We start from the raw sequence: 144,179 nt of genomic DNA, 5'->3' as shown, positions 1-144,179 counted from the left end.
CTTTATTATGCCCAGTTCCTTGTTCACCTTGTCACTATCTCCCACTAGGACATCCCTCCAAATTGTGCCCCCATCATCTTTACTTTCCATGAGATCCCCCCAATTCTAAATCCCTTAGATGTCCAGTGCCATCCTCAGGTCCTTCTTTCTTTTCCCTTTAAAAAATAACAGAGGTGGATAGGGTGGAGCCAAGATGGCAGAGCAGGAGCAGGCATTCATCTGAACTCCAAACAACTTTAAATTTCCTCAAAACAACTTTAAAATAACACCTCAAATTGGATTCTGCAGCAACAGAACCAAAAAAAGATCAAGTGAAACAACATTCCAAGTTGTCCAAGACAACTTAGGAGAAAAACCAGAAAGATCTGTCCTACTAGAGTGGTGGTTGGCCTGGAGTGCAATGCTATGGTGCTAGCAGCAGCAAAAGGTTGGGGTACTCTCAGTTTACCCCCAACAATAAGGGGATTGGACAACTGGTCAGAAAGAGATCACAGAGAATCCTTTGCTGGCCCTGTTGCATTACCCACATGCAGTTTTGGGTCACACTCCCAGTGTGAAAAGGAGCACTAATTCTTGTGGCTTCAGGGAAACAAGAGTCCTGATCACATTTCAAGGGCAGAGAAGAGTGCTTGTGGTCACTCCCAAAGGCACAGGGGCCTGGTCTCAGTTCTAAGGCAGAAAGTAGAACTAGCACTTGTGGTTGCAAGGGAGCAAGGTCCCTTCCTTGGTAAAGACACAGGCCAGGAGAACAATGACCACATCTCTCCCTGGGTCATACCATTGTAGAAGCACTGAAAACTTACAGCTTCCAAGAACTAGCTCTGAAAAAAGCAGAAGGGAAAACCTAAAGCTTGGGACAGTTCCATTTCCATACTGGGAGCAGAGCACGACTTTAAAAGAAAATCAAAGTAAAAAACAAAAAAATAAGCCGGAAAAATGAGCAAGCAACAAAAGAAATGTTCTTGATTATAAAGAATTACTATGGTGACAGGGAAGCTCAAGACACAAACTCAGAGGAAGACAATGGTGTCAAAACAGCTATAAGCAAAGCTTCAAAGAACAATGTGAACTCAGCACAGCCCAAACAAGAATTCCTAGAAGTGCTCAAAAATGATTTTTAAAAATCAAGAGAGGCAGAGGAAAAATTGGGAAAAGAAATGAGAATGCAAGAAAATTATGAAAAATCATGATAAAAGAGGCACAAAAATGCTGAAGAAAATAACATCTTAAGAAACAGAATCAGACAAATGAGAAAAGAGGCACAAAAATCCTCTGAAGAGAACTCCTTAAAAAGCAAAATTGACCAAGTGGACAAAGAGATATGAATGATCACTGAAGAAAACACGTCCTTAACAATTAGAATTGGACATGTAGAAGCTAATGATTCCACGAGACATCAAGAAACAATCAAAGAAATGTGAAATATCTCATTGGGAAAAAAAAAACCCAACTTACCTAGAAAATAGATTGAAGAGAGATAATTTAAGAATTATTGGACTACCTGAAAGCCATGATAAAAAAAGATCCTAGATATCACATTTCAAGAAATTATCAAGGAAAACTTCCATGATATCCTAGAACCGAAAGGTAAAATAGAAATAGAAAGAATCCATTGATCCCCCTGAAGTAGATCCCAAAATGAAAATCCCAGGAATATTATAGCCTATAAAACTATACTAGTGGAAATCTCAATTTTCCCCTCTTAGAACTAGATAAATTTAACCATAAAATAAACAAGAAAGAAGTTAAGGAGATGAATAGAATTTTAGAAAAGTTAGATATGATAAACTTCTGGAGAAAATTAAACAGGAATAGAAAAGAAGATACCTTTTTCTCAGCTGTATATAGCACCTACACAAAAATTGTTCATGAACTAGGGCATAAAAACCTTATGGTTAAATGCAGAAAAGCAGAAATATTAAATCCATTCTTTTCAGACCATAATACAATAAAAATTATATTCACTAAAGAGCCACAGAAACATTGATTAAAGTTAATTGGAAATTAAATAATCTAATCCTACAGAATGGGTGGGTCAAAGAACAAATCACAAAAACAATCAAGAATTTCCTTAAAGAGGACAACAATGAGACAATGTACCAAAAATTTATGGGATGCAGCCAAAGTTATACTTTTTATATCTCTAAATACTTACATCAATAAAGTAGAGAAAGAATAAATCAGTGAATTGGGCATGCAACTGAAAACAACTAAAAAAAAAAATTAAAAACCCCCAATTAAACAGCACATTAGAAACCTTGAAAATCAAAGGAAAGATTAATGAGATGGAAAGTAAGAAAACCTTTGAACTAATAAATAAAGCTAGAAGATGGATTTATGAAAAAATTATTTTAGAGAGCTAGAAAAAAATTACAAAATTCATCTAGAAGAATACAAGGTCAAGAATATCAAGAGAAGCAATGAAAAAAATGTGAAGGAAGATGACCTAGCAGTATTGGATCTCAATCTAGTACTGGCTAAGAAACAGAGTGGTGGATCAGTGGAATAGATTAGGTTCACAATACACAGTAGTCAATGATCATAGTAATCTAGTGTTTGATAAACCCAAAGACTCAAGTTCTTGAGAAGAGAACTCACTATATGACAAAAATTGCTGGGAAAACTGAAAGCAATTTGGCAGAAACTAGGTATAAACCAGCATCTCACAGTGCATACTGAGATAACATAAAGATGAGTTCATGATTTTGACATAAAGGATAATATCACAAGAAAATTAGGGCAACATGGAAAATTTTACCTGTCAGATCTATGGATAAGGGAAGAATTTATGACCAAACATGTGATAAAGAGCATTACAGGATGCAAAATGGATAGTTTTGATTATATCAAATTAAAAAAGTTTTTGCACAAAAAAACCCCATTGTAGTCAACATTAGAAGTAAAGCAGGAAACTGGGGAGTGAGGGGGGCGATTTTATAGAAGTTTCTTTGATAAAGGCCTCATTTATCAAATATATAGAGAACTGAGTCAAACTTGTAAAAATTCAAATCATTGCCCAATTGATAAATGGTCAAAGAATAGAAACAGGTACTTCTCAGAAAAAGAAATCAAAGCTCCCTATAATTATATGAAAAAAAGTTCTAAATCACTATTGATTAGAGACAAATTAAAACAACTGTACCACTTCACACCTATCAAATTGGCTAATATGACAGAAAAAGAAAATAGCTGTTGGAGAGACTGTGGGAAAATTGGGACACTAATGCATTGTGGATGGGGTTGTGAACTGATCCAATCATTCTGGAGAATGGTCTGTATCACAAAGAGATCAAAGAAAAGTTCTGTATGTACAAAAACTATAGCAGTGATTTGGAAATTGAGGGGATGCCCATCCATTGGGGAATGACTGAACAAGTTGTGGTACGTGATTGTGATGGAGTATGCTATTGTACTATAAAAACGATGAGCAAGATGACTTCAGAATAGCCTGGGAAGACTTACATGAACTGATGTAAAGTGAAGTAAGCAGAACCAAGAGAAAATTGTGCACAGTAGCAGCAATATTGTATGATGATTTACTGTGAATGACTTACTTATTCTCAGCAATATAATGATCCAAGGCAGTTCTGAAGGACTCATGTTGAAAAATGCTATCCACTTGCAGAGAAAGAACAGACGAAGTCTGGATGCAGATCAAAGCATTTTAAACTTGCTTTATTTTTCTTGGTTGGGTTTTTGTTTCTCTATGTTTTCTTTTTGCAGCATAGCTAATACGGAACTGTGTTTTGCATGACTGCATATGTATAATCTATATCAAATTGCTTGCCTTCTCAAGGACGAGGGAGGCAAGGGAGGGAGAGAGCGAACTTGGAACTCAAAATAAAATATTGAGAAAAAAATTTTAAAAATTAATTGAGGTAAAAGAGCAGGAAAATGAAGTTGTGGCTTTGTAGAATCTTTTAGAACTGAAAAGTGCCTTAGAGGCATTCATTCATTTATTCAACAAGCATTTATTTTGTACATGTACTGTGTCATGAACTAAGCTAGGTAATGAGAACTGCCCACAAGAGCCTCCAGCCTCAAGGAGCTTCCACTCTCCTGGGTAGATACAATGTAAACACAGACAAGTCACTATGAAATGTATGCAAACAATTAGGGAGAGATCTTTGAATTCCTTCTTCCATCTTCTCATTTTACAGAGGAAGAAACTAAGGCCCAGAGAAATAGGTCTTGTTCAAAGTTGCTGCTCTTGGAAGAGGAGGCAGGCCCATGGCTGTTGCAGTCAGTGACCAGACTGTGGCCTTAATCCTCCATCTCCCAGAACAGGAGGTTCATAGGATGTCTTGGAAGGTTCCTTCAGGATACTGTCTTTGCTTTTGCCCTTTTTCATGCTTCAGAATAGGACCCCAGCTCTCTCTGCTTTAGGAATCCTTACAGACAGAGGCCTTCCTAAGAGGGGAGAGGGGATGGCTTGGCCAGCAGTCTCCAGGATAAAAAGGGGCTTCATCTGCCAGTGACACAGCCAGGTGTGCCCATTGTGAGTCATTCAACGTTTGGGAGGCCTGGGAGAGACCATACTGAAAGAAAGTCCACTGTTTGATACTTGCCCTTTCAGTGAAGATTTAACCATGAAAGAGCCAGAAGTTCAGTGGAGAATTCACTGGGCCTCAAGTTAGGAAGACCTGAGTGCAAATCTAGCCCCATGCCCTTCCTAGCTGTGTGACCCTAGGGAACTCACTTCACCTCTGCTTGCTTCAGTTTTCTCAGGGCTTGTTGAGAGGATCACATGAGATAACATTTGTAAAACATTTCACAAATCTTAAAATATTATCTAAATATATGCTATTGTAACTGTGGAGATAAGGGCAAACAGAGCTCATCTTGCTGTTCTGCCTTAAAATGGCAAATTGCTATGCCCGGCTGTTCCTGACGCTGGTTTCCTTTCTCCCAACATGAAGATTCCACTTGGAGGGACAACCGTAAAGTACTGGATGCTAACGCGCAACATCGACAGATCAGATAGCCTCTTAAATGCTTTGGGGGGAGGTTGATTTCCATCCATCCCACCCCACCCACTCCACACTGCCTGCAGCACCTTAACTGTTTATTTCATCAAAATACTCTCTGAACATATCTTATATTTATTGCATCTTTGGGAGTAATAATTTTCTTCCCAGCTTTCAAATTACTACATATTTGTTACCATGCCACCGAGAGAGGAGATCATTTGTTATTAGTTGCTTGTCGGACGGGAAACATTTAATTCAAGCTGAAACCACCACAAGAGAAAATAAATAGCGCATTGCATACGCCAAGTGTCTGCTGGCATGGCTGGGCGGTGGGGGGGAATCATTTGGACCATATGGCGGGCGTTTGTCTTGGGAGATCTGCGTTCCCACAGCTTTGCTGTACCTTCTTCCTGACCAACAGCTGCCTTCAGAAGCTTGGGATGTGTCTTCAGGGAAGCGGAGAAAAGGGAAATCAAGTCAACTCAAGTCAGAGAACCCATCTGGGGGTTGGGCTGCCCCACTAAGTTGAGTTGATTTTTTAGGGGGGAGGGAGGAGCATCATCTGCATTGCGGAGATGGCCAAAATCTACTGAGTCAAAGAAGACCAGTTCAGTCAGTCACCTGGATAGTTCCTGACAGCAGAATAGCTCCATTCTGACCTCTCAGGGTCAGTTTAGCTGCCTCTTCCAGAAAAGATGTCTGCGAACTCAGACAAACTGTGTTCCTGATGTCTTCCCTACCTCTGTCCTCTGAGACAAGTCCCATCAATGTTAACCATGGCCCCAAAAATGTGTCCTTTGGGTTCCACAAATTCCTGAGTATCCAGAGGCTCTTGAGACTAAAGACCTATCTAGGGAAGAGCCTCCCTAACCTCCTTAGGAGCCATGAGCTTTTTGCTGATGACTTGTCAAAGGAGAGTACACTTAGCTTGGGCCCCTGCTTTCTCAGGTGGAACCAGGAAAATGGCATATACATAATAGGCACTTGTCAAAGACTTGTCAGTTAGCTGATGACAGGGTAAAAGCCCTGGGAACCTCCGGGAGATGTCACAGCCATTTATGATATCATGTGGCTTTTTAAAAAAAGTTTAAGCTTATGATTTCATTGTGTGGTGGGGGGAGGAGGGACACTTCAGGTGTGAAAATCTCCTCTACCAATGCAGTGAGCTACAATGGAAAAAGGACTGGCTTTGGAGACCTGAGTATGGATCCTGACCCTTCCATTTATAGTGTGACTCTGGGCAAGTGACTTCACCTCTTAGGGTCTCAGTTTCATCATCTGTAAAATGAGAAGATTGGATTAGTTGACCTCTAAGGACCTTTTCAGCTCTCATTCTATCATCCTGTGGTTAGATTTTCCCATTTCCAAGGATTGTCCATCCACTATGCCACACACCATGTTACAACATTAGATTTCCAGTTTACAAGACCAGTGAGATGGTCAGTAGTCATTCTGTCTACACCCCCTTGAACACTCTTACCCTCTAATTATGCACCAGAATATAGAGCTTCACAGCTGAATCCACAGGACAAAAGAGAGAGGAACCCAACCCCCATCCCCAATGTAAAAATCCTCATGAATGAACACCAGAGAACTCAAGGGCTCACTCAGCACCTCTTCTATCCCAGGGACACATACATGAGAAGATTTACAGGTTTGTGTCTGGGGACCATCAAGGTATATCCCTTACTATAGAGATACTGCCAGCCTCCCTTATCTCCCTTACTGCTCCACACCCAGAAACAAACACTGACTCTACCCAGACAGGTGAGTAGGAAGGCAGGTGGTGAAGATAGGTTCCCTTCTGACTGGGGTTTGGCCCACTGAGGCTGCAGAGACTCTGCCCAGGTCTGTCCCCTCAGGAAGCACTGAGGGCAAGGGTATAGGCCAGTGAACTGATATCCTAGCGTGTGAAGGAATGAGGTAGCTTTGCAATTCAGTCTTGGAGTATATCTACTAGCAAAGGGGGAGGAGTAAGAAAGTGAGAATCAGGGAAAATAAAAAGGATAAAACACCAAAGATTTCAAGGTGGAAACCCTCAACAAAAGCTTCAAAGTATAAGGAGATAAATCAACAGCGAATGTCCTAAAAATAGAAGACCATGTGAATATTAAATCCTCAAAGAGATTATGAAGTTCTCATATAGAACATTACTAGACATTGGGAAAAAAAACAAAACAAAACTAAGGCCTGATGAAATACAGAATCCTGTGGACTCCCAAGTGAGTATGGAACAACATGAAGGCACTCCAGAATGGTTCAACAGAAAAATGAAGGTCATAAAAGAAATTAGGAATGACCATATCTCAGAAATTGCAGCTCTCAATGCAGAATGGTAAAAATTCAATTAGATAATTAGAAAAAAATGAATCCAAGACATAAAATCTCTATAAAGAAGTAAAAGAGAACTGAAAGAAAGATGAACAGATCTGGAACACAGAAATACTGAGGAGAAAGAAAAGTTGGCAGATAACAATGGAAAAAGAATGCTTGAACTCTATACAAACCAAAGTGATTGAACTCAAAGACTAGATGAGCTGACATAACTTGAGGATTCTTAGTCTTCCAGAAGAATATGATAAATAAATAAACCTGACCACCACAATACAGGAAATAATGCAATAAAAGTGCCCAGGTCTTTTGAATACATATAAAGTATGAGCCAATAGAATCTACAGATTACCTGTACAAAGATAAACAAAGCCCCAAAAACCTTGTCCTTCAGATTCCAGGAAGCACAGTGGTTAGATTTCACAATCTCAGTGGCAAAAATCACTTTTGCGATGGCCAGGAGAAAAGACCTTCAAATATAAAGGAAATTCACATAACACAAGAAATTGCAGGAGAGAATGGAATAGTCTATTCTGAAAAGCAGAGAAACTCAATCTTCAACCAAAAATGATATAACCTGCAACCACAAGTCTAATAATTAATGAAAAAAGATAGGCATTCAACAAGAAAGGCATTTGAGGAATCTCTGAAAAAAAATCAGATGTGAGAAGAATATGGGATTTTAAAATATCTGAAGCAATAGAAACATAAGAAAGGTAAATTAGTACACTTATCCATCAGTTGTCTTATGTCGAGAGAGAGACAGAGAGAGAGACAGAGAGACAGAGAGAGAGAGAGAGAGAGAGAGAGAGAGAGAGAGAGAGAGAGAGAGAGAGAGAGAGAGAAACTTACAGGGCAAAAAAAGGGATGATTAAGTAATTTTTAAAGGTACACAAAGGACTAAAGAGGTATACAGAGCTTAAAGAAATAGAAGTGAAGGCAAAGGAAAACTAAAACAAGGTGGTCTACAGCCCATGACCTCTTTCCTACCCCTTACACATTCATCAGTCTATATTTTAGGAGAAGATTGTAGAGTGGGAGAATGCTTCAATGGGAAAATGGGGCCTCAGGGGGATGGGTGGTGGTGTGCTGGTAAATGTTTAACAACTGAGAGAAATGCATGCTTGACACACAAATTGAATTACATTATTAACATTTTATCCATTACTTTCTTAAGTCTATTCAGTGGACTTAACAATAAATCAAGCCCTTATATATAGCAATTGTCAGTTTTTGAGGTGTAAATGTTCATACTGAAAATGTAACAACCAGCTTTCACAAGCCAGTTTGAGCTAGCTCCAGAACCCCTACCAAATCCATGGGTAAACAGTGAAAAGGTGATGATTCCCATAACTTCTCAGCAAGAAGCAGGGGTGCAATAGCAAAAGAATAGGTGAAAAAACAGAGGGGGGGAACTGAGCCTGGAAGACTGAAAAGGGTGGGGAGGGATCTCAACCCAATGAGTGGGAGCTGGGCCCCACTGAAGAGCTCTTTAGGGGAAGACTCATATGCCTGTAATAGGAGGTAAAGACCCCATAATGGGTTTAATCAGGGAGGAGTTGTTGTTTCTTTGACTGTGTTGTACTTCCATGGACAGCATCCTGGACTAGCAGCAAAAATCCCAAACTAGGGAAGGGGCAGGAGAATGGCAAAGCCAGTAAGGGCAGAGTGGGTGGGTGGAGGGTTAGAGAGCCTATGGGAACACAGTCACATCAAATTCATTTAAGTAAAACTAATTTCAGGGGAAAGGTATTGACTCAGGGGAAGGGGATTTAAAAAATCTTTCAAAATACCAGAGTAATAAATGGAGGGAAAAACAGGCCTAACTCTTACAATTTCAAATGTTAATGGACTAAACAATCCAGTTAAATGAGAAAGTGACAGAGTAGATAAGAAAAGAAAACCATTGTTTACAAAAAAAATCTAAAACTAAATGCACACTGAGTGACAGTGAGTGGGTAGAACAAAATTTACTGTGCATCAGGAGGATCCTAAAAAGCAGGATTTGTAAAAGGAGTTGTAATCATGCTCTTTGATAAAGCAAAAATAAAAATTCACAATGTCAATAGATTTATACCAAGAAAGGAAACTTAGCTTAAAGGAACTATAGATAACGAATCAAAATCACATAAACATACATACACCAAGCAGCATAACATCATAAAGGGCAAAGTTAGCTGAACTACACAAAGACAAGAAGATAGCACAATAATGGTAAGGGACTTTAATATTCCTCTTCCTGATCTCAACAAATCTAACAAAGGTCAACAAAAGACAAAATAGTTGACCAAGCTAGTGTAGAATTCAGAGCAAAATGATTTCTGGCATCTTCTGATTTGGAACATCAAAGAATATAGCTAGCATTTATATAGCATTTTAACATTTGCAATGTACTTTCTATGAGTTATCTCATTTGATCCTTACAACAACTCTGTAAAGTACGTGACATTATTATCATCATCATCATCTTTAAAATAAGGATGAGGAAACAGACTCAAAGAGATTAAGTGAATGTTACCGTACTGTAAGAATATGATGAATATAGAAAAACATGGGAAGACGTATGAACTGATACAAAGTTCGGTAAGCGGGATGAGGGAGACACAACAACTAAACAATCAAAACTCGAGTTTTCAAAATTATAATCACCAAGCTTGACATTAAATAAGAGATTTTTTAAAAGGCCTCCACTTGGCTTCTTTGGGTGGGGGGAAAGGGGACTACGAGTGTGGAACAGTGCATATGTCAGACTCTTTGATATGTTTGTTAGTTCTGGTGAACTGGGTTTTTTCTCTCTTTTTAATTTTTGCCATAAGGAATGGTTGTCTGGGAAGTAGAGGGGGAGAGGAGTGACATATTGGGAAATGTAGGTGATGTAAATACCAAATATGTCAACAAAATGTTCATTTACAAATCTACAACACTAATAAACAGCATTCTGACCGTGAATCATGGGACACCAAGGACCCAGTGTCCAGAGAATTGAGTTTGAGGCTTACCCATGAGACAATGGAAAGGCTCATGGAGGGCGTGAGCAGACAATGACCCAGGACAATTGAGGAATTTTGCAAGAAAAGTTGCAAAAAGGTGTCATCAAAGAATGGACAAATAGAAAAGGGGACCTGGAGAGGGTATTGGCTCCTGTCTTCTGTTGACGTATTCATGGAGGATGTGGAGGAGAATTGCCCAGGCTGGATGGGCAGAGATAGGTTGTGATCTGCATGATTGGAAAGACTACCCAAAGGTTTCCATTGGAGTGCTGGTATTTTTAAATTTTAAAGTTCTGGTATAATTTAAATTTTTTTAAAAAAAATTTTTCCCAGAAAAGCAAAAAAGTAGTAATTTTACCAACAGCAATGTTTGGACTCTATACTGCTGCTGCTCTTTTTTTTAATCATTTGTACTTTTGAAAATTGAAAACCAACTAGAAATTCTGCCTCTGCTCGTTGTTACTCTCTCATGTTCCTGAATGTGGAAGTGTTACCTGAACAGGTCAGAGTCATTCACCTCTCTCATCTCCCTCCACCTGGCTTCAGATTTCTAGTGTCTTTTTGCCCACCAGCTATGGGTACTCCCTGAAGATATTAGACCTCTTGTCCTTTTCTGTTCTTGATGGGAGCAAGCTTCAGCGCTCAGCTGAAGGAACAGCCATGGCCACCTTGGTTTTCCAAGAAAAAATAGATTATGTTGAACTTAACTCTTTGTGCTCTGAATTGAAATAAAGCTGGACACGACAGCTCACGTTCCTTTGAGTGTAAAAGAAACTGTTTCCCCAGTTGGCAATGCAAAGGAAGCTGATACCATGGGAAGCACTTCCATGTTCTACCTAATATAGTAAGGTCTGACTTTTGTTCTTTGCGCAATTTAACACAGTATGGATTTCATTATCCTAGGAGAACTATTGACCAAAAAAAAGCACATATTGCAATCAGAAGTCTAATGATCTTATGTGAAAAGGAACTTTGTAAACCCTTTTCACTTAAAACCAAATAGGACAAGGCCTTGTTTCATCGTCAAAGGAGGAATGGTTAGGAGACAGTGAGTGAGATGACCTGATGGGGCCTTTCCATACACTGCATCTCTGACTTGATGGTTCAGCTCTTACTGTTTCCATAGTGAAATGGAGCAGACACATTGAACTGAGTGACTCTATTTTCTCATTGGTCAGTTTTGAACTGGCAAGGTTAATGTTGAGATCAACACAGAGAACACTCTCCTTTCAGAACAAAATGTGAACACACTCAGCATTTACAGGTTCAAGATTGAATGATGAGGAGAATATCCAGGAAGCAGACTGGTAAGGTGAGGAACTTGAACTTGTCTCTCTAACAGCTCGGAGCCAGCTTCCAGGCCCCACCAGTTCCAACTGCCGAAAGCATAGTGAGCCTGGGTGATGGCCCTGCACTCTTCATTTCAAGCAGATGTTTGCTCTGAAAATAGGCTTTTCTCTTCAACATGAACCATCAGCTGCCATGGGAATCTGCTAGCTTGTCATTTGCTTGGTTACATGTTTGGTGTGGACAGATTGGGAGGCTCTGAACATTTTGGAATGAAACTCGAGAAAATGGTGGCTGTCACCTAACGGTACACATTCATCCTTTGTTGGATCATGGGGGCCAGGAACATGTGTGGAAAGTTTGGTGGCATTTACCAGGAAGTACCAAGTCCCTAAACCTTTCTGTTATTAGTATGATGAGAATATACAATTCTACTTCTACCTTCCTCACACCGTCCAAGACCACAGGATCAGAGGTTTAGGCTGGAAGGAATCTGAAAAACCATCTCATTCAGGGCTTCTTAATACAATTTTTTTGGTGTCATGGGCCACCCTGGAAATCTGGTGAAGCCTGTGGATCCCTTTTCAAGATCATATGTTTAAATGTATAAGTTAAAATACATAGTATTATATAGTAAATCAGTTATATCAAAATATAGTCACGAAAATATTTTTAAGCACAAGTTCACAGAGTGCAGGTTAAGACACTTAAAGAACAGGTAGTCTGACCTGATCACTTTACCACAAATACTTCAAAGAGAGGAAAACAACATTGGCCAAACCATTTATGTTATAGTCAGTTAGGATGGGGGAAGAGTGACTACTGGGTCTGGGTCTCCCATCCCCCTTCCCTAAGAAAGGGAACTCTTCATACATGTTTTCTTGCTCTGGCTTTTCTACCCCTCCCTCTACTCTTCTCTTCTCCTTTTGGGCCTTCGCTCCTCTTCCCTCACAGTCCCAAGAGAAACCAAATGTCAGAACAAACAAACCTTGTAGCCAAAGATAGGACTTCTCTGAAGGCCGGGGCTGTGACTGTGCCCCTTCATCCCTTCCCTTCCATTAGCCACTTCACTGTTCCCTCTGCTGGCAGTGAGCAGAGCCCAAGTGTGGTTGGATCTCTAAAATAATCTTTTTTTTCTTTTAAGGTTTAATCGACACCTTTTACAGTCATTTCCAGACAAGCCCTAACTCCTGTTTTCATCAATGAGTCTTCTCTTGTCACTAATAGAAGGATGTGCTATACCCCTTTCACACTCTGGCAAATGTGCAGGTTGTAAGGGGTGGGTGACAGAGCAAGGAGACGGAAGAGTGCATTTTACTGCATCTCCACAACTTAGTGTTTTATAAAGGGTGAGCCCCGTTCAGATTTCAGCTGATCTTTATGTTTTTTCCCACCTTCAAAAGGGTTTGAGGTTGGAACAGACATCTGCAGATGGACAGGTTGTTACTCAGTCATTTGCATGGATCAACAGGAGAAACTTTGAGTTTAAAAATCAGAAGAACTCTGCATCATGGAGCTGTTTGGTGATTATTGAATAAATAGCCATTGCCTGGCTATGGCCTAGAGCAAAGAGATGAAGAATGAGGAAATATCCTGCACTGTCACCATAAGTTAGGGTGAGATCTCTCACCATGGAGACTCAGCTCTGTACTATATGAGGAAGAAGACTCAAAAGAGGTCAGCCCAGTCCCAGTCTCAGGGCATTAGCTTGTTCACACACACACACATGCACACACACACACACACACACACACACACACACACCCCTACCTCGTCATATTACTTGCAAATTGATCTTAGGTACAAAGAGATGAAATGACTTGCCCAGGGGTCACACTGTCTATATGATTCAGAGGCAGGACCTGAGCTCAGCTCCTCTTTTTTGGGGGGCAATCAGGATTAAGTGACCTGACCAGAGACACATAGCTAGTAAATGTCTGAGGCTAGATTTGAACTCAGGTCCTCCTGACTTCAAGGCTAGTGTGAACTCAGGTCTCCTTAATGTTGTGTATAGGCTGAAGTTAGTCCCTAGGGCTGTTTGTTATTTATAAAGGCATTTAAAATTTCAAGCCCCCAGTTAGGGGGACTCTCTGAGTTCCTCAGTCAGGGGGACAGAATTATGAAGTTAGCAAAATTTGTCCCTTACTTCCCCTTTCTGTTCCTCTCCTGCCCCCACTCCCTGGCATCGTGACAGCACCTGATCACCTGAGCTAAGAAGACAACCAAACATTGACCCTGGTCCTAGGGCCAGAGTTGGTATCTGGGTACCAAGAAGCGTGCTTTCCCTTCTGGTGGGTTACTCAACCCGCCTGCATCATCATGAACAAGAAGTGAAGCCAAGGTGGGTCTGGTCTTCCTAACTGAGGGTCTTCAGCTAATGTGGAGGAAGGAATTCCCCTAGTTTACATGCAGAAGCTTATACTAGGCCCCAAAGGGTGGGGCTCCAGATCAGTTCTGTTCTAGTAAGACGTCACTGATTGAACTTGATTGAAATGAGGGGGCCTGGATATTTTTAATACCCAAGCAAAGCTACTAGACACACACAGGCTGCCATTATTCACCTCACAGAAGAAATTGGGGGTTGGGGTGTACAGTCTGACCCTGTCACCTCCCCACTCAATAAATCCCAGTGGCTTCCTATTGCCTCCAGGATCAAGGATGAAATTAAATACTTGGCTTTGACGTTCTTCATGGCCTGGGCCCTCTTACCTAACCAGTCTTCTCTTACCTTCCTGGGGTTCAGTGACAAGACCACCCATCTCCTAACTTGGACTCTTTTCCCTGGCTGTTGGCCATGTCTAGAACATACTGTGTCATCATCCCCGGCTTCCTCAAGTCTCAGCTGAAATCCCTTTTGCAATAAGGCTTCCCTAGTCTTTCATCTCAGTGCCTTTCCTTCTGAGATTCTCTCCAATTAATCCTGGACATATCTTGTTTATATGTAATTGTTTTCTTGTCGTCCTCCCCTGCTCCCCATTAGAATGTGAACTCCCAGAGAAGAGAGATGGGCTTTTATTTTACCTTTCTTTGTATCCTCAGAGCTTAGCACAGTGTCTGGCACATAATAGACAGTTAAGAAATGCTGATTGGTTGATTGATAATGCAAGAAACTAAACTCATGGGCTTTCCAATTGGTACTTCTCTCTCTCTGCTCCTTCAAAGGTCTGCCGTTTGTGGACTGGCTGCCAGTACAAAAGGAGAAGGACACAGCTGAGGAGAGAGAACATTCAGGTATGGACCCGTGAAAAAGCCCAGAGGTGGGAGATGAAAAGTAGTGAACAGGAACAGCAAGGAGGCCAGATGGGCTGGAATGTTGAGGTGGCAACAGAGCCTAATGTCAAATGAGGAAGGTAGGTAGACTGGATGCAGACTGAAGACTCTAAATGCCAAGCAAAGGAGCCATTGAAGTTTCCAGACCAAGGAAATATAGTACTCAGAGCTCCCTGAGCACTTTAGAAAGATGATTTTAGCACCTTTGTGGATGATGTGTAAGACAGAGGCACCTTTGTGTCTTATACAAGGAGGCTGCAACTCTACCATTCACCACCTGTGTGACCTTGGATGAGTTATTTCATGTCCCCATGCTCCTCAATAGGCTGAGGGGACTGACCTAGTTGGCCTTTGAGGTGCCTTCAGCCCTGGCTCTACAACCCTCTTCTGCCACCCACCCCTCAACCCCTGGAACCTAGAGAGGACCAGAGGATGTGCTTTCCAAGGGGTTCAGCAGGGCGTTCACTGGCCAGCCACTAAAGCAGAAGAGGAACTTGACCATTCTCTGCTTCCTGCTCCTGGTACATACGCAGTGATAACATCTTCCATCTGGATTCCTCAGCAAAGGGCCGAAAGTTTGAATGTAATTACAGTGAAGATGAAAACTGTCAAATTACCAGCCTGAGTTCAATGGCAAAGATATAAGCATGGGCTAATGAGGCCCAGCTTGGGGCTCCTCTTACCCTCTTCCCCACTTCAGGGTCCTGGGTCACATCAATGGAAGGCCAGGAGTTTGCCTGGCTTCCTGTTCTCCCTCCATCTTGATTGAGAAGCTAGTCATTGACACGCAGTCTGATATCTCTTCTTTCCATCCCAGCAGCTGCTGGACAAGCCCAGCTCACCTCTGGTTCTGGTCTGGCCTGCATGTGATGGTAGGAGACAGGTTGCCTCTGTAGGCCATTCCTCCTAAAGAGGAAGGGAGGCTCTCTGATGGCCTCAGTGGGGCCAGTCTAGAAGGAGCGAGGAACCAGCTTGCTGTTGAGATCACTAGATAGAATCACTTGTTCTCAGAGGCTGCACTGGGGGGCAAATAGGCAAGGACCAAAGGCTGGGATGGCCCCTGGGATCACTGGGTAGGGCATTCTTGAAAACTAAGGCAAAGAGAGAAAGCATGCTTGGGTAATTCACCTAGAGCGGAGCCTAGCTTTTATAAAAGGATTTGTTCTGTAAAAAGTGGACTCAGTCAAAGGGCCACACTTCAGGACCTTGAGGTCGCAGGTTCCCTACCCTTTCATTTGATAGAAGTTGGAGGGGAGGCTCTTAGCCAAGAACTTACCCAGTCACTTGAGTAGTTAATGGTTAAACTCAAACAGGGCCCAGCTGAGTGCCAGTTGAATGCCTTCTCCCCTTTATCTTGTGTCTTCTCTGGGTACTTTGGCCTGGGAGAACCTTTAGTGATCATTAGAACCTACTCATTTTAAGGGACTGCCCCCAAGATAGCAACACAGCTGTGGTAAATCAGGCTTCCTCCCATGTAGTCCTGTGCCCTTTCCCAGAAGGATAGTGTGTCTGACACATCTTAGCATATGTCATTGGCCTGTGGGCTAGGAAGAATTGGAACAAAATGACAGACATTCAGGAATCTTGAAAGCCCTCTGAAGGCAGGCTGGTGTTGGGGGTGGGGGTAGGAAGATAGGATATATTTGTGGCAAGCTCTCAGGGTAGCCCAGGGAAGGCAGGGAGAGACAAAGGAAAATGGCTAAAAGAACAGGACAAAAGACGGCTCCCTAGGTTTTCCTACCAGGATAAAAGAGGCCAGCCTGGCTGCTGAGGAAAGGGGAATAAATCCTAAGACTATGTTTGGCCTGAGCTGTCAGGCTGCTAGAGAGATTGCTAAGGGCCCTTGCCCACAGATTTTTAGGAAAGGGGATGGGAGCTGGAGAGGAGATTTGTGAGGCAATATCTTGGAAATCTGTCCCCTACTGGCAAAGGACCTTGATATTAAGGGCTGCCTGATACTCTCTTTCAAAATGCAGATAGTGCTAGGAAGTGTAACCAGCTCTTAGAATGACCAAAAAAGGAGATGGGCTGGCCAGGTGGCAGGGCAAGACCCGGCAGCCTGTGGCAGCTGCTGGCATCCTTACCATTGCTAAAGAAGGTATGAACCTGTTGCTGTGAACTTCTGGGAAGACATGGAATGCAGAGAGGAATCAAGAGGGCTCAGAGAAATTTTGGAAGCAATTAGAGGAAGTTGGGGCAACTAGGTGGTACAGTGGATAGAATGTTGGGCCTGGAGTGTGGAAAACTCCTCTTTATGAGTTCAAATGTGGTCTAGGACACTTCCTAGGTGTGTGACCCTGGGCAAGTCACTTCACCCTATTTGCCTCAGTTTCCTCATCAGTAAAATGAGCTGATGAAGGAAATGGCAAACTGCTCCAGTATCTCTGCCAAGAAAATCCCAAATGGGGTCACAGAGAGCCAGACATGACTGAAAAATGTCTGGATGGCAACCGAGGAAATCAACCCTATTTTCATCCTGAAAAATGGTCCCACACATTAGGTATTTTTGATACCCAATCTCATGTTTAATATTCTGATGAGAAAAGAGAGCCATCACTAGTCATTTTTATGGCCAGAACACGTAGCACAAAACATGCCCAGGATAAGCTGAACAAAACTGCCCTTAGATCAACTGTTTCCAGGGCTGGGAGGCCAGCTCAGCCCTTTAAACAGGATCTGACAGCCATAGTATCTAGGTGTTGGGCCCAGTTGCTTCTGTGTTGCTGACTAACTGCAAGTACTGTGAGTGACTTTGAAATTTTAGCACCCTAGGTCAAAGCTCTGATCTCCCTGCCCTGGTTACAGTTTTGAGGGCAAATTCTTTTTAGCTTTGAAACTGGTTTATGGAGCCCCTGTTTTCATTCTGCCAGGCCTCAGGATTCTGTACAATCCAGCTATGGACCCTGGCTTAGACACTGGAATGAATGTTTGGAGCAGAGGTATGCTTGGGATGAGTCTTGCCAAGGCGTTTTCTGCCAACCAACTTTCTCCAGCTCTGGAGACAGTGCAGAATGGAGGCTTCTCCGAGCCCTTGCTGCCCTCAGCACAGTCCTGGGTTTTCCCTCTGGTGGTGTTGGCTTTCAGCGATGTGACATATTGAAGGCTCTGTGCACATGAGTAGGCTCACCTTCCCTAAGGGGATAGGGTAACAACATTCAGTTTCACCAGTGCTGTTAAGATTCCTTGATCTGGGAGCCTACTTTGATCTGACCATATTGCTACTTTAATGCCCTGGTACAGGCTTGAATAGGGTGCCAAGCTGCCGCCAACGTTTGAGAATTGGTTAGGAGGGGAGGCTCTAATCTGGCTCTGTTGATTTGCTTGTGTCAGTTCTGATGATGCCACAGAAGCTGTGGAACAAGCTTGTGGCTCAGGGCCTGAACATTTTTGCCCCACCTCGTGTGCACCAGTTCGGGGTGGGGGGGCTCCTCTCCACTGGCCCTGCTCTGGTCTGGGTCAGACCTTTCCCCCATCCCCCATGCCCCACTGCCCCACTGTATACTGAGTGCATGGCAAAGCATCTTATCTCATTCAAACACTCTCAAGGAGTGCTATCCTTGGAATCCATTGGCCCATGTTGGCAGTGTTCCAAATTTGGAGGTGACCCAGACTTTGTTTACCCCAATACGGACTGGGCCCTTCTAGGTCCCCAAAAGCTATGAGTTTCCCCTCAACACTTGCCAAAGATCTATTCTAAACCATAGGAGTAGTCCCAGTTGGATTTCCCACCTGTGCTTCAGGAGGGAGGCTGGGATAGCACTGGATTTGGAGTCAGGAAAACCTGAGTCCAAATCCTGCCTTGCTGTGTGACCCTGGGCAAGTCATTTAACCTCTGTCTGCCTTGTTTTCCTCATATAGAAAATGGGGATAATAAGAGGCTCTCCATCACAGGATTGTTGAGGTCAAGGATGATATCAAAGCACTTTGCCCACCTTAAAGTGCTATCGAAATGGCCACTTTGATTACGATTACCAAATGCCACTGATGAAAAGCCTTGCCCATGGCAAGTACTTGCAATCTGGTTCATGTGAATGCCCACCCTTTTGCAAACACCTTGCTAGCTTTCTTTCCATAGGGCATTATTATAAGCATGACATCTCAGGGTCTGGGCACTGCAGTTTAGGAAGGGCACTGATAAATTGGAGAGGGTCTAGAGGCACAACTAGGGCGAGGAAAGGCCTTAGGATCAGACCATACTGAGAAGGCATGTTTAGGCAGGGGAAGAAAAAGTGCTAGAGGACATGAGAGCTGTCTTCATGTATCTGAAGGGATATTATGGGAAGGACTGGGCTTGTTCTTTTTTGGCCCCTGGAGCCGTGGGGGGAGTTGCAAAGAGACAAATGTAGGTTTGATTTTGAGAACAACTTCCTAATAATGAAGCCTACCCCAAAGTGGAATGGGCTGCCTAGGGAGGGAGCAAGGCTGCCCTCCTGGGAGGGCTTTGAGCAAAGGCCTTGCAACCATTTGTTTGGTGGATCATCACCTGGATTCTGATGGGAACAGAGGGCCCAGCTTGGAGTCATGAAGACTCACCTTCTTGAATTCAAATCCAGCCTCAGACACTAGCTGTATGATCTTGGGCAAGTCACTTCACTCTCTTTGCCTCAGTTTCCCCATCTGTAAAATAACCTGGGGAAAGAGATGGCAGAGCGTTCCAGTTATCTCTGCCAAGAAAACCCCAAGTGGAGTCATGGAGAGTCAGACGTAACAATTGAACAACAAGCCTGAGTTCTTGCTCAAGTACAGGGTGGATCAGATGGTCTCTGAGCTCCATCTGAAGTCAAAGATGGCACTACACTGTGTATGCCCATCTGGACAACAGCCAAGGGCCCAGTTTTGGGCTGGAATTTCAAGATTATGGAGGGGAACAGTCAGTGACATTTTGTACCAGAAAAGATCTTAGAAATCATTTAGTCCAGTCACCTCATTTTAAAGATAAGGAAACTTAAGTCCTTTGGGGAGAAATGATCGGCAGAGACAGGAGCAGGACCTAGGTCTTCTACCTCCTTCTCCATGGTCATCCTCTGTACTGGCATCTAACCTGGTACAAGGGGGCAGTTTGTGAACCTGGGGATGGGGACCCATAGAGTACTCCTTTTCAGTTAGGGTTTCTTCATCTTCAGGGCAGTGGTTGCTGCCTCAAGCTCAGTCCCCAATACATTTGTCTGTGGCAGCTTCTGTAAGTTTGGGGCTAGGCCCGTGTGGGTAGGGAGAAGAATATGATTTGAGCTCCCCAGCTGGCTGCCTTAATTTCATTCATTCCACCATTATCTGGCTGACTTTACAAGAGTAAGCAGAGGGAGAAGGTAAATTCAAAGAATGATTTCTCGAGTCCAAAGGTTGGGAAAATGTTGCAACTGTATTAGTGTCTAAATATGAAACCTTGCCAGGGGCATTCACACCAATGTTCCTGTCTCAGATAGCTGACAAGGCCTTGCCTCCTCACATCACTCGAGATGTTTGTGCTACTGTCGCTCAGGCTGGCATGGGTACAGCCCTGGCAGAACAAGTGACTGCCCAGGAGCTCATAAAGGAGAGAAATAGAAGGGGAGTGCCCTCACTTTATTGTCAATTGTCACCCCACAGCCCAGAGCTCTCCTGGGTCCCTTGTCTGTGGACGCCACAGTTTTCTTAACTATAGACAGGCACAGTGAGCAAGGACAGATGGGCACTAAGTGATAGTAGGTCCCCCAAATCAGAGAGCTTCTAGAATGTGCTCTGATTTCCTGATTGTAGGGACTGCCTGTCCGCTAATGCCTCTCCCATCTCCCACTTCCTCAAGTTGGAAATTCTACCATTGGGGATCCAGGTCAACCCAAGGAGAATTCATCAAAGTACTTTCTATGTGGCAGAACCTGTGTTGGGTTTTAGGCAGCTGGAGAAAACACAAGACAGGCCCCTCCTCACAAGGAGTTCCATTCATTCAGAGGAAGCAACACATACACAGACAAGTAAATACAAAATAGATTCCGAGGGCATACAAAGTCATTTCAGAGGGTACTAATAACCCAGAAACTCAAGAAAGGACTTGGGTAGGGGGTGGCACTGGAGCTGAGCTTTGAAGGGAGCTAAATAGTTCCAAGAGGCAGAGGTGAGGAGGGAGGGTATTCTAGGTACAAGATACATCCTGTGCAAAGACCCTGAGGTGGGAGATGGACTGCCCTGTATGGGGAACAGGAAATGGGCCAGTTTGGCTGAGTATATTAAGGGGAATCATAGGAATGGGTTAAGACATTCTCCTCTGTTAAAACATAAATATTCCTGGGAGGGGTAAGCCCTATCATCTACCAATAGCACACTAGTTTATCATAGTCTTTCAAACCTATAGTACCTAGAAAATGACTCACAAAATCAGAAAGTTGGATTCTCCAGGGGGGAAAAAGAGTGTCCAAGATTTGGAAGGGGCATCATTTCGGGGTACCAAGCAGAAACTAATGCCTGAGGGCAGCCTTGCCTCCCTTAATTCACTTCCATTCAATAAACATTTATTAAGCATCTACTTTGTGCCAGGCACTATGCTAAGAAATAAGAACAAAGACAATTTGTTCCCTCAATGGGGGAAGACTACAAAAACAAAGGAGCTTAAAAAGGTGGGGTGCTAACTAGGCATGCCTGGCTGGGGCATGATGTTCCAAGGAGCCAAGCATAGCAGCTGATGGAAGATGCAGAGTTACCTGGGAAGTTCCTAATGTTCTGAGTCTTCCTATAAAGGAAGACTTTGGGAAGACTTTACCACTCTACCCTCCAGGCCTCCAATGAAAGAGTTGAGGCAGCTGAGGGGGAGTCAAGAAGGGGTTAAATCAAAACTGAGAAAATCTACAAGCAGTGAGATTTCACGTGATCAGCCTGGAAGGCCAGGTGTTCCATGGAGTCATGGAGAGCAGAGCCACCAAAGGAATGTGGAGTTACCTGGGATGGCCTTATCTTCTACAAGTGAGTGACTTTTCTTCTAATGTTGCCTTTTAACATATGGCCCTTTAAAAAATAAACAATTTTATAAATTGACTATTGGACTCAATCTGTCTAAGCTGCTTGACCCTGACGAGGAAACTCACTCTTCATGATTGCTGCCACTGTTTACCTTGTGGAAACCAAAAGCTGGGCAAATGCTTTATGGCAAATGAAAACTATTGCCATTTTCAACAGTGAGACAAGGTATGAGTGTAGTCCATGCTCACATGGAGGGCATGAGCTTGGGTTTTCAGGGAGACTGAGGAGTTGGGAGGGAGCCGCTGGTAAAGGAGAGATAGGGTCAAATGATGAGAACTGTAACACCAACATCAGTCACAGTAAGGATAATAATACAGAAGCACCACGTAGTAGTGGATGGAGAGCTGCCTTAGGAGGCAGTGAGACCTGGGTTCAAGGCCTGACTCCGATGGGAACTGGCTGAGTGACCCTAGACAAATCATTTCCATCTCCCTATTCCCTGGGCAATTCTGTAAGATGACAAATTGCAACATAGGTGTTGCTTTGTCTTGGTGGAGGGAGTTTCTTCACAAGGAATGTCATGAGCCCTACGAAATCACAATGTCTGGGTCAATAATAATAAGTGGCATTTCTAGGGCAACTTTAAGGTTTGCCAAACCTATCATATATGTCATCTCATTGGATTCTCACAACAACTCTGAGAGGGAGATGCTGTTGGTGTCTCCACTTTATAGATAGGGAAACTAAGGCTCAGAGGGGTAAAGTGACTTGCCCAGGGTGAAAGATATGAAAAACAATCTTTGATATACCACATTAGAGAGGGCCACAGGGAGCATCACTTCAAACAAGTGAAACCAAATTTCTCCTGGTAGACTGTGTGACTCTGGGCAAGTCGCTTAGCCTCTGTCCGCCTCAGTGTTCTTATCTGTAAAATGGAAACAATAATGGCACCTAGCTCCTAGAGCTGTGAAGTTCAAAGGAAATGGTACATAAAAATCACCCTATGCACCTTAAAGCACAATATGCATTCTAGCTATGGTGATTATTAATAAATCCTTGAACTGAAGTGTGAGTGAGAAGGTTGAAATTTAAGGAAACTGAACTGATCAGCTTAATGGGTAAATTTTGCTGGGATTTGCAGGGGAGACCACTGTATCTTTGAAGAAGACTTTTGGCTTAGAAATCAAACCAAGGAATGGAGACACTTAGGCTGGTCGGTCTTATTTGCCAACCTCCAGCAAACACTGTCCAAAGTGGTCTGTGGGCTGAAGCTAGAACAGGCCTACAGGGAGAGCAGGGTTTTGGGGTGACCGAGGAAGGCAAGCATGGCCTAGTTCCCTCTGTAAACATTTTTCTGTTTCTCTTTTTGCTTGGCACCAAAGCTTATCAAGTGCCTCACATGGGCCCAGATAAGAGTGGAGGCAGAAGGCCCTGAGTTCAAATCCCATTTCTGCCACTTTCAACCAGCAGGTAAGTAAATTCTTTTCTCTCTATGGGTTTCAGTTTCCCCCTCTATAAAATGGGTGGCTCTCATTAGATGGCCTCTGATTCTGTGGTCTATAAAATGGTGTTTAGAAAAGTGATTTCCAAGGTGTGAGGCCTTCCCTAGTCAGCAGCTGCAGGAGGGTTGGTGGAGGAAAGCCTATGCCCTCTCTAATTAACCTGATTAAGTTACTGAGCAGGCAGCTCTTCAGGGGATGGGCACTTCATACAGTACCCAGATCCAGGGTGGCAGGGGGTGCTCTGAGTAGGGCTTTTTAGAATTAGCATTCTCCAATTCTCCTAATTGAGACCACAGCAGCTCAGCTCCTGTGGAGAAGTCACAAAGGGATACTCCCTTTATTCAAATTCTTTTCAAATCTTTGCCTATTTTTTTTTTTCATTTTAATCACTCGATCCAACAAGCATTTATTGAGCACCTACTGCATACAGGGCACTGTGTTTGGTGCCAGGGATATAAAGATAGAAGTCAAATAGTCCCCCCTGCCCTCAAGGAACTTATTCTATTGAGAGTAAACAATATGTCCACAGAGAAGGAAAGACAAAATATGTAGAATGGAAATCCTAATTTCCACAGCAAGTGGGGAAGCAGAGAAGCCCTCTTGTAGGAGGTGGCATGTGAACTGAGGGATTCTAAGAGGGAGAGGATCCCAGGCATAGAGGACAGCAGGAGCAAAGGCACAGAGGTGGGAATATGTGTGGGGAATAGCGCATGGTTTGGCTAGAACATAAAATGTGTGAAGGGGTCCATGTCCTCGAACAGACTGCCAAGCGGTACTATGACCAAAAAAAGGGTTCAGAACCCCTGGTTTACAAAGATATGTTGGATCCGGGTTGTGAAGAGATTTCTACACCAGGCAGAGGAATTTCTATTTTATCCTAGAGTCACCAGGGAGCTAGTGAAGTTTCTTGAGTAAGGGGGTGATGTGGCCAAACACATGCTTTAGGGATGTCATCATTGAGACTCAAGGTAATGAATGGTTTCCCCTCCCTTTCTCCGTCCCCCTCTCACCCTTGTGCACACACCCCTCTCGACCTTGTGCAAGGTTATGAAGTGACTCTTTGTCTTTGTGGAAAGAGAACTGCAGAGCCAACAGAGACAGGCTAAGAACTGACTTTGAGGTTCCTGAGCAAAAAGAAGCCTGAATTGACATCCTGTTTCCTGGGCATAGCCATTTGTTGAGAGATGGGAGGAGAGGGAGAGACACAGACAGAGAAAGAGAGAAGAAAGAGGTACAGACAGAGAAAGAGTGGAGAGAATGAGACAGAGGCAGACAGAAAGAGAGAGAGAGACAGAGACAAAGACAGAGAGAAGGAGAAAATGAGAGACAGAGAAGGAGAGGGAGACAGAGACAGACAGACAGAGAAAGAGAGGAGAGAATGAGAGACAGAGACACAGACAGAGGGAAGGAGGAGAGAATGAGAGACAGACAGGAGAGAGAGACACAGACAGACAGATAAAGAGAAGGAGAGAATGAGAGAGAGAGGCAGAAGGAGAGACAGAGACAGAGAGGAGAGCATGAGAGACAGAGAGGAGAGACATAGACACAGAGAAAGAAAGGGGAGAATGAGAGAGAGACAGAAAGGAGAGAGACAGAGACACAGAGAAGGAGAGAATGAGAGAGACAGAGAGAAGGAGAGACAGAAACAGACAAAGAGAATGAGAGAGATACAGAAAGGGGAGACAGAGACAGAGTCAGAGAGACACGGGGGAGAGAGAGAGAGAGAGAGAGAAAGAAAGAGAGAGAGAGAGAGAGAGAGAGAGAGAGAGAGAGAGAGAGAAAGCGCGCTACTACATTTACTACACTAAATTACTTGCTGGTAACTTGAACTCCAATAAGAAAGCAAGTCCAATTTCTTTGAATTCAATAGAAGTACAGCCCCCGGACTTTGCGCCTTTTGTCTGGCGCACTGCTTTTTCCCACACAGGCAGGGCTTGGTGGCTATTTGTGTTTCAATACTGAGTTTTCTTCCCCCCTTCTTCCCCCGCCCCCACCTGCTTTTCATCAGAACCAATTATGAAGCCACATTCAGGAAAATAATGAGCGCTGATACATGGCTCAACATGCCTGCATTCTGACTCTTTGCCCCATTCAGAAAAGGCTCAGAGGTTAATTTCTTTACATGCAATTTGCAATTTTGCCTCCGTGGCCCTGGCAGGCTCCACATCAGCATTGTCACTCAGCATGCCAGGTGAGGCCAGTGAGAGCTGAATGTGATCCATCAGAACAGAAGGGGAGGGAGGGGGAGCTGGCAGAAAGGTCCCAGGGGACAACGTCTCGAGGTGAGGGAGCCAGCAAGGCTCCCACTTGTGAACACAGGGCCATTATTTAGGGAGAGGCATTGAGGCCCAGGCATCCGGGGCGTCAGAGCAAGGTCAGGGAATGGAGCTGCGGTGGCCAGCCCCGGACGCGAGGCCTTCCAGATGGCCACTGAGCCCCAGGACAAAGCAGAGGCTGTTTGTCAACGCTGGGCCCCAGGATGCCAGGTTAGGCTCCTGCACAAACATTTGTGGAGCGCTGCCTGTGTGCCTGGCACTGTGCCAACGCCTGGTGCGGCACAGGCTCCCGACCTTATGGAGCTCTGGCGCACAAGGTGAGGAGGGACAGCTGGATGGGCATACACCAGTACAACGCCACCTACCAATTACTGCACCTGCCAAATGAATGTGGTCCTCAAGGAGCCCAGGAGGCAGAGGGGGACCAGCGGGGAAGGCTTTCTGAAGGACAGAGAGCTTCATTGTATATCAAGCATCTACTATGAACAAAAGCGATGGGGGCTTATAGCTAAAGGGCTAGCCTCTGAGTCAGGGAGCCTTGGGTTCAAATCCCACATCTGAGGCAAGTTGACTTTACATCTCTGGGCCTCAGGCTGTTTGCTGGGATTTACCTGGTCAGAAATGGGCTGCCACTTATAGTAGTAGAGGTACCTGGTCCATATCCCTCTTCACAAGAGGCATCCAGAACTGAACGTAATCACTTCTCTGGGGAACATGTCATTTCACCCCAACAGAACATCAGCTGTTCAAGGAGAGGTGCTTTCTCATCTTTGTCCCTGTATCTCTAGTGCCTACCAAGCACATGGCTCACCATATACCATGTGTTTCATAAATGCATGCTGAATGAATGAATAAATGGATGGGTAGGGCTCAGGATAGGACTCTGGACACCGCATTCCTATTCAGACAGCCTAAGCCTGAGTTTTCTTGCCCCAGAAACCACATGACACTGTTGACTTGCCCACCACATTTCCAAGGTGATGCTTCTCATAGATTCCCCCCATTCCCAAAGCTCAGCTGTGCATGACACAGAACATCCCAAATATATATACCACAACCAATAGAAAGACAAGACATTTCTCAACCAGAGGGAAATCAACCCCCATGGAGGGAAGAGAATGGAAAATCTGACAGTCGTACTAACCTGTCCAGATGTGGGAACAACTGGAGACTGCCACTCAACAAGGCAGCTTGTGATGGTGGAGATCTGCTTTGGTGAAGGGAGTTCCCACACTGAGAATTCCCCATGCAACATAACAATAGATTATCTGTGTACATGCCAGGTACCCTGCTTGGTCAGGGATACAAAGATAAAATCAAGGAACAGGCACTACTGGAAAACCCAGCAGGCAATGAGGGAAGGCTAACAAAGTTGCCCCAAACAGATTTGATATGCTCAAGAAGAATGGAGCATATGGACATTACTGGGTTGAAAGCAAGGCCTTGACAGATGTCTGAGGATTTGCAAGGCCATGCTGGGGAAGGACAGATTCACCTTGTTCTCCTTGGCCCCAGAGGAATGGGCTCTGATTTGGTAACAAGGAAAGCTTTCTGCCCCTGGAGCTGTCCCCGAGTGGAACCGGGTTCCAGCCTTGGAGGCAGTCCAGCAAAGGCTGGCTGGAGTGGGGCTGCTTCTTCCTCAGGTACAGGGTGAGTGGAAGGCCCTTGAAGCACAGAGTTTCTGGGACTCTGAACCCGGGTATCCTTGAACAAGCAGGAGCCCTAGATCATGAGCCAATTTTCACTTCCCAGATGTAAATATAGGCATAAGGAGGAAAGTCGTGTGTCCAGGAGTGGGCCCAACATGGCAAACTGCCAGGGAGAGGGATGCCCTTGCTGTCCCTGCCAGCTGTCCTGGCAAGGAAGGGCCAGCGCAAAACAAAAGGTTGAATTTGGAGAAAGGGAAGCCAATTGCTTAAATGAAAATTTAGAAAAAAAAAACTGTACCCTACTACAAGAAATGTGCACTTGGAATGATTCTGCTATACCTGCTACTGGACTTTCCAGGCTTTGAGGTCTTAGCTGCTACTGTACTTACTAATCCTGGGCCTCTCCTGGGCAGGGATGGGAGGGAAGGGGGGTGGGGGTGGCTGTGGCCTTAGAAAGCTTGCCAGTTAGCAGAGGGAGTTAGAAAGGGCTTGGACTTCTGTCCCGGGGTCCCTTGAACTGGGGTAGCAATCCACACTAACTCAGCCCTTATGTCACCTCCCTGGAGACCCTCCCCACTCAGTGAAGACATTTCCCCTCCCAGCAAGTCAAACCCCCTCCCTAGTCCCTCCACACCCTTGGGATTTGGGTACTGAATTTCCTTGTGTCACCAGGGAGTCGGCTCAGTGCATCACAATTACACGGACATGGGCACAATGATTGTGGAGTGACCCACTGGGAAAAGCCAGTGGTTCAAGAGCAGAATTCATCTCCTTTGCCTGGAGCAAGTGGCCTATGCCTGATGATATGAACATCCAGTGGGCTTAGGAGGAGCCCAGGAGTCCTGAGTAAAGGCCCTGAGGGTGGCAAAGGTTGGAGCCAGGACACAGTCACATCTGCTCCCCCAAGTCAACAGCCACTTATAAGGGTTCATGGCAGCTATGCTCCAGGGGCATGTGTGCCAGGCACTGTGCCCAATACTCTGGGTGAAGATCCCCGTGGGACCCCCTAGGCAGCAAGACAACAGGGGAGCCACCAAGTCTGATGTCATTCCCAGCACCCAGGTCATCACCGCCATCATCATCACTCATGTGTAGGCAGCATTGGAAGGTCTGCAGAGTTCTCCACCAATGCTTTTGAACCTTTGAACCTCACCACAACCCTGGGAAGATGGGTGCTATTATTACCCCCATTTTACAAATGAGGAAACTAAGGCTCTGAGATAAAAGGACTTGCCCAGGGTCACACAGAAGGATCTGAATACAGCTCTCCCTGACTCCCAGACCTTTATTCTCTATACAACTGAGAGCCAGGAGAGGACATTTTAGAGGTCTAGGTTGTTGGAGCATGGATTTTGAATTAGAAGGTAGCTAAGAGGTCATCTTATGAAATGCATTATTCAACAGATGAGGAAACGGAGGCACAGGCGGATTTGAACTCAGATCCTCCTGATTCCAGGACTCCACTGTGCTGCCTAGCTGCTCAGAGGGGATTTTAGAAGTTCTCATGTCTAACATCCTCATTTTACAGATGGGGAAACTAAGTCCCATAGAGGTTAAGTGATTTGCCCAAGGTCACACAGGTAATAAGTGTGGAAGACTGGAATCAAAGCCAGAGCTTTCTGCCTTTCGGTCCAGCACTCCAGGCACAGTAAAAATTGGACAATCAGACCGGTGGGCAGCTCCAGGTGTGTGAGAGGAGAACTAGACTTCGTCAGTCCCGTGGCTGTACTGGAGATGATATGCATTTCTATTTGCTGTATATGAAATAGTGTTATCCCTGCCTGTATTTTCTCACTTTCAAAAATATTATGTCCATCCTCTGTTGAATTTATCAACATTGCCCTGTGCTGTCAGGGTAAATTTTTCCATTTCCAGAGTTCACTACGGATTTTACAGCCAATTTCGGATTCAGGCTCTGGCAGAATCAAGCTACTGCAGGACAATAGTGCCCTGGCCAGGTAGCAGGAGGCAGGCTGGGCAGTGGTGCCAGTGGGCTCATGGGCACAGAGGGCAGCGCTCCCCGACAGGGGATGCTAAGAGAACCCGTTGTTTTCCCCTTCCCTTCCTCCACCCCCCATCCTGCTGCCCCTTCTCCTCCCGGATTTCTTGCTCTTTCAGACTAGGTCAGTCTATGCTCTCAAGGTCAGCTCGCTTTTCTTCTCCATTTAGATTTGAAAAGGCTCCCCAAATAGCTGGGGCTACCTACAAAGCGGAAAGTCTCACTCAATATTTCAGGAAGAAGGGGCTTGTGCCAAGTGGGAAAGAGGGAGGCTTGGACAGCCTAGGGTGGGCACAGATGCCCCGTAGACCTATCATTTAAGGTAGCACTTGGCACATTTGCTGGGTGTCTCTCCCCAGCAGTGTCCCATTTGTACCTCACCCCTGGCAAGGCGGGTACCCTGCAGGTGTCAGTAATCTCACTTTCCAAAGCGGGGCAGTGACTCACCCAAAGTCACATAACTGGTTAAGTGCCGAGAAAGAATCTGAACACAGGTCATCCTGCACCCAGGACCAGGACTCCTTCTGCCCTTCCCCCCATCTCAGTGGGCCCTTGAGTAGCACCACTTGGCTTTGAGCCTGCTGCTCCCAGGGATCTTTGTAGGGCAGATCACAGGCTGTGACCTTGGGATGAAGGGCTCCTCTCATGGTCTGGAGCCTTTGTTTAGTGTTTGTTGAATTGGACTAGAGAACGTGGGAATTGAGGGAGGAGGGAATGCAGGAGGAATGGTTCCAATTCTGTAATCGCAACCTCAAAATGTGTCCTTGGGGGCCAACCTCCTCCCACTTCCCCACCAGGGTTGCTCTTCTTGTGTCTTTCCTGCAAGTAAGCCAGAGCTCCCTTGGGTTCCCTCTGAGGGGCCTGCCTGTCAGTGAGTCAGGGAATTCTCAGCTGAGGCACTGGAAGGGGTGGGGAGGGAGAGCTGGGAGACAGGGGCCTCTTCACACCTCTCTGCGGCTTCACACTTACTTGGATGCTTCCTTGCACACCCCCAACCCATCTGTTCTTCCGGAGGCCCCTCCACATCAGACAGACTCCTTATTAATAGTATTTCCCCCTGAGTCTTGGCTATGGTAGAACGGCTTTAAAAGTCCACCTTCCCCCACCCCATCCCTCCGTGAGTTCGGTGTGCACCAGAGGAATGCATCATGCTGAGTTATCTGCCTCTGCAGTTTGGTGGCCAAGAGGTACTGGGGTCCTGTAAGGAACTCTCCAGGATTGGGTCCCAGGAGAGACTGAATGCACCTGCTGGCACCCAGGGGAGGAGGATTCTCCATCATTTGTACTCTTTGGGATTGGGTTGCCCCCATTGTATTTTATGGGCCAGCATCCTGCAGAAGTTCCCTTGGGGTTTGTAGAGGCATGAAGAAACACTTGGATTTTGTAGGGGCTGGCTGGGAAGTCCATGGCACAATGGAAAAGGGAACTAGGTCCCATACTTGCTACTTCCTGCCTGTGTGACCTTGGGTAAGTCACTTCACTTGTTTGGGCCTTAATTATCTTATCTGCAAAATGAGGCAGCTCAATTGGATGGCCTCAAGGTTCTTTCTGGAGCTCAGTCTGTGATGTTCTTTTTGCAATCTGTTCTGTTCATGGTTGGGACAGCATGTGTGTATCTTATGGATGCTCAATGTATTTGCCAGGTTGTTAATATTAAGCCAGATCATCTCACCTAGGAGCTTCCTGGCTGTGGGCTCATCCATTCTATGATGATCTTCCACTGGACCATTCCAGCCAAAGTGGCATCCCCTCTCTCCTGAAGTTCATCGCTTGGGTCCTAGTCCTGTTATCGAGGCCAAATATTCCGAGTTCCATAATTGGGCCAAGGAGGGGTTTACTTTAAACATGGTCATGTTTTGTTCAAACCCATATTTCTGCCTTGTTGGACAGTTTCAGTGAAAGTCGCAATATTCAAAAATATCTCTTTCTCTCCCTCTGTCCCTGCCTCTCCCTCCTTCCCCTCCTGTCCCTCCTTCTCCTCCTATCCTCATCTTTCTCCCTCTCCTTCTCCCTCCTTCCCCTTCTCCTTCCTTTCCTGTCTTCTTCCCTCTAATTCTGCCTCCTCTCTCTCCTCTCTGTTCTCTCCCCTCCTCTCTCCCTTCCCTCTCTCCCTCTCCTTTTCACCTCTCACTCTCCTGCTCACAATTGTCGCTGGTTTCTTTCCATCAAAAAAACAGGTTCTCTCCTTAGTTACCAAAAGATTAAATTTGTTTGAACAGGTTGTGAATCAGCAAAGCTGCCTAGGTATGGAGAAATGCATGTCTTTAACCTGGATCCTACAGCTGGAGGACCTTATCACACTGTTGACAACAGGGGGCTTCCCTGGAATAGCTGTCTATTTGGAAGCCTACTGTGGATGCCAGAGTAGCAATGCCAATGTGGCTGGAGTAGGAAAGCCTGGGTTCAAGTCCTTCCTCTGACGTACAGACTGTTAGACCAAGGCCCATGCAGCTGTCCTATGGCTATATGTTTCAGAGGAGGTGCTGACATGCATCAGTGAAGGGGGTTTCCATACTGGGAATTCTATACAAAGATGAAATCACAGGTCTAGACCCCAAACAAAAACTACAAACAACAAGAGATAGAGACTGCCTCACCCCATGATTCTTTTGATCAGAGCCTTCTACTGCATTTCTAGATTTCTTCCTTACCTAATTACAGACCTGGACGGGGCATCCGATCCTCCAAAATGGCAAAGTTTTCTATTCCCTTTGTCCCCCAAACTTTCCCCTCTGCTTACCCACTGAATTCCAGCCCCCACCCCCACCCCAGCTTCTTTCTTGTTGGATTTAGAATGGCTTGAATTGGGACAGCTGGCCTACCAAGGTGAATCAGCTCCATCTCCCTGAGTAGGTTTTAAAGGATTGCTTCCAGAAATGAGGATGCATTGAACAGAAATGGTCACCACTTTCAGAATGGCTGAAGGCCACATGAGAGAGCAGGCCCAGAGTTTCTGTGGCGAGGAGAGTCCAGGGACTTGGAATTTTCCTTTTATTTCCCATGAGTTGTCCTTCCCTAACATGGAGGACATTGCATTAAAATGTACTAGGAAAGAATATGCTGTCCTTCCAGGAACCAGGATGAGGCTACACTAAGGCTGCCATTCTCTCTCCCCAAGTGTTCTTTTGGACGCTACAGTACCATGGGATGGTTCAGAGTCAGAGGACCCAGGTTCTAATCACAGCTCCACCATTAACTGTGCTTCCCCTCTGTAGGCCTAAAATGAGAACATTGGACTAAATGACCTTTAAGATCCTTTGCAGCTCGTAATCTCTTGTCCCATGCCTAGCTTTGAGAGACGAGCTAGCTGAGCCCATGTGGGCAGAAGCACTTGTCCCTTCCTGTCTTGAACCCAGTCATGGTCATTTGTAGACTGGGCTCAGTGCTGGGGATCCTGGCTTCTAAAGACAAAAGGATCCCTTTTCTCCATTTGTATTGGCTCATTACCAACCTTCTACTCTAGTCCTGGGAATGATGCTAATTCGAGTAATTCAAGGCATAACTTGAAAGCAGGGTTCCCCAAAAAAGAGTGGAAAAGGGACTCAGTGTATAAATATGAATCTGGTATGGGATAGATAGTTTATTTATACACAGAATTGCTAACCGTAGAAGAATCACAGGATATATTAACAGGATTCAGCAATTTAACTTACTAATGAGGTTATAATAGGCTAATACATAAGCATCATCAGAACATGAAGCAGTTTTGCTAGACTGCTAATCAGGCATCTTCTATTTCACCTGGGCTCTGCACTGTCCAACCACTCCCAGCATTTGTGTGCTGGTAACATGAATCAGGTCAAGTCTCTGGGTGACCATCCTCTCATTTCATGATAATTATGATAGCTAGCGGTTCTCATTTGGGTTTCACAAAAACTCATGAGATAGGTGCTATTATTATCCCGATTTTATGGATGAGAAAAGTGAGACCAAGAGGTTAAGTGACTTGCCCAGGGTCACCCAGCTAGTAAGTGTCTGAGACTGAATTTGAACTCACATCTTTTTGGCGCCAAAGGCAGAACTCTATTCACTAGGCTATCTGGCTGCCTTCAATGGTGGTACTTACCCTATTGTCAGTTACTATTGCTCCAGGGAAGCTGACATCCCACAGGCCTCCAAGGAGTTTGGGCCTTTCAGAATTCAAAAAGTCATTCCCAGTCCTGGACACATTCCCTATGGGATACTTGTTCACCAAACACCTAAAAAGAACATAAAAGGGGCAGATATAGCTATATGTTCATGACCACGTGGAAACTGACACAGGGGTTATGCCTAAAAACTATTGCATATTTTATAGTCACAGAAAAAGGTAGGGGGCTGGAATACCATTAGCTCAAGTATGTGCATCTGATAAATCATCTGGGGACATGTCATCATTTCCTTGAGGGTAGGGGCTCACCCAAGCTCCAGAGTCACATATGACCTGAAGCAGGCCCCCAGAGCCTTGACATGGTTGACTGGAAACAGGCATGCTTTCAACAATCCATGTTACATATTTACTTTAAAAATGGCAGCCTGATAAAGGAGTCATCTGTGCTGAGTCCCAGAATCCCTGGGTGGAAAGGGCCTCAACGGTTACTTAGTTCAACCTATACCTGAACAAGAAATGCCCACGCAACATAACAATATGCCAAATAGGCACACCAGGAACAACGGGTAGAAAATGACAAAGTGGTCAATTGAGACTTGGCGTTGAGGAAAGCCTTTCTAACATTAGAGCCGTCCTAAAGCCAAATGGTCTTCCTGGGAAGGTGATAGGGGTCCCCTTCATTGAAAGGTTCTGAGCAAAGGCTGTATGTTGGGCATGTTACAGAAGGGATTCCTCTTCAGATATGGGCCCACAGCCATCTATTTGGGCAGCGTAGCTGACTGGTTTACTGGAAGATTTTCTCTGTGTGAAACTAAAGGACCCATATGGGTATAGAACCTATAGCCTTGGCTTTAAAAAAAAAATGCTTTATAATTCATTGATTAACTTTGCAGAGGACTATTTGTGATCTGCCCCAGGGCCAGGCAACTAGTGACTGCAAGTAGATTCAAACCCAGTTGTTTCTTACCCCAGATGTAGCACCATCCCCTATGCCATGTTGCTGCTCAGCGTGTGCTTAGGAAAAATCAGATTCTCCGAATGGATCGATGACAAGCATTTCTTAAGTACCTTCTCTATGCCAAACACCGTGCTAGGTGCTGATGATCCAAGGCTGTAAGTGAATTCCTGGCTGCTGGATGGACCTATCCTTAGCGTGGCCTACTGAGCTAACTCCATCACTTTGCTTCTTGGGTTTGGAAGGAGCTGTATTTGACGTGTTCCTGACTTGGGCCTTTTTCTCTTCAAGGATGATGGTGGCGAGGACTCAATGGCTTATGCAGACTCTGCAGAAGGAGTAGTAGCCTGAAATAGTATAGATGTCTAGTACCTCTATCTCCATCCTTCTCTCCGCTGTCTGCTTTGCAAACCTGGGGAATGCAAACATTTCCTGACTCCTTACCAGAGGTGAGGTGCTCAGGGAGATCCTGGAGCTGAATCACAGGAGCTCTGTCCTTAGGATGGCTGGGGAGGGAAGACATAGACACTGATAATATCTGTGGCATTTGGACAGGGTTGTTCTCCATCTTTCGATGTTTTTAATGCTTTCTCAAGGCTTCAGAGTGTTGAATGGCAGGAGATCCAGAGGCTTTTGCCCAGCTTTGCTGCCCATGGTTGAGGTGGGGCAGGGCAGAGTACACCCATTGCCTGCACCCTGACTGTGGAGGAGAGTGAGAATTCAGTTGTCTTCAATGGGCTAAGGAGGAGGCCTGGGAACCAGTTGCTGAGATGGGGAGTCACTAGGTCTTCAGTGAGCCACCTAGCAATGCCCCCTCTGGGGCGCGATTAACAAAAGAGCTAATTGTCCTTTAAGGAGCCTAAATTTGCTTCTTTGACCCAAACACCTGGAGCTCCTGATTCTGCCCTCTGGGGCAAAGCAGAAGAAATCCAAATCCAAACCCTCTTTCTGGTGAGGGTCTTTCAATTATCTGAAGACAGATTAGAATTTCCCCATCTTTGTAACGTAGCCTAAGCCCTTAGATCACTGGTGTGCCCTGTGAGGTGCCAAGAAATACAAAACACCCAGGGCAGAACTGGCTGGCCAAGGCTTGTGCAAAGCAATTTGCTGATAGTATCTTATAAGACTCTATCTCCCAGTGAGGTAAGCACAGGAGAAGGGTTAGAACCGTGGGCTTTTTCAAATGAGGAAGCTAAAGTCCCACAGAGGGGTTAATTGGCGTATTAGATCTCCTCAATGGCAAGTCTGAGAATGGAGCCCAGACTTCCAGCCTTCTATCACCCCTGAGTCTCCTAAGTCTTTGCTGAGAGAGGATGGTCTTTTGGGAGCACGGTTCTGGTGGCATGGGAACTCCCTTCACTTTTGCTGATCATCACCAATTTATGACTTAGTAGATAAATCCTAGGTGAGGCTGGGCTCACCTGGCAGAGCCTGGGGTTCAACTTTAGTTTCTCCCAATCTGGAGTGTAGCATGTCATCCGAGCTGCTGAAAGCATACACAAGAAAAAAAAAAACAACCACAGGTTCCCTTCAAATCAATTGATCCAACAACGAGGCTGAGCACCTACTATGTTCCAAGCACTGTGCTAGGCACTGGGGAATCCACAGGCCAAAGAGAGCCCCTTGCCACTGGATGGAGCTGTTCTAGGGATCTGGGAATTCACCCTGCCCTGGCTTTGCTGCACTCTAATCCAGATTGTTTCACTAGGATACATTTTCTGATTTCCTTTAAGAGAAAATGGGATCCGATTGGAACAGGAGAAACCATCGCCATGGTAACAGGAGGGTACCAGAGGCGGCTACTCTGCTATTTTTGCCTGGCATTCTGCATGGAGATTCTTAAGGTGTTAAATCAGTTCTGGGCAGCCACCTGGGAGAGGGTCCAGGTTCTATTGGGAATGGGATCTCTCAGTCTTTTTCTACAGACGTATGGGGTAAGGAAGGGGGGCACTTCCTTGCAGCCCCTTGTGATTGTCTTTGTGGCATCCTGGGTGGCTGACTGATCTGATTCAATCGAACAAGCCTTTATTTATTAAAGCACCTACTACACTAGGTGCCGGGGACAAAAATGAAGCCATTGCTGCCTTCAAGACGTTCAATCAGTTTTGCTGGAGGGACACAGCTAGTCAACAGATAAGACAATTCAAAACAAATCCAAAGTAATTTTGGGGGGGAAGGCACTAATAACTGGGGGCCTCAGGGCAGAAGGTACCGTTTGAGCTAAGCCCTGAAGCTCGAGATTCCAAGAAGTAGAAGTTAGGAGGAAGAAAATTCCAGGTACATGGGACAGCCTGTACAAAGGTACAGAGATAGGAGATGGTTGTGGAGTTTGAAGTGCAGCTAGGTTGACTAGGAACATTCAGAAAGACCTTAGTTTGAATTCAGCCTCAGACACTTGCTAGCTGTGTGACCCTGGGCAAGTCACTTCACCTCTGTCTGCTACATTTTTCCTCATCTGTAAAATGGGGATGCTAATAATAGTACCCCTTCCTTCTGGTTGTCGTGAGGATGAAATTAGATAATATTTATAAAGCGCCTAGCACATATAAATATAAAATAAATATGAATGCTAGTAGTGGTGGTGGTGGTAGCAGCAGCAGCAGCAGTAGCAGTAGTAGACAAGAGGGAGTGATTTGAGATAAGTATAGATATATAGACTGGAGTCAGATTGTAGAGGACATTAAATGTCAAAATAGGAGTTTGCATCTTATTGTACCTTATCCTAGAGGCAAATGGGAGTTACTGGAGTTTCTTGAGCAAGGGAATGACATGGTGAGGTCTGTGCTTTAGAAACAGGAATTGAGCAATTAAGGGAGAATCTGAGGGGAGGGGAGCAAGTAGGTCAGGAGGTAAATGGAGTTTTGTGAAGTCTCTTTTGTTTTTGGCCAACTTTGAGGTAGCATTTCAGTAGATTTCAGGATATTAGCCCTGGCACAGGTGATCTGCTCAGGGTATCAGCGTGGTTACTTGAGAAACCATCATTTAAACTAAACACTAGTAGCTTGTCAAGTACCTGGGCTGATGCTTTTCAGGTTTGACATTCAAACTCACCTGTAGAAGAATTGAGTCCCCAGGTTTGAGATCCAATGAGGAGGTTGTGGAAACCTGTGGAATACTGACTTTCGGGCAGGGTGTAGTGAGTGGGCACAGCCCTGACTTGGGAGTCAGAGGATATTTGCCCAACTCAGTTGTGGTTCATCTTACGGTCTCAGAAGCATACACTACCACCAGTATTATTATATAGATGTTAATTGCTTTATTAGTATTATTTCCTTCGAGCGCCATAACAGTCCTCTGAGGTAAGCACCACAGACATTACTAGCTCTATTTTGCAGATGAGGAAACTGAGACTCAAAGGTGGAAGTGCCTTGCCCAGAGTCACTGGTGTCGGAAGCAGGCTTGTTACGTCAGAAAGGTAGTCATTGCAAGACGAGAGCAAGGTAAGGTAGATTGTTTCCAAGCTGTGTTCCCTGTAGCAAATGATTTTGCCTAAAAGCTAGTCATAGCATCTTAGCTTGCTATATTTGGGTGTGGATGGGACCTTAGAGGTCAGCCAAAGCATCCTTCATTTTACAACAGAGGGATGCACGGCCCAGAAAGGTTCCAGCATTTGCCTGAGGTCACAGGGCTGGTAAGCATTTCAAACCCAGGACCTGTAACTCCAATTCTGGGTCTCTGGATTTCTGCTATGGCCTCTTACAGTGTTTTGCTATTTACGTCTATGTGAGAATTATGACCCATGCTTTTTCTATTCTGCTACTTCCCCAATGAGATCCAATAAGGGAAAACATGGTACGATTGTGATAGATTAGGATGATGCTGGCATGCACCAATATTGTGGCCAGTACAGTGAATTCTATACAGTGGAGAAGAGACATTGCCAAAGTGGCTTCAGATCCCCTCACCAGGGAGCTTTCATGGGTGCCTTCTGGGATTAGAACCTTGAGTTTCTTGCCCCTTTCCTTTCTGCCTGGAGCCTGGCCCTGATGACCTCCAGCTTGGGGTGGGGGAGAGACTTGGTCTGAGAAGAATTCTCAGTTTCTTTTCATGCTTTTAAAAACAGTCACAAGTAAAAAACCTCATGAGTGATCTGTTAAGAATGTCATTGGGGCGGAAAGCCAACCCTGTTTTGGGGTCCCACTCCTAACTGTGGCTGAGACAGTTTAGAGAAATAGGAAGGGACATGTTTCTACACTCTCTTCTTTTTGCCCTGCTCCCCATCCCCCTTGAAGAGAATACCATGTCTTGGGCTGCCTCCCCTTGTACGGTCTGGGCCTTTGCTCCTGTCCCCTAAGGCCTTCTTCCAATGGACAACTCTTGGTCTTATCTGTGACAAAGAACAGAAACCCAGCACCCACCTGGAGTAGTGTGACAGGAAATAGGATGCCCAAGGAGAGAACCAAATTTATCACCCTATCCAGATCCTAGAAGCTGTCATCTCAAGATTCATCTTCCTTCCTCAACAATTTCAGTGCCTGATTTCCTCTCCTCCCTAACTCTTGCCCATTTTCTAAGGGACTTTCACATAGATACTGATGCTCCCTCAATGCTCCTTCCCAGTACCCCAATCTACTTAATTCCTATGACCTTAGCTACACACAGAGAAGGTCACACCTCTGACCTTGTCGTCACCTATAAATGTTCGTGAATTCCAACATTCCTTCATCTGATCAAAATCTTTTGTTATTATATCTCTTCCTATGTTTTATGATCCCTCACCCTCTTTGTTGTCCTTAATGTGGCTACATGACTTCTGTTCCCAGGTTGTTGCTGGCTGCATTCTGTGATCTATCGATGAACCAGTGTAGTTGGACACTATTCTCCAATTTTGACTTCATTAACCCCCTGTTTTCTCACTGATGCATCATGCTTTGCCCAGCCCTGGATTGTTCCCACCATGTACATGTTGAAAGAACATCATGAACAGAAAAAAGAACATTGCACCTCACTTTCCACTGTAGCTATTCCAAACCTTCTCATGTCTTCTTTACCCCTTCTTGGCACCCCCTCCCTCTCCCCTCTCTAGTAAGGTTTTTGCCTCATATTTCACTGAAAAGAAATTGAAGCCATTTGCCAAAAGTTCCGTCTTCTTCCCTCTCCTTTCCACATCTTACATCACTCAGACGTTGTCTGTCACTATATCATCCTTCACCCCATCTGAGATGAAGAGATGGCCCTTCACTTTGCCAAGGGAAACCCCTTAATATGTGCCTTGATCTCCTCCCTTCCTGCTTTTATCAGCAAATTACCCCCACTTTCACCCCAACTTGCTCTCTTATATACAGTTTCTCTCAGGCTATCAGTTCCTTTCCTATTGCCTAAAATACGCCCATTTTTTTCTATCCTTAAAAAAACCCCTCTCACTTGATCCTACCATCCCTGTTGAATAGCATCCTATATCTCTCCCTCTCTTTATGACTGAATTTCTTCAGAAAGCTGTCTATAATCAATGCCTCTATTTCCTTTTCTCACATTCTTCTAAACTCTCTCCCCTCTGGCTTTCAATCCTCTCATTCCACTCAAAGTGCTTTCCTCAAAGTTACCAGATCTCCTGAATAGCGTTTTCTTTCTCCTCATGCCCCTTGACCTCTTTGCAGCCTGACACTGTGGATCACCCTCTTTTATCTCTAGGGTTTGGTGACACTGTTCTCTACCTATCACTCTTCCTACCTCTGCAACTGCTCTCTCTCCGTCTCCTTCACTGTTGTTCCCTCTAACTGTGGGTGTCCTTAAAATGTTTGTCATGGCCCCCCTTCACTTTCCACTCTATAATATTTTGTTTGCTCCCATGGCTTCGATTATCTTCAGTAAGAAGAAGATTCCTAGATTTATATTCTTCTCTCTGTTGAGCTTCCATGACAAATCTCCACCTACCTCTTGAATGTTCTATGCGGCATCTCAAACTCAACATGCCCAATACAGAATGAATTCTCTTCTCCTTCCCCGACCCCGAAATCACCCTTCTCCAAATTTCTCTATCTCTGTCAAGGGCACCACTGTCTTCCCATTCACCCAAGCTCACAACTTCTGTAGCATCCATATTTTCTTACTCTCACCCCATTCCAAATCTTGTCTGTCGTTGTTTCCACGACATCTCAGTCCCCTCCCCTCTACTCGGACATCCTTGGTCCAAGCCCCGGTCACTCAGTTTCTCAGTCAGTCACCCTGACTCCTGCAATAGTCTTCTGCTTGGTTTTCCTGCCTCATGCCATCCTCTCCAGCTGTCAAGGTGATATTCTTAGAGTATAACTCTGCCCCTGTTGCCTCTGTGCTCAAGTAGCTACATTAGCTCTAGGATCAAACATAAATATATTATAAATACAAACTTCTCTGCCTCTTAAAGCCTCTTCCCTACATTTCCAGCCTTCTTACATTTTCCTCCCCTCCTCCATACATGTCATGACCCAGCTACCATAGCCTACTTGTACACGCAGGTTGCCGTGGGGATTCCTTTTGTGCATGGACTGTGGTCCCTTTCAGCTCTCAAATTCTGTGATTCTCTGATTATGTTAGTGGAGGGAAATCTCAATAGTTGATTCCCGGGGTGAAAAGTCCCCTCCTCCAGTTAAGATCAGCAACTTATCTCTGACTTACAGTCACCCTCCCAGAACATCAAGTGGTGAAGTGACTTACCTAAGGTCATATAGTTAATCTGTGGTAGAGGCCAGACTTGAATCTAGATCTTCCTAACTCCAAGGCTGGCTCTTGTTTTTCCTTTTTTTTAATCTGTGGAACTTAAAAGAATCTCTCTTAAGTGAAACTGAATTGATTATGATAACCAGGGAGGAGTTTAGGTAGACAAAATGAGGGATTCCATTTCCCAGTTACTGAGTGAGTCACTTCCTCACCCTGAACCTCAGTGTTCTCTTCTTTACCTACCTCACAGGGTACAGAAATGTGTGCTCTTATCATAGTTATTATTTGTATTCACCTAATTAGCATAATATCTAGACTTGGAGAGGAGGTGCATGGGTGGTAGGAGGTTAAGTGACTCTTTCTTCCAGGGTTACAGAGCCAGCATGTTAAAGGCTAGGCCCAAACTACTGGACTCTGCTAATAATTGGAAAACTTACCCGCGAGTATTTTTTGCATGAGTCTCCTCAGCTGGTATCTCTGTGGTAGAAAGAAAAAACATTCAGAAAGCACTAGATCTTGTGTTCAGGATACTGTTTGGAGAGCAAGAGAAATGTTTTTTAAAAAAAGTCCAGAAATAACAGCAAAAATAATGGTGCTAATAATAATAAAAAACCTCTCATTTTTGCAGCACTTTGCACATGTTCTCTCATTTATTGTACCCAATAGCCTCTGTGGTACATTCTGTTATTATCCCCATTATAGAGATGAAGAAATTGAGCCTGAGAGAAGCGTATGAGGCAGGATTGGAATTTATATCTTCTGACTTCCCAAATCTAATGCTGTCACTTAGCTGCCCCTAGAGATGAAAAAATAGCTGGAAAACAGAACATTAAAGTACCCAAGACAGTGCCTGTTTATAAAGGAGAAGAGTACGAGGATGTCAGGTTGCCAGGTCCACTTCACTATCCCTTCTTCTTTTAACCCTGCTAAAGGGAAGTGACTTACCCAGGGTCACACAGCTAGTATCAGTGGAGAAGTCTGAAACCAGGTCTTCCTGATACCATACTGGGCACTCCATCCTCTCAACATATTTCAGAACATTCATTTAGAGACGATCAAACAGGAATTTCCTGTGACCTGGTTCTGGCTGTGTGACCCTAGATTAGTCCTTTAACCTACCTGAGCCTTATTTTCATCTTCATCTAAAAGATGAGGAGACATATGATAAAATATTTCTCCTGCTACCTCTTGAGATTGTTAAGAGATCAAACAAGATGATTTTTATGAAGTATGTTGCATATTTTAAAGTACGATGCAATGCAGTTGGCTATTTTTTTTCCTGGGTCTTATGCCGTATTTATTCTGTGCCAAGTGCTAGGGATGTAAATCTAAGACCCAAACGGTCCCTGCCCTCAGGGAGGTCCTTCCTGGGGCTTGGGTCCTTGGCAAGTTATCCTGAAAGCCAAACAGTCGGCCCTACCCCCAGGGTCCTTAGCACCTTGGCAAGGGTATTTGGGGATTAAGAAAGCCCAGAAGGAAACAGCACATCTCTCACAGTCAGATTTTTCACCTGTCTCTTGGGTCAGGGCTGCCACTCCCAGTCAGGCCCTATTTAGACCAGAAAACCCAGCTGTTCTAGACTTGCTGAGGAAACCTACTTTATGCCTTTAAAAAATTATAGGAAAAGAACCCCAAAACCAAACCAGAAAAATGAAGCAAGCCATCTACATGGTTCCTTACATTTGGCTGAAATTCAGTGGGTTTCCCTAGGCCCAGGTTCATCGGAAGGGTAATGGGAGAGAGATTTTTCTCTTCTTTGCATTCCCCTGATTAAACAACCATTTTGATTGTCTGCATTGGAGTCTCAATAAACAGTGGGCACTGGCTCCATATCTTCTTCCGGTTCGGCTAAGCCATCTTTGTATCAAAACCTGCCGAATGCAGATGAAATTACACACTGTCATTGGATTCAAATAAGATAATGGCATGGTTCAGGAGGCAGTTGAAAAATTCAAGTCAGGGGCAAGGCTGGCATTTCTTCCTGTACCCCACCCCAGTGCGTATGATGGGCCACCCCTGCCTTCTTCCCTCTCAGGCATGTCAGTGTTGGAATTGGTTCCCATGTGGTAATGAGATTTTCCCAGGAAATCCCTTAATGATCTCTGTCTTTTCTATTTCATAATAAGGAAAATCGAGAGCATTTTGTTGAGTATTCTTTCTTGGGGGTCCCCTCCTGTGGTTGCCACTGCCGTTAACAGCAGAGCAAATGAGATGATAACTGGGTAACACATTGTGCTGAAAGCAGGAGGTGAAGCTATATGAGCTCTCTGTGGAGGTTTGGCCTCCATTACACACAGGAGGTTGTATACTTTTAGTTGTTAAGAGTTAAAAAAGGGCAATGACTTTGAGTGAGAGTACTTTGATTTGTCACTGCATTTAGTAAACATACAGTAAGTACTTGTGTGCAGAGTACAGTATGTTTGTCACACATTCAGCAAACATGTATTTACTGTGTGTGAAGTGAACTGAGCCCATCATGCAATTAGAGAGAAAGGGACTGAGGAGTCACCGCAGCAAAGAATTTCAGGCCTGCAAGTACCACAGAAATCATCCAGTTCAATTCTTTTTCGTATTTTGTACATGAGGAAAATGGAAACTTAGACAGGTTATGCCTTGTCCAAAGCCACCAGTTCAGTTAGTGAGAGCAGTACCTGGAAGCTATTAAAGGGGACAAGCTTTCCAATGGACAGAGGAAATGGAACAGAACGGCTGAGGAATCAACCTTGGAAAATGACCATTGCTCTTGGGTGTGGGGATGCAAGTTAGGACAGCTTCAGCGTCATAGACATTGAGGGGGGAGAGAATGTCATGAGGGAGGTGGGAAATCAATGGTGCTAAGGGCTTCAGAGGGGTTAAGGGGAATGAGGATTGAGACAAAGCCCCTGAACTTGGTAATCAGGAAGTCACCTGACCTTCAAGAGAGTGCTAAGGTCAACAAAAGTGTATGTGTGGTGGGGAGGAGAGGGGGTAGGCTAGGTTCTGCCTGAGATGTCAGGTCTTAAGTCTGCTCCTTGCTGTGAGACCTTGAGCAAATCCCTTCATTTCTTAGCTGCCTCATCTGCAAAATGAGGGAATTCCACAAGATTGTTTCTTCCCCTCAAGGTCCTTTCCAGCTGATCTCCTAAAGGGAGATCTGAAGGGGGCACAAGGGACAAGACAGGAGACATATGGGATTTGCTTTTATGAGGTATATACTGTACATGAGATTTTAGCTTTTGAATTAATTTTATTTTATTTTTTTAAAATTTATTTATTTAACTTTTAACATTTTCACAAAATTTTGGGTTCCAAATTTTCTCCCCATTTGTCCCTTCCCCCACCCCAAAACACTGAGCATTCTAATTGCCCCTATCACCAATCTGCCCTCTCTTCTATCATCCCTCCCTTCCCTTGTCCCCATCTTCTCTTTTGTCCTGTAGGGCCAGATAACTTTCTATGCCCCATTACCTGCATTTCTTATTTCCTAATAGCGAGAACAGTACTCGGCAGTTGTTCCTAAAACTTTGAGTTCCAACTTCTCTTCCTCCCTCCTTCCCCACCCCTTCCCTTTGGAAGGCAAGCAGTTCAATATAGGCCATATCTGTGTAGTTTTGCAAATGACTTCCATAATAGTCGTGTTGTGTAAGACTAACTATATTTCCCTCCATCCTATCCTGCCCCCCATTGCTTCTATTCTCTCTTTGGATCTTGTCTGTCCCCAAGAGTGCTGACTTCAAACTGCTCCCTCCTGCCATGAATTAATTTTAAAAAAGACACAATACATACTGAAATGCTAGTTTTTTAATTGATGAAAAAATGCAAGGTACATAGTATGAGATTTTAGCTTTCTAACAAAAGAAAAATATCCTAAGTACATACTATGGAGTTTTAGCTTTTTCATTAAAACAACGTATAGAGTACATGCTGTATGCAATTTTGGCTTTTAATTAAGGAAAACAAAATGCCCATAACCTTTAAAAAAAAATGTGAGAACAATGTCTTTTTTTGAAACAAAGAACCCAAATTATAACATCTTTCTGAGGCTGCCACAACTGATGAGTATAGCTGAACCTTATGATTTACAGGGAAGGAACTAAGCTGGCATGGCTAGAATTAACATGAGGATGGGGAAGGCATGACATGCTTAAGTTAGCCTTTAAATGGTTTTGTTTAGAATATAGAAAAGTGAGTGTGTTATAGAACATTATGCCCCATTTTTCCTGCTGTTCCATCCATTATCATTTCTATGGGTTACAAAGATGTAAAGGAAGATTATGTAATCCAAAGTTAGGTTAGCCACCCACTAAGGGCTATACTTTAACCTGTGAGAGGTGGAAACTCCCACGGCGCACACTTTAACATCACCTTTAAACAGATAGTTACAAGTATTTGTGAACAAATTAAATTTTAAAATCCTCTTCCTCCTCACATTCACTTAAGAGTTATAAATCAAGATGGACCAATGGGTCAGTCTGTGGAGAATTCAGCACAGTATTTTTACAAAGCCTTGGATTAAAGATTACAAATATGTAACGGTTGTATTGTAGTTCTTGGTCATAGGGAGGGGCTACCACATGATGTTCCTGAAGTCAGCCCTGGAATATTTGGGTGAGGCCCATGAGACTGTAGAAGTAAGTATCAGGACCATGTGCTCAGGGTGAGTAGGGAGAATCCAGTCACAGGCAGTCACATTTGTGATCAAGCAGATACAGAAAGAAAGAAGAAATTTAAATTTCACATACAGAAAAATGAGAACATAAAACCAAATCCAAGGGGAAGAACAGGGTTTCACACAACACAATGTCTAAAAGTCAAAATAATACAATAAACACATTGAAATTAATTAATTAATTTGTCAGCAGACCTATTAGCATCTGATAGGTTAAGTACAATTTTTCTCATTAACTCCCCGATGTTGAAGCTTTGGCAAATGAAGTAAATTTAATACTATGCCAAAGATTTACAGGTTAGACTCTTAATTGGTTTGGGACATGTAGGCCCGTAATTCAGCATCCAGGCGGCCACGGCTTGTAGCCATGTAGGAATCTAATTGGTCATCCAGCTGCTCTTTGGTCAGTGGAGCTCGGGAAGCTGAATGCCCCTGGCGTTGGCCGTGATACTCAAAGGACCCTCGTCCTCTGCCCCCCATGCTGCTACCACGCCCTCTGTAGCCTCCAGTGGTCACCTCTCTATAAACACTGGATCCTCTCCATCCAAAACCTCTACGGACACCACTTTTTCTCACATTCCCATGGGGAAGTGCTGATCGACTTTGGGGGGACTGTGTTTCCCTATTTAGCCAACGGCGGTGAGGTCTAGAGACCCATCCGCCCTGCATTTCTTCTTGGGCTCCTGCTGCTCGAGAAAAACCTCTTCCTCCAGATGATTCTCCATGAGATGCATCTCTACCCCATGAGCCTTTCCAGCTCCCAACTGCTCTCTTGGCCTGGTACGGCCAGCCCAGTCGGGAATGAACATTTCTCTTACCCAGCCCTCTCACCACGCGGTCAGCTTTGAGAGGGAAGAGTTCCTGTTCAGGGGAAGAACTCTCCATCTCTTGGGTTATCTTGCGCTCCTCTGAACTGGTGTAACGCTGGAAGGATGTACTTCTGGACGACTTGGAGCTGCTCCTGGCACTTGAAGATGGTTGGTCCTGCTGCTCCCGCTCCTCCTGCTGCTCTGAAGACTGCCGGATGGTAATCCGCACTGGCTGCTTGCTGGTCAGCACCTCAGTGAACCTCTCGTTCAGGGACATCTTGGTGGTGTTCTTGAACACGACCTTTGGGACAGGTAGGGAACTCATCTCCACACCGGGATCGGCTAAACCTGGGGGAGCAGAGACCAAGCAACCACAAAGTCATCAACATTTGCTAAAAACCACGATGGGGATCAGAAAGATCCAGGGAGGCCTACTTACCTATACCGGAATCTGTCTGAGTTGAGGGTAAGTCAGGATGTGTGGGCAGATTGGCGAGGGTCTGCCCAGATTGGTCAGGATATCTCAGGGCGGTACCAGGACCAGAGGCCCAGGCTCTAAAGGCTGAAGAGCTGACAAGGCCCAATCGGACAAGAGGCACGCAAACTACACTTCCGCCCAGGTACCGCCAAGCCGGAAGCTGGAAGCCCCGACTCTGGTGCGCAACATCCCTGTTCCGCATTTATAGCCTGCCCGAGTGGGGGCGGGGACCTCACGTGACCACTTAGTGGGAGGGGCTACCGTTGAGACTCAGTTGCTGGAACCCAACCCCACCCCCACCCCGAGACAGCTACATCTGATTTTTCTTTTGGGGGAATCCATCTTGGTTTTCATAGAAAAACCACGGATACATAGATTAGAAAAATCAGCAAAGTTAATGGGGCTAACGTTAAGCAGAAATACAAGTAAAGCTTGATCTTAAATTTAAAATAAAACACTGCATTAGCCGTCAAGAAAGATGGAATAGATTCTTGGGAAATTTTTTTTTTTACATTTGGAATCTAATCAGTTGCAGCCGGAGAATCTCAATAAAGTGGCAGCTTCAGAGTCAAGTCCTAAAAGGGCTTTGTTTCCTATTGGCCGAGTGACCCTGGGCAAGGCCTTTGACTTTTCTATATCCTCAGGAAGATATGACTGTAAAGCAGCAGCCAGTTACTATGGGAAGTGCACATGCTGGGCACGCTGGAAGTTCTCTGCACCAATAACACTGCAGACTTAGGACAAAGACTTCTTGACCCAAGAGTCTCTGAATGGAGACTTGGAACTCCATTTCTGTATTTAGCTAAACATCAGCAAGGAGGATTTGTGACAAAAAGCAAGCAACATCTGTGAGCATGCTTTGTTGCATATGATTTTGCCCACAAACTGGGATGGAAATAAAAGTTAGTTAAGGAAAAAGGTACCACTTAGTTCTTAAAATACTATTGGAAAAAATGATTTTTTACATTTTTTTTGCACGCAAATTTTTTTTTTTATTTTGTAATGTTTAACAATCACTGCCATACAATTGTGATTTTATCCCTCCCCACCCACCCCCCACTACCTCCCTCCCTCCCCACAACTGCATACAATTCTGTATAGATTCTACATATACTTTCCTATTGAGTATATTTTCACTATAATCATGCTATGTAGTCAGACTAAGATAAATGAAAGAAGTCGTATAACAAATCAGAACATGATACACAAACACATACACATACACAAACATGATCTGCTACATTATGTGAGTGACTTCCATATTTCTCTCTCTGAGTGTGGAAGGCATTTTGCCTTGAGATCCTCCATTGGGATTTTTTATTTTTTTGGTAAGAAGTTCTTGTGTTATTACACAAATCTAAGTCTACCAGAAAAAACTCTCACACACTGTGGTTGTTGCTGTGCATAAAGTTCTCCTGGTTCTGCTCCTTTCACTCAGCATCAGGTCATATAAGTCCTTCCAGGCCTCTCTGAAGTCTTCTTGTTCATCATTTTTTATGGCACAATAGTACTCCGTTACATTCATATACCATAATTTATTCAGCCATTCCCCAATGGATGGACATCCCCTTGACTTCCAGTTTTTGGCCACCACAAAGAGTGCTGCTATAAATATTTTTGTACATGTGGAACCCTTTCCCATTTTTATGATCTCTTGGGGATATAGTCCTAGTAGCGACATTGCTGGGTCAAAGGGTATGCACATTTTTGTAGCCCTTTGGGCATAGTTCCAAATTGCTCTCCAGATTGGTTGCATGCGCTTTGCACGCAAATTTTGCAGCCATTTTAGAAAAGTATGCCCAAAAGTGCTATTTCCCAAAGACAACTGAAGGCCATCCCAGTATCCACCTCAACAGCACCTCACACTAAAAGTTCACAGATCTGAACTCTCCTGGATGTGAGCATTCCTTGTAGGGACACCATCCATGTCTGCCCAACCTACAAGACTCTGGTCTATGTCCTCTCATAAATTCAGGGTAAAGGGGGAAGGGTTCCTCCTTAACTCTTCACATCCCACAGACAAGGGAACTCATGTTACTCCTTTATCCAACCAGTCCTTTTCCTTTTTCCAGTCCTGCCTAATTCCCTTTAATTCATCCCTCTTTTTGAACTGTTGGTTTATAATATGTTGCAGCCTTCTTGATCCCAACACACACCTCTCTATCCACTTTGAGTGACCCTCAATTGCATTGCCTCACACACTAGTGTTTCCCAATCATACAATACTCACACTTAAACACACACACATACACACACACACACACACACACACACACACACACACACACAAAAGCACCACCAAATACTTGTCAAAGAATTGAAATAAATTGGATACTTAGGAACCACCTTCTACTCAGCTGATTAATCATACATATTTGGGGAAATTTTTGGTTATATTATGTTACTAAGACAACTACAATGACCCCAAATAATAGCCAATTACCTTATTTTATCTAACTAAAGGAACCTGCTCTGCCATTTCAGCTATTTTTCCTCCATAACAAACACATCTAAATCATTTCAACAAAAGAAGTTCAGCTACTTTAATCCACCTTTATATTCTAGTTCATTCATGAACTAGAAAATAAAGATGAGCTTTTCTTCAATTTTTTTTTAGTTACGAATGATTACACAATTTACAAATACTTAAACCAAACATATAAAAAGGAATAGTTATGGCAGATATTTCCAATACCCCACCAAGATCTGCTGTCAAAACAAGACAAAACAAAACAACCAACCAAACAAACCCTGAAGAAGCTTTGCTGTGCACTTGGATAAATCTGGTGCTTCAATAATTCCTTGCTCCAACCCCCACCCAATCCCTCCCCTCCCCCAATAACTTTCCTGAAAACTTTGTTACAGGGCATTTCTCCACTAATCCAGCCCTATGCCTGAGAGCACTGAGATATGGACTTATGGATAAATGATTACTCACTGCCTTGCCACAAATACCCATTCTTCAGCAGTTAGAGCTTGGCCCCAAAGATAGGGCCTGGGAACCACAATCTAATGTGCTGGAAATACCACTCAACCTATTGTTAGACATATACACACGTGTATATAGACACACACTTACATATATCTATGTATATATATGTGTGTGTGTTTGTATCTATATATACAAAGTGTATTTATATTTCTACATATCTATTTTGATCTATGTGTCTATGTATTTCTCATACTCTCTCCCCCTCCAAAACACCCAATACATAGACAGAGGTATACATTCTTAGTAAATACTGATTGATTGACTGACTGTTTGTTGCAAGATCAGATTTACACAGAGCCCTGTCTAAATCTGAAAGCATTATCTAAATGCCACCTATCAATATTATTACCTCATCTCTTACTTTGTATCTTAAATGACCATTCTTTGCAGCTGATATTTTTTTCTCACAAAATGAATTTTAATCAAAATGATCCAGTCGTTAATATTTTTAAAAAACTCCATTAAAAAAAAAAAACAAACTCCATTTTTTTCTACCCTGTTCTGAATGCACTATGATAGGGGACCCCATGTGCCCTTTGCCCCTATAACCATGAGAAGGTAGCGAACATGGGCAGTCCTCTATTGCTCAGAGCTCCATTTTTATTCTATGCTTCAAAAATTCTTAGGCAAGGAAGTCATTTAACATGTCTGTGCTCCAGTTACTTCCTTAGAGAAAGTAACAATGGATTTCCTTTGGAGGGATAATTTGAATAGTCATTAGTTAGTGGTAGCAGTACTCAGACATCTACTTAGAAGGTGGAGTGGTTTTCCTCCAGTTCAGTGAGAATTGGCCTTTATTTCTCAGAAGCCAAAGGGGCACTTGTATGTGCCATTCCACTCCAAAGAAAGCCAGGCACGTGCCAACCAGAACTTCTAGCAGACCATCCTCTTCAGCTATTTCTATGGAGACTAATAAACCAAATTCATATAAATATATTTTAAAATGAAATATGATAGAAGATGGTAAAGCAGGTGCAGAGTTTAGGATGTGAAAATCCTGAGAAACTGATCTGTTGTCTGACATTCGGGCTAAAACAAAATAAAATGCCAGCAGCCACTGTATCTTCTGAATATTTAACGTGTTTCAAAATTTACCCTGTTTATATATAATTTCTGGGTACACAGTACAGCTCTAACCTTAAGCAATGTTATAGACCACAGAAATGGGCCAGAAAACAAACAAACCCATCATAACCAGAGGGAAGCCTTTAGGACTGGCAAATTGGCTTCTATGGCTTAGGGTTAGTGGGAGGGGCAGGATTTGAACATGGCACCCCTGATTCCAAAGCAAGCGCTTGGGTCTGCACCTTGCTGCCTCACCCAGAGCACTCTCAGAGCTTCCAAAAAGAGATGAGTTCTACATGTAAGAAGTGTCCCTACCCATCTTTTGAAGGGGTGTGGGAATGCTGATACCATTCTAGTAGACTAAATGACCCCCCACCCCCACCCCTACCCACTTCCACAGGATGAAGTGACCCCTTCTGCCCCTCTATGATTCAAGGCCTACCTCCGATACGGCCTCTTTTGCGAATCCATCCTTAGGCGTATTATTTTACCTGATTCTCCCAACACTCCTATCTATTGGCCCCATTTTACAGCTGAAGAAACTGAAATTCAAGGAGAAACAACTTTGCCAGGCTCACACAGACAGGAAGTATCAGAGACATCTGAAGCCTGATCCCCAGGCCACAAAACCTAGTACTCTAGGCCCTGCATGCCACTCTTAGGAAAAAGATTTTTTAAAATTTTGTAAATAATTATTTGATACTTGTACTTTGTCTTTTCTATAATATTTGGAGCTCCCAAGGGGCCAGGGCCTGGGCCTGTTCAATCTGGTAACCCAAGCACTGGTCACCATTTTGACCAGATCTTAAAAACACGTCACCCAGTGACTGAAGGAACTGGGGATGTTTCACATGGTGGAGAGAATACTGAGGCCATATTTGAAGCCAGAGGATCTGCTTTTTAATCCCATCTCTGCCCCTTATTACCTCTGTGATCTTTGGCAAGATATTTCTCCTCTTAGCTTCAGTTTCCTCCTTTGCAAAATAATGGTTAGTGTTTATTTAGAGCTTTGAAGTTTGCAAAATACGTAAGTTATTTTGTTTGGTCCTCAAACCGACCCATTTTACAGATGAGGAAACTGAGGCTGACAGAGGTGAAGTGACTTACCCAAGGTGATACAGCTAGTGTCTGAGGATGGATGTGAACCTAGAGACTTCCAATTCCAAGTCTAGCTTGCTATCTACTGTACTCAAATATATCATAGGAGCTGGAGCTTTTATGATCGATGATATTGTGACATAATTGCTGTTTTCAAATATTTGCAGAGTTCACATGATGTTTGGGGGTGGGGTACAGTGGTTAGAGCTGTTCTGTTTGGCTCCAGAGGTCAGAACCAAGGCCGCTGGACATTAGAGAGGCCCTTTAGGCTTTCTATAAAGAATTATTTAGGCCTCTCAGAAATGTAACGGGCTGCCTGGTGAAGGCAGTGAGCTTCCCGTCACTGAAAGTATTCATGCAAAGATTAGAATGATTACCTATCAGGGATATTGTTGTGAATTTGCAGAGTTCTAAGATCCTTTTCAACTCTGAGATTTCTGGAGATCTGAAGCCAGGAGAACTGAGAAGTGGTCGTTCCCCACCCCTCACCCCTCTCACAGCAAACATGGGGGACATAGGTTGGAATCCCAGCTCCGCTACTTATGGCCTCTGTGACCATCTTCTAATCACAACCTGTGGTCATTTCTCCTCTCTTTCTGTTTTATATCCCAGAACCCCTCACTGTGATGTCCAGTCGCTCCACACCTCAGTTCTTTCCCAAACCCTGTGGTGGCTATATTCTCCCTTCCCCATCCTGACCCCGTAGTGAAATAGCTCACCACTACACTGTCCTCTTTTCTTCTTGATCACCTATTGCACCCAGCCAAGAGTCAGCCTTAGATCATTCCCACCCTCCAGAGCCTTTCCGTCTATACACAAGCTACTGAACAAAGGGAGAGAAAAATCGCACCACTGTTCTGACTGGGCCCACTACAAATTTATGTTGCACAACCTCAATTAGGCCCTCACTGCTGCTAGGCAATCCTGCTCTACTGCCTTTAGCATCTCTTCATCCCAACGCTCCCCCTGGCCCCACGCTCTATCAGCTGAGAATTTGTCCTCAGACTTAACTGAAAATACCGAGCTGTATTCTCCATGAACTCCCTTTCCTCCCTTCTTCCTCATCTCCCATCCCTCAGGCGCCTTCTGCCACTCTCCTCCTCCATCCATCTCACAGGATGAAGTGAGCTTACTCCTGATCAAGGCCTCTACTTCCACCCTAGCTCCTCCAACAGAATGCCCCCTCGGTTATCCCCTGCTTTTTCACTTACCTTCAGAGGGGGACCCTGGCCCTTTGGGGCTAAGGCCTTTTCAGGTTCTCAGTTTGAGTGAAGTAACATGGGTTCAGTGAATACTGCTCTTTAAGGAGTGAGTCAAGGGACCGCCCCTTTAATTAAAAAAAAAAAATCAAACTGGGCGGGGAAGACCCTCAGGGTGGCTGGCCAAGAGAAACTGTACTATTGACATTCACTCTGAGCCTGGAAGGCCTGAAACACAGCCATTAAGTGGTGCTTATGCAGGGACCTATTGTCCAATCCATGAGATCCAGAGTGAATTGAATTTAAGGCTAGGTCTTTGAAAAGTAATCCAGACAGTAAAGCCCAGGTGAACCAGGTAGCTTTGGGCCATCAAAATGTACCTTCCTTTGGGCAGAGCACCCTCAGGTAAGGGGAGGGGAGGGAAGGAGAAATGAGGGGAGGGGAAGAGAGAAAGGGAGAGGAGACTGGAGGACAAAAGAGGAGAGTCAGGTCATTATGTCCCTGATGTTATGACCCTCAACAATCTCTTCCTCTCTACTGTCTCCTTCCCTACTGCCTAAAAAGCATGAATTTGAGAAAAAAAATCGTTTTGAGAGGAGACTTAAATCTCCTCCAACGCCAAACAATTCTCTTTTGATCTGCCCATCCCACCTATTATCCCATTTCTCCTTCCCCTTCTGTGGCCCAACTCCTAGAGAGGACCATCTATAATCCACTTCCTTTTTTCTCACTCTCTTTTGAATTCTCTACCATCTGGTTTCTAATTTCATAATTCGATTGAAATGGCCCTCTCCAAAGTTACCAATGATCTCCTAATTACCAAATTTAATGGCCTTTTTTTCAGTCCTTACCTTTCTTGACCTCTCTGCAGCCTTCAACACAGTTAATCCCCCTCTTTTCCTTGATACTGTCTTCTCTCTACGTTTCTAAGACATTGCTCCATCCTGGCTCTCCTCCTACCTCTCTGACCGCGCCCTCTCTGCTTCCTGTACTGGATTTGTGTCCAGGTCCCGCCTACTTGGCCCACAGGGTTCTATCCTCTTTTCAGCTTCCTCTATACTATTTCACTTGGGGATATCATCAGCTACCGTGGATCCAATGATCATCTTTATGATGAGGATCATTCTTAAATCTAGTTATCTAGCTACTATCTAACTATTATCTAGCTACTATCTAACTACTCCATTGATCTCCATTTTCAAATCGCCAAATCTGCACTGAACGTCTCAGACTAGAAAAATCCCTTCCTCTCCACCAGAGAGATCACTGTGATCCAGTGATCCCGGCTTCCTGGCTGCTCCTCCCACAACTCCCTTCTCTGGGCATTGTCACAGGATATCCTCCATGCTTAGAGTCATGTGCTTTCTGTCCTCACCTCCATCTCCTGGCTCTCCTGGCTCCCCTTAGGTCCCAGCTGAAATCTTTTCTTCTATGATCCACCTTAAAGCTAGTACCTTCTCTCAATTAGCTATCTCCAAATTTAGCCTGTGAGTATCATTTGTGATATCCTTGAGAACAGGGACTGTATTTTGCTTTTTTATCGTGCCTGTACTGTTTAGCACAGTGCCTGGTATATAGCAGGAGCTGGATAAATGCTTATTGACTGACTCTTTGAGCCTCAGTTTCCTCAGCTGTGAGATGAGGAACTATACCTGGATGGCCTTGATCTTATGTGATGCAAGCATAACAGTGATACTTTTGCTCCACTCAAACTTCAAAAGAGCCACTGCCTTTACCATATAGAGCCTGTGATTAAAAATAACCCCAGCTCAGAACAGGAGAGTGACCTTTGCAAAAGCAGTAATGGACCAGGATGGATCTACTTAATCCTGCAAATGGATTAGCAGAAAAAACGACAAAGGGCAATTAAGAGGGCCTCAGTGTGGTCTAGATATTGTTGGGAGTAAAGGAACGATAAGCCTTCAAAATATTAGAAAGACAAGTATACGCTATATGTAGAAAAAGTGTGCACAGACAATGGCATGGTCCTACACGGAAAATCTGCATGGGCTGACTTCAGTGCTTCCGCTTACCTCCTTCCACTGTCAAAAATTATTTTGTATTTACTTTGAATGTGCTTCCAGGGCTATTGTCCAACTCCCACTCGACATAGGGGTAGTTGATTACTCTCTCAGAGTCCTAGGGGTTTCATTAAGGGGATAGGATTTTCAGCACTGTTGCTCAGGAACCCCCACTGATGTGTTCCCCATTGATTATCAGTCAGACTAAATTAGCTTTTAAGAAAGATATTTACTTGGCAGTTGACACAGAAACATTTTTTTAAATTAGAGTATATTCGCTCCTTGAACACACAAGATCACTATTGAGAGTGGGCTCTAACTTAGAGAGCACATGTGGCCAAATGGGAAGCTCATAACTCCTGGTTACTGAAAGTTTTTTCCTTCTTTTGATGTAGCTCTCTGCTGTCCTGTGAGGATCAGTGCCCCTGTAGAGGCCTAAAACTGATTGTTCTTAGGGTGTCTTTGGTCAGCCTTTCAACTCCTGCTATTCTAGAGACATTACTAGACATCCCCAATCTTCAATGGGACATCTGATGGCTCTTCTAAATGCACATGGTTGCCTGAATGGGGGGGGGGGCAGGGCAGGGGAAGAAAGAGAAACCCTCTTCTCCCCCAAGTGATTTTCTTCTCATGGGTTTTGCTCTTGCACCACTAGAATGACCTGCTGTTGGAATTCTGGATGTTGTTGTATTATACACAGATCTAAAGGCACATGGGAGTCTTTGAGCCAATTGCAAGATGTTTCTTGTGTGGCATGACCTGTGTTTATCCAATGGTCAAAGCACTTTGTTCCTCTCAACTTGGTTAAGGACTTGTTTGAAACTAATTGACACTTTTGATTGATTCTGTTTAACTGTCTGGGTCTTCTGGGACTCCATTAGTTGATTAATTGCAATGGGGGTGGAAATTCCTTCAAATACACACATACACACACACAAACACACATACACAAAATTGCGTAAATGTTCCATCTGAGAGTTGATTGGGAATATGTATGAACATGGAATTTCCTTTAAAGGTATGGGCTCCTTTCTTTTTGTCTTTGTATGTCCAGTATCTTGGGGTATTTAGTAAATGTTTGTTGCACTTTCAACATCTTAATAATAATGAGAATAATGCTTTTTCATTTGATTTGAGTTTTCTGATTGAATGCTGGCTTGAGGACATTGATTTTACTTCCCAGATACCCCAGTGCCTGGAAAGGGGATGGATAACCTAGCTGTTAAGAGACCTTGGTCCTCCATCATCTCACAGCCAGATTCTCTTAGTTTTCATGTTTTCCATGGTAGAAACTGGCAGGCACTATAACTCCCTCAGTACCCTAGGGCATCATGGAGCTTAGCATCTTTCTGGGTGGCTTGGGCAGGAACGCTAACTAAGTATTACCCTGGTGACCTGAAGGAGTAAATGAGACTCCCAAAGTGCTAACTTATTGGAACTAAGTCTGTCTCTGTCTCTGTCTCTGTCTCTCTCTTTCTCTTTCTCTTTCTCTCCCTCTCTCCCTCCCTTTCTCTTTCTTTCCCTTTGTTCCTCTCTCTCCCTGTCTCTGTCTCTCTCTCTCTCCAGTCTCTTTTAGCCATACAGGAAAATGACTTACTGGCTTGGGAAGGGAGGGAATATGGCCTTGAAATCAGGATGGTCTGAGTTCCAGTCCTGGCTTGGTACCGATTTTGTGCCTATCCTCTCTTAACCTCTCTTAATCTCCCAGACCACTCTGTAAGACTGAAACTTACAGAGGAGTTGCCAGTTGACCTCAGTGAAGGAAGTTTCCATACAGGGAGTTCTTCACAGAGTCCAGACTGCAGCCCCTTGCCCCTCCAAAATAATCTGGGGAACTTCCCTTCCTCCCCTGTAAGGATGATTTTAAAGGATTATGGTGGCAACAATTTATGCAGTATTTATTATTTTTTTTCTAAAACCTTTCAGCTCTTCACACACGCAGTTCCCTAGGTAGAGTAAAGTGTTTTGATGCAGGGTTGGCTGAGGTGAAGCAGTAACTCTCATCAGCTGCTTGTCATAAATTATGTCTCTCCAACTATTTCAAAAGAGGAGGAAAAAGTAAGAAAGCTCTGCTCAGCCCCAGGGGCAGGTAAGTCTGCTTGGGCCAAATGTGTCAGAGAAGGCTCACAGCCAGCCATGGTGGCGGGACTTCCTTGCTTGATTCTCCTTTAGCCTGAAGGGTCTGACAGGAAAGCCTGGCCAATCTCCTGCACTGGCCACACAGTGGCTTCTAAAGGGAGGCTTGCCTCTGTTTGCTGTTAGACCTACTGGGCCATGCACCCAGTTCAAGATTTAGAGCTAGATGAGAGCTTGGAAGTCACCAAGTCCTTATTTTACAGAGAAGGAAACTGAGGCCCAGAGAAGTGCAATGACTTCTTGCCCAAAGGTAAGAGGTATTATTTGGACCTGTTTCTACTGCCTGGGACATGACACATGACACATGACTCATCAGTGTTGTCCCATTCCTGGTGGCTATGTGTGTGTGTGCATGCATGTACACACATGCACATGTGTATATGTGTGCTAGGGTGAGAATTTTGCTGATGGATTAGGCCCAGAAAGGGAATAAATGCTTAGATAGCACCTACTATGTGCTAAGCACTTTAAAAATAGGATCTTATTTGATCTCAAAAAGCAGGACAAGCACAGGCCCAGAGCCAGAGAAATGGGATCCTCTTTTTATAGAGCTGTTTTATTACCATCCTTGGGATGGCTGAATGGGTTTCCATCTGTCTTATCAGCCCCACGCTGAAAATTTCCTTCAGGTTACAACTTGGCGTGTGAGCCTCCAGCCTCACAGGATTTCATCTAATTACTTGACCAGATGATAGATTTTTTTTTCTTCTTTAAAGCATGTCCGTCTTCAAAGATGACATGTTGGTTTTAAAAGTGTGTGCCCTGGCAAAGGTGGCCTTCCTGCTAGTTTACAAAAAGCCATGGGCCTGCGCTGCTGAGCTGGCTTCCCTACCAGGGAGGGCTTTTCAGTGACAGCCACTAATTTAGCCATTAAGGTTAACATTCATCTTCTCTTTGTCTGTTGAAACTTCTAGGCCAGGCCGTGCAAATAGCTTATCAGGTAGTTTTAAAGGTCATGTGCAAAGGAAAAATATTCTCTAGCTCTCCTCAACATGTCTTTGCAATCCCTGGCTGCCCATGGCCAGGGATTTGTCAGGGCTCAACTTGGTTGCCAGCAGGCTTGCTAGGAAGGCAGCTCTCTCTGTGTGTTACTATGGGCCTTGCCTATGGTCACAGAGGGAGTAATTGCTGGAAGTCACATTTGAACTCAGGACCATGGGTGCCAGAGCTAGTGCTATTTCTGCTGCTGGGCTTGAGGCCTCTGACTCGTGGGCCTTTTCTTCTCTGCTGGAACCTGTGCTCATGGATTAGGCCAGACAATGCAACAATCCATTGAACTGAGTGAGAACAGAGATGGATTGACAAGCCACTTTCCTGACTTCCTTTGAGAAAAGACTCTGCCTCTATCAACCAACTCTCTGGCCTGCCTCCTCTGGCTTGACTGACCTCCCCCGAAGGCCATTTGTTGTAGTGAAAAGATCCCTGGACCTGGATTCAAATGGTACCTTTGATGCTTACTACTTTTGTGACCTAGGGAGAGTCATTTACTATCCCTGGGTCTCAGTTTGCTTATCTGTAAAATGGGGGAATTGGACTAGAGGGGCTCTGGGTGCCTTCCAGCTGTAGATTTATGATTATCTGACCTGGCTTCCAAGTTCCACTCCTTCCTAGATGTGTGACCCTGGGTAAGTCAAGTTTCCTTTTCTGACCCTCAGTTTCCTCTTCTGTAAAATTAAGTTATTGGACTAGGTGATTATGTTTCTGCTCAGTCCTCCCCCTAACACCTCAAGGCAAATGAAGCTGCTTCCGTCACCAAGGACTCTTCAGTCCAGGTCCCTTCCTTAGCTGCCTTGCTGTGATTTCCCTAAATTCCTTCTTTTCCTTTTTCCTTTCACCTTTTCAAGAGATGCAAGGAGCCAGAAGTTCTTGAAGAATGATGATGTGGAAGCTTTGTTTTTAGAACAAGAACTTAGGCATTTCTGGAGACTCTAAAGACTTGAAGTTCATTCAGAAGAGTGAGCTAGATCGCAGGCACCCTTAACCAATAGACATTTATATTTCTTTCAGTGGCATGTCAAGTTTTCTTTTCTATGATTGGGGAGTGGGGGGGCGGAGATTTAGCAGCTTAGTAATTAATCCAATCTAATGAAACCAGTATTTTAAAGTACCTACTATATACAGGACACGAGGATACCACAACAATAAAGAAAATAACTCCAGACCCAGGGTGGGGGTTGGGGATGGGGGTGTGTGGCTTATATTCTACTGGAAGGGTATTGCCCCGGTGTATGACTTGCTAACACTGGGTGACCTCGGGGAAATCACTAAACCTCTTTGGGCCTCAGTTTGTTCATCTGTAAAATTAAGGGGTTGCACTAGATGGCATCTGTGGTCCTCTCTAGCTCTGGATCCATGATCCTTCTATGAGTTTGCCTGGAATATAAACTGTATGCAAGAAAGTGAGATATAATGAAGTCTGGAAAGGTGGGCCACAGTCATCAATCAAAAGGCTTTAAATATCAAATTGAGGTATTTACGTTTGATCCTAGAGGTTGTAGGAACGCTACAAAAGTTGGTCCTTGAGCAAAGAAAATATGGAGCCACCTTTGTGCTTTAGGAAGATTACTTGAGCAGCTGTGTGGAAGATGGTTTGGGGAGAGGAGAATCTGGAGACTTGGCATGGTCTAGATGAGTTCTATGAGCCTTACTACTACTACTATTACTACTACTACTACTACTACTACTATTACTACTACTACTACTACTATTACTACTACTACTACTACTACTACTACTACTACTACTATTACTACTACTACTACTACTACTACTATTACTACTACTACTACTACTACTACTACTACTACTACTACTACTGCGCTAATAACTTTTATGTAGTGCTTTAAAGTTGCGAAGTGCTTTTCATATGTTAATTCATTTGAGCCCCATAACAATCACACGACTAGGTGCTTTTATTATCCTTATTTTATAGATAAGGAGACTAAGGCAGACAGAGGTGAAGTGACTTGCCTGGGGTCACACAGCTAATAAGAACCTGACACAGGATTCAAATTCAGATCTTCCTGGCTCCAAATCCCACAGTCTATTCACTTTGCCACTGAGCTGCCTGTTCTTTTCCAATGACCCCATTCTTTTTGACATGAATCCAAGGATATAGAATCACCCTCATGAGTTGGCTTCTCTCTTTGAATTCAGCAACATCCAAGAATTAGAAACAAGCAGATGTACATCACTTGGGGAATGACTAAACCAGCTTTGACTCATGAATGGAATGGACTATTACTGTGCTATAAGAAATGGTGAATATGAAGGATTCAGGGAAACGTGAGAAGACTTATATAAACAGATGCAAAGTGAAGTAAGGAAAAGCAGGCAAACAATGCACCCAATTATTATAAAAATGGAAAGATAAATCCCAAAAATTTCAATGAAAGAACAACCTCCAAAATAAACTGAATGCTATCTAATTATAAGGACTAAGTCTGGCCCCAAAGATTGCATGAGAAGAATGTACCTTTTTCCATTCACTGGAGAAGTAGGTGACTATGGGTGTGAAATATTGTAAATACTGTCAGACTCAGGTATGTGGATTTGTTTTTAAAAACATACATTTTAAAAAGTATGGGAGATGGCTCTCTGGTTTGACAAATTGGGAAGGATATATCTGAAGGTCAAGGAGATGTAAAAGCTAAAGACAGCAAGAAAAATGTAAAATTAAAAACATATAATGTTCATGAAGTTAAGTAATAGACTGCTCAATGCCATATTGATTTCTTATGTTTCTAATTCTGGAAGGCAGAGGAATGAAGAGAGTCATACTGTCACTTCCTTGAAGCCTTTGGCTTTCTTTTTTAAATTAAAGAATAATGTAGCATAAGGCCATGCTGTTTGTGACTGTCATTGGATTGGGCACCTGAGCAGGAGTTCTAAGCCATGGGCATCCAAGGGGCATCAAGGAAGTGGCTAAGCAGACAAGCTACTGTTACTCACAGTCAAACGTGCCCCATGCCCTAGGACTCAAGCCGAAGTAAGAAGAATGTTGAAGAAGGAGATGTGGGGGGATTTGGAAGCAGGTCAGAGAGTGAATTTGGAGAAGAGATATTTGTGAGGCTGCAGAAAGAAGGAGAAGGACATGAGCCAAAAGAGACTGAGGAAAAGGAGGAGAAGGAAGATGAGAAACAGGAACAGCAGAAATCCAACTTTGCACCTAAGCTTGTACTCTACAGTAATGTCACCCCTTACTGCTTAAATGACCTTGGGCTAGTCACTTCCCCTTTTCAGGCTTCAGTTTCATCGTCTATCAAATGATCTCTGTTCTAACTAACTCATTAATGGGCCTCATTGCAGGTCTTTGAGCAGAGGCTAGGGCAGCGGTGGGGAACCTGCAGCCTTGAGGCCACATGTGGGCCACTAGGTCCTCAAGGGCGGCCCTTTGACTGAATCTACACTTCACAGAACAAATCCCCTTCATAAAAGGATTCCTTCTACAAAACTTGGACTCAGTCAAAAGGCTGCACCCAAGGACCTAGAAGACCACATGTGGCCTTGAGGTCACAGATTCCCCACCCCTGTGCTAGATGATACTTGTTGGGGAGGTTGGATTATATGGCCTCTACGATTCTTTCTAGTTGGAGAATCGATAATTGATGATCCTAGCTTTGATGCCAAACATGGACATTTTAGCCAGTGGACTGGATTTTTCCTTGAAATAGTGGATGTATTTGAACCTGAAACTGGCAGAGGAAAATCGCATAATGAAACTCAGTATCCCAAAGCCCTGGCATGAAGCTTAAGGAGAAATAGGCAGTTTTTATTCAGCATTCCTTTTACTTAAGTATATTCTTAAAATTTCATGACTTTCCAAAAGGCAGAGCTCTTTATGTGTCTAGAATATATAAAGAATGAGTTAAAGTGAGTAGTGTCAATCTCAAATTAATATTCCACCAGTTTTCTCAGGCATGGATGTCGCCCCTCATGCAAGTATATTTTCCTTGGTTAGCTGTTGTTTCCAAATGCTTTCTCTGCACACCATGGAAGCTTTAGAAGCAGAGTTTCCTGGTGGAAAGAGGACTGAGCTCAGAATTGATATTGTAATTGTAGTCTCACCACATAACCTGGAGAAAGGAGGTCTAGGCCTCGTGTTTTTTCAGGAGGTATCATTCAGGAGTGACGGGAGGTTCTCCAGGATGAAACCATTCCAGTGAAGAGGGAGAAGAGAAGCCAGTGAAGGAGAGAGATGTGGCCCTGTAGGGAACCCACTATCAAAGGGATAGTTTACATAAATGTGCATAGAAGATGGAAATATCTGAGGATGAATACGAAAGAGTTGCAAAATGCTTTCGAATTTTGTTAAGAGTGCTAAAGCACAGAATGAGCTAAAACTAATGAGTCACGAGTCTGCCATTTACTAGCTGTGGGACCAAGAGCTAGTCAGTGAATCTCTCTGGGCCTCGGTTTGCTCATCTGTAAAATGAGAGGACTGGACTGGATGGCCTTCTGAGGACTTTTCCACTTTTGAATTTATGATTCCATGATCTGACATGCATATGATCTGAGGTACCTTCACAGAAGAATGTTAAAGATGACAGAAAAGGTGGTTTCCCTCTTCCCATCCTATTTTGGAAGCAAGAGATTTGATGGGAAGATGATGGAAATGGATGACACTGAGAATTCAATTCTCAGTTTGCTTCTGTTTTCTCTTCCAAGAAGAAGGATAAGGCAAAAATGTTTAGCAGGGAATGGAAACCCAAGATAAGAGAGGAGGATGGCAGTTTAGTATTTGGTTGCCCTCAATAGGTTTAGGTCACCAGTCTCTGAGAAACTCCAACCTAGGTTACTGAAAGTATTGGCTCAAGTGATTGCTGAGCGGCTGTTTGGGATCTTTTAAGGGCTTCAGAGAAAGGGGGAGAAATGTTTCAGAATAAAGGAAGGGCAAATATTGTTTTAACATCCAATAAAGGAATAAAAGTCGTGTCTGCAAACTACAGACCAGGGAGCTTGAGTTCTGTTCCTGGCAAAATTCTCAAACTCATCATTAAGGAGATGGTTCATGAGCACTGTGAAAACTTATAACCCGTGGAAGCTAGCGAACATCCAGGCAACCAGGATGGTGAGAGGCATGTAGAATGTTCCCTGTGGGGGCCACTTAAAAATGTGGACATGGTTAACCTTGAGAAAAGAGGATAGGAGAGCTGTCCTTAGGTACCTGAAGGGCTACCATATGGAAGGAGGATTCTGTCTGTCCTTCTTGGCTCCACTGAGTAACGGATGAAAGTTGCAGAGAGACAGATTTTGGCCTTACGTCTTATTGATGAGAACTATATAAAAGTGGAAAGGGCCACCTGTAGAGATGAATGGGTTCCCCTTCATTACAGGTACCAGATCATTAGAAAGCCTTGGGAGCCAGGGATCATTGATCTTACCCAGTGACAAGGTGACTGTCCAGTCCAGGACAAGACAGCTTTCAGTCACTGAGTTCCTTTGCCAGGGTCCATGCTTGTAGGAAACGCTCATAAGATTGTAGGGTCTGGTCTAGGGGAAGCCACTTGGGGTTGCTGTGGGTAGGTTGCAGGTCTGTCATGTCACTTTAGGCTTTCCCAGCACCGAGGCCTTTGATAGCACTGTCAGGAAGCTCATCTGATCTGGGCAAGATGGTGCATACCCACATGCAAATGGAAAAGGGTCTCTTGCCACGGCACAAGGCAAGGAAGTGAAAACTGTCATTGGAAAAAAGCCTCGTGAGCTGTGAAGTCCAGAGGCTGGTGAGGGAAGTCTTTCAGCCACTTCAAGGGGCCTTTGACTGGCTTGCTGCCTAAGGCCTGGGCCTCTTGGGCCACAGGGAGGCCATAGTGCTGGAAAGGAGGGTTTCTCTACTTCTTTCTTCCTATCCTCTTAGACTAGGTAGAGAAACCATGGAGTGCTGCGTTCAGACCAAAGTGTCAAAATAAGCCTTGCAAAGCACACTGGGTTTGTTTTGTTATGTTTCTTCTCTAAATCCCCCACTGTAGCTCACTTGGTTCCTTGGACCTAAACCCAGAGTAGCAAGCTGGCATAGGGCAGTGTTCAAAGCACTTTGGGGAAAATGGAAGCAGCCAGGTAGAAACAAGTCAGAAGGGCACTAGAAAACCTGGGGGGAGTTCCTTCTTCTTTCGGTGGTTTCTTCCCTCTCCCTGCCTCAAAAGGGATAAATAATCTAAATTGGAGCCCAGCCCCATGCATGGATCTTTGATTCTCTCCTTCTCAGTCTGGCTCCTCTGAAGGAAATCTCACATTTATATGAACACATATCTCTGCTCTATACTTCCCAGATCAATGGCCTATGCTCCTGTTTCTGAGCCCGGCTTGCCTTTTCTCTCCTGTATCCCTTGGACTTCACTTCCTGGTTTTTCCTGTATATGAGATTTCTTTACCAAGCTACAAAAACCCCACACAAACAACAGATACACACGCACGCACGCACATGCTTCCTTTTGTCCACATCCAGATCACCCATTGTCCTTCCTTGGGCTTCTGCAGGTCCCTAATTTCCCACCTGTCTCAGATGAATTTTCTAGACTTTGGTGTCTTTACTTTTCATGCTACTTACAATATAGTTAGGGTTTCTCTTTAGTTTTGACTTGGTTTCCCTGCTAAACTTTTTCTACACATCTTCCTTTTTGTATTTGTATCCCCACTACTTAACCCAGTGCTTGGCACATAGTAAAGGATTGACAAATGGTTTTTTTTATTCATTCGTTCATTCATCATCTTCGATTTTCCCCCGATAAAAGATTCAGAGAAACTTGGGAAGACTTGTATGCTTGGTTACAAAAGGAGAAGTGAGCAGAGGCAAGAGAACATTTCCATGATGACTGCAGTTAGGTAGAGCAAAGCAGCCCTGCGAGACTCCAGAATGGTGCTCAATGCATTGGGCAGCCAATAGAGACTTGGGAGGCCTACTTGTAAGGCACGCTTCCTGCCCTTTCTCTCACCTGAGAGTGGTGGGCATGGGTGAGGAAGGGGGCATGCCTTGTGGCCACATGTTGATTTGTTTTTCTCATCTCCCATCTTTGTCACAGGGATGGAGTCTATCGATGCTGTAGACATGGAAGGGATGATCATTTTTTCATAAGACATTTTTTTTTGTCTCCCTCCTCATTGACTCCTGTGCCTGTAAAGATGCTAAAATCTCCCCTCTTTTTCAAAATGAACAGCTCCCTTGCCCTTACTTTCTCCTCCAGCTCTCAGCCTATTTCTCTTCCTTGTCTCATTGCCAGACTTCCATGAAGGCCCACTGACCCAGGCTGTAGAAATGGAGCTGCTGTAGACATCATAGATGTTGGATACATCATCCTGGAGTGCAGGGGGAAAGGCCACCTATTTTGACCTCCCTGGGCTGGCTGGCTCCTACTCCCAAATAACCCGGTGGGCCTCCTTCAGATCTTTGCAGTCTTCCAACTACTTCCCAGAGCCTTTGTCTTGAACTGCACTGGAGCCAGGCCTATCCTTCTACTTCTGGCTTCTGTTTCTGTCTGTGTGCATGTAGCTGGGTAGAACCTCATTGCCCCTTATATCTCGCATGTACAGAAAGCTTCCTGGGTGATATTTGGGCTCTGTGGTGAAGCTCTGCAAGTACGTTGCCCTCGGCCCTCCTATATGATGGAGAACCTTCTCTGCCTTCTCTCCCCTTTGCTGGGATCCTAGCTGCCTGAGTAGTGTTTTAGCTCTGGCTGAATCCTCTCTTTTGGCCGTCTGTTAGATCTGGCCCCCATAGCCACAGACTTGCCATGTAGAGGAAAAATGGGTACATAGATGGTGCCAGATTGTTGGCTGCTCCATCAGTTGTCACAGTGGTTCCTAAGTGTTCTAACAATACCAGAGAGATCATTAAGAGAAAAAAAATAAAATAACCTGGAAGGATGACAAATGGGAAAAAATTGTACTTTTTAAAATCCAGACCTATGATTACATTAATGTGAGCCCTCCAGGTGTGGAAATCCTCTCCACTAATGCAGATCAACTAATTCTCTATAACTTATAGTCTTATATAGTTGGCTAGGGGCACAGAGAGGTTTAGCAACTTGGCCATGGTTATTCAGCTAGTACATATTGGAGAGTTCGATTTGAACACAGGCCTCTCTGACTCCCAAGTTGGTACTTTGTCTACTTTGCCCATGCTGCCTATCATAGACTTTCACAGTGAGGAGAAAAAAAAACTCACCACCAATAGTAGACAGGACCAGCTATTTTGGAAAAGGACCTGAGAGTCATAGGTGACAACAAGTTGAATATGCATTAGCAACACCATGTTAAAAGGAAATTAAATATGATCCCGATATGCTCTAAAAGGACACAATACCAGAAGTAAACATTCTTCCTCTTATGCGAGTGGGTCTCTTTTTAAATATTATATACAAATATTCAAACATACAATGGAGAATTAGTGAATGGTTTGTCACATTAAAAAGGGATTCAACAAACCCTTATGAAATATCTTTACCCCACTGGCTGCAAGGTGATTCATTTGGGTTTCTTTTTTCACCTCAGGAGCCTTTGGACACCTCCTACCAAGCTGCCCCAGAGGTGTGGGCTGGACATCACAGTCTGCATTAGGGGAGGAAGGAGTCTGACAAAATCACGGAGGCTCATTAAGATGCTTGAGGTATGCAAACAGAAAAAGATCTTGTTTAGCAGGCTTCCTAAATACATTAAAATAGAATTTGGTTTACAAACATGTGAGTCACATACAGATTTTCTAGGGTCCCTGAAACAGGTTGACTTAGATTAAAGAAGACCTGGGTTAAAATCTTGCCTCTGAAACTTATTAGCTGTGCGACCCTGGACAAGTCACTTAGTCTCACTCTGCCTCAGTTTTCTCATCTGTAAAATGGGGATAGTGATGATCCTTGCCTCCCAAGGTTGTTGTGATGATCAAATGAGCCAGGTCTATCAGATGTTTTGCAAACTTTAAAGTGTCATTATAGAAATGCGAGCAATTGTTGTCCAAAGCACAGCACACTTGTTATTAGCCACTGATTTCCAGCATTCTGTATGGGGTAGTCTCCCAACTTCAAAAAGAATATGGAAAAAGAGTCTGGGGAAGCTGCCCCCCAAAAGAATAAGAGATTGTAGGATGAAAAGGGAAAGACATTGGTCTTGCTCAGGCTGGATAGTTTCGTGTGTATGCAGAACTCCCAGGGGAGAGCATTCCCTCTACAACTGCAGGTCAACACTTTTTCCAAATCTAAAGTCTTAGAGCTGCTTGGGGACACTGAGAGATGAAGTGCCTGGCCCAGAGTCACTCAGTCAATCAGTCAGTCGGTAAATATTTGTTAAGCCCCTACTATGTGACAGGCACTGTATTAAGGCAGCACTGGAACCTAGGTCTTTGTGACTGTGAGACAAGCTCTCTCTCTGTGCTCCTCCCTGTTGTGTGTCTGTGTGGAGAAGACAAAAGGATGATTTGTTCACAATATGGCCTAGTGCATAGCATGTTTTTTAAGACCAGCTGTTTTCCATGACTGTGGACAATGGAATGAGCCCAGACAATTGAAGGGAGGAGCTTTGGGAAAGCTGGGCTCAGGAACTTCTGGCTTTTGGGGTGACCAAAGACAAGGGAGGACTGGGGAAGGAGCTCTCAGAGAGAAAGGCTGCCTGAGGCCTGGAGGCCTGTCCCAGTTGGTACCTCCAGGCCATTTCTAGAACTATCATTTTATTCTAAGATAAGAGATGGCCCCACTTGTCCAAGGATTAGGGAAACCAGGTGGTGCTCCCCAGACCAATAGCACAAACAGTTTCTCTTCTCTTTTCTCTATGTTTTATGGGACTCTGTGACAGAGGGGAGTAACTTGAAATATACCTGTGTCAATGGGCCCTTAACCTGGTAAGGATGGGCAGGAGCAGAAGGGAGAGAGATGCCTCAGAAACAACGGCATCAAGTAGGTAAAGGGCATATGCCCAAGCTGCAGAGCATGAGATCCTGAAGAAACTTGCCATGTTAGACCCAAGAAGCAGCTGTGGGGGCGGGCAGGGCCTCTGCCAGTTGGTCACTCCACCTTAGTGAGTGTCTGCTAACTTTCAGGGCCTCCGTGGAGGACAGTATATTCCCTCCTTTTCACCATTTCAATCCTTTCAACAGCTCTACTGTTGCCCTGGGTCTCAGACCACCTTCCCTGGACTTCATTTTTCATTCGAATCGATTTGTATTGATATCTTTTGTTTTTCCATTACCTACAAGTCCATCTGTACTCTGTTGTGGTCCCCCAGTCATCCTTTGTAGTAAAGAATTAAAAATTTCAGAGGAAACAAATCAGCAAAACCAGTCAAGATGGGGAAGAAATCTACCATTAGATGTAGTGTTCCTGGTCTGAGACCCACTCCTCCCCATACTGCCAAAGCTGCCTTTGAAGCATTCTCTTCAAGCAATACCATGAGGGCAAGAACTCTTGCCCTGCATGTTGGCATTTTCACCCTATCTCCAATTGCTTTCCATTTACTCTGTATAAACTTTGTATTTTCTTATCTGTAAACACATTTCATGCCCTAAGAAGCTCTGTGAGGGCAACACATGTTTGGCTTTTGTCTTTGCATAGTGTCTGGCAACAGGGCTTGGCACATACTGGCACCTAAATTGAATTAAAGGGAGGTGGGGAGGGCAGAGCATCGATGTCTACATGCAGACAAGTTAGCTGGAATGTGAACAGGGGAGGGGAGTTGATGTGGGATGTGAAAGAAGGCCAGCCAGATCAGTCTCTGGACCAATGATAGAAAGACTGAAGTAGGAAGGAGAGGCAGAGAAGGCCCCTTCACTTGTGGATCCATGGGGGGTACCTTCTGGGTACCCCTCTCTGTGCCCACTGCCACTAGGTGGAGGCCCAGAACTCTGAGTGGTGGCTTCCCCAATGCAGGCCCTGCTGCATCTTCCATGTCTCATGTGTTTGGCAAAGCCTCCCGCTCTGTCGTGACAAAGCTGGCCCTCGCACTATCTCACGTCTGTGGCATCTTACCATGTTTTGCATTTGTTTGAAAGCTCTCTGATGTGTTTGTCAAGTGAACACATATGTTGATTGATAGTAAATAAGGACCATGTGGAATAGATGGCCACCTCAGAGAAGTGGCAAGAATTACCAGGATGGGCTATTGGTTCCTTACCTTTGCTCCCCTTACCTTGCCTAACCACCATTTTCTTGGCCCACCTTGTAGAAGCCATGAATATGCCTACCTTCACAGCACCAGAGAGCCAGCCATCTTGTGGCAAGTAAAGGAACTCTAGGAGAGAATGCCAACTCCTCAGCTTGGCATTTCAAGGTCTCCACACCCAACGCCCCTGTGGCTGCTACCTGCACACAGTACCTGACTTTACTCTTCTGTCTCTGTATCTTTGCCCAGGCTGTCAGGAAGGCCCTCTCCCCTCCCCTCCAACTCGGGCATTCCCAGCTTCCTTCAAAGCATACTTCAGGTATGCTCTTCCAAGAGGCCTTTCCTGATGCTCTGGGTTGAAATGCTTTTGTCTGCACTTGGTGGTTACTCCTCTGTGAAGATGTGGGAGGCCCCTGCAAATGCCATTTTCTCTAGGGCCAGGAAAAAGTGATATTTATCTCTGTCTCCTCAGTGCCTAGTACAGGACTTGGTGTATATTTTTGGGCATTCTTATCTGCGATTTCATGTGCGTAGGGAGCTTCTAGTGTACATTTTCCTTTCTTGGTAATTTCCAGTTGTAGAGAGGTGCTGGGGCAGAGAAGTGGGTGCACATACAATGGTCATTTGTCTCTCTAGGTCTCAGTTTCAGGCAGAATGCATGGAGGGGCCTCTAGAGTAAATGCCCTTAAGGTCTTCTTTTCTCTAGGCCTAGGAACCTGTAGGTGCTCAAGCTTCCTTGTCCTTATGCCCCCCCCCAACCCCCACAGTCACAGCAGGGGATCTGGCTCTAAAGCCGTGGAATGCCTTGATATTTTTCATCCTGGGAGCTCGGGAGTGATCTTACACTTATCTATCCATCTCTCTAGGACTCATTTTCCTTTAGAGGCACATGAAGTGCTTGAACTATGAGGCATCTGAAGGACTAGCCACATTTATTCCTTGGACCCTTCTGGCTGATCATTTGACTCACTAGGTCTCGGTTTCAGGGAGATACCTGGAAGGGACTTGTAGTGTAAATGGTCTTAAGGCCTTCTTACCTTGAGGTCTAGGAAATTGTGGGTGATCACATACAGGTCCCTCATATTTTTAATCCTAGGACCTTCTTAGGGATCTTGAACTGGTCAATCTAGCTCTCTGGCACTCACAAGAAGTACTTGGACTTCAAGACCTCGGAAAGACTTATCATTTTTAGTTCTTGGACCTTTGTGGGTGATACAAAAATGGTCCCCACAGCTCTCTAGGCCCTAGGTTTCCTCCTCTTGTGATTGGATGAGATGCTTTTCTATTTGTCCACTTTTGCCTTTGTTCATTCAGCAAAGGGACAGCCACATTCTCTACAATATTATTCTCACCATCCTCTTAGAGCTTGGATTAGGTTTGCTAAAGGTGAAGATCCATTGTATTTAAATAGACATCGAGCAATTTAGGCCTTAAATGTCCCACTTAAAAGGCCTTCAGTCCAGACAGAAAACACCTGTCCATGCTGTGAATCCAGATGGGGAAGCTGCAGTCTTGAGAGAGAGAGCTAGCTGTGCCCTCCAATAAGAATAAACAAGACCAATTATCTTAGAAGCTAAAACTTTTGAAATAAATTGTCTGAGGAATCGACCTTTTGAAAGGATCAAAGCCCAGTGTGGATTGCTTAAAGATGTTCTATCCTGGACACCGTAGTCTATCATTTCTATTTTTTTCGTTTTCCATACCCACCTAGAGCTGACATTTTTAACATGTAAAGCATGTTCCACACTCTGGGAAATGAATTTCTTTCAACATGGATTTCCAAATTGACCTGAAGTTCTGAAAAAGCAAACCAAATGGAGACTGAGCAGTGAGTAGAGAAAGCATGAGGAGTTAAGGGCCCCAAGCAGGTCTAGCCTTGTCAAGCTGCATGGTGTACCCACCTCCATCCTCCTCAACTTGCAGATCCCTGGGAATCCAGGCAGGGGTCTAGGGGTGCCTGCAGGGACTTCAGTTAGGATGGCTGAGGCATCAAAACCAATGACCATACATCCAAGGAACAGGAATGTAAGCTTATAACTGAGCATGGATTGCAGAGAAAATTGGAAATTTAGAAAATTTCTAAAGGAGGTTTTTCTTTCCTTCTTGAGTGGGATTGGATATTAAGCTTGTAGGAGGGCTAGAGAAGGGGTAGAGTTGGTGGCTATGGATATTGGGGATACTGTCAGTTACAACATCCTCCTCAGCATGGAGAACTTGGATGACCAGTCTTTGTCTCCTGGAGCCTGTGACTCTGTATCTGCTCCCTTGGAATGGAGCATCATGCTTGCCCAGGCTCCCACTTACATCTTTTCTCTGGAAACCTTGAAAGGGGTCAGCTTTTCACCAGCTCTGTCATTTTCCAATGCCTTCAGAGCTCAGTTCAGATGTCTCCTCTAACATGAGACATTTCCTGACCCCTCCCTTAGCACTTCCTGCCTTTTGAAATGACTAGTTATTGACTTACGTCTATGTCCCATGTAGCCCCTTTCTCCTCAGTGAGTGGAAGTTCCCCAAAGACGAGACCATTTCATTTTTGTCTACAAATCTCGTTTGTTGTTGGAGCTCTGTTCTTGAAGAGGACTGTGCCTGCTACCTGGTGGGCCTTTCATTAAATATTTGATTTCGATTGAATTGTATCAGAAGTAGGTCCATAAATGAAATACCCCATCTAGAATGGGCCAGGGTGGTACCTCTGACCTTGCTGGAGCTCATTGGAGCTTCCATTTGGAAAGGAATCCAGTCCGGGCCTCATCTCTCTTTTGCTAGGCTCTAGCCTCTTGGTCTTATCTTTGACTTTTAGAATAGAAAGGAAGTAAATTGGGGAAGATAAAATCAGATAGATGGGGAAGCTAAATGTTTCTGGAGAAAAAGATTGGTATATTTAAGAACTGCTCCCAGGAAAGGCTTTATTACCTTACATTTGGAAGGTATTTAGCTTTCCAAAGCACTTTTATATCTATTATCTCATTTTATTCTCATGAGGCTTTATTTATCATAAAAAGGTATTTACATATTTACAATTCTTTCCCAGTCCCAAAGCACCAACATTTCTATGAACATTACGGTACGTTCCTAGAATCTTGGACTTTTTGTTTTTCTTTTACTTGTTTCTTCTTCCTTTTTTACTTGTTCTCCTTTTTCTTTCTAACCCTTCCAAGGAAAGAACAGCTAGGTCACCAACCTTACCGAGTTGATGGGATGACAGTATTTGGCAAATGTCTGAGGGCTGTAAAATTATTATGAACATTACTGTTTGGACCCTGAGGCCCTTGGCTTTGAGACCTGCTACTTATTACTTGTGTGACCTGCAGAAAGTCAGTTTCCCTCTTTGGGTCTCAGTTTCCTCCTCTATAAAATGAAGGGGCTGGGCATCAGAAGAATGAAAGGAGAATTGCATCCTAGCTGCCCTGGAATTACGGGAAATTGCAACCTTTTGTATTTGTAGAAAATACTTTGTTATTTAATTCTTTCCTTTTTATTATTTTGTTTCACATGTTAATTAAATAGTTTTTGCTATTGGATCAATATATCTCTTCTATGGCCTAGTAAGAAAGGGAAAGTCTGCATTGGATGGAGACTTGGGTCATGGTTGAGTGACTGAATAATGAACCTGGAAGTATCGAGAGACGCCACAGCAAGAAATTCTTCTCTCTTCAGCCCCTAATTCCTCTGTGTGTCCTTCTATTTTCTTCCAGGGCACATATGCAAACTGAGTCCCCGGAACAATCTGGGTGCCCTGTATTTCCCTAAGATAGAAATGCAAACTAGACTCAAATAAATCCTCAGGTCCAGATGGATTTACTCCAGGAGAGAAAGGACACCAGGTCTGGAGCTCTCATCTCTACTCATTACTAAGTCAGAGTGTTCCAAGTCACATTTCTCTGGGCCTCAGTTTCCTCTTCTGTAAAATAAGAGAGTTGGACTACATGACCTCCAAGTTCCCTTCCAACTCTCAAACTATGATCCTAGGATTAGATATTCTCGAAGGCTCCTTGTATCTTGAAAACCTATGAACCCCATAGTCTGGACTAAGCCAGGTTACTAAACTAAAACACAGGTTTTTGATTCGAGATATCTAGTGTCCAGATGTTGGTGTAGTTCCTACTCCCTGCCTTTCTTCTGAGTGGGTGCTAGCTCTGCTGGCCCAGATCTCCATTTTGACTTTCCCCAGTAATTTGTCTTGTAAAATAGTCTACACATCAACTCTGGTTGTCTTCCTTATATTTCCTGTAGCCTCTTAAAGCTATTTTCAGTGTCTCCATCCTCAGATCCCTCAGTTTCTGTTTTCTAACCACAGCTGTGCGCTGCCCCCCCCCCCACATGATGTACCTTTGCTCAATGCTCTCTTGCTTTACCATATGTCCTTAGTTTCAGTCTGACACTCAACTATCCTTTTTGTGGTTGGACCCTTTCTGCCCGTTTCCCTGGCCCACCTCCTTCCCTCCATGCTGTTGACATAGACAGGTAGCACTTGAAGCCTGTACCCCCAATTACTATTGTCTTACTTTCTTCATGTTGAAACAGAAAAGTATCCAACTGTGACCCAATGCAGAACAGATCAAGCCCAAGCCTCCTTTCTCACCTGGGCAGATGGCTATATGCACTTGACTGAGTTTGCAAGAGAGGCCCCCTTCAGTAGGCTCCCATTTCCCATTGGTCAGATCAAGCCTTATCTAGCAAGAAAGAAAATTGGCCCCAGAAAGGACTCACCTCTTTTCTAATCACAACTTCTAACCCCCCTGCTTCTACTTTTTTCTTCCTTTCCTTTTGTTTTCTAGTTTCCTCTTATAGCTTCTCTCTTTCTCTTCACAGTGTCTGCCATGATGCTCCTTGGCCCAGGCTCTTCCTTTACATACTCAACACTGCCATGTCTCCTGGTTTCCCCTCTCTGTGGTTTTGCATATTGATGCACATTCTTCTTTGGCCTAGTATATTTGATTGGGCAGCTAGGTGGTACAGAGGATAGAGCACCAGTGCAGGAGTCAGGAGGACCTGAGTTCAAATCTCACCTCAGACACTTGACACTCACTAGCTGTGTGACCTTGGGCAAGTCACTTAACCCCGACTGCCTCATCCTGGGTCATCTCCAGTCATCCTGATGACTATCTGGCCACTGGATTCCGGTGGCTCTGGAGGAGAAGTGAGGCTGGTGACTTGCACTGCCCTCCCTCACTCCAAACAAAGTCAAATGCAAGTCGTCATTATTTCTCTGATGGCATGGTCTTCTTTGGCAACAAAAGATGAACACTCACACACACAGTATATTTGATTGAAGCATATACATATATACATATATACATACATACATATATATCTATATATGTATATATATATATATATATATATATATACATATATACATACATACATATATATCTATATATGTATATATATATATATATATACGTATTTTGAATCTCTACACAGATGTTTTATGGTCATAGCCAAGAGTTATTCACGACTATTGAAGGTCCTTCCCAGTTTTCCACATGTGTTCCATGCTTCCTCTGCTGCTCCCTTTCAAGTTTAAACATAGTTCACTTTACAGCTTAAAGTTGCTCCAAGATAGGCAGATGTATCGTGACTGGCACATAGATGTGGACTGGCCCAATGAGAATTTCACGTATATTTTTCCTCCATTCTCTTTTTCCAGCCTGGATGGTTAAACTGATCTCTTTTGAATAATTACAATTTTAACTGTAGAGGCTGTGTAGGCCTCGGTGTTCTAGGTCTCAGTGTACTTGGGCTCATGGAATCTGGAATTTGGGACATTTAGAGAACCTTGTTGTGGATGAAATGATGTCATGAATGTAGCTGTGTCCTTCACTGTAGCTGAATGCACCTCAGTCAGCACACTTAATAAGCAAGCACTTAGTAGGCATCTACTATTTGCCAGCTATTGTGTTACCTTCTGGTGATACAAAGCAAACATAACAAAATAGTCCCTGTCCCCAAGGAGCTTACATCCTTCTGTTAGAGGCAGTGCATAATGAAAAGAAGGTTGGATATGGAGTTAGGGGAGGATCAAGAATTTAGAGCTAGAAGGGACCTGAGAGGTCATTTAATCAAACCTTTTTAATTTTACAGAAGAGAAAACTGAGGCCCAAAGAAGTTAAATGACTCATCCAAGGTCACACAGGTAGTAAGTAGCAAAATTTACTCTTTAGGACTTGTACTCAGGTCATCCAACTCTATATTTAGTGCTCTTCCCAGTGTACCATATTTAAATCCTACCCTCCCTTCCTTCTTAGCTGAGTGACCTTGGGTAAGTCATTAAGTCTCTCTGACGTTTAATTTCTCCCTCTGTAAGATAGGGATAAATAATACCTCATAAGGTTTCTGTTAGTATCTAGTAGAGTATAAAGTCCTTGAAAGCAAGGGTATTTTAGAAATACTTAGTGGATTGGAGGGAGAGAGAGAGGGAGAGAGGGAAAGAAAGAGGGGGAGGGAAAGAGAGAGAAGGGGAGGGAGGGAGGAGAGAGAGAGACAAGAGAAAGAAAGAGAGAGGGAGGGAGGGGAGAAGGGGAGGGAAAGGAGAGAGGGAAATGAGAGGGGGAGAGGGGGGAGGGGAAAAAAGAGGGGGGAGGGGGATAGAAGAGGGAGAGAAGAGAGAGAGGGAGGGAGAAAGGGGAGAAGGGGAGGGAGGGAGGGAGAGAGAGAGAGGGAGGAAGGGAGGGAGAGCAAGTACATGCTTGTGTGCAAAGTGTTTTGCAAATCATAAAGCATTTTAGAAACATAGATTCTGGCTATTGTTGCTTCATGGGCAGCCTTGCCTTTGTCTCTCCACTCATCCTTTGAGTGTGGGGATCAAGTTGGTATGGAACATCCTCTGATTTCTGAGGCTTAGCTGGCACTCCATCCCTTTGCATGGTTTTGAAGAGAAACCCATAGTTTCCCAAGTCCAAAGTTTTTTCTTGAGCCAAACACAAGAAATGACTGGGAGGCCTCCTTCTTTTGGCACAGTCTGCAGTTTCTCAGAAGTTTACCAGTTGGCTTTTGCCCGGCCCTTTCCAGCCCCCTGCTGTGCCTTCTGCCTCCTGCCCTCTGCCATCCTTGCCAACTTTGTGGTAGAATTCCTGAAAAGATCTTGGAGTCAGTGCTTAGTAAGGTCAGTGCCCTCCAGTTTCTAATAACTTCCTCCTCTCTTAAAAATATGCTTGCTAATATCTTCCCCTCAATGTGCTGAGCATTTAACTTTCAGCCCATATGCTGCAGGAAGGCTGAATGAGGCCGTCCTTGGAATCTTAGAAATCTCAAGAGTGAGGAGGTCAGCAGACCCAACAACTCGTTCCCTCTTTGGTGGGTTGATCTTGTGCCTCAGTATCTGCTCGGAGATCCCTTGGGACTTTCTTCTCAGCCTGGTACCTTGGCCGTAGCCCATCTCCGCTCCCTGCCCTCTGAACTTGCGGTTGGTCTTGAAACAGCTCCATCAAACTCATTCTTTAGGTCGGCACCTTCTTGAACTATGTCCTTCCCTGAGCTCACTGTTGCATGTTCTCTTCTCTGTTGTTCGTGTCTTTATTCTCCCTTGACCTTCTCCTTCTCTCTTCTTGCCCCTGACTGTGTCTCTTTATATAGATTTCTTTCATTTGCTTTGTGAGTTTTGCTATTTTTTTCATATTTGCTATTGCTTCACTTTGCTGGGATCTTTCTACGTATTGTCTCCATTCATTGCTCTGGCAGACGAGAAGGATCTTTCTTGCCTTTGGCTTCACTTTTTCCCTTGATAGCATTCTTAAACACCCTTCCTTCCTTTCTGGCATCTTCCAAGGAGTGGGACTTCCCTTCCCTCTATCATTCATCAGTATTTATGTTTCTTTCTGTTTGAACAAGCCTATGTGTGTCCTCCTGAAGCCTTGACCATTTAGGATTTATTGGGGGGGTTTGGCTTTTGAGATTTTAATTTTATTGATTACTTTGCACATCTCATCCTAGCCAACTCTTGTCTATGTCCTCCCATGATTCCATCACAAGGGCCTACAGTCAACATGCCAAGACCAAAGACCTTCCCCTCCTAGACAATGGGATCATCCACATTCCATCTCACAACAACTAGTCTTTTTTACACAGAAATCCTATCAAATCAATGGACCTACTTCTCTCTCCCCATCTTTTTGAAGTTTATTCCTTAATGTTCCCAGGTGTATCCAAATAAGCTTATGTTCACAGATTGATTCGAAATCTCTGCCTTTGTCATTTACTTGGAATCCCCACTCAACAGCATTCTTCTTGTATGCAAGGAAGATGCTGTATCCAAAGGAACTCCTTTCATAAGACTATTTGGAGATGCAGACTTCACCACCTCCAAAGACCTGTGGGGGCGCTCTCTGGTGATGCAGATAGCGACCTGGGCAGGCCCTCCTGTCCTGTGACACTTTTGCCCATGGCCTCTGCCCACCTAGCTGGGGGGCCTCCTTCACTCTCATCCATCAGACATTTCCTGGTTACCCGTGGAGTCTGCAGGCTGGCCATTCGTTAGCCCTTGCTCTTGCTGTGTGATTATTCCATCTTTCTTTCTTGTCATGTAGTTTCTCTGATGATATCCCTTGTGCCACTGCTTCTGCACGGTTTCTCATTTGTAACATTCTGCAGCCTGTCTGGGCCCAACATGTGCCCTTCCTTTGTCCTTTGAGAGATCCTCAACACCAAGCCTTTGGAGAACCATGCTGTTCCATGACTTGGAGCACACAATAAATCAAGAATAATGTTAAAAAGATGGCCTTCATTTCGGGAGAAGCTTAAGGTCGTTAGAAGAACTACACAATTTCCCAAAGGCAATCTGGCTTGCCCTCCTCCTCCTCCTCCTCCTTCTCCTCCTCCTCCTCCTCCTCCTCCTCCTCCTCCTCCTCCTCCTCCTCCTCCTCCTCCTCCTCCTCCTCCTCCTCCTCCTCCTCCTCCTCCTCCTCCTCCTCCTCCTGCTGCTCCTGCTCCTGTTCAGTGCTGGGCACGGCTTCCTGCCCGTTTGCCTGCAGAGGCCCACAGACTCACAAATCTGATTTTTGCTCTCCTCCATTCCCATCTGCCAACATATATCTTCCAACAAAGAGGCCAGATCAAGGTCATAAACTCCTGAATTACGTGCAGAAAACAAAAAGCCCAGTCTCTGTGGTTCTTTCATCCAAAGGCCCAGCAGGAAGAGGTTCAAACTGAACTGCTTGGAGAGCAAGCGATTTCCCTCTGTATCTCATCCTTATTTTTGGAATTCTTTTCTCCAAGCCCTACAGGGAGCATCTCAACCCATCGAGGGTCTTGTGAATGGCCCATTTCTACTTTCATTTCTGCTTTACTCATCTTTGGGTGCCCTTAGTCTTTTAGGGCCCACTTGTAACCTCTCCTATTTTACTTTATCAGTTGGGTAACAGTTACTTCCCTTCCTCTGGTATGGGAGTCAGAGGACCTGCTCTGCTGCTTACCACTTGTGTGATCTTGGATAAGTCCCTTAACTTCTCTGGGCCTCAATCTCTACCTCTGGAAAACGAGAGGGTCAGACTAGATGGCATCTGAAGGCCCTGAGATGGGCTCCCTCCCTTCCCCTCCCCACCCAGAATTTCTTCTGGAATTCATCTCATGATCCTTCTCTCAGGTCTTTTAACAGATGCTCCCTCCCTTTCCTTTCCTCACATGTGGACCTCAGAGACAATCAGACCCTGTCTCCTTTTCTTTTCAAGAGCCATGTTGAAAACATGGCTGCTTTCAGCCTAACCCCAACCTCTGTTTTCTTGCTAGACCTCTTGTTCATTCATCGTTACTTTAACTTATTTCCTTAGTCTGCCCTCTGCCCTATCCCCCTCCTTCCCCCGTCTCCATCCTTCTCCCTCTTCCTCCCTCCCTCCTTCTCTCTCCCTCTCTCTCCTTCCCTCTCTCTCCATCCTTCTCTCTCTTTCCCTCCCACTCTTCCCCCACCTCCCATTTCTGGAAGGTCACAAATCTGCCCCTTACCTCTTCTAGCCCCCCTGAGCTTTTGCACATTGTTTTGTGGGATTTATTTCATTTTCCATTTCAGTCTGGGTCCAAGCATGTGGGCTTGCTGTCTCTGCCTCACTTATATTAACACACCCTCTTCTCCACCTAGTTTTCCCTGGTCAGACATCCCTCAAACGCCGTATCACATCTGAGTGTCCCCAGAGCAGCAATGACAGACAGGCAGCCTCATGCACTCTCCCCTTGTTTCAATGCTGTTTCATGTCTACTCCTAGTCCAGATCTTGTGGCTACATTCTTTTATTTCTTCTTCTGGTCACAGTGTCTCCTGTATTCCTTTTCTTGATAAACCAGGCCATGGGGAAGTTCTTACAGCAGCCCTGGCCCTTTGCTTCCTATCACATCCTGCAATATAAATCTATTTTCTCTGTGGATCTTAGAATCACACTGCAGGGAGTTGACTCCCCGTGTTTATGTTCCCAGGGCTCGTTCTAGCAGCGGGATCAGCGGAATCGCCACCATGCAGCCTCTGTGTAGGGGAGGGTACCCTCACAGTGACTTTCCTTTCCAGGAGACATCCTTCAATTCCCCTTCTCCCTCCTCAAGGGGACCAGGTCTGGGCTTTGTTTCTGCTTTCCTTCTCTCTTGTTGTAGTCAGTCAGCAAACATTGATTAAGTGAGTACTATGTGCCAGTCAAGGAGCTAGGCACCATAGATACAGAGAAAGTTACAATCAGTACCTTCCCTCGGGGAGCTTATAATCTAACACCTAAATAGACAACATAGGAATAAGTAAGAATGTAAAACTACACATGCTGGCATTTTAGAAAGGACTGGTGATCAGTACCCGGCGTTGATGGGCCCTACAACACAAAAGTCCAGTGTCTCCTCTCATTCTTTTTTTCTTATTCCTCTTTTCTGCGGATTTTCCTTTTCCCTTCCCTGGTTCTCCAGCTTTCTTTTCTATTTACTGCCGCTTTTCTTGCTGATCTTTCTTTTTAAATTAATTAATTAATTATTTTTAGTTTTCCACATTCACTTTTATAAGATTTAGAGTTCTAAATTTTCCCTCTCCCCCCTCTGCATCTGATTTAGGCTGCTCTTCCCCTTTCTTCACGAGGCTTGACATGGCCTGTGCCCACGCTGTGCCCTCCTTCTTGTCTCTCTCAGGTCACCTGTTCTGATCACCCTGATGTCTCCTATAAGCCATCCATTCCTCTCACTCATATTAATAACCATGTTACTTCCCATGGATACCACTCACTGATACTGGTTCAGCATGTTTGACCCTTTCAGCCATCTTCAGAGGTTATTCATAAAAAAGATTATCATCCCTGTTAGCTGAGGAAACTGAGGCCCTGAGAAGTGAAATCGTTCTCCTGCGGAGCTTGGATGAGAAGCCGTGTGCTCTTTGTACCTGACCATGAGAACCTCACATAGATTCCCTCTTACCAATCACTAGCTTGTTAGTCTTTGGTCCTTTCAGCTGTGTCTGATTCTCTGGGACCCCATTTGGGGTTTTTTTGGAAGAGACACTGGAACTGTTTGCCATTTCCTTCTCCAGCTCATTTGACAGAGGAGAAAACTGAGACAAACTGAGGGTGAAGTGACTTACACAGCTAGTAAGTGTCTGAGGCCAGATTTGAACTCAGGAAGATGAGTCTTCCTAACTCCAGATCCTGCAACATGTGCACTGCAGTGCCACCGAGCTACCCTTTATCCTGATCTCCCCATATTTTATGCCTATCCTGTGAGACTCAGAAACACCAGAACATTAGATTAGCTTCTTTCCCACTCCATTCACTAAGTAGTAAATGAAAATATTGAATTGTGTTAAACTCAGAATCGACCCCTAAGGGGCCTGTTTGACACCTCCACCCAATCTCCTATTGAGCTGTTAGTAACAACTCTTTGTTATCAATTTATTTCAACTAGTTGTATATCTTAACTCTCCATCTTATGGCAGTTCTAGCTAATCCATGATCATCTTGGCTAGCCTATATTCCTTTCTCTTTTTAAAACCTTTGTCAAAGCAGGGAATGAAATGTGGTTTTGTATCATTTCTTTCTGACAACCCTGAGTTACCTGTTGTTTTCACTTGATTTGGGGGAGGTCTAAACACATCAGCATGAATGGAGAATTAAGATATACAACTAATTGAAATGAATTTCTTGAAGTTTGGAGGATAGCCTGTTATCAGGTATGCAGCATGACCCGCTGTTGCCTCTTTGCCAGTACTACATAGAGATAGTCCCACTTGATATGACCATGTAACTTTTATTGCTTAGCTCTCTCGGGACCCTTATCACCAGCTACTTGCTGGAAATCTCTTCCTTCTCTATCTGATCCATCACTGTCTCAAGCTTAACATGGCCTGGAGAGAACTCCTTCTCCTTCCTCCTAAGTCCCTCCCCCTTTCTGGCCAGGGCATTGCCATTCTACCAGTCATCCAGTTTCTCAGCGTAGAAATCATCACTCTTTCCTCCCCTGCGGTCTGAATCCTCTCATTGCCAAGTCTTGTTGATTCTACCTCTTCTTACCTTTTCTACTCACAGCTTCTACTCTAATTTAGTTCCTTTCCTTCTCCCACTTGGACTCCCAGCTGATTTTCCTGCTTCCAATCTCTCCTATTTCCAATCCATCTTCCACATTGCTGTCAAACTGATAGTCCCAAAGCACATGACCATGTCACTCCTCTGCTCAAAAACCTTCAATGACTCCCTATAGCCTCTAGGATAAAAGACAAACTCCTCCATGTGGTATTCAAAGCTCTGAATAGTCTGACTCCCAAACATCTTTCCAGACTTATTTCATCTTACTCCTATTCATGTCAAGCTGGCTTATTTGCCAATTTGACTACACGTTCTCCATGTATACCATTCCTTCTCTCATCACCATGCCTTTGAACAAGAGTTCCCACATGCCTTGTATACTATCCTCTTCCCCACCACCTTTGAAAGACTTCCCTCAAAGCATAGCTCAGGGGCCACTTTCTTTCCAGTTAGACCTTTCCTGATCCCCTCAAGAGGTTTTTTTCTCCCTCCTAAAATGACTTTGCATACACTTTGTATTTACTTCTCGGTCAACATGTTGAACTCTTCCCCAGTGGAACAGAAGCTTTCTGAGGGTAGGGATTGCTTTTTGGCTTGTCTTTGCTGCCCTAGCCCCTAGAACATATGGCTTACCATATACAAATCTCTAAAGACAATATCTGTTCTCCTAGGGAAGGAACAGCACTGAACTAACTCCCATAGCCATTGAATAAGATTGGATTGTGAGCCATCTGTCTGATAGCAGCCACATTTGTATCACTTGTGAATAAGAATCACTTGACAAACAAGGAGCCCTGTGAAGCTTGGTGTATGATGGACAACCCTCTAGCTAGTACTGACATTTCATGGACTTTCATGGTGACTCCAGGCTGTATGTGACCAAGCCATAGAGGGCTTGAGGATGGAACAACACAGTGGAAGGAGCACTGGTTCTGGAGCCATCTGCCCAGAGTTTGAATCCTGTCTGCTATTTTTTTTTAACCATGTGACCTTTGGCAAGTCACTTCACTAGGCCTTGGATTCAGTGACCTCTAAGTTCACATCGAGATCTAAATCTCTGATTGGAATATCATTTCTGTTTTCTCTTGTTTAGAGTTCTTGGAATAGTCCCAAGAATCCCTCTAATGTCCCTTCCTGCTTGCTGTAAAGCCTCCAATTGATCTTTGTGACTAAAGTCACAGGCTGGGTTTTGAGCCTAGGTCTCCTGACTGCTAACCCAGTATATTTTACTGAACTTCGATTCAAATCAGAACTGGAATGAAAGTTTCAGCAAAGTCAAGAAACCACTTGCTTGTCTTTGGTTCACCTTTAAATTGAAAATCTCAAACCTAGGGTTGGCTTAATTTCCTCTTAGAAGCAATAGGACTTCTTGATTCAAAGGCCTGAGTAAAAGCCTTTAAGATGCTGTTAAGCAATGCTGTCGAATCAGGTGCATCTGAGTGCGAATAGACTAATATATTTCATTTACATTTTTTTTGGAGGGGAGAGTTGAGGCATTCAGGGTTAAGTGACTTACCCAAAGTCACACAGCTAGTAAGATCAAGTGTCTTAGTCTGGATTTGAACACAAGCCCTCCTGACTCCAAGGCTGGTGCTCTATTCATTGTGCCACCTAGCTGCCCCCAAACTAATATACTATAGGGAAAGACCAGGCTGATGAGTAGGACACTTGACTCTGGGTTGAGTGCTGCTGTGTCCCACCCTGTTAAGCCTGCTCCGTCATCTTTGGCGCCTCGTTGAATCTCTGTAACCATCAGTTTGCTCATGTGTGAAAAGGGATCGACACTTATCAGATAAAACAACATGACCGAGATATCTTGGAGACAGTGAGTACTTACTGAATTGATGACAATTCATGATTCCAGAACCAATGCAAATTCTAGAAATGTTCGACTTTACAGAGACAGAAGAATGAAGTTTTGTGTTAAATAAAATATGTAGAGAAAAACATTTCCAGGCATGCCATCGTTTTTACTAAGCTCCAGAAGTATTTAGAACATTAAACAAACTGGAAATGTAATAAGATTTTACCAGCCCAGGCTCAAACTGTTCCCAAACCGCATTTCTCATTTGCAAAAAGAAATTCTTTTGATCTGTGCCCGGTTCTTATCTGGCAGATACCACAGATACCAACAGTCATACAAGCGAGTATCTGTCTTCTCTGGTAATGCACATACTTGCTATCTTTTTTTTTTTTGCTTTGCTTTTAGTACATCAGACCAGCCAAATAGATATTTGCCTTCAATTCAATTAATTGCAGGAGGATTAATTCTTAATATGAACTACTTAGCTTCTGCATTCTATTTCCCTCAAGCAAGACCACTCAGTGGTTTCTGTTTAGTTACTGGTCTGTCCGAAGTCCACATCAGCAACCCTTCACCCTTACCCCAACTCCATTAGCTGTAATTAATTCCCATTTTAAACCTTTTTATTTTTCATAGAACCAGTAAGAGTTGCATTGGACACTGGAACCCATTTTCCTTTTCTCATCTTGAGCTGAAACTAGAGCAGGATAACTGAAATTCATTTTTTTTTTTTCTTATCCAGAATTGTAACTGGGGTAGAACAAATGGAACCTTTCCCTAGGACCCTGGAATTTAAAGGACATTGGTGACACTTGTGTTCTTTCTCTAGGTTGAAACCACTGAGCTCAGAACCTCATGAGCAAGTATAGCTAAAATAGGAAACTTTTGGATAGAGGTTCTTTCTCCCCACTGGTAAACTCTTCCCTGTATGATCCTTACCTGCTCCTTCCATTGGCAGCGTCCTTCCCAACAGAGGCCTTAGGGTATCCTGGAGTCTCCGTGTCTCTCCCACACTGTGATGTCCCTGAGTCTCTCTGCTGCTCAGGGCCTTGTGAACTGCGGTTCAAGATATTTCCAAGGTTTCCCCGCCCCCAAGGCATTTGTCTTGACAAATTGATTTGAGGGCTTCACTTGTGTTGCCTGCTTCGGGCAGCAAAATTGCTAATGCAAGAACGTCGTGTACTAGGGAGCTTGAGGGGCAAGGCCAACAATGCCTTTTGTGAAGAACATGGGGTTGACAAAAAGATAAAGGAGGAGGAGAACTCTTCGAGTGAAACATTTGCTGGGAAATGTTTGCCAGGTACACTTAGGCACTGTTGGTGGAGCTGTGAAACAGTACAACTGTTCAGGAAAACAATCGGAGATTACCTTAGGAAAGTCATTCAAATCAAAATACCCTTTGATTCAATGAGTCCACTGTTGGTATAGAGGTCAAAGACAGAGAGAGACTGTGGAGACATGGTACTATTGATAGACATTGAAAGCAAATCCAACTTGTGGCATATGAGTATGATAAATGACTATAAATACAAAGAAATGAGAGAGATAGAAGGAGCCACATATGAACTGATGTATCCTGAAGCAAGTAAAACCAAGAAGAACATTTGGTCCAGTGATCACAATCATGGAAAAGAAAACAACACTGAAGGACATCGGAATTCAATCAATACAGGGATCTGTCATGAATTTAGTTGTACTTGAGAGTGAGGAAAACGAAAATGAGAAGGGTTAAGTGACTTGTCCAGGGTCACAGGGCTAATAAGTGTCTGAGGCAGGATTCGAACTCAGGTCTTCCATGACTCCAATGCCAACCATCTAGAATATGAATAGAATGTAAACTCCTTGAGGCTTATTTCATTTTTGTCTTTGTGCCCCAGTCCCTAGTGTAGTGTAGTATAGTCAGGCACATAGTAGGCGCTGAATGAAACCTTATTGTATTGAACTGACCAGCTATCCCAATGGAAATGAAGTCCAAGACTCAAAGGCCAAAAAATTTAGGTCAGAATCAGTGAATGATACCAACTAAACAATGTAAGAGCCAACACAGCATCAATAAAGTGACATGTAAATTCTGTCACAGTCATTCTGTTAGGGAGGTGGTGTGTGACATTAGAAGGGGACAGCCATGTAAAAGAGAACAGAATCCATGAAAACATGTTTTGTTTTTTAAAGGAAAGAAATGCTTGCAATAGGAGATGGCCAGATCCCTTCACATAGGGAAGAGAGATGGCATTTTGGGGAGTCGAGGTGGAAAATAACAGCCAGCTCTTTTCCCTTTCTCCAAGGAAAGAGAAAACATCACGATTGAGAGGCTCCCTTGAAGGACCCATGTGTGTTTCCCAGCTGATCTGTCCATCAAACTTGGCCTGTTGTTTCTGGAAGGTATATGCCAGTGACATTGATTATATTACCAGATTATCCGATGATTAAGGCCATTAACAATCCACTCTTGAGTAGTCAACATAACAATGTTTAGTTGCCTTGCAGTAACAATTAGGAAATGCAGCAATTTACGTAATTGGGTACTGTCTGAAAGAGTCCTCTGCACGAAGGGAACTTGAAAAGCCTTCTTTCTGATGGTAAGAGACGACTGTTAGCAGAACAATGTTTCCCTGAATTACAAAGAAAATGATTGCACTTTTAATTTGCTCATTACTGCAAACACAGAAACACCAAATGGACTTTGTTTCTGCTTTGCTCCTGTGGCTCCCGGCGCATTTCTTAACCGCTGAGGTCTTGTCTCTGCCTGGAGAAAGTAGGTGATGATGGGGAATCATTCAAGCTCTCAAAGTGCTTTGGGATCTTGGGATAAAAGGTGAAGTAGAAGAACAGTTTGTGTGTGTGTGTGTGTGTGTGTGTGTGTGTGTGTGTACATATGCGTATATGTGTCTGTGTGACCAGATTTCATCAGTATAGGGTGGCTCTCTACATGAAGCCAAATCTCTACCAATCCAAAGTAACATCACTTCTGTAGAGGGGAAGTGACCTGCCCAGGGTCACACAGCCAGTATATATGTCAGGGGCAGGACTTGAACTCAGGGCTTCCTGATTCAGAGGCTGTCTCTTAGGAATGCAGATGTACAATTTATATGACTTTTGAAATATATGACAATAGGCATCATTTGACCTTAAACTCTGCATCATGTGGTCATTTTATTCTTAGCTATATGTCTACAGTGCTTTAAAGTTTCCAAAGCACTATCTTATCTGAGCTGTACAGTTCCCCTGGGAACAGAGCTGTAACCAGGGTGGAGTGATAAAGGCTCTGTCCCAGAGTCATGAAATTTAGAATACACTGAAATTACTTATTTCCTTCAGTAGGTAGAAACAACTGGACTTAGCTCTTAGTTCACAAGAATAATTTGTTAAAATAGGAAGCTCCTAGTGATGCACTTCCTTCTAGGCCTGGTCCTACCCTGCCCCCTCTTCCTGTTGATGGCCTCAAGATGCTCTAGGAGCTAATGTTCCAGAGTGTGAGTATGCTCACCAGGATAAATGTTCTGGGGTCTCTCCTCCACAAGGCCTCATGTCACTCTTCACCTCAAAGGAATTTGTCCTAAAATGCCCATTGGAGGCTACCTTTTCCTGCTGTGTGTCTCTGGAGTGTTTTGTGGTGCTTACCCTGTGTGCCAGAGTTGTTAGTTATGACTGCCTCTGAAGTTGGTTCTGCCCCACTATACAGATAGCAGAACTGAAGCTCAGATAAGTGACATCAATTGCCAGTGGGCACACAGCTATTCAATGGCACAGACAGCGTTTTGAACCTGGTACTCAACCAGGTTCTGGTACTGGTACTGGTCTGGTACTCAACCCATCAGACTACACTGCTTCAAATAGAGTGATATGCTCTTTTGGGGGCCTTCAGTACTGGTCCCTGGAAGGAAAAAACATTGCCATAGAGAAAACTGTCCTGTTTGCTCCTAGGCCTCAAAGACTGCATTCTGCCTCCATCCAGAGTTTGCTTCCCACCATGGGATGGCCACTTTTCAGCAACAGCATCTGTCAAGGGAGAACTGGATTTTCCGTTAAAACCCAGCACTGCCCAACTCATTCTTCCAAACAACAATTGCACATAGTTGCCTATTCTCTCGCAAAGACTTTCTGTTACTTAGCATCAGACCAACTTAGCCTTGGACCACAAAAGACTTGACTCTTGGCTCTCTGCCTGGCAGACAAATTATCCTCTCTGAGAGTAAGTGTCCTTGTTTTCCAGCACTACGGAGAATGGGTAGCATCTGCTCAGCGAGATACATACACTGAATGCTCCCTGGCAGTGTTTGCAATCTTACCAAGTGTTTCTTATTGTGGCAATTTGCTCCTATCTCCTCCTCAAAAAGCCTCCCTCTCTCCCTCCCTGAAAATTCTTGTCCCTCTCTTTGAGACTGAAAGACATGGATTCCAGTTGGAGGAGGCCTTTCTTGTAAATGGAAAGGTCCTTCCCGGGTGCCAGAGTTGACAATCATTATCGTATCCCACTTCCAACCAAGTCTTGTTTTGTTTTGTTTTTTTTCCAGATTTAACACTTCTAATTCCTTCAACTAATCCTCCCTTGGTATAATCTCAAGGCTTAGAAAGCAAATATGGGCCTGCCTTTAAGCTAAACCAGTATATAAAAACTTGGATTCACACAGAAGATCATTTAGTAAGTGTGTTACAAAAGGAGACACAATAGAACTTCTGTAAATAGCAAACTTCCCCAGTGAACAGTGTCTGGCATATAAGTCTGTTAACTGGAACTCGAGTGACTTGATGGCTCAGCACTAAGTATCTTCAAAGATGGTGTATGTGGCTAACGTCCAACCAGGAGTGGCATCCACTCTCATAAACTGGTCATATGGGGTTGGGGCCAGAAGTGGCCCTTTTAACAGCCAGGGTCATTAGAGCAAAACCAGAGAAAACTGTGTTATATGGAGAACTGAGAGTTTTGGAGGAAGGCTCTCAGAAATGTTGGGCCTGAGTACTCTGCCTACCAGAAAGGTGTTGGGCTGATTCAGAGGACCAGAGAGGATGGGGAAGACCACAACACATCTTTGCGGCATAATAGGATCAGTGAATACCAGCCATTTTTCATTCTGTTAGTGACTAAGGAGTGAGGACCCTCTTTTCTTCCCTTGATGTCCAATTCAGGAAAACAAATTCTTTTTTATTTATTTATTTTTTTGCAGGGAAGCTCAACTTTTTTTTTTTCTGGGTGTGGCATTCTTTTATTATTTTTCATGTTTATTTATTTATTTTTAGTTTTTGACATTCATTTTCACAAAATTTTGAGTTCCAAATTTTCTCCCCATCTCTCCCTTCTCCCATCCCATAATGCCTTGCATTCTGATTACACCTTCCCTCAATATGCCCTCCCTTCTATCACACCTCACCCTTCCCTTATCCCCATCTTCTCTCTTTCCTAAAGGCGAGATAGATTTCTATACCCCATTGCCTGTATTTCTTATTTCCCAGTTGTATGCAAAAACAATTCTCAACATTCGATTCTAATACTTTGCTCCCTTCCTCCCTCCCCACCCATCCCCACTGAGACAGCAAGCAATTTGATATAGGCTAAGCAACTTTCTAATTAATACAGCATCGCTAACCTGAAAAGTCAAATCCATGCCTTCACTAAGACTACAAAGGTGTGGAGGTTTTTTCACCTTGGTTCTCATGTTCCTTCCAGAGAGCCTCTCCCTCTAGATGGATGAGTTTTGCCCTTTGCTGGGCCTGGCTCTCGCTAAAGTACCTGACTGTTACAGGGTCACAGGTTAAGAGCCAGAGGGAGCCTTACGGATCATGGAGTCCAAGTCCTTCGTTTTATAGTTTTATAGCAGCACAGAGGCCCAGTGAGAGGGAGAGAAAGACCCAGGTCAGGAAAATATCAAGTTGGGAGCCAAAGTTCCAAGCCAGGTCCCTAACTCAAGGCTGAGACAAGAACCAGGAAATCCCCCTCAGCTGCATCTTGCAGGGCTGCTCAGTGCATGGAGGGGGCAGGCCAGGGAGGACTTGACCCTGAGGAAAATGACTAGAGGGAGGTAGTAGGTTATCCAGTACCTTTCTATTTTAACTGTTTATTGCTAGTAATTCCTAGGTAGATAGATGAGCGAGTTGGATGGAGAGATAGGCATTTATTGTGTTTATTATGTTCCAGGCACCGAGCTAAGCAAGCCAAAGCAGTTGCTTCTCCCATCCACAGGAGTGCATTGCTGTCCTGGAGCCTTCGACAAAGCCCCAGTCACCCCAACCAAGGCACAGGTCTGCCCTGGCCCAAACCCAGTGTCCCTTCCCTGCTTGGAGAGGGCCCTTTGCCCCCAGCAAACGTCAAGTGACTACTTGTCCACTGGTTACCTGTGCTCAGAGTCGAAGCAAGTTGCAAGTGGTGTGTGTGTGTGTGTGTGCGTGCGTGCGTGTGTGTGTATGCATGCACGTGTGCATGCACGCATGCATGCGCTTTTGGGGGGTAAGTGAGGGATTGCCTATTTTTCAAGATCTCAGTTAGATAAGCTAATAAAGTGAAAAAATTAATAAGGGGTTCAAAAGGAGCACAAAAGAGTAGACAGAGGAACCTGGCACAAGTTGATTAAATTACCAAGGGAAAAGGAAAAGGCCCAAAGGCCTCTTGCTGTTTCACATAAATGAAGGCAAAAGGTTGGCCTTTCATGTTGTAATTCACCTGGCTCTCCTCAAAGCAGACACACCCAAAGCACCCCTCACAGAAGGCAGGAAGCGGACAGACGGGGGGCCTATGGGTCACTTGGGTGGGTGGGGGGACCCAGTCAGTTACAACCCAGAGCGCTGATATTATTAGCAGGAATACTAAGCACCAACTCTTAATTTGCAGAGGTGGAGAGGAGGAAATGAATTGGAAAGCTTCCTCGGCCTGCAGAAAGCCAGAGGCAAAGAGCAGCAGCTCATAGGCTTTTGGAGACTGTGCGGAGGCTAGTTAATAAGTTCCCCGGAAGAGTACAATTGGAGCCTTCTTTGCTGTTGCTTGTGTTGAGAATTTCCTGTTCAAAGAACCTGAGCCATGAAAGACATCTGAGACATTAAAGGTTGCAAACACCCTTAACAAAACAAGCTGTCAGTAAATGGAGCCCAAATTGGGCCCAACCTGGCTGTCTGCAAACTCTTCCAGATGGGTGACAGTTTGGCAAAGAAGACAGAGAGTCCAAATTGCAATATCCGCCTTGACTTGGGTGTTTCGAATAGCGGGTGATCGGTTTGGCCGATGCCAGGCCCAGCCAGGTAGCAGCAATACTCCTGGGCCTGGCCGACCAGGAACCCTCCATCTGCTGTCTCCTGAACAGTATTATCTTTCTGTGGGACCTCAGTTTTCTAAACGACCTCTCAGGTCTCTTTGAGTGCTACATCTGTGATCCTGAGAGTGCTAAAGGTGGGGGCACATGGCTTTCAGCAGAAGACTGGCTATTTATTCTCACCCAGAATGGTGATGTATCTCAGTCCCTCTGCCAGCCCCTTGGGGCCTTCTACCGCAGTTCTTCCAGCCTCCCAGACTTCCCACTGGGATCCTCCCTTCCCCTAAGGGACTCCTTTGACTTCAAACCCAATGTGATCTTTCTGTGCCTTATCGATCTTTATATCCCCAGTAAAACCTGGCAAGAATCCCTTCCCCAAGTAGATCCTCCTTAAATATTTACTGAGTAATCAATACATTGCACAGCAAGTCTACGTCCTAACAAGGCTCATCTAGGCTCTTCACCTGTTTTGTTTTGTTTTGTGCTTTGTGCTTGGCTTAAACACCATCTGGTTACTTGGGTTCCACTGATGCTCATATGACATAGACTCCCGGCCCTTCCCTTCCCCATCCTGGCTGCTCCAGATGTTCTCCAGCTTATCATTCTCCTTATACCATGGTGCCTAGAACAGAACACAGTCTGACAAGATGACGTCCGACCAGGACAGAGGACAGTGACTCCCTAAGACACATTTCTGAAATTTAGAACTACCTCCTATTCTTTCTGATCTCAGAAATTTTAACAAGAGGCCAGGCATCCAGAGAGTTCACTGCCAGAGGTTAAGTTCAACAAGAAGAGACCGCTACGTACTAAGCCACATTATCTGGGATAACACAAGGCCCAAAATAAAATATATGACCCAGGATAGGAAGATGGGCTGAAATAACTGTGGAATGATAGTGCTGCATCGTAAGGACCAAGGACTATGAAGAACCCCAAGACAGAAGGAGACTTGTGTGGATTCACATAGACTTAAAGAAAACCAATCCATGTGTCTAGCGGGCCTCTCCCCCTTAGTGCTCCTGCCCCTGCATAACCTTTTATTTACCTCATACTCAATTGAGATTGAATGATCTGCCCCCACAGTGTCCAGTAGAATGTGAACTCCTTGAAGGAGGCTTTCTTTTGTCTGCATCTCCGGCCTCTAGCCCAGTGTCGAGCGTGAAGTAGGCATTCGGTAAGTTCTCACTGACCTGAACTGAATTGCAGTGAATTGAATAGCCATAAGAAACAGCGGACCAACTGCAGATTTCTGTTAAAAATTCCCTTCTATTAATAACCACGGGTGTACAGTAAGTAAGGCGGCATGTGCGGATCTCTTCCAATTTGGTTTTGCCCAGGTGTTTTAGGGGAATGGTATGTTCCCTTTGGGGGAGGAAGGCCTGTTTGGGGAATTGGGGGGAAGCATTGACTACGTTAAAGCAAAGCCTGTCAGTTTATAACGAAACAGAACAAAATAGCCATAATGGTCTCCGTGATGTGACCTAAGTTAGCCCTGCCTTACGTATATGCATTATTTCTCAAGTTTTGGTTTTGTTTTGTGTTTCCCACAAAGGATCTCAAAAAGGCTGTTTGATGGTGACAGGCGCCATAATCATTTTCCTCTACCCCAGGGCTACCTGAATGATGCTTCCCGGAGATTCCAGGACTTGTCTAAGTGAATATGAAATGGATTCACCGAAGCACATAGAGAGTCTCCCAGCATGCCTCACCTCCCCTGCTTTAGTATGCCTGTTCATGTTGGATATGTTTAGTAGTGGGCCCATGGTTCTGGAATCACCCTGCTCTCTGACTGCTGGGTGGAGGCAGTGCGGGGCAATGAAAAGAATATTGGAATCTGACGAACTGGGTTTGAATCCCAACTTTGCCACTTGTATAATGTGGGAAAATCTTGCGACCTTGAAGACCATGCTGTAAAATGAGGGAGTTGAATTGAATGGTCTCTGAGGTCCCTGTGAAGAAGAGACTCTCAATGGGTAAGTGAAACGTCCCTCAACCACATGCCAAGTGGTTATTGGCTAATGTCAGAGTGTGTCTACCAGCAGCTGATGTCTCCTTTCCACCTGCTGTTCCAGCTGGGTTCTTCCATTTATTCCCACCATCAGGCCTTTCTGGGTCGGGATTAGCTGGTGACAGAATAAAGTCTTTAAAAGCCCTTCTGACTGAAGCTGCTCTCACCATTGGCTACACAGGCCTTTCCCTGTTACTTGTGTTTACTTGGCCCCACTCCTTTAGTTCTCACAGACCTCTTGGTCTCTGGTAAGCTGGACTTCAAGCCTCCTGCCTGACTGTGTCTTCTGGCGGTGTTCCCACTGCTCAATCTCTCTCCCTGGCTTCCCTGCCCTTTGCTCTTTGCATGTCTGTTTGCCTACCTAGTTTCTTTGTGTGCCCTTACTCTGACACTTCCCTGGCACATTAGGCAGGTGCCTAATGCCACAAGTCTTGCTTCAGCTCCTTGTTATAGAGACACAATTTGCTGCTTCCTGAGCCCTGGCACAGCAAGTCGAATGATAAATGCGTGGACGTGCTCGGGGCTCAAGCTTGTAGATTAGACTTCTCACTGCAAGCTGGGGAATCGTTAGCTGTCTTCCAGCTCCTGAGTTTAGTCTGTTTTCAAAGCACTAACTTATTGTCTGATCCCTTTGCCTACCTTTTGGTTGCAGTAGTTCTCTTCCCCTCCATATGGAGTCATGGCCCCAGGAAGGCATAGTAACTTGAATGGTTTCTACTGTAATCACTTGGTGCAGTTTGGTTTGTTGCCAGGGGATAGGTTGTCAAGTGCTTTTAGGTCAGTTCAGCTTTGTTGCTCCTTACCTTAAATACTGCCCACGAGCCCCAATGGGTACCATCTCATCCTTTCCTCCATCCTCTCCCTTCTGTTTCCCCTTCCTACCTTCCCATCTCTTATCCCAGTTGGGTCCTTGTGGGACTCAATTTTTCTGACAGAGGCCAGAGGCTCAAATGCCAATCAGGGCATCTTTGCTTTCTATAGGCTATGTGCTAGAGATATGCTCATCATGGGTCTCCTGCCTCTTGGAAACCTTGGTTTCTTTCACAACATGAGGCCTTTCCTGAACCCTCTGGCTGCTCATTCCTCTAGAATTTGTATGCCCCCACTGTTGTCCGCATTGGAACGTGGGCCCCTTGGGTTTGTTTCACTTCTGTCTTTGTATCCTCAGAGCTTAGCTCAGCATCTTGCTCATGGTAAGTGTTTAACAGTTATTTGTTGATTGACTGAACGATTGATTAGGATTCCCTATACTTTCTCTTGTGCAACTTTGTACAGTATCCAATTTGGTGGGAAAAAGAACCATAGCAGTTAAGTAAATAACTAGTAGAATGTACTCTCCTTGAGGGTAGGGACTTTCTCTTTCTGACTGTAGTCAGTGTAGTGCCTGACCCTTCATAAGTGCTCACTAAAGGCTTGTTAATGGGTAGAGAATGGATTCAACTAAATTGAATTCAACACACATTTTTAGAAAACCTGCTAATTCAACAAGCATTTATTAATCACCGACAATATGCAAAGCACTGTGCTAGGGCTAGGAATGAGGGATAGGAACTGGACCTATGATTTCTTTTGTGAAGGGTTAGGGTTAGGCTCTCAGTGAGGGAATTCCTTCTACGAATGCAAGTCAGCACATTCTCTGCAATGGACAGTCTGGGTCACTGAGATGTGGTCACACAGCCAGGATGTGTCAAAGGTGGGCTTGAACAGGGAAAGCCTGTGTAGGAGATGAAGCTTGAGAGGAGCCTGGGATTCTACTAGGTAGAGGTGAGAGGGGACCACTTGTACAAAAGGTAAGAAAATGAGAGAAAAATGAGCATTTATGTGAAACAGCAAGTAGACCAGTTAAGCTGGAACAGAGAGAGGGGGAAATTAGTCTGGAAAGGTGGGTTGGAACCAGTCCGTGAAGGGCTTTAGAAGCCAAACTGAGGAGTTTATATTTGAATCTGGATGAAATCAGGTGCCAAGGAAGCTCTTAGAATGGGCAAGTGATGTGGTCAAACCCATGTTTTAGGATGAGTAAGTTGGCATTGGTGGAGAGGATGAGGTTGAAGATGGGAGAACTGGAAGGCGCAGAAGTGTGCCCTTGCCAATAGGAAGGAAAGAATGCGCAGGTGTGCATTATGCACTGGAGTTTAGGCCAAAGCTGCTCTCCACCCTGAGTTTCCAGGTATGCAAGAAAGCAGGCCTGGCTTTTGAGCTCTGACAATTAAGGCTATGACCCAAAACTCTGGAAGGTACATTTTCAGTGGTGCCAGAACCCAACAGGTGAGAAAGCTCTCTGGGTGTGGTTGAAAAGGCTGAAGCAGAGAGAAGACAAGCTTCTTCATACTGAGCGGATAATGTGGCTGCAGTTGCTATTTCTGGAGCTGCCCTCCTTGGCAACTCTGCCTTTTACATTCCTAGTCACTGAAAACCTTGCTCAGAAACCCTCCCACGCTGGCACAGTGCCTTTAAATCTATGATACATTCTATTTGGATACAAAGGCAGTAAGGCTTCTTCACTTTTCTGTGTATCATGGACCCCTTGGGCAGCCTGGTAAAGCTCTTCTTAGAATGTTTTTAAATGTGCAAAAGAAAATTCATAGAATTACAAAAGAAGTCAATGATATTGAAATACAGTTAACAAGTGAAAAAACAACACATTTACAAACCTCAGGTTAAGAATCTCAGAACCAACAGATAAGAGTTCTGGGCTTGGACCCAGAAAGATTTGGGTTGAAACGACTTGTGAAACTATGGGCAAGCCACTTAACCTCTATATGCCTCATGTAATTCCTTAGAATTTCCCTTCTAAATCAGAGAGGATCATAGAGACACTTCCTCAGGATAATGACATCATAGATTCTTTGTTTATTTAAGTATCCATTTGTTCAACCATTCGCTACTCTATGGGCATGTAATTTATTTTTAGCTTTTTAATATTATAAATATTTTTGGCACATATGAGATCTCTCTTTCTGTCACTGACCTCCTTGAGACATGGAACTAGTACTTGGATCTCTAGATCAAAGGAATTTTAGTTTACTAACTTTTTCTAGCAGAGTTCCAAGTTGTTTTCCAGAAAGTTAGGATTAAATCACAGCTCCATCAACAGGTTATAACGCCTGTCTTCCTACAGCCCCTCTGTCATTGGTTGTTTCTGTCTTTTATCGTCTTTGCTAATTTTGATGTGAGGTAAAATCTTATAGTTGTCTTCCTTTAGCAGTGCAGAGCATTTTTCCTTGTGCCAACTGATAATTTGCATTTCTACTTTTAAAAACTACTTTCATGTTAGCTGCATTGATTTTGTTGGTGCAAAAAGTTTTTAATTTGAAATCCTCAGAATTATCTATTTTGTCTTGCCAGATCTCCTTTATCCTTTGTTTAGTTATTAATTCTCCCCAGAATCATAGACTTAAAGGTACTTCTACTCTTCTCTAATCTTTTTTTATAATGTGAGCTTTTATGCTTAGGTTGCTTATCCATCTGGGAATTATCGTGATACATGGTATCAAATGCTAGTCTAACTCTATTTTTTGTTAAACTGCTTTCCAATTTCATGAGAAGTTCTTGTTGAACAAGGAATCCTTCCCTTAGTAGTTTACAGTTTTGAGTGTTTACATTTCTTCCCTGACAGTTTTTAAATAATGTTATACATATATTAGTGCTCTGAAAAAAGGACTATTTGCATATAAATGAATTATTTAAATAAATAGCAGACAAAGGGGAGGTGAGAATAATATTACAATTATCAGGGGTCTACCTCTTCCTTGTCCCTCAGTGTTTACACGTCTGGAATAAGCTGCGATGATCCAGAGGATATTCTGGCTTGCATCTGAGGTGGCATCATCTTTGAGCTTCTGCACAGAAAAAGTCATGCAGCCCATGGAAACTGATCAAGAAGGAAGAGCACTGCCAATCGAGTCACAAATGCCATCTCTTAGGTTTGGTTTGGAAGTTTCCCAGTCAGATAAAGACTGGGCAGATACTGCTCAACTCAAAGGCTTGGAGGAGAACATGGTCATAGGTGGGAAGGCTTCTGAGCAACTGTTAATTCAAGCAGGAAATTGACATGTTGGTATAGACTCCCAAGTAGACTGCAGGATTGAACCCGATACCAAAACAGAACAAGAAAATGCCAGAGGGCAGTAGCAAAGATTATAATGAATTAGTGGCACGTAAGACATCTACCAGAAGACAAACTTACCAAAAAAGACAAGAGGAAAAGCTTTAATATCATAACTCACTCAGCCCTTTCCTGAATTCTCATTAATATCTGACTTTGACTCGAGGCTTCTTATCTGTTTAATTTAAAACCAGTGATGACTATGGTCTAATCCATAGCTTGTTAAATGTACTGATGTTTTCAGCACAAAATGCTGTCGTCTTGGAAATGTCCCAAACTGCCTCAAATTGAAATATTTTATGGCTCCCATTTATTGGCTGATTGTAACTCTATATGGGACTTCTCAGCACTTGATGAGGGCACCTTCTATGTTCTACCTTTATTTAAAATAGCAAGGAATGCAGTGGAGAGATGTTTCTTTCCTCTCTTTTGTGGGTGCCATTTCCCATTTCAGCCCCTAGTCTCTACTTTTAAAGACATGCCCTACCCCACAGTGAAGAACATGACTAGTGGCTTAGTATGTCTGGAAAAGACATGGAAATAGTTAAATGTTTTGCCTCCTGCTCCACCTTAAACTTCCCACCGAGCATTGTTTTATGCAGCACCATCCATTGTAACTAGAGATGTGCTCAGTACAGTAACTCACCAATCATTCAAGTCCTGGTAAACCTGTAATCTTTGCAATTTGTGACGATTGCACATATTTATCTATTTATTCCACTTTCATCATGGAGAAGCAAACAGCTATATTCCCCTTAGATGCATCATTAGAAAGAAAAGGTAGGGAGTAGGTTTCACACGTCTGTATCTCTTTATCAGATTTACAGTGAAATCTGATCATTTGACTTGGAAAGCATTGATGCCGGATGAGGGATCAAATTAGTGGCAAAGAAAATCTTTTTAGTGGAGGACCTTTCATTGTCTTGCCAGTTGGAAAGGTAAAGCATACAAACAGGGAAGAGGGCATCACCATAAAAGTGGGTTAAATAGCAGACCCCAAGGCAAAACTGCATCCCCTAACCTGGACAAAATTTGTAAAAATCTTTGCAAACCAATTATACTGAGTTGTATACCACCCATCCAGATAATCACACCCTGTGGTCACTTTGTGCATGGTCACAGCAGGGAAACATATTGCTTGGTGCAGTTGGAAGTTTATAATAAGTTGTCTCTATTTCAAGGACATTGACTCACCTGGGGCTTGATAGCTCAGTGGCTAGAGCAGTGGGCCTGGAGGCAGGGAATCTGGAGTTCAAATCCAGCCTTAGACACTTACTAGCTATGTAGCTCTAGGTGAGTCACTTAACCTCTGTTTGCCTCCATTTCCTTAATTGGAAAATGGGACTACTAATAGAAACTATTATTATTTCTTGTTAGGCTCAAAAGAGACAATGTTTGTAAAAGCACTTCACACAGTACCCAGAACATAGTAGGTATTATATAAATTTTCCTTCTCTTCCCTTCCCGATGTTAGACATGGGGGACTATTCATGCAAAGGTAATGATGTGGAATGTCAGATGCCAGGAATAATCAACAGGTCAGTTTGATGGGAATAGAGAGTGCATTCAAGGCAGTAATATGAAACCAGATTGGGCAAGACTGGGAGGGTAGATGGGAGCCATATCATGAAAGGCTTTAAATGTCAAGTTAGAGATTTTCAATTTTATCCCAAAGACAATAGGGAGTCATACCTTAATTAGGCCCTTGCTTGTAATCAAGCATTAGCAGGCATGGAACATATTATAAGCCAGGAGTGAAAAGTTGATCAGCAGCTCTCCTTACTGGAAGCATCCAATAGAGCCTCTTGCCAGGGCGAGGAGGCTCATTCTAGCTGCCTCTTTAATTCTGTGTGCCATCTGGCCAGAGGTCATCTCTAAAGGGGTGACCACGGAGGAGGAGGCAGGCATCTGTTAATAAGCTGTTAAGGACCGAGTAACACAAAATCATTGCCTTTTCAGGTCAGTTTCTCAGCAAACAATGGAGCTGTTTTCCTCAGCATTTTCTGAGAAAGGAATGCCAAATTGTGGAAACTCAGTACGTTAAGCAACATAGGAAACTTAATGTGTCTTGGGGAAAGAAAAGATATGGACTGTCAGATAATGAGCATTGTGGTTATGGGTTTCACAACGTCTGGATTCTCTCCCTCTTGTCGAAACATAGCTGCCTTCAGAGCTCCAGAGATCATGCCTCACTCCCCAGCTCCCAATAGCCCATCGGGGATGAGTCAGATGACTCACCTTCCTCATTTTTCCCACCCTCTCCCCCTACAAGGCAAGTTGCAATAAACTCTTTGAATGGCCTCACTACTCCTTTGATCTGCCTCATTCCTACTTTCTCTGACTCCTCCTTTGGTCTTGGACTATTCTTGCTCTATCCTTAGTTGCCTTGATTCAGTAAGTCAAATATGGCCCCTTTGCCTCGGGCCCTTTTCCAATTCCTCTGCCTACTCCCCTTCCAAGCAAGCCCCTGGCACAGGGGGCCACATCCCAAGACCACTCAGGCTGGTACCCTGGAGGATTTTTGTCTTCCCTACACAGGGCCCAGGTTAGACAAGACAAATCCTCTGCCTTTCAGCTGCTCAGTCTGAAAATTTCCCTAGTGGGGAAAAAAAGGTCACTCGAAAGTACAGAGTAGCTATTCAGTAAATATTTCATGGGATCATAAAATGACCTTAGGCCAAATTCTCCATTTTATAGATGGGAGATCTTTTCCTGGTCCCCCATCTTCCTGATCTCCTCATTGCTAGTGCCTTCCCTCTGGATCATCTCCAATTTACCCTGTTTATATCTTATTTGCATAATTTTGCATGTTGCCTCTCTCATTAGACTATGAACTCCTTGAGGGTGGGGACTATGTTGGTTTTTTTTTTTTATCTTTCTTTGTATCCCCAGCACAGTACCTGGCACGTAGTAGGCACTAATACCTGCTTGTGGACTGATTGACAAATGAGGAAACTGAGATTCAGACTCATCAAGTTCACACAGATAATGAATAGAATGGCTGCTGCTTCAAATTAGTTGCCCTAGTGGCAGATCCAGCATCTTTTTGAACTGTGGGATGATCTCAGGGCACTTTAGCTCTGATTCTAAAGAACCAAAATTGTTTTGTGGTCTAGGGTAAAGATGGGAGGCAGCGCAGGGTCCAGTGGAAGGACAAATGTATTTCATGTTCATGGGCTTGGGTTCTATGGCCAGTTCTGCCACTTACTGTCTACCTGACTTCAGGCAAGTGGCTCCCCAGCTCTGGGCCTAATGTGAAGAAGGGTCTGGATTCAATGACCTCCAAGGTCCCTTCTAGGTATAAAAGTTACAATCCTCTGATCTGAAGCAAAGAGTAGGGTCAGGATTTAATAGGCAGGAAGATCTACCATATAACTTTCACTAGCTGATGTTCACATTTTTGTAGCCTCGAGATGGTTCAGCCAGCCATGGAGACAAAACATTTCTCAAAGAAAACAGGCTATTCATTCTCCAGCAAGGTGGAGATGAAACTCCTCTGAGCCACGGTTCAATCTGCCGCAGAAGTCTGGTCATGGACTTTGCATTTGATTAAAAACATTCATGCCCTCTGTTTTACTGCCCGAGGTTTACATCATGCGTCATTGAGTCATAAGATGGGAAACATCTGTTTGAATTTCAAGAAAGTAGCAAATGGAGACTTCTTACCACGGCTCATCAGAAACCCGGCAAAGGCATAACAGCCATTGGGTCAAAGGGGTGACATTACTATCTCTAGACTCAGGAAGTGGCTCAAATGCCTTGTAACCACTCTCTTTGCCAAGCTGCTAATCATTGCAGGTCAGACATTTGCCACGGAGGTGGTAAACTCAAGCATACATGGAAAGATAAACTCCAGCCTAGTGGTAATGTATGGGGTGGGACCTCAGCCTAGAAGTGGGGCAGGGGGCAGGTGATGGGTTAAAGATATTTCAGAAGATCCTGCTGAGATATTAGTCCTCCAGTCGAGATGTGAATGAGTAGGGAGTTTTCCATTGCTCAATGAAAAGCAGGTTATGAGGATGAATTAATCAGACTGCAATGCCTCTAGGAAAAGCAGCCCTAATGGTTGTGTATGGGACTCTGTGGGGCAATCCAGTGATGTTATTCCCTTTGAGTTCCTTGGGGTGTTTTATCCACCTTCTTGAGTTTCCAGAATTGTGTGCTACAGAGATTTCCAGAGTAGTTCAGGCACTGATTTCCTTCCTGTTACTGATATGTAATACTAGGCACGTTGTGATTAGAAAGACAGGAAGATGTCGATGGTAGACAACTAGCTTCACCAATATCTTATTAACAGGTGGTCCCTCTGAACTTTAGAAGGGTGGGGAACCTGTGGCCTCCAGGCCACATGTGGCCTTCTAGGTCCTCGGATGTGGCCTTTTGACTGAGTCCAAGTTTTACAAAAAAAATCCTGGATTCAGTCCAAGGGCCACACTTGAGGACCTAGAGGGCCACATGTGGCCTCGAGGTGACAGGTTCCCTACCCATGCTAAAGCCTTTGTTAAAAAAATAGAAAATGGCCTCCACCCTGGACGCAGAGTGGGCCCATGCTGCCTTGGGGTATATTGGCACCTTTAATTGATGCCTACTTACTGGAATTCTTACAGAAAGAGATTTGTCTTCTCTCTGAAAGCAAATAAAACAGTGTGTTAGAGATGTGTGCTGGGCTCCTGTAGGTTTGGGGGGAGACAATTTATGCCAACAGCAGATCCCCATAGTCAAAAGGAAAGAGCCCCAGATTTTGAGTCAAATGAACTGGGTTTTAATTCTGCCTCTGCTAATACTTCCTGTGTGACTTGGGCAAGTCCCTTTCTGGAGCTTAGCGTCCTCATCCATAAAATTGGCCAGTTGGTAGAGACGGTCAATGGGGTACCTTCCAACTCTGAATCTATGCTTCATTGATCCCGTGATCCCCCGCCAGCCCTGTTTCGCACTAGACTGAACTTATGGGATCATTAAAAGCAATACCATGAGTTGATGGGCAGAGATTTCAATTTCACAAACAACATGGGAGCCTGTGCCATCTACCTCAGTTCCACAGTTTGGAAAATTTCTGTTCTTCCTAATTCATAGCACAGTAATTCTTGTCAGGGTTTGGAGAACATGGGAAGTAACTCAGGGGTGTGTTAAGGCTCAGAGGGGCTCCCCATAGTTTAATTGTTGGTGTAAGCCTTCACACCTCAGAACTCAGCACTACAAACCAGGGCTTGTTGATTGTCCAGGCTTAAGAAAATGTTAATAATGCAGGTGAAACTTCAAAGTGAGCCCTGCTCCATTTTCTTCCCAGAGAGAAATTTGTTAACTGTTGCCCAGCATGGTTTCATAGTACGTGTTCTGCAAGATGTGTACATGAGATCAGATACACCGAGCCTGTGTAACTCAGGCTACAGAGAGTTAGAGATCAATCTTCAGCTTGGAGATGCAAGATAAAAGTGTGGGTTCTGTAAGGGAAAGGGGAGCTACTGGGAGAGAGTATGCCCTTGAGAACCTCTCAGAATGAAGCCTGAGAGCCATCGTCTGGGTTTGGGTCACCTGGCATCAGGTGATTTGGATTAGAATCCCTGCTTTCCTTCAAAGTTCACCTCAGGCACCACCTCCTCCATCAAATCTTTCCTCTGACGCCCCAGCTGCCAGTAATTTCCCTACCAAAATTATCTTGTATCTATTTGCCATATGCTAGTTTGCCTATTTTACATAGACTGATTGACAGTAGATTGCAAGTTTTGTAATATTCGGAGGGTCAAGGGCAACACACCTCCCTCGTTCTATTGGTAATAGTGCTCATCAAAGGCTATGGGTGTGGGACAGAAGTGGATTCCAGTTGGGGCATCCGTGGTCAGTAATGAGAGCATCCAGCTTCGTATCTGCTGGCTTAACTCAATTCAACAAACATTTATGAAGAACTTATTACACTCTAGACACTAGGGGAGGGATCAACTATTGTACACAAATAAATATGATACAAGATAATTTGAGGAAAGAGAGAGAATGAATAACTAGAGCTAATGAAAGAAGGTAGAAGGAGAAGGGCAGAGGGTCTCAGGAAAGAACAATGGGGGATATCTACACTAAGAGGGTGGAAGATGGAGGATGATCCAGCTAAGGAGACTGAGGAATGGTCAATTGGGAGGACACTGGAAGAAGAGCATCATGGATGCTGAGAAAGGAGACTGTACTCAGCAGCAGTCAAAAGTTATTGACAGCTTCAATCAATCAATAACCATTCATTGAGTACCTACGGTATGCCAGTCACCGTGCTAAGTGCTGGGGATAGAAGGAAAGGCAAAGATAGTCCCAATCCTCAAGAAGTCTGACAGTCTAACTGGAGACAACATACAAGCAGCTATATATGTAAAAGAGATATATGGAGTAGATACTTCAGAGAAGGCAGCTGGGAGCCCTGAGAAAGGTATCCTCCAAAGATGGCCAGGAGGATCACGACTAAGTAAAAGCCTTTGGATTTCGTAGTTAGGAGATCTTTGAGATCAGAAATACCACTAACGAGCAGTCAAGAGCAGAGCCTAGGTTGATAAACGAGGTGACTCTGAGGGACCTCAGCCCCCAATAGCCTTTTTCTAGAAGCACTGCCAAACTTCCTGAGATACTTCCAGTCCTCCTTCAGATTGTGAACATTGGAGGCCACTAGGAAAATGCAAATGTGATCTGGAAGAGGTAAAGCATTAAGTCATTAGCCACCATCATTACTATCTTAGTTTAGATGATTCTGTCAGATAACCTAGAGAAGCCCAAACAGAATACATTTTGATAAGAGGGAGGAAGGCCTAGAACATGGAAGGGCAGGCCTGGCTGGAAGATCATAAATGAGAGTCCTGAGTAATCAGGAACACTATGAGGGCTGGGAGGTGGGGAGGAAGTGATGGACTATGAAGAACGGAAGTAGAGAAATGGAAAGCTATTGCAAACAAATTCAATTTGCTTTACCGTTTCACCCAGAGTTGGTTCTGGGTGGGATGCTGGCTCAAATAACAGGGAATGGTCCCCAAACAGCCCTTAGGTTATAAAAATAGCCAACTGACTGCCAAAGTCACAGCCTATCAGTAGTTTGTGTAATGTGCCTCACCCTTATCTATAAATGTGAGGTTTAGGAGTCAATGCAGAGACCCTCAAACTGGAAAACAATTCCTACTACTCTTTACACAGGAAATGTACTGCTTTCTTTTTAACCAATGGAAAGATCACAGAGCCTGACTGGAGGAAAACACAGAATCAAATGCATCCATGTACATTTTCACAAGATTAGAGATGCAGACCCAAAAGGGACCAGAGAGACTATCTACTCTGGCCCCTCCTCATTTTACAGATGAGAACACTGAAGCCTGGAAGGATCAGTGATCTTACTCAAGGTCATATAGATAGCAAATAGGAGTGAGATTTGAACCTCCCTCCTCCAATTCTGAGACCATCTTTCTTTCCAATGCACCATGTTGCTAAACTTCCATCAGAATCCAAGTGCCTGGAACTGAGGTCCACTGCCATAGTACATCGGGCCCTGAAGCAAGTGTTTCCTGCAAGTGTTTTGGGTGGGTCCATTATCTACCTCCAACAAGCTCAGCTTTATTTGGACACTTTTAAATGTGTTTCTGATGGTTTTTTTTCAAACCACAATTCATCACCCCATGATTTCTTTCCCTTTTGGTTGGTTTCCATTTAGCTATAGCAACAGGGACGACTGTACACAGGGGAGGTCTGTGCTGGAGGGGAGACACAATTTTGAAAGCATTAAGGGATCAGTTTTTAAGGTATCTGAAGGAGAAGATACCTTATTATTAAAAAAAAAAAACTACCAAAAGAACCGTGGTAACTGAGTCATAGGCCTGTTTTTCCATCTATATGAGAAGGATATGTGCATATGTTGAGGGTATCCTTGATGAGGGAATTATATTAAAAGGGAACAAGCAGCCTTTCACAAGCAATATTCAACAATGGCCTGCCTCTTTCCCATTGTACAATTGGCTGAAACATGAAGAGAATATAGGATCCTACTTAACTTATTTATTAACTATATGAAAGCATTTGATTCAATACAGCAAAGTTCTACTTTAAAGGTTCTCATTCAATAAGGTGTCTCCCTTGCAAATGCTAAAATTATATCTTGTAACAATTGCACTGAACCTCCTCGCGCAACTCTCTGATTGTTCTTATCAGGTAAGGCATAAAACAGGGAGACGTGTGCTCATCAAGGTTGGACAACATTGCTGTGGAAGTGAGCTGGCACAGGGCCCCAGGCAGAGAAGGATTCCCTGGCAGCAGTGAGCTCCTGTAGACACTGTTGATTGCAGACATGGTGCTGGCTGCATCGAGTCCTGGACTACTGCATTGAATGACATCAAAAGCCTTCCAAGGAGATTGGCCTAACCATGCACCTAGCAAAGTACGAGTGTAGGAAGAATATCTACTTAATAGATTATGAAATGCAGCTGAATGGAAAACCTCCTCTCTTAGTTAATATGTATATATCATCTTGGACAGATACTGAGAATGAAAAATAAGTTGGGCTAATACTGAAACAATAGAAAGAGAAGAGATTGGATTGCCTTTGGGAAATTGCCAAGTTTTTTTAATAACCACAAGTCCCATCTTTTTAATACCAGTATTTCTCTGGGGCTATATGACTGTAAGTCAAGAAACATGGCAGCCTCCAAAGAACTATGGTCGAGGATGATGCAAAGGACAGTTGGTGGGGATGAGCCAGCAGCAGTACATCCTAAGCAAGGAAACATGAAGGAGAAGTAGAGTTAATGATGATGTCCAAGAAATGTATCAGAAAGAAAAGGCTGGTCATGCAGTGACAGCCAGGTTTAACCAATGGATGGCCTTTGTGTATCTTTGAAAGATTGTGGGATAGAAAGGATCCACCATGTTGGGTAGACTCCTTGGACAGACTTATGGGAATGCATGGATGAGGGTTGCACAGGTTGGGCATCAGTCTGTGAGAGTTTTAAAGGTCCTTTTCTCAGATCTTTAAGTAGATGTCTTGATATTAAGTGAATGCAAAAAAGTAAAATGTTCACCCTCTTAACCAGGTCCATTCTCCTCTCTTAAGTGTGGGGTTAGGATTCAAGAAGAGAGATCTTCATTTTCTCATGTTTATTGTGCTCATGGCATGTGCAAATGAATGTCTTTAGAATTTCAAATCCTTCCTAACCTGTCCTCCAGACTTGTTTTTCCCTTGACTTTCCTGGTGAGAAATCTCACACTCCTGCCCACTATCTTGAAATTTCAGCCCAATTGGCCTGCTTGGATCCCAACTCCTCCCTCTGTGTCTTGGCTTAGGCTCTTCCCTAACTCATCATGGACTTCTTCTCTTGGAATCCTGTGTTTCCTGAAGAGTTCAACTCCTCTAATTTTAGGCCTTTCCTGACCACCCCCAGCTCTCAAATACTTCTCAATTTATGTTGATTTCACATTTCCTCTGCTACGTACATGTTGTATTCATCCCTCTGTAAAATGGAAACTGCTTGAGGTACTGTCCCTGTAATCACGGTATTCCTAGTATCTAGCACCAACCCTGTCACATAATAAGCACACAATAAATATTGGGATTGGAATTAATTTATTAAAGTTAAATTTTGATTATGTATTAAAATTAAATAAATCCTTGTATTGGAATTCCTGTGTCCTGGACCACATTGGCCATCTGGAGAAATCTCCGGATCCCTTCTCAGAATTGTGTTTTAAAGGTATAAAATAAAATAGACAGTATTATAAAGGGAACCTATTGTATTGTAATGTAGTTATCAGAATATTTTTTCAAAGTTTATGACCTCAGGTTAATCAGGAGGTCAACATTTGATGGGAAAGGCCATGGCCGAATGGATAGGTTGCTGGATTTAGAATCAGGAAGATCTGGGTTCAGATTTCATCTCTGAAACTTAAGAGTTTCTGATGATCAGACAGGAAAATGAACTTCCTTAGGGTTAGATACATTTACAAAGTCAGTGGTGTCCAACTCAAATAGAAATTCTTGTTGCTCAGTCATTTCAATCTCTTCGTGACTCCATACTGGAGTGGTTTGCCATTTCCTTCTTTGGTTCATTTTACAGATGAGGAAACTGAGTTAAGAGACTTGCCCAGGGTCACACAGCTAGGAACTATCTGAGAGCAGATGAGAACTTGGGAAGATGAGTCTTCTTGACTCTAGGTTCGGTGCTCTTTCCACTGTGCCACCTCGTTGCCCATTCAGATAGAAATGGGGATCACTAAACCATATATGAGGATCCCTGTGGGCCACATATTGACTTGGGAAACCACATATTAATTTTATCTGTTTCATTGTATTCTCATTTATTTTGTTCAATATTTCCCAATTACATTTTAATCTGGTTTGGCCTGCACATGGGAGTGTTGCGGTGAGAACTGCCTCTTTGACATCTCTGTACTAAGTCATCAAAGAGAGAATGCAATCTACAATTATATTTAATGTGTGTATGCCTCTCTCCTTCATTTCTTTGGCCTTTTTCTGTAGTTGCAAAGCATATTCATGTTCTTCTGTCAAGTGACTGTCAAAAATGAAAGTGGATTTTCCAGCTTTCTGACTTTTTTGATCTTTCTAATTTAACTATATAACTAGAATCTAATTTTGTAAAAAAGTGTTTTGGGAAGCAACTGGATGCAGCTAAGGGGAATGCTACCAGGTTGTATTGTTTGCTCCTGCCTTCTTGCATCACTCTCTTTTGCAATGGGATTATTTTAGGCCTGGCAAAATCCATCTGAAGTCTCTAAGGATTCTTGTTCTTTGCCATCCTTTGTTTACTTGGCAGGAAAACTTAAGACAGCAACAGGAGGGGAAGGGTGAATGACAAATCTTCTACCTTTCCCTAAATTTCCAGAGTAAGCATTCCACTTTTGGATGGCATAGTGGGGGCACAAACTGGCATTTATGTAGCCCTTTTAAGTTTGTTAGCACTGGACATAGATTATCTCCTTAGAGACTCTCAGTAACTTTGTGAAGGAGGTGTGATTATCCCCATTTTCCAAATGAGAAAACAGAAGCTTAATTGAGTATCAGAGCCTGGGATTAAATGGTCTCCAAGTCCAGCATTCTAGCTACCATGCCAAGCCACCTCTAAAATGTGCTAAGGTGCCAAGAAGAATACAAAGAGAGAGACAAAGTGATTGCCTTTTAGGAGTTCATGATATAATTTTGATGCTAATTCAGCCTAAAATGGTGTTTTCTAAATGATCTGTACACACTGGGGCCACCTCCTCTCCTCCCCTCCCCCTCCCAGCTTTCACCTGCTGTTGAATCTGGTGCATATCCACATTCTTTAGTTTTTGCCAGATATTCATCTGTATAAAATAGCTGCTGCATGTTGCTTGGGCAGCCGTGTTTAATAGAGATTATCAATAAAGGACCCAAGGGGAAATTTTGGCTAAGAACATAACAATAAAAAAATAACTCCACAGGACCATCAGTCAATTGATAAACATTTTGAATTCCCTACTGTGTACCAGGTACTGTGTTAGGTGCTGGAGATGAAAAATCTAAAAGTGACATACTTCTTGTGTCTGAAGAGTTTACATTCAACTAGAAATGAGACTTGGAAGGGACTTCAGCAGTCCCCTAGTCTGACTGCTTTATTCTACAAATGAGAGTCCTAGAAAGGAGCTCTGAAGGTCCAGCAAGGTTGTAACTTGCCCAAGGTCACAGAGGAATAAATTTCCCTTCAAGATTAGCTAAGGCTTTTTACCCCCATTATCTCATTTGAGATAGGAAGGATGGAGGTTTGTACCCAGGTCCCTTATATTCCAGCTCCACTGCACCAAGCTTCCTCCTGGGTTCCTCAGTCCCAGAGACTCAATTCTTTTGTGAGCACTCCCAAATGTACAAGGTGTTCCATCCCTCCTATGAGGGGGACTCCAAATGAATCATAAGTGTTATTTGTCCTAAATGGGGTAGTGGCTGTCCTGTGATTTGGTCAAGAGCACCTTGTTGTTGTGTTTGTCCTTCCTTCTGGAAGAGGACCATGACATCAAGATGATGACATGACTTGCTGTTGACTTTGATTTGAGTGAGGGAGGGCTGTGCAAGGTCACCAACCCCACTTTCTTGTCCTGAGCCATCTGGGTCCCCTGGCCTGATGTTCACCAGGACGGCTGGAGATGGCCCAGGATGCAATGGGAGACCCTGGCCCTTTCAGGCTGAGGTCTTATAGCATTCTCACTTCGAGTGAGATACACCCATTCAATGAATAGGCTTCTTTAAGGAGTTGCTCAAGGGATGGCCCCTTTAATAAAAAAAAAAAAAAGAAAAAATCAAACTACAGAAGACCCGTGGGACTATTTAGTAATTACATTCACTCTGTGCTACGTGGGTGGGCGCTTGTCCAGTCCACGAACTCCAGAGTGAATTGGGTTTGAGGCTACAGTGGAGGGGAAGGGGAGGAGGGGCCAAGAGGCAATGAAGGACCGCCCAGAAAGGGAAGTTCCCCCCAAATCCCAGGAGCCCCGCTCCTCTTGGTGTTCCAGTTCCCTCCCCGGATTGGAGTCACATGCTCGGTTTCCTTGCCCATGGAACCTCCGGTAGGGTAAGCCTCCTGGCTGAGCCCCGCTGCCCGGTCTGGGAGTCGCTGGGGATGTGGGCAGTCTTGCTCGGAGCCTTCCTTAGCCCTCTCCCCAGTCTGGTTCCTCATGCCTCAGGCAGCTCCGCTCCAGGGCATGGGGTGTCTTTGGGGCTACTGGGTTGTTTTACTTTGGGGAAGTTTTTCAAAAGCTTATTTCGTAATCAAATATGGTAGCCTTCGTGTCTACTGGTATGAATCTGGCCCCTTAATAAGCCGGCCTGGGGGCATCAGATGGGAAAGTTCATGCAGTCTGGCCACATGGAAGCCTGGCGTATTTGGAAGCTCCTCTCTGACCTCAAAAGTAGGCTGCTTCCAAAGGAGCCTTGATGCATCTCTTCCCACTTGTTGGTTAGTCTTTATTTTGGGGTTCAAAAATTGTGACTCATTCTAGAAGCAGATGATTTATCATTTGCTTCATGGTGCTCCACCTTGATATAGTGATGAAATTACAGTGATGGATTATATTTAATTGCAATCATTAAAAGAGATTAATCAAAAGATAGAACAGTCTGTTCATCACAACATCACAGAATGTGTGAGTTTGTAGGTGGTGAAATCAATAAGTATGGGCCAGATGTGATCCAACAAAGAAGCTGCTAACCACTGTATTTCTTCTCTGCCACCAGCACTGAAAAGTGTTGGAATCCTGGAAGGCCTTTCAAAGATCCATTCCCTTGGTTTCAGGCTGGTGAATATTGGAACTGTCTATGATACAGAGTTGTCTAGTATTTCTTTAAAGTTCTCCAGTGAGAGCGGTTCCACAATTCAATTCAACAGATGCCTAATCCTACTGTCAGGTATAGATAGATATAGGTAGATATAGATATAGATATAGATATAGATATAGATATATAGATATGTTGGTGTAAATAGATCTGGAGATGTAAAGACAGTAAAGGAAAAGGTTCTTGGCCTCACAAAGAGCTTACAATTCTACTTGGAATATGCACCATGAACACTGAGAAGTGAGAATGATACAGGGGTAAAGATCAGAGAAGGCTTTCCTGAAGAACTGGTACCTGAGCTGGACCTTAAAGGAAGCTAAGGGTTCTGAGGGGTAGGAGTGAGGAGGGGATACATTCGAGGCAGAAAACACAGCCTGTACAAAGGCACAGATATGTGTATGTGTATGTGTGGGGGGATTGGTCAAATTCAGGGAGCAGCTACTAAGCAAGTTTATCCAGAATGAAGAAAATGACAAGGGGAATCATGTGACAAACGTCTGGAAAGGTGGGTGGGAGTTTTTTTGAGGAGAGCTTTCTATTCTGAATTTGTGTGATGCTGATTCCAAGAGATGTGAGATGTGGAAGAATCAAGACTTGGCAGTTGATTGAATGTGGGTGGTGAGGGAAAGAGGAATTGAGGATGACTGCTGACTGACTGAAGGTATGGTGATGCAGTGATAGAAACAGGCAAGTTTGTAGGAAGAATGGGTTTAGGGAAAACTAGAGAATAACATTTTGAATGCATGAGGAGTGAAATGCCACTAGGGTCCAGAATCTCAGAAGGATGATGGATTATGATGCAGCAAAGGAAGATGAAAAAGAGAGTTTAACCAGTTGAAAAGGAAACAAAGACAGGGTGAATGACTACTGGCATAGAAGCCAAGTAAGGAGAGGATATCGATGACAAGCCTGTGGCCAACAGTGCAACAAACTTCAGAATGTTGAAGATGGACAAAAGGCTGTGAGATTTAGCATTTGAGATCATTTGTAACTAAGGCTACAGCAGTTTCAGGCAAATGTCAGGGTCAGAAACCATTGTTGTAAGGGGTTAAGAACTGAGTGGAAAGAAAGGGGAGGCAACAGTTGGAGATGGCTTTTTCTAGGAGTTTGGATACGAAAGAGATGAGAAACATGGGGCGATACCTTGAAGGGATGGCAAGGTCAAGGGAAGCTTTTTTAAGGGTGGGGGGAACCTGGTTTGGGGCAGCAAAGGGGCCAATGGATAAGGAGAGACTGAAGATGACAAAAGAGAGGGAATGATCAAGGGAATACGTTCTTGGAAGAGATGTAGGAGGAGACCAGAACAAAGGTACCAATGGAGGACTTGGCCTTGGCACAGAGAAAGGTCATCTCTTCCTCAGACTTGAGCAGAGGAGGAGGGAAAGAGAGTTGATGACAAGGTGTTTGGAGCTGTGGCATAAGGCAGAAGGAAGTACTTGCTCTGGATGGCCCCTACTGTCTCAGGAAGGAGCGGGGCAAGTTCTCTTGCTGGGTCCAAAACTCTACCTTGCTTTTCTAATAAATTTAGTATCATATACAAATAAGATTAATATTTTGCCATTCATTATTATTTCATTAATATATTGCCAATTCCTTAATTCTGGGGAAATGAAACTTCCCCAGGTTAGTAGCCAAGGGTTCATTCATGTCAAAGAAGGATACCAGTCATTTGCACAAAAGTCTCCTGGTATAGGCCTTTTAGGGTGGGCCTTCAGATATCTAGGGGTCTTGGGAAACCCAACTAGAGCTCTTTCTGAGCATAGGAAATGGCTTCCTTGCCCTACAGCCTGATTCTTTTCACCGAGTCTTGGCCACATAGACGAAGTTAAGATGTATATGGACGACCTCTCATAGGCAATAATCATTCTACTCCCCACACTGTGGGGGAAAACGTTAATTACATAATAGTATTTCAACTCAGATAAGCTGATAAACATATGACAAAATGTAAAATCAAATGTGATGCTGATGAAAATTGTGATAATCTGTATGGTGTTTTTATAATCCCCAAACCCTTTCTCATTTCATCTTCACAGCAGTGTGAGTTAGGCAGGGTTAATATTTTTATCCTCATTTAACAGAAGAAACAGGTTTAGAGGGCTGAGATACTCTGCTCAAGCTTATGTCACTAGCGGGGTTTCTGAGTTGGGTCTGTGAACTCAAGTCCAGTGAGCTATTTACAACCCCAAAGTGCCTTTCCTCTGTGATGCAATTTGGTTGCTCATTTTTAATCTTGGGGTGGAAGAATCTTGACAAATCAATTTAAAATGTTTTCTATGAAAGGCAAATGCTTGAAAATAACCTTATTATTTATTGCAGATTTTGTGGGTTTAACGTGCCATCTAAAATGCAAAATATTTTCATGGAGACAATTGAAAGAAATTAAGAAGGGTATACTGTGATCAGCCATTGTATGCAATTCAGCAGAACTTCATCAATTCCTGTTACATGAGGGAAAATATAAACAGAATGGCCGTCATTCGGGGTAGTCCTCAGAATAATTACTATTCCCTTGATTCTGAAAACTTGATAAAAATGAAGGTTAAGGAGGATGCTAATTTAGAACATGTTGACGAGTTGTTATTGAGTATAGAAGGGCACGTCGATTAATTCTAAGCTTTATCATATTGTATTCAGACCACTATTATGTGTAGAACTCATAGATCAGAGCATGTCAGAATTTAGCTATAATATGAATTAATGCAAGACACATTTAGAGGAAAACATGTTGGTGGAACATCATAAAAGAATGAGGGTGATGGTTTCTGTAGTAGGAGGGGGAGTCAGGAAGGGAGGTGCTTTTTACATCTTTCACAGATGGGACTTAGATGTAATGTGCGTTTTACTCTTGACCCTCCTTGGTCTGTTTCACTTTCTGCCAGAGACAGAGGGCAATATTTTCGTTATAAGTTTCAGAAATAAAGTCTTTTCAAGATTTAGGTAAATTCACTCTAGTTATTGGCTCACTGTGAATTTTTCAGAGCCATGGCTACAGAAGAGAGAACATTAGTGGCTATGCCTACCCCTTGTGTTTATGGGAGAGAGATCATCCAAGGATATCTTTTAAGAAACGTAAGAAGCAATTTTTGTGTTTGGACCAAGGAAAAGGGGAGATGGTGTTGGTTGACTCCCTGTTGGGGAGGCTGAAGTGAGGGAACATGGTAAGCTGTCTGGGAAAGAAGGAAGGAGGGAAAAAGAAAGGAAGGACAAAAGGAAGGAAACAAACATTTATTATTATTATTAATATGGGGGGAGGGGAGTTTGCCCCAGTAACAGCACAGGGCTGCTGTTGGGGACAGAGCTGGACTAGAAAGGAAATGGAGTCATAAACAAGGAATTTTTGACCTTGGAAAGTACCAAGAAGCATTTCCTCATTGGTGAGGAGGCAGACACTAGAAATAGAGGCACTGGCAAGAAGCCACTTCTAGAGGTGCTGCCACTTGGGCAGCTAAGGGTAGTTGACCTTAGCCCACTAGGTGGTAACTTCTTATTTTAACACATAATTCTTGTGAACTGGGTGTTCCCTATTCAATCATGATGGAAACTGTCATTTCTGCCCTGCTGAAGGACCATAAGTCTTGTTAGTGTCCCCTAAATTTGGCGGTCTGTGGCAAAGCCCTTGTTTCTACCCCATTTATGGCTCAGTGTTTGAGATTCCAAGCAGAATGCTGTCAGGGAGGGCCTTGAAGTCAGTGTCTAAGGCAGCCACACAGAACCTCCCATTTTCATCGGAAGCTGTCATGAAATGAGCATTCTATGTGTATACTGCAGAGCCCTCTGTCAAGTATCCTGAAGGCCTCGATCTTAGAACATCTTGCATAGCTATTCAATCCCTTTCTTTTAGTGGCCTTCTCTGTGCTGTCCCACTCATTCCCCTAGATCCCCCTCCCCCCATAAAAATTTGAAACCCGTTTCTCTTCTCTGTGAAGGAGTGTTTATATATATGAGAGGGGGATTGAATTTTGTTCTGCCTGGTCCCAGAGAATGGGACTAGGAGGGAGCAATGTGTACAAATTGTAGAGAAGTACATTTTGGCTTGTTACTGGGGGCAAGGAACCTAAGCAAGCTTGCTCCGAGTTAGAGGTATTGGCAAGCTGACTGAGCTGTCTCAGGAGACAGTGGGCCCCTCTTCAACAGTGCTGTTCAGTCGCTTCCAGGGGGCTACTTATCAGGGAAATTGTACCACACAGTCTCATTTAGGTCCCAGCTGGCCCACATACCCACTGAGTTCTCTTCCAGGGCTGACATCTTATGATGGACTCTGTGCTGATGGCCAGGTCAAGGAAGTGGGTAGATTTACTTTCCAACGATTTTCAGCAAGGGCTAAAAAGAAAAGGGTTTTCTGCTAATTCCACAGTCAGAAAGTTCCCACCATTCCCTGCAAGGATTGTAGTGGATCAAGGTTTATGCCCTGACTAGATTAGAGGGCATTTAGCCAACCCATTTCAGTAAGACAGACACATCCTAAGAACCTACTGTATGCAAGGTACAAAGCTAGCCACTGTGAATTGAATGACAAAAATGAATCAGTGCCTGCTCTCAAGGAGTTTACATTCTACTAGGGGATGCACCATGTGCTCCTAAGTCCCATGATATATGAGGAAGGTGAGTACACTAATGGGGGAAGGGAAGAGTTGTGATGGTCAGGAAAGATGGCACAAGTGGTGCTACCTAAGGAGAGCTTTGAAGGAAGAGAAGAATGCCAATCACTCCACAGGGATTTATTTAGGAATTTGTCTTCCTGCTGGACTTTGTTGGAAATGTATAGAAAGGTTGATGATATACGTGGATTTATTTTATATTTTGCAACTTTGCTGAAGTTAATTGTTTTAACTAGTTTTTTAGTTGATTCTCTGGGGTTCTCTAAGTATACCATCCTATCATCTGCAAAGAGTGATAGCTTTGTTTCCCCATTGCTATTCTAATTCCTTCCATTTCTTTTCTTCTCTTATTGCTGTAGCTAGCACTTCTAGTACCATACTGAATAGTAGTGGTGATAATGGACATCCTTGTTTTACCCCTGATCTTATTGGGAAGGCTTCTCGTTTATCCCGTTATAGAGAATGTTTGCTCATGGTTTTGGATAGATATTAGTTATCATTTTAAGGAAAGCTCCATTTATTCTTCTACTTCCTAATTTTTTAAAATAGGAATAAGTGTTATATTTTGTCAGAAGCTTTTTCTGCATCTGTTGAGATAATGGTATGATTTTTGTTGGTTTTGTTATTGATATGGTCAATTATACAGATAGTTTTCCTAACACTGAACCAGCCCTGCATTCCTGGTATAAATCCCTTCTGGTGGTAATGTTTGATCTTTGTGATATATTGTGGTAACCTCATTTCTAATATTTGATTTAAATTTTTTACATCAATATTGATTAGGAAAACTGGTCTATAGTTTTCTTTCTCTGTTTTTGCTCTTCCTGGTTTAGGTATCGGCACTATATTTTTGTCATAGAAGGAATTTGGTAGGACTTCTTCTTTGGCTATTTTTCCAAATAGTTTATATAGTATTAGAGTTAATTGTTCTTTATATGTTTGATAGATCTATCGCTGGGGATTTATTTAGGAAGCACCTCAAGGTGGAGATGAAGATGGATCATATTCCTAATTCACAAGATAGATTGTGTAAAGCATGAAAACAGGGATAGGATGCTGAGTTTAGGGCCAGGGTGTACTCAGCTAGTTCACATAGAGAAAACAAGACTAGATCTGTATCAGTGACCCAGATTAAAATGTGATGGGTGCCAAAGGACTGCTCACTGATTAGAGAGACATCACTTCTGCCCACGGTGATCTGGGAAGGTTTGCTGCAGGTTGTATTTCACTTGGACTTGGAAAGGTGGAAACACTACTTCCCTAGGCCTCCTCTTTTCATCTCTTTGCTTTACTGCAGTGGGTCCTAGGACTCAGACTGAGGAGTGAAGGGTTTTCTGAGAAGGAAGGAATAAGCATTTATTAAACAATTACTATGTGCCAGGCCCTGGACTAAGTATTTGGGTAGAGGCTCTGATAGGCCTTCTCCATCTGATCTCCCCGATCTCTTCATCTTGCTTCTGTGCCTTGAATGTTGGTGTCTCTGTGATCACTCTCTGACTCTTTTTCTTCCTCCCTCTACCTTTGCCCTCCTTTTTTCTCCCTCTTCCCTCCCTCCTCCTTCTCTGTCTCTGGAGTCTTCTTTGCTGCCATGGCTTTAGCCTGTCCTGTACTTATTTGATTAGCAAGATCATCTTAGTGTTCAGTCCTTATTTTCAAGGTACCTTCAGTTCCTTTTCTACTAAAGTGCCCTACAAATATCTTGAGTTGGGTTACCTCGCTTTTGATTTAGTATATGCCCGCCCCTAGCCAGATCCCCTGGGTCGTTTTTGCATTCTACCTCCCCTGCACCCTTAGGCCTGTCTATATGCTCCTGATTTTATTTTGCCTTTTAGTTTTTTAAAAAGAAATTTATTTTTAAATACATTTAAAATCTGTGTTTCCCATTACCCTCTCAGTTCACCACCACTACCACCACCACCACCACAAAAAACAAAGAAAAAACAACAATAAAACCCACATCTTCAACTTGCCTAGTATAGTGAAACATAATTTTGCATTTTTCAGGGTGAGTGAACAGAGCACAATAATGTGCTCTTTTTGAAATGACTGTATTTAGGCTTTCATTTGGCAGGTGGGCAAAGAATCCCACTGCTCACACCTGCTTTCTCCTCTTTCATCCTCGAGTCATTATCTCCAGGGAAGAAGCAGTAGTATCTGTTTACGGAAGTTCCTGGGACCTCAGTTAGACTAGGCATGGAGAAAGTCCTTTAGTAAACAGCTCTCCCTTTATCAGTGCTCTCATACTAAGAAGCAAAGTGGGCATTTTACTCTTTCATTTTTATGGTTTCAAAGACCAATTCCAAGTTAGCTTTATTTAGGAACTTATTTTTGAGCAAAGCATTGATAGAGCCTCTCATGGTATTCTTGTCGAGAGCCTGGAGAATTATGGGCTAGATGAGAGTTCAGCTGCATTCTGAACTGGCCAATTTGTCTGAGCCAAGAATAGCCATCGGTGAGTGTCTGGGGTTCACCTCAGAGGAAGTCATCTCGTGGAGGACCCCAAGGCTTGGGGGGGCACTCCATATTTTTGCCATCGGTTTGGATGAAGACATAGATGGCACACATAACAATTTTACAGATGACATGAAGCCTAGAGGGACGGCCAGCACAGGATGACAAGATTCCAAAGGATCTTGACAAGCTAGAAAGATGTGAATCTTCAGAAATAGCAATTACGAAGCACAGGATAAGGGAGACCTGTGCAGGCGTATTCCTGGTAAAAGATCCGTGGGTTTTAGTGGAATAGGAGCCTGGCCTGAGACTCCATTGAAGTAGTTCTCACTTTACTTGGCCCTGGGCTGACCATGCCTGGAGTACATAGTTCAATTTCTCAAGCCATGGTTTAGAAAGATGAATATTGAAAAGCATCTGGTCCAGGGGCAGCTAGGTGACTCACTGGCCCTGGAACCCGAAGGACCTGAGTTCAAATTTGACCTCAGATGCTTACTGGCTGTGTAACCCTGGACATGTCATTTAGCCCTGATTGACTCTTTCCCCACCCCAGAAAAAAGCTTTTGGAGGACCAGGATCCTGCTGTACCAGGATCAAGTAAAAGAACTGTGACTGTTTAGCCTAGACAGGAGAAAGCTCAGCAAGGACACCATGGTTGTCTGGGGGTGTTCCAAGGTTTGTTGTGTGAAAGGGAGATAAGACTTCATTTGATTGAACTTAGAAAGTGGAATCAGTAGTGATGGGAGAAGTGGCTGAGAGGCAGATTTAGGTGGAAGGTAAGGAAGCATTTCTTAAAAACTAAAGTGATCCTACAGGCCCAGTTGTTTCCCTTCCTGCCCCACACTACCACCACTCGACAACTGGTGCTGTTCACTCTACTCTTTCTGTGTCTTATCTCCATGCCAGGTAGGTATGTGGTGCAGAAAGGGCATCCTTGTTCATATTCTGTTTGGGGAAAGTGGCCTTTAAGCGCCCCCCCTCCTCTTCAATTCTCTGCTCTCGTGATCTATGCTTGGCCTGTATCTCATTCTTCTCAAATGAGCTTAGTCTTTTGGCTACCTGTGGTCCTTTGGCTGGCACGCTCAAGTGAAACCCATAGATAATTGGAAAAGCTCATTTGAGCCAATAGTTTCGGCTTCTTCCTTCTCAACTTATTTTCACCCCAGAGCAGCTAATAAGCAGCAAACTGGCTGATTCGCCTTTGCCTCCTTTCCTCTTTCCTTCTCTGCCCTGTGGTGCAGCTGTTAATGAACTGAGACATGACTAAAAGATCGGCAGCCAGGAGGGAGGAGGAGGAGCAAAGGTCGCAGAGGAAGACATGGAATAATCACGGCTTCTGTAACGAGGCAACTGCATTCGCACAGATCCCCCGTTCTTCTCAAGTGGCATGCATCTTTCTGCGTCCTCCTGGGAGGGTCTGAGGCCTTCAAGTCCACTGAACCTCTGGCACTTTTCATCCCTGCCCTCCTTGGTGAGGAAATATAGCCTTGCCCCTCTCCTTTTACTTGTCAGGGAGCATGGTGTTAGGGAGAGACTCATGGACTGTCACACCAGGTGTCCTGGACTCCAATTCTCAGATGCTTACTGGCTACAAGATTTCAGGGGTCCCTCACTTGGCTTTCCCAAACCTTTGTTTCCCCATCTGTCAAATAGGGAAAATGATGCTTGTCATCCCTACCTCCCAGGCTTGTGGTGAGGAAAGTATTCTGCAAGTCTCACAGTACTGGAAGAACGTGCATGTTTATTATTGTTGTCAATCTCCAACCTTAGTTTTTGTCTTTGGGATTCCTGGCATTTAACTCCGTGCCTGGCACAAAGGTGCTTCAGAAATACATGTTGAATTGCTTGGAATGAGTGCCTGGGAGAAGGGGGTGCTGGAAGGTCACCTCAGCTGCATGCCCATTTTTCTTCACTTCCTCTCCTGAGTGGAGGGTGCTGGTTGCCTTCTCTTGAGTGACCCTGGACAGCTCTTTGCTTGGCTATGCACCATTCATTCTTCAGGTCACAGAGATGGCCAGCCATTTCATTTCATAAATGTGTGGGATGCTTGTGACATCGAGTCTTGATTTTACCAGTTAATGCATCCTCCATGTTCATTTTAAATGATGTCAATCAATCACACTTTTGGAAATCTTGCAGAGGCGGCGGAAGGTAATGAATTTGCTCCGAGAGCACATTTACAAGGTAAGCTCGCCATAGAAACTACTGTCTGGGTAACATATTACTTTTTAATAATGTAAATATATAAACATTACAGCTTCCTTTTCAAGCCTCAGCACCTAAACATTACATCACTATCAGGAGCAAATGTAATTAGATACCCTAAATGGGAAAAATTCTAGTCTATTAAGAGCAAGAGTGCCAATAAATTGTTTTCTTTGGCATATAATTGACAAACATTAAAGGAAGACTGTGTTGTTTATTCATATTATGAGCTGGAAACAATACAATAGGACAGTTTCTTGTGCTCAAATCTAAAGACAGCTTGTTTGGGGTGCTTTTCTGATGTGGAGGTAAAAGTTTGCATGTTTAGAAGTTGATTTGGATCACCAATGTGATTTCTGTGCGTCTGGATGGATTCTGATCCACATTTGTTTTAGGAGTGAATGATCACAGGAAGAGTGGTACAGCTGATGATTGGTCTAATGATGAGCTTGTGTACATACTTTGAGATTACGGTATGGCGTAGTGGAAGGAGCGCACAGGACTTGGCATCAGAAGGCCTAGATTTGAGTTCTGGTTCCAACCATTTTCTGACTGTAAGACTGTGAGCAAGTCAGGTCACCTCCCTGAGGCTCAGTGACCTCACCTCTAAGACAGGGATAACACACCATCTGTCTGATGGCCTTTTTGTGAGGAAAGTGCTTTGTAAATTGTAAAATGTTGTAGAAATGTGATCTAAGATTGCTTTGGTTATTACTTGCCAAAGATGTTTGCCAATGTCATGGTGGACATCCTTTGAAGAGTCCAGATGGAAGAGGGACTTCTATGTAGATGGTGAGATCCTCCAGATGCTGCTGTTTGCAGATGATATTGCACCAGATCATATCAAGCCTTGAAATATGAGAGAGGCTCCTGAGATCCATAGCTGTTCAAGAGTCTGACCGTTTTATCCTCCACCCCCAATGCCAACACACACAACTCAAGTGGATCAAGAATATTTCTTGTTCAGACCATGACAGTCAACTGAGTGGACAACTGAAGAACTCATCCATTGGTACATAGATCTTGGACAGAGCTCTACATGCGGACAGGAAACTGGGCATAGAATTGAACAGGAGAAAGAGAACAATTTGTGTTGCCTTTAGAAAAATATAAAGATCTTTGATGACCCCAAGTTTCTCTCTAAAATAAAGGCCCATCTTTTTTGACCACAGGCATTCTTTTGGTGTCCTCTGGCTGTGAGTAATGGGATATTGCAGGGATAGGGAGCCTATGGCCTCAAGGCCACATGTGGCCTTCTAGATTCTTAAGTGTTATCTTTTGACTGAACCCAAACTTTACAGAACAAATCCTTAAGGATCGAGAAGGCCACATGTGGCTTCAAGACTGCAGGTTTCCCACCTCTGGGATATTGCATTGTCAAAGAATTGATGTTGAGTATCAGCCAAAAGACGGTGGAAGAAATGCATGGTGGGCTTGACTGCAAAACCTTTCAAATGAGGGATCATGAAGAAGAAGGAGATGTAAAGGATGCCATCAGGGCACAAAAATCTCAAATAAATCTGTGTGCGTACATTGCTAAAATAAAATGACAAAGCCTTTAGGCTTTGTGGGCCTCAGGTTCAGAACCTCTGAGCTAGTCCAACTCCCCTTATTTTACAAAAGAGGAGACCTATGCTCAGAGAGATGAAATGATTTGTCCAGAGTTGAACAGGTAGTAAGGGTCAGAAGAAGGATTTGAACTCAGATGTTCTGACTCCAAACCTTTCCATCTTTGCATTGTCCTCCTCTGTCTCGATCTACTACCTCAGATGGTGGACATACAGTCTACGTATTGTTCTTGACTCTGTGACCCCATTTGTGTTTTCTTGGCAGAGATACTGAAGTGATTGGTTTGCCATTTCCTTCTCCAGCTCATTTTATGAAGAAACTGAGGCAAACAGGGTTAAGTGACTTGCCCGGAGTCACACAGGACACAGGAAATTTCTGAGACTGGATTTGAACTCATGAAGATGAGTCTTTCTGACTACAGGTCCCACATTTTATCCACTGTGTCACCTAGCTGCCCTGGTGCTACCCCTACAGCCATACTATCTAATCCCTTCTCCATCACCTCATCCTGGGTCAGAAGTCATCCTAGCTACCCAGAGACTCTGCTAGTGGAGTACAAACTGGAGCGCTGATTACTATTTTTGCTTGATTTGTCTCCTCAGCCCTTAGCACAGAGCTTGGCCCATAGGCCTTTGTTTATTGACTGACTGGTTCATTAGGATTCAGTATTTGAATGTGCCAGGGATGTGGGACACCTTTCTATGACTTGAGAGATGTGGATAAAACAGTTGCCCTCTATGGCCCTTCTGACCCTTGGATAACAGATGAGCAGTCCGTCCCTAGACCTGCCATTGATTCCTTTTCATTTGAACCGGACCTGCCAGAACTTAGGCTCTGCTGGCACAGCCTTCAAGACTCCTGAGGCCTCAGAGCAGCATTTTGGGACAGGATTGTCATTAGCACAATTGGCAAGAAACAAGATTGCTATGTCTTTGCATTGTCACATGGGGAGGAAATATGCAGGAGGTGCTGAAATGAATCTGGATCACCCATTATGCTTCAGTCCTAGCAAACAGCACATTTCTTAATGAGAAACCAGTTCCTCCAAAGAAGGAGATTTCTCTTCTGTAGTTGAAAGGGCTAGGTGTGCCAAGGACGGCGATTTGCAAGCTCCTTTATTAGCTCCTTGATACAGTCCACATTTCCTAAGTGGCTCTAAACCACTGATGTTGGAAGCTGCCTCTGTAATGGTTTCACTGGGATTCAGCCCATGTCCTCAGGATAGTCAGAATACCATTGCCAATTTATTGGCAGAGAGGCTAAAAATCTTGCTACATTTGAATGACATGCCTAATGGATTTGTGACTCTTGTGCTAAGTAGAAAGCTGATATTCTGATATCTGTGTATGAAATCAAAGCATGAAGCCATGCACAGTAACCCTCTCCTGCCTCCTGTTATAAGGGCAGGCATTTCACATGCCCAAGGGCACAGTGTGAGCCCTCCAGCCATTCCACTTTCTATAGAAGGCCCTTGGTGTCTTATCACTCACACTGTAGCTCCAAGCAATTTCAGAGCTGGTTAGGGGATAGCTCTCAGGATGCAAACAACAAAGCTTAATTCCAAGAACCCCAATCTAGTTTGCCTGCAGGGAGTTTACTCTGTCTTTGGGGACAGAAATAAATGACCTTCCAGCTGAATTAAATATGAAAGCTATCATCAAAAACCTCATCCCATGGTCACCCCCTCCTCCAGCCCAAAGAAACTTTTCATCCATTCTAGGGAGGAGGAACTAAATGTTGGAATTTTGTCTTATTGGAGGGGAGGGGGGAAGTGAGGGTTGATTGTGTAGTGGAGAGGAGGGAGAGTATATCCCAGGGGTGGGGAACCCTCTAGGTCCTCAAGTGCAGCCCTTTGACTGAAGCCAAACTTATTACTCACCTCTGGTATAGCACATAGGTCTAGGGCAGGATATGCCCTAGGCAGAAGTGGGCTTCAGGGCTCCTGTGCCCCCCTCTCTTTACCCTCCTACCTTAAGGTCCTCTCGCTCCCCTAGTGCTTCCCCTCTAACCTCTCTAGCTCAGCTTCTCTGCTGAGATAAAAGGTCAAAAAGAAATAGTTCCTACCCTCAAGGAGTTTGCATTCTGTTTTCTGAGTATCATATGAACAGAAGCCTACCAGGAAGGAATGTGGCAAAGGGTAAGAACTTCCCATGCTACTGAAGTGTGCCCTGTAGTTGCCCCTATGTCTTGGCTGAGAGGACAGACCAACTTTTTCATATGATTATGAATTTAGGCCCAAAATAGATTTTGGTGGTAAGTTGGGGGCAAACAGAGGGATTGGAACCCAGGTTTACCAATCTGGCCTTCTTTCTGCTGTACCACACTGATTTGGGGGGCTACTTGTTTTATAGACCACCTGTACCTCTGATACCTGGTAGCTGGAGCTCCTGACTCGTCAGTGGGTATGATGTAGTGTGGAGAAGACATCATATCTTCAATCTTGAGCTGCAAATATCAATAGACCCAGAACTGGAAGGTCAGGATTTGAGGCCTACCATGGACCCTTCCTAGCCATTTCTTAGCCATGTCAGCTGGAGCAAATTCCTTCACTTCACTGAACCTCAGTTTTCTCAGATGGAAAATGGGGACAGCAGTATCATAGGATTGTCAGAGGCAAACACTTTGTTAATTTTCAAATACTTTGGGGATGGGAGCAGGTTGTTTTAGAACTAGCCACCTGAGTGGCCACTGATCTACTCTGTCTCTTACTGCTGAGGCTGAGGGACCATGAGTGCTGGAGCCAGGAAGGAGGAGCACCCAGGCCAGGCAGCGGGCAAGTGGGCCCTTGTATGTGTGGGTACTACTAGCCTGGTTGCCCTGTGCTCTCCTTTATTGTAGTATCCTGACACCATCAGTTTTGAGCTGGAGAGGACCTGAGATGTCGTCCAGTCTAGAGCCATCATTTTACAGATGATGAGGAAACCGAGGCCCAAGAAATGAAATACTTGACCATTCACAGAGCCAGTGAGTGGCATAACCACCATTTGAACTCAGGGCTTTCAACTTCAAATTCTGTATTGCTCTGCCCCTCCTGCATTTTTTGTGACAAATATGTGCATCTGCAGGATTAGGAGAGGTTGCAAATAGGCTTACTCTAGAACAGTTTGGGAATGCTGAGACCTCAAGCTAGAAATCCTATTCTGAGAAGCATACAGGTCCCTGGCAAGGGAGGAAACCTGGCCTCAGATCCTGGCTCTGACACAGCTGTTTTCTGGTCCTCAGTTTCTTCATCTGTAAAATGGAGATAATGATACTTGAAGTCTTTACTTCATGGGGTTCCTGTGAGGGAAATGCTTTGTGCACTTTATGTCTGTGCTAATGTTCCTCCTTCCCCCAAGCAGTGAGTTGGATTTCGCTGTTATCTCCTTATTCCTGCAGTCTCATTGGTGCAAAATACCTCTATCTGGCTCTGGTAGGCATCTGTGCAGTATGATCTGAAGGGCACTGAAAAGACCCCTCTGATCAAAAGTTCTTCCCTCAGTAGCCTGCCACCATGCCTGGAATGTCTTCTCACAAACAGCTCTTACTCATTTGACTTTTAAGACTTGGCATTATCTGAGGTTGGGGGATGGGGGCGGGATGTGGATCGTATTCACTAGCTAACACACTGGCAAAGGGTAGTGAATGTGGGGGTGGAAGGAAGAGATTGGGAGGATGTGGTGGTTGCGGTTTAGATCCAGAAAGGACTCCCCAACTAGGGGAGAGGGTCCTGAGGGGGGCAAGAGAGAGTCATTGAAAGAAGGGGGCAGGAAGTGTCCCTGGCTGACTTGGCCTGCTCCACAGTCCAGGGCTGGGAGGGGGCTCCTGCATGTGGGTTCATTTTATTAGGAAAGTATCTCCAGGAGAGTTAGGAGACTTAATTAGTGGTTGCCAACTGCTTCGCAATGATAATGTCATGTGGACATGGATAATAATCAGAGCATAGAGATACAGGGACTCAAATGAGCCAGACCTGTGGAAGTACTACTTCTTGGAGATGTGGGCCTAGACCATTTCTGAAGTGGTTTTAACCCAGGATAAGAAGCTGATACCTCAGCTGGTTCCTGAGCGCATTGGCTAGCTGGCAGGAGAGGTGCTTGGAAGGCAGATTCGCTGGCCTGAATGCCTCACAAATTGTCTGGCTTCAGTATTGACACTTCTGACAACAGGTATATGGTGGGTCATACTCAGCCAATCACAATATGCCTCCCCTCCCCCCAGTCACAAGCATGTCTTCTGGGTCCATCGAGGAATAATTCTGTTTCTCTATGTGGGCAGTTTTTTTTTTTTTTTTTATTATTAAATTTATTTATTTAACTTTTAACATTCATTTTCACAAAATTTTGGGTTACAAATTTTCTCCCCTTTTATCCCCTCCCCCCCCAAACACCAAGCATTCTAATTGCCCCTATGACCAATCTGCTCTCTCTTCTATCATCCCTCTCTGCCCTTGTCTCCATCTTCTCTTTTGTCCTGTAGGGGCAGATAGCTTTCTATACCCCTTTACCTGTTTTTCTTATTTCCTAGTGGCAAGAACATTACTCGACAGTTGATCCTAACACTTTGAGTTCCAACTTCTCTTCCTCCCTCCCTCCCCACCCCTTCCCTTTGGAAGGCAAGCAATTCAATATAGGCCATATCTGTGTAGTTTTGCAAATGACTTCCATAATAGTTGTGTTGTATAGGACTAACTATATTTCCCTCCATCCTATCCTGTCCCCCATTACTTCTATTCTCTTTTGATCCTATCCCTCCCCATGAGTGTCGACCTCGAATTGCACTCTCCTCCTCATGCCCTGCCTTCTATCATCCCCCCCACCCTGCTTGTCCCCTTATCCCCCACTTTCCTGTATTGTGAGATAGGTTTTCCTACCAAAATGAGTGTGCACTTTATTCTTTTCTTTAGTGGAATGTGATGAGAGTAGACTTCATGTTTTTCTCTCACCTCCCCTCTTTATCCCTCCACTAATGAGTCTTTTGATTGCCTCTTTTATGAGAGATAATTTGCCCCATTCAATTTCTCCCTTTCTCTTCCCAATATATTTCTCTCTCACTGCTTGATTTCATTTTGTTTTAAAGATATGATCCCAACCTATTCAATTCACTCTGTGCACTCTGTCTCTATGTATGTGAGCGTGTGTGCATGTGTAATCCCACCCAGTACCCAGATACTGAAATGTTTCAAGAGTTACAAATATTGTCTTTCTATGTAGGAATGTAAACAGTTCAGCTTTAGTAAGTCCCTTATGACTTCACTTTGCTGTTCACCTTTTCATGGTTCTCTTCATTCTTGTGTTTGAAAGTCAAATTTTCTTTTCAGCTCTGGTCTTTTCATCAAGAATACTTGAAAATCCTCTATTTCATTGAAAGACCATTTTTTCCCCTGAAGTATTATAGTCAGTTTTGCTGGGTAGGTGATTCTTGGTTTTAATCCTAGTTCCTTTGACTTCTGGAATATACTGTTCCATGCCCTTCGATCCCTTAATGTAGAGGCTGCTAGATCTTGTGTTATCCTGATTGTATTTCCACAATACTTGAATTGTTTCTTTCTAGCTGCCTGCAGTATTTTCTCCTTGACCTGGGAACTCTGGAATTTGGCCACAATGTTCCTAGGAGTTTCTCTTTTTGGATCTCTTTCAGGCGGTGTTCTGTGGATTCCTTGAATATTTATTTTGCCCTCTGGTTCTAGAATCTCAGGGCAGTTTTCCTTGATAATTTCATGAAGGATGATGTCTAGGCTCTTCTTTTGATCATGGCTTTCAGGTAGTCCCATAATTTTTAAATTGTCTCTCCTGGATCTATTTTCCAGGTCTGTTGTTTTTCCAATGAGATATTTCACATTATCTTCCATTTTTCCATTCTTCTCTCTTTGTTCTGTGATTTCTTGGTTTTGCATAAAGTCATTAGCCTCCATCTGTGCCATTCTAATTTTGAAAGAACTATTTTCTTCAGTGAGCTTTTGAATCTCCTTTTCCATTTGGCTAATTCTGCTTTTGAAAGCATTCTTCTCCTCATTGGCTTTTTGAACCTCTTTTGCCAATTGAGTTAGGCTAGTTTTTAAGGTGTTAATTTCTTCAACATTTTTTTGGGTCTCCCTTAGGAGGGAGCTGATCTGCTGTTCATGCTTTGACTTCATGTCTCTCATTTCTCTTCCCAGCTTTTCCTCCACCTCTCTAACTTGATTTTCAAAATTCTTTTTGAGCTCTTCCATGGCCTGAGCCCATTGGGTGGGCTGGGACACAGAAGCCTTGATTTCTGTGTCTTTGCCTGATGGTAAGCATTGTTCTTCCTCATCAGAAAGGAAGGGAGGAAATGCCTGTTCGCCAAGAAAGTAACCTTCTATAGTCTTATTTCTTTTCCCTTTTCTGGGCATTTTCCCAGCCAGTGACTTGACCTCTGAATATTTTCCTCACACCCACCTCACCTCCTGATCCTCCCAGCCCGTGTTTGTGGTCTGAGATTCAAATGCTGCTTCCAGCCTCAGGGCTTTTGGCGGGGGCAGGGCTGCTATTCAGTATGAGATTATGATCTGGTGCTGAGATCGGGGCAGGGCCACCTCTCAGGCTCAGTTCCCTCAGGGGGTTTATGCGCAGACCTTCCGCAATGGATTCAAGCTCCCGCCCGCTTGGGGAGCCCCTGTCTGCAGCCGCCTCTCAGCTTCTACCTCCCGGGGGGGGGGCCTGAATTATGGGGGCACCCCACTCCCCTCTCGACCCGCCAAAGAGACTCTCTCACCCACCCCTGTCACCTGTGGGTGGAGGGACTTGTGCGGCCGCTGGAGATCCAGTCCCTGAAGCCTGCTTGGATCTGTTTCTCTCGGTGCCACAGCCGTGGCCGCAGCAGGTCTGGGCTGGGCTTTGTGTCTGCAGCGCGACGGACCTTTTGCGAGAGGTTTGCAGATCCCTCTGTGGGTGGAGGGACCCGCGTGGCCGCTGGAGATCCTGTCTGTGAAGCCTGCTCGGATCTTTTCCTCTCGGTGCCGCGGCCGCGGCAGGGCTGCACTCAGCTCCCAGTCCCGGCGCCCAGTCCGCAGTGCGAAGGACCCCCCGCGAGAGGTTTGCAGGTCTCTCTGGAACAGAAATCTCCCTCGCTCCAATGTTCTGTGGCCTCTGGGTGCGGAATTCGCCGTGAGTTACTTCCCTGTAGCCATTCTATGGGTTGTGGCTATGTGGGCAGTTTTGCAAAGGCAGCTTATTTTTTGTCTCTGATGAGCTGATCTGGACAACAGGGGAATGGGTGGGTTGATTTATTTCAGGTACAACCTGATGAGCACATGTCTTGATGACAGCCAATTCTATCCCTTTGGTAGATACTTTGCTCTTCTTGTTAAGGTAGGCCCTTCTCAGGTGGGCTGGAGCCCTACACATGTCTTTGCCTACACATATGTTCCCTACACATATGTCTTTGCCACTTGTTTCCCTTTGTGTGCCCACTTTTCCACTGTAGCTGGGTGTGTTGGTGGGAGAGTATGGAAGGTGTATGAGGGAAATGTTTTGTAGCTACTTTTTTAAAATGTAATCATACTAAATGCCTTTGCTTTGAACTGATTTAGTCTTTTGGTTAATCATTCAAGGTAAACACACCAGTGGAAACTCATAAGCTATGTTTTCAGGGGAGGCAGATCTCCAGGGTACATTGAATCTGGGCTAGCCATTCCTTGGAGGACCCAACCTCTACACTCCTGATATGATAATCAGTAGCTCCTTGGGGTGGAGTGAATGCTGGACACAGACATTCAGGTCCATTCTAAGACGTGACACAGATGCTCACAAAGCTCTGGGTCTGTTTTGTTCTCTCTAAAAAGGAGTTGGATTGGGAGACCTTGTAAGATCCCTTTCAGGTTTCAGTGTCTGATTCTATGAACTCATGAGTCAATGGATATGGGCCATATATATCATATAAGAACCGTATCTTACCTCAAGTCAACATTAAAAAAGTATGTAGTATAGTAGAAAGAGCCCTCAGTGTATAGGTGGGTGTCCTGCTACTTATTAGCTGTGTGTCTTCTCTGGACCTTAACTTCCTCTCCTCCGAAAAGCAGAGGTGGAGGTGGTGGGGATGGAATTCAAACAAATTTCTGGAATCTCTTCCAACTCTAAATCTCAGATAACTCGGTCTTACAGAGGCCTAGAGATGTCATTGCCTTTATTATCTTCCATATGTATCTTCTATGGTGTTTTGTGTTTGCTTTTGAAAGATCAGGACCATGTAGTTGGTCAAGTCCTGGAAAGGAGGCACCTTTTGCTATTGGGGCCCCTGTCTTTGCAGAGAGAATTAACTCAGCTAGAGTTGTTATTTCCTGAAAGCAAGGGAAGCAGGTCAATCACCAGCATTTATAAAGTACCTACTGTGTGCTAGATTCTGTGCTAGGTAGTGGGGCCATAAATATTACTGAAGGGAAATAGTTCCCGTCCTCAGGGAACTTAGCATCTCTTGGAGCAGCAGCATTATTCTGATAAGTAAGTAACAGACAAGTTAATAAATACAAAGCAAATTTTGGGAACAAAGCACTACAAACTGGGGAGATCAGAAGCTGGCATCAGTTAAGTCTTCAAGGAAGCTAGGGCTTCAAAGAGGCAGAGGGGATGAAGGAATACACTCCAGGTATGGGGCACAGAGATGGCAGGGGGAATCAACCTGTTGAATCTCCCATAACCACAAATTGGGGCAGAGATGGAAAGGGAGCCCTCTGTGGACCTCCCAGCTTGCCCCAGACCGAGATCATCAAGTTGGCCACCCCAGCCTTAGGAGTACTGTTCCGGAAATGGCCCAGGACAGGGCCCAACTCCTGGCAACCAGCCAACATATGGTAGGTGAACACTTGTCTGACCTCGGCCTAAAGATTAAGCGTGAGCCTTCAGCATCTGTGGCCTTTCCTCTCTCTCCAGAAGAGATCTATTAGTATGTGCTAAAGGATAATGCAGGATTCCTTGGCAGATTTCTCTTCTTATAAAGCCAGTCCTAAAGCAGGTGGGTCAGGCTGGGAGGGCATCTCTTTGTTTGCCCTGTTGCCTGGCATAATGTGATTAAATAGACTCCTCATTAACTAAGATGAAAATGTTTCCAAACACATGAAGCATTCGTAGTCGGGAGCTAACTCAATATTGAATCTCATCGCGCAGGTGGCGATACGGGGCAGTGCAAACAATCGCCTGGGATTTTTCCTTTTCACCTACCAGCCCTGAGCTTGGAAAGGAGCTGATTTCCTCCACAGGGGCAAATCGTTGGAGGCTTGTGAAAGCTGCCACATAGACGGAAACCTGCTTTTCCTGCTGCTTCAACGTAGAGAAAATGCCTTTTTAAGCCTGGATTTCTCTCCTGGCCTTTTGTCTTCCCTTTGTTCCTCTGGCCTATCCTCTTAACTTGGTACTCTTTGGTGGTTATCTCCTTTACTGCCAGCTCTTCCCTCCCCCTCAGTTCGGTGGCTGTTCATTTTTGGTTTTGTACCTTTGTGGGATATTTATTTGATTATCTGATTCCACTTGAGTTCATTGGCTTTTCCGCCATCATCTTTCCCAGACTTCAGAGAATTGGGGCAGCTCAGGGCTCACTCCCCCTTTCCCCTTTCCCTCTGCCGTTCTCACTTTGCTGGCCGCCTGACTGAGCTGATTCGTCTACTCTGATAGCTTCAAAGGCCTATGTATTTGATGCACAGTGCTAGAAAATATGGAAGGAAGGGAAATATTCTCCTAGTTTTTGTTTCATATTTAAGACACTGTACTATTTGGTATTAGCCAAAAATGCTAGGAAAGCATTAAAGCTGCTTGTTTTCTTTCTGAAACCCTTTCAGAAGAGGCAATTAAGCTGTGTGTGCGTGTGTGTGTGTGCGTGTGTGTGTGTGCGCATGTGTGTGTGTGTGTGTGTGTTTAATATTCTTCTTATGGAAACACACCAATTAGGAGAATTCAAGGATTCCCTAAGGAACAGTTACCTCAAAAGTCATCTGACCTCTTCTTGACATTCCCTTCAGCTCATCATGTAAAATATTCCACACCCACAATAGCCTTCCAATTTTGGGTTTTGAGAGAATTTTTATATTCATCACAAAATGAAATATGTGCTCTTTTGTTGGATATTGTATTTTAGGAAATCTGGCTGCAGTCCAGCGTGCTGCCAAGGAATGACTGAGTCAGTTTCTGTGCTCCTCCCCTTCTGTGCCATCCTGCTGAGCTGTGTGGCAATGCCACAAGAAGGCCTTCCTATTTCTCCCCCGAGGTAGTAGGCTTCCTGGGTGTAGGAGGTGGGGAAGTGGAGGGAGTGGCCATTTGGGAAAAATGATCAATGGAGGGTTCAGAAACTCTTTAGACTGTAAAACAACACAGACCCATGGACAAATTCAGCTTATCTTTGAGCATTTCCAAAGTTCCACCTTCCTGGGGCAATCAGAATGACCCAGTCACCTTGTCCTCACCTGCCACATTTAGAAATGACAATCCCAGCCTTTCCTAGCTATATCTCCCTCTCCCCACCTCCACAGTGACATCACCTAATGTATTCATATTAGCTTCCTTCAAAGCATAGTTTAAGTGCTTCCTCCTACAGGAAGCCCTTCTTGGCTCCCCCTAGGTATCAGTCTCTCCTTTTTAAAAAAAAAAAGTTTATTTTTTAACATTAATTAAAAAAAATTTGAGTTCCAAATTTTCTCCCTCCCTCCAGCTCCTCATTCACCCATTGAGAAGTCAAACAATGTGATACCAATTATTTAGGTAAAGTCATGCAAAAGACATTTCCATATTAGCCATGTTGCAAAAAGTGCAAGAAAAATAAAGCAAAAAATATGCTTCAGTCTGCACTCAGGGTTTATTAGTTCTCTCTCTCTCTGGAGGTGGATAGCATTTTTTTTATCCTGTCACTCTCCCCTTCTTGAAATGGCAGTATATGACTTTTGTACCACTGTTGGTTATTGTTATGGAGTGTAGAGTTGGTTGGCCAGTACTTGATCCTTTCTGTTTTTTCCTCCATAGCTGAATCTCTTGTGGGCCTTGCCTTTGTCTTCCCTGATAGGCCATTTAAGATGTAGTTTTTTCTTAGGCTGTCACCTTTTCTTCACTACCCCGGTTCTCTCTGGGGATTTGTTTAGTCATACCCTGTTAGAACATTTAGCTTACCTTTTTAGCCTACAGGCTTTGTAGTGACCCTCAGGTCCTTGTGGTCCCCTTTAGTGCTGTTGTATGTAATTTATACTTGGCAAAACGTATGATCACTATAGCTTAGAGCCCCCAATTAGGACAGTTCTTTATATTCTTCTGCAGGTTTGACTCTGTGTCAATGATTCCAATTATTTTGGTATTTCCTGAAAATTTCTGACCTCTTTACATCTGCAGCAAGATCAGGGAATTCAAGAAATGTTTAAGTTAAGAGAAGTGAACAGAGTATATTACAGTATGTGTTACTGGACAGGCATAGGAAAGGGAAGTTGGAGAAAGAGCAGACCTGTTTTTGGAACTTCTTTTAGTTCTTAAAGAGCTAAACTATAATTCAAAGCTTCAGCTTCAGTCCTCTGTTGAAAGATGCTTGATGCTCACTGTCTCCTTTCTCTGCCTCAACTTTGCCCTCCTTTGAACAATTTCTCTTTTTTGTTGTTGTTGATTGTTGCCCCTGGTCTGTCAATGCTTTCTAGTTTGGCTTGTTAACTTCCCAGTTAGGCTTGGTGATGCTTCACTTCACTCCTTCACAGTCTACTCTCTTGTAGGCCTTGTGTATTTCCTTTAAAACACATAGGCATTACTCATGTATTCTTTCTGGTTCAAAGGTTGTGATGGTCCAAATTGTACTCAGGCCTGTGAGGGAATACTTGTTTTTCTGAACTATAAATCCCAGGATGCCAGTCAATTCTCAAAACTCTATTACATTCCTCCTCCAGGGTTTGAAATTTTGCAGTCCCTTGCAAAATCAGTACAATATACTTCACACCTGGAATTATATATTATAACATCAAAAATATATCAGCAATTAACAGAACAGGAATGATTACCTTAGCATCCTAGTAATTACCATCAACACCTTTGAGTACCTTCACAGCAAATGTTCATCACCAATGTGTGTGGTAGACCTAGTGCCATGCAGAACATCACTTGGCACGCTATTTGGTGACTACAGTTTTAACTTATGTACAGGAGATATTACATGCTTGTGTCTCAAGAGTACCTCCATATTCATGTAATACAACAAATATGCAGGACAGCAAACAACACGAAAGTGATAACAGTAGGCATCTAAAAAATCTCTACATGGGTGAGCCAGCCAGATCACATGAACAGAGCCAGTAGCAAAACTAAGCATAGTTAATAAACTGTACAATACATGCAAGAAACTAATAAAAGAAAATCAACATAAACAAGAGAGAAATTAAGCAAGCAACAGCCTAATAACCTAAGCAGCTTGAGGGATTGTCTAATGTTCAGTATAAATTCAAACATCAGAGACACCTTCCTGGCTTGTCTTTGTGATTATATCTTTCCCTAGTAGCATCAGAAATTAGACTTATACCTGGTGGGAGAGTGACTTTTGCATGCCTTGTTTTACATTTCACCTTAGCTATCCCCTCCAGCTTGTTCTGACTGCTACCTTAAATACATTTACATACTTGATCTCATCAGTCAACAAGAATGGTCTCCTGTTTATCAGACAATAGACCCATGGGGTACAAAATGAAGGAGTTCCTGCTCCCAAGGTGTTTCCTGTTCGATTGGGCCAGACTATGTGCACATAGATGTGTATGCCAAGTAAATGAGCTTAGGGAGGGAGAGAAAGCACTAGTAACTGGGGGCACCCACAAAAGCTTCTTCACATTAGAAGGTTGTACTTGAACTGAGTCTTGAAGGAAAGAAGGAATTCTTTGAGTGAGAATGACTGGGGCCCCTTGAGAAAGGGTGGTCCAGTCTGGGAAATCACAGCCAAAGGCTAAGTCCTGAGGGCAAAGGTTTCTCTAAGATGGGAAGGTGGTTGGGGAGGAGGTGGAAAATTATGGAGGGTAGCTTGGGGGCTATGTTGGGAAGGCTTTTCAGAGTGGTCAGTCAGGATTCATTTGCAAGAACAGTAGGGAGGGAGCGGCTGAAGTTCATTTAGCATGATAGTGATATGGTCAGACCTGTGCTTAAGAAAATCGACTCTTGTCAGATGTGAGGAGGATGACTTGGGGTGGGGAGAAGACTGGAGGAATGGATATCAATTAGGAGACCATTGCAATAGTCCAGGCATGAGGTAATAAATACTTGGGATGGACATTTCCCTCACTGGTGACACACCTATGCCTTTTCACGCCATGGGATTCTGAGAATCACCAAGTCTTGATGCCAGTCAAAGAGCAGATGTTGTCAAATGAATATAGTTTGTGTCATTAAGTTTGTCCGGTCTGAACCCATTTTTTAAAAAAAATTAACTTATGGCTTTAATCCATGTTCAGATCTATTAGCATATCAAAATAACATGAGTATTGAGTCTAGCCAAGTGACAAATCAATGTCTGCGTTAATACTTTTGTTAATATAAACTTCTATGTTAAAAAATAAGTTGACTTTGATAAATATGATATAAGATCATAGTTTATAGATAGATCTCTGTATTTGCATGGACCCTGCCCATGTCCTTTCCTAAATCCTCCTCTGAGCATCTGCCCAGTGTCAGAGAAAGGAGGCCTTCCTCTCAGGCCTAGAGTCTGGGTCTTGAATTATTTCGTAGTAATCAGTGCCCCAATGCTGGCTTGTACTCTATGTTACTCCTTCACCTCCTTTCCTGATTGCCCTCCCCCTCTCCATCTCCTTTGCATGCTATACACAGCCTTGATGCTGTGTTTTACGCTAATTCTGGTGTGCAAGTCATTTTTATTGATAATATGTCATGGCATAATTGTACTACTACTCTTTGGGTCCCTAGGTTCTCAGTAGAACCTATTTCGGTTTTTCTGAGATCTGGTTTTTCCATAATTAGCAGACATGTAGTTTCATTAAAAGAAAAACTAATGGCTTTGAAAATACAGGACTTTTTTGTCAGGGAGCATGGGATCATTGACAACACTGAAATCTTTTGAATACCATCTAGCTCCCTCTCCTCCTACTGTTTTAGGAGAGTCAGTCTTGGGAGGTAGAGGCTGGATGAACACTCCTTGGCTGTGTTGGGATGGGAATTCCTTTTTGGGCACGTTTGTGGAGAGCCTTTCCAACTCTAAAATGCCATGATTCTGAGATTCTTTTTAATTTTGAGCTCTGCTCATTCTTCATCCACAGTATCACAGGGTATGCAAACAAATACACATATGCTTATCATTTTAGTCCAGATCTGTGATTTCGTCAGTGCAAAGAACTCCCAGCATGGTGTTCTCCCTCTATTATTTCAGGTCAGCTCTTCATTTGTAACTTATCATCTTAGAGCAGAGGTGGGGAACCTGCAGCCTCGAGGCCCTCTAGGGCCTCAAGTGAGGCTCTTTGACTGAATCCAAACTTCACAGAACAAATCCCCTTAATAAAAAGATTTGTTCTGTAAAACTTGGATTCGGTTGAAAGGCTGCACTCAGAGACCTAGAAGGCTTCAAGTGGCCTTGAGCATGCAGGGTCCCCACCCCTGTCTTAGAGCATTAGTTGGGGCACTGAGTGTTTAACATGACTTGTCTATGGTTCCATGATTAGTATATGTCAGAGGTAGGATTTAAACCAAAGGCCAGCTTATGACTCCAAAGCCAGCTCTCTTTCCATTCTACTCTGCTGCTTTTCTTACCATGAAAATAGTAGGCCATTAATAAACTTGATTTATTGAATTAAAATTGAATGAATGAACCTAGTGGGCTGCCCATCCACCTGCAACTGATATAATCTACACTCTTCATCCATTTGAGTTTTTCTGTATGGATTGCTAGGCTAAATGATTAACATTTTCTTTTACATGTTAAGAGTTCCTAAAGAGGACAGCTAAGTCAACCCTGACGTATGTTGACATTTGTCAAACATTTTACAATTTATAAAGCACTTTCACATGCATTTTCTCAGGTCACGTTCAGGCATAGTTCGCTAATTTACAAAAATCAGGCATTTGTTAGGTTATAGAACTTAAATCACCATACCCAGATTCCTTTTGCTTGCATATCTGAGAATTCTGAGAATCTTGTGGGGTAGGATTTACAAAAAACAAAAAACAAAGAAAAGATGTACTATCAAGGACATGAAGCTCATTCTTTGGCGGCTCAGATTTGGGGCTATCCATGATTGGACGATTGAGTCACTCTTCTATCTGCTTTGCCCCCTTCCCATGCATTCCTTCAATGTCACGCCTTCTTGTGCCTACAGCCATGATCATGTTTGGGCTTCTGGCCTTGGAGGAGGGGGCCTGCTTGCTGGCTGCCCTTGTTTTCTCCTCCTTGACTGCTCTTTGGCCTCACCATCCTCTGCTTAGTGCCTGACTCATGATGCTAAGTTCCTGGTTGCTTCCTCTGCTAGGTGCTACCAGGACCACAGCCTGAAACATTTTTTTTTTCCTTTTCTTTCCTAAAGGGAGAAAAATCACTTCATGATTTTGGTTCGTCTCCCAGAGTCAAGGTTTCAAAGCAGCCATGATGATTCTCCTTGTCTTGTTCTTCCTGGCTTGGATTAGTTTACAGCATGCTATTTGAAACACATACTGTGTTTTTTGTATCTCTTACTCATAACATACAGTTTCAAAGAGGGAATGGAATCCATCTCTAACTTGACTTTATTTAGCTCAAGATAAAAAAACAAAGCCAGATAAGATTTTTCAAAAGTTTCTGCTTCTTTGTCCTTGAAGAAAATTCCCAGGTTTCTTCTGTGCTCCCTCTCAGTGAGAGTCCTAGCAAGAGACACTTGTTGCCTTTTTGTCTTCGACTGGAACACAGTGTTTCAAGTAAAATACCTTTTAAAATCAGGTCTGCTTCATCTTCAGGGAAACCTGGAGGAAGAGCGCAGTTTTCTTTCTTTCAACTAACTTCACAATGTGCCTTATTTTTAGCTGATAGAAGAAACTGTGCACATCTGAAATTAAAATAGGGATAGGGTTGGCTCCTTTCTGCTGCAAAAGCCAATATAAATGAGTTTTAGGATTTCACAGGTTGTTTGACACAGATCAAGGTTCCTTTTGGCTTTTGAACAAGGTGCAAATTAGTGAATATTTGTTAAAACCTAGACAGCAAATGTCTAAGAAAAATATTTTCAGAGTGGAAAAGTTTTTCTCTGGGGAAAAACAAACAATAAAAACTCAAACCCATCCTTTTGTTTCAACATCAAAGGAGGTTGAATTGCACAGAGAAAGCTTGAATTTTCCCTAAAGGGATGTGACTTTCACAGTCAAAATAGTCTTTTCCACTGGAGAATAATTTTCAAGAAATGGGTAAGGCCTCGTGTTGGGGACTGATTTTTCCCAACATTAAACTGGCTTTGTTTGATGGCGGGGTGGGGACAGTGACTCCTCTGAGGGCTTTGGAATATGTTAACATTCCTGGATGTGACACCTCCATTGGTATCTTTCTTCTCCCCTTCTAACCACAAATTACTGACCATCTGGTCTCTCAGCAACATATCCATAGTTTTCGGGGCGGGGGGAAGAAGGGGGCTTGTCAAGGATGTTCTGACAGTTTAGCTGCCAAGTTGTGAAAGTCCAAGATGGCCCTGTTTGTCATTTCTCACACCTCCACCATTTGGATCCTTTTTCAGATAATTCAGCCTGAGTGCTAGTGTTAGTGAAAGCTGGAGCTCTTCCTTGTTGTGATTGCCTTTGCCTCCGGACAGCTGCTGTTTTCAGAAAGTAACATTCTTCCCCCAAAGTGCCTGGGCTCTTTTTCTAGGGTTTCCTATCAGAACTGTCTAAGGGGCTGCCTCTGGGGACATAGTGGGCTTCATTCCCCCACACCCCCTCCTCTTTCCACAGCTCTTTGGGAAGAGATTGGATGACAACTTGCTGAGAAGTGGGGGGGATGTTGTAGAGGGTCAGGTAGGGTTTGCACTAGATGGCTGCTGAGTTCTCTTTCAGCCCTGAGATGCTGGGCTTGCTCTGTGATTCAGTAATTCTGTGAGCATGGTCAGATGAGTGAAATGCAGGGGGAGATGGCTGGCCAGGATAGGGCCAGCATGAGACTGAATGCTGCTCTCAGGGTCACAAGATGCTTGGTAAAGCAACTGAGACAGAGGAGAGGTCTTCAAAGGGGAGCCCGAAAGCCAACTTTGGCAACTTGAAGATTGTGTTGTACATGTGACCCTCTCTGAATGATATCCTCAGCAGTTCCCCCCATACCCCCCTCAGGTCCCAGAAGAGTGGTTAATGATATTTAGCTTCTACTAAGTCCTTGTGGATGATGTAGGAGTCCCTAGAGAGTGTCATTGGACTTCCATTGGAAAAAGGCTCCTGTAGAATTGGGGAAGGAAAGAATGAACAAGAAACTGGTGGCGTCCTCACATTTTTTGTGTGTAATGGACTTCCGTGGCCATCTGGGGAAGCCTACAGGCAGCTACTTAGGATCCTCTTTGTTGTCGTTACTCATCATTGAAAGAAATGCTCAGTTTCGGTTAGAAGTTAGTGAAAAGCAAGCTCTGATATTTTCCCATCCAAGTTCCTAGATTGTCCTGGGTTAAACCCGGAAGTGGAGAAAGAGGCGAGTAAACACCAGATATGAGGAGCTATGGATCATGGGAGTCTTCGTTTTGGAGCTTATACAGGCCAGTGGGTCAAATAGATAGAAACAAGGACACTAAACCATACAGAAGGATTCCTGTGGGGACATGATGACTTAGAAAAATGCACATTAACATTATCTATGCTGTGTTCTATTTTGATTTATTTTGTTAAGGATTTCCCAATGACATTTTCATGTGGTCTTTTGAGCTAGAGCTCTGGGATATGTCTTTCCTCACAGAATCTGAAGTCAAGAGCTGAAAGGGACCTCAGAGACTAGCTACTTCAATCTCCTCTGATACAGAAGCTCTTTGAGAGCAGAAGGGGATTACCCAAGGTCACACACTTAGTAACTAGGTGAATTGGGAAGTGAACCCAGCTCTCTTGATTCCAAATTCAGGTCTCTAATTCTACATCATTTTTTAAAAAAAATTGTAAAACTAGTTCATGTTTATGGTAAGCTGTTTCATTAGAGATATCTAATTTGGTTTTTAAAAGTTTAGTAGAATAGAAAGGCTTAATTACTCTTTTTAAAAATAAATGTTTATCATCTTTTATTTTTACATTACCAAAACTTCTCCCAATATCCCTACCCTTCCATCCTCCCAGAGTCATTCCATATAACAAAGAATAGTTTTTAAAGAAAAACTAAAGGAAAAAAGGAAGAGAAAAAAATCAGTATAGCCAATCAGTATATCAAAAAAAAAAATCTGAAAATACATATAGTGTTCCACACCCATGGTAAGGGTTCAAAAGAGCAGGGTGGGATTATCTTTCTAATTTTTTTTCTTTGGGGCCAAGCTTATTTATTCTTTGTAATTCTGAAGCATTCACTTTCAGTTGTTTTGTGACTTCTTTTCATTTATATTGTTGCAGTCACTGTGTACATTGTTTTCTTGGCTCTCCTTACTTCATTCGGCATCAGTTCATGTAAATTTGTCCAGGCTTTTCTATATTCATCACACACATTTCTTATAGTACAATAGTATTCCATGACTTTATATACCACAGTTAGTTTAGTAATTCCTCAGTTGATGGATATATTTTGGCATATATAGAGAGTATCTTCTCATCAATGATTTCTTGAGGAGTACATGCTCAGTAGTATAATCGCTGGGTCAGTGGGTATGGATGTTTTAGTCACTTTATTTGTATAATTTCAAATTACTTTCCATAGTGATAATACTTATTCACAGTTGCACCAATAGTGCATTACGGTTCCTGTCTTCCCATAATCCCTTGTATGTCAATTATTTTCATCTTTTGTCATCTTTGTCAATTTGATAGATGTGAGGTGAAGCCTCAGGGTTGTTTTCATTTGCATTTCTCTTATGACTAGTGATTATTAGAATTGTTTGTTTATATTCTTTGACCACTTATGTATTGGGGAATGACTTTTGGTCATCTGTATTTCTGTCTGAATGCATCTGTTCACACATGCATGTATCTGTTGTCTATTTTGGATACCAAATCCTTATCTGAGAAATTTGATATAAAGATTTTTTTCCTATTCAACTTCTCCCCTTCTTATCTGAGATGTAGTGATTTTGTTTGTGCAGAAACTTTTCAATTTTATGTAATCAAAATTATCTAGTTTATCTTTTATAATTGCTTCTATCCTTTGGATAGAAGGATGCTTTGGAAGCTTCAATCTTCTACCTATGGCTGTGAAAGGCATATAATCTGCTTCTCTTCCATTTTTTTATGGTATGATCTTGAATATTAAGGTCAAATATGCATTTTTAATTTATTGTGGAATAAGGTGTACAGTATTGGTCTAAGCCTAATTTCCGTCTGACTCCTTTCCATTTCCTCCAGCAGTTCTTATCAAATAGGGAATTCATTCCTGAATAATTTATGTTTTGGGGTTTATCCAACACTCGGTTATTGAGTTCCATTGTTTCTGATTCTCCCTTGTCTAGTCTGTTCCATTGATCTACTTCTCTATTTTTTGACCAATACTAGATGGTTTTGATGACTGCTGCTTTATGATTTAGTTTGAGGTCTGGAAGTGCTGTTCCTCCCACACTCCTGTCTTTTTCATGATTGCCCTTGATATTCTAAATCTTTTGTTTCTCTAAATAAATGCTATTATTTTATCAAGTTCTGTAAAGTATTCCTTTGATAATTTGATTGGTATAGCATTAAAAGCATAAATTAACTTGGGTCATATTGTCATTTTTGTCATATTGGTACCATCCAGCCACTGTCCCAGAATAGTCTTCCAGCTTTTAAGGTGATTCTTTATTTGTTTGGAGTACTTTGAAGTTGAATCCATACAAATCTTTTGTGTATTTTGGGAGACTGAGCCCCAGGTATTTTATGGGGTTTGTAGTTATTTAGAATGGAATTTCCCATTCTTTTGTTGCCTCTTGGATTTTGTTTTTGTTACATAGAAATGCCGTTGATTTTTGTGGGCTTATTTTGTAGCCTGCAGCCTTGCGGATGCTATTAATCGTCTCAGCATCTTTGTTGATTCCCCTCGTATCATCTCTTGGCCTTTCTTTACACTGTTAATTAAATTCTATTGTCTTAGTGCTATTGCTAATATGTTAAAAATTACATTAAATAATAGTGGTGGAATGAGCATCCTTGCTTTACTCTTGTATTTACTGGGAAACTTAATTCTTTGTTAACCACACCTTCAGCGAGTCCATAAATAAGGCACAGTCATTCACCTGGTGGCAGAAAATCCTGATTGCTAGCAAGTCACACGAGCGAGAATAAAAAGCCTCCTGAGTGCTGGCCTTACAGACACCTACAGAGTAATAGTAAATCTCCTGTCTTAGTGAGGTAGAGGCACAGTGAGAATATTCCATGTGTGTTTCATACAGAGAAGTCTCACAATACAGGCACATGGATTTAGACAATGTTGCTGAAGGTGTGACTTGGTTTGACCATGCTAGAAAACCATTCAGATTAGGTGAGAAGTCATTAAACTGTTTGCCTCAGTGGATTCCAGTACTAGATATATGTTCCAGGGAAGTCAAAGACCCATATACCCAAATAATCACAGCTGCATTTTTTATGGTAGCAAAAAACTGGGGATAACGTGGGTGCCCATCAGTTGAGAAATGACTGAACAAATTGTAGTCTCTGATATAATGGAATATTTTTGTATTCTAAGAAATGAAGAATTAAAAGGAATGTGGGATACTCTGTATGAACTGACATGAAGTGGTATAGCAGAACTAGGAAAACAGGATAAACAGTGATGATAGTAATGGAAATGAAAGTACCATTGAAAGACATCCAAACTCTGATTAATTATGCTGACTTGTCTTGGTCCCAGAGAACAGATATTTTGTAAAAAACATCCCCTTCCTATTGGTAGAGAGGTGGGGGACTATGGGTGTGGGATGTTGCATATACTGTCAATTTGTGTTGCAGTGGTGATGAGTTTTGCTTAGTTTTCTTTCTTCCAAGACTCATTTGAGTCTTGGGGCTAAAACCAAAGCCTCCAATAATATTTAAAACCGTTCAGTACAAACTCTTTACCTACCAAAAATTCAGAGATCACCCTGAAAGGAATGAAAATCAGCATCAGTGACATGGTATCTTGTGACCCAGGAGGAGAAGTGACAGTGAATGGTTGCATAGACCATCTTAGGGACCTTGCACTTAGGGTTTGAAACCAGTTTCAATGGAAAGGACCTTTACTGTCCCTTCCAGGTGTTGTGTTGAGAGCCGGTTACTTGGGCATTTGGGAGGTTTTCTCGTCCTCTACCTAGCTGGCACCTGCTCCTGTCTCTGTGCTTGTCTTTCCTTATAGGTTGGCTCAAATTGCAAGTGTGCTTCACGAATATGAGGCAGTCAGAGATTTCTGGAGAGAGGATGCCAATGTGGGCTTGGTTTTCTTTCTACTGCACAAAGGATATGGATTACCAGACAGAAGTCTGGGGGATTTGTAAATCAGTCTCAGCCTCATGATAATATGTGCAACTTGTACTGTGTGGAGGAACGGCTCAATCTCCAGGCTTTCCATAACCCTTTCTTACATGCCCTACAATTGCCTTTACAGATAGACTCCTCAATTATTCTGGGTATACAGGATACGTGGCAAGCTGACTGTTTGCACAGCATGGGACTGAGACCTGCATGTTCAAATATCTGAAGACAGCTGGAGCACAGTCTGTGCAGAGGCAATCAAAGGCTCCAGGTCTATTAAATACTAACGTAGAACACTGATTGAGAATTTTCCCACTTACATGATGGTAAGAGTGCCATCAAGTTTTGGGGAAATCACAATGGCTTGTAATAACTTGGCAGCCAACTCAGCCCCTGCTTACTCTTTCATATAGTGTGATCTAAAGGATTTCCTCTTTTCATCATCTTGCCTTTGAGATGATGAGCCGTATTTCTTTTTTTAAAATTAATTTATTTGTTTACAGTTTTCTACAATCACTTCCATAAGTTTTAAGTTTTCTCCCCCTCCCTTTCTTCTCCCTCCCCAAGACAGCATGCAATCTTGTATGGGTTCTACACATACATTCTTATTAAATATATTTTCACATTAGTCATGTTGCATAGAAGGATTAAAATGAATGGGAGAAACCATGAGAAAAACCAAAACAAAATGAAACATAACAAAAGAGAAAATAGTCTGCTTCATTCTACGTTCTGACTCCATAGCTCGTTCTCTGGACATGGATGGCATTTTGCTTCAAGAGTGCTTTGGGAATGTTTTAGGTCCTTGCATTGCTGTGAAGGGCTAAGCCTATTAGAAACTGTCCTCACATACTGTAGCTGTTACTGTGTACAATGTTCCCCTGGTTCTGGATGAGCCGTGTTTCTTACACATGACAAGCCAGATGGTATTACAAGAACCTGTGCTCCTGTTGGAGGGCGGTTGGAGGACTTTGGAGAGCTTGGGAGAGCTCCTCATTTTGATTTTGGGTAACAGAGACCCAGTTATCTGCTCTCTCAATTCAGTGGAGCCTCTGTATCTCTCCTACGTTCACATGGCCTTCTCTTCCCAAATGATGGGGTGGGAAGCCCCAGTGACAGATTTCAGTTCCTTTTCAGCTTTGCTTAGAGCTTCTCCAAGTAGCACAGATTACCAGCAGCTTTGGGGTTATTGCCATGGTACAAATTCAAATGTGCACCAACCAACCAAAGGCTGCCATTTTGATGAGTTCTAATAAAAAAGATAACATTAATGTAACTGTTGCCATGTGGCAGGTGATCATAAAATTTGGGGATATTAAAAAAAAGCATCATCATACTTGTAAAAATTTAAAATACACACACACATATATATATACACACATACATGCACATCTATATACACACACAGTACATGTATATATACAGACATATACAAGATACACAGAGAGTAAGTAAAAGATAAACTTAGAGTGACTTAATGAATGGCAAAGCATTTTTAAGCCCTTACTATATGCTAAACACTATACTAA

General features: G+C 43.7%; 1 protein-coding gene across 2 annotated transcripts; it reads right to left on the bottom strand.

Moving 5' to 3' along the window:
• Window positions 1-44,647: 44,647 nt before the first annotated feature.
• On the bottom strand, window positions 44,648-84,863 carry LOC140515205 (uncharacterized). Of its 2 annotated transcripts, none has more exons than XM_072625767.1 (2): window positions 84,625-84,863; window positions 44,648-46,690 (listed from the first exon to the last, which is right to left on the bottom strand). In XM_072625767.1, exons 1-2 carry the CDS (start codon window positions 84,635-84,637, stop codon window positions 45,840-45,842), a joined length of 864 nt encoding a protein of 287 aa, XP_072481868.1. In that variant the 5' UTR covers window positions 84,638-84,863; the 3' UTR covers window positions 44,648-45,839. The 2 variants fall into 2 exon arrangements, with proteins under 2 accessions (XP_072481868.1, XP_072481867.1); XM_072625766.1 differs by lacking the exon at window positions 84,625-84,863 and adding an exon at window positions 46,782-47,069.
• Window positions 84,864-144,179: the final 59,316 nt, after the last annotated feature.

The sequence above is a fragment of the Notamacropus eugenii genome, chromosome X (assembly GCF_028372415.1).
Source record: "Notamacropus eugenii isolate mMacEug1 chromosome X, mMacEug1.pri_v2, whole genome shotgun sequence".
Lineage (NCBI taxonomy): Eukaryota > Metazoa > Chordata > Mammalia > Diprotodontia > Macropodidae > Notamacropus > Notamacropus eugenii.
The sequence above is the reverse complement of the archived record's forward strand: the minus strand, read 5'-3'. Positions and strand labels throughout refer to the sequence as shown.

Bases quoted from the DNA above. Each gene is read 5' to 3' on its own strand.
- LOC140515205 (XM_072625766.1), bottom strand. From the start codon at position 47,022: ATGCGGAACAGGGATGTTGCGCACCAGAGTCGGGGCTTCCAGCTTCCG. The intron at 46,691-46,781 runs GTAAGTAGGCCT...CTGCTCCCCCAG, and splicing joins TCAGACAGATTCCGGTATAG to GTTTAGCCGATCCCGGTGTG.